The following is a 132,524-nucleotide window of genomic DNA, read 5'->3' on the forward strand; positions in this document are numbered from 1 at the left end:
TTTTTGTCCCAAAAAATATTTTCTTTGACACATGGTTAAAAATCTATAACCTTGTACCCTCTGATGTTGTATATATGCAACTGCTGTTTTATTGTTAGACATTATCATGACATGTTGGTTCTCAACTTTGTCGGTAGATTGTATTAATGCTTTCAGAAGGCTTTTAATTTTTTGAAGTTTGAAGACTCTCTCCTGGTATTTTGGCCCCATTGCCCTTGAAAAGTTTTGTTCCCTATCACTGCTCCCCATCCTGTTAAACTGGCATCTGTTCTTATCACAACTACTGGACTAGGGTCCGAGAATGGCCCTCTGAATAGGTTTTGTCTTTTCCTCCACAAAGTCAGATCTATTTTTACAATGGAAGGAATCACTACTTTCAAGTCTAGGTGTAGGTGGTTGTTGTCCCATACTGACAAAATCAGTATGAGAGCTGGCTTGATTTCGACTCCATCGTACACTCTGTAAACATCATGTTAAAGATCCCAGTAGTCTCACCTCTGAGCGAATTGTGCAGACCATTTTCTTGAGAAAAGATTATATCTGAAGAACCATCTCCTCTATCTTTTCTATGGGCAAAAAAGAGCACTGTTCTCCTGAGGCCAGAGCGTCTCCCAAGAATTTTTTCTGTTGGCTTGGGATCAGGTCTGATTTTTGAGTATTCACTATCCAACCAAACCCTGTTATGGTTTAATTTTGTCTCCTTGCACATATAGCCCCCATTTCTGTTCTGCCACACTTTGTACATACAATTTGTTGTACCAGAAATAATTGCATCTCAAACAAAAATTTATACTTTTACAATTAATTCTTCCAATGGCATTACTTGATCCATCTCCTTTCAATCACATACAAACTTTTTTTGGGGGGTATTGATGTATATAATGAGCACACATCACATGAACATAATAATTATGTATGAAATTGTCGTCTAGATTCCTAGATTGAAAACTTTCAGGCTTTCTATTAAATGTTGTCCAACCCTTAAGTACGATTTTATTTGCTTCTCTAATGGTTGGAGATATACATCCACATATTTCCCCAGGCTACTCCTAACGGAATTATTCCCAGATACAATTGGCCGGCCTGGGGAATTTGTGGTGCTTTAATGCAGGTAGTAGATAACAGGAATACGTGGATATTCAAATAGTTTAACTACTGCTCACATATAATACCCAAAGATTTAGCTTGACACATAAGCATTTCCAGTTATTTATTATATTGATAAATAGGATCAGACCTTAATTGTGTATATTTTTTCATATCTCCAAATTGGCAATACATTTCTGCATTATAATCTTTTTTTATCCAAGAGGGCTACTCCACCCCCCTTATCCGCATTCTTAATTGCCAAATTTTGTTTTGTTATAATTCTGTTCATTTAACAAAAGGGCAAATAACAGAATTATCACTCAATTTATTTGTTTAGCATTTTTTAATACGCACCTTTTGAAGGCTTCCCTTCCTATTGCCCATTAGGGGTGGTTTTTCCTTTAATGTGGTTTATTTCACCTCGAATCTAGAACCTGAAGGGGTAAACCCATCCCTTATAGTATTGTTTCTATTCAAAAAATAATTTTTTAAAATTAATATTCCTTATGAATTTATTGATATCTATATAGGTTTGGAATTTATTTAGTTTTGCTCTAGGGGCAAACTTACTTCTTTTTTTCAACAGTGTAATGTTAATTCAGTTCAACTGAACTTAAACTAAAAGTACTTGTTGTGTCTACATCTATTTGTTTCTTTTTCTCTCTCTATTTTGATCCTCTATTCCTTTCTCCCCTTCTTGTTTTCCCCTTCTACCTCCTCCAGATGTCCATTTCCAATTTTCTGATGTGGAAAATTGTTTGTTAAGCACTGGGCTTTCCCCATGTGATTTCAAAGGGGAAAATCTATTTCTCAATGAAAAATCTCTATAATTACCATATATACTTGAGTATAAGTATATTTTTGTCCTGAAAATTCCCCTCTCATCTTATACTTGGGTATATAAAAATAATAAACTCACGTGAAGAAAGAAGAGGCGCTGCCCATGGAGCTGTTGCAGACCTGGAGCCTGTGCACATAAAGATAGAAGAGGAGCTGCCTGTGGCGTTGGAATGGTGAGTATGCAGTTTATTTATTTATTTACGGCCGGCTATACACTACAGGGGGCTGGCAAGCGATACTAAATACTAATAGGCAATACTAAAGGTGGGGCTGGCTATATACTTCAACGGTCTGGCAGGCTATATACTACAAGGGGCTGGTAGGCTATATACTAGAGGGGGCTGGCTATATACTGGGGAGGCTGTGACCAATGCATTTCCCATCCTAGGCTTATACTCGAGTCAATAGGTTTTCCCAGTTTTTGGTGGTAAAATTAGGTCCCTCGGCTCATATGGTATGTAGTATTATTATTCATGTATCTATTATTCATACCTTTTATAATTCCTTTATCCATATCCATGTTTGTTCTGCCACTTTCCTTGGTTAGAGTAATTCCTATTATATCCTGGATTCTGTTGCCAATTTCTACTCCAATCTCCTCTATAATGACCTGAGTAAAGTTGGCCCCCCCACCTTGTTCAAATCAAACAAAATTGGTGTCAAACGTTTGTGCTGGTTTGTTCAGCAAAAATTTTTGTTTGTGCCGCTATCGTTTTTAAGATATTAATGAGAGTTTCCAGAGGTCATCAGAGGTCAACCAACCCCCCCACATTGCCCAAATCAAACAAAACTGGTGCCGAACAATTCTCCTACGTTTGTGCTGCTCAAATTTTTGTTTGTGCTGCTTTTGTTTTGAATATATGAACAAAAAATGAAAGGTCAAAAGTTCAAGCAGCCCCCCCACATTAACCGAATCAAACAAAACTGGTGTCAAACGTTAGTGCTATGTTTGTGCAGCAAAATTTTTCATTTGTGCCGCTATCATTTTTAATATATTCATACTTTTTTCCAGAGGTCATCAGAGTTCATTTCTTCCAAAGTACAATATGTTTGCTAGCTCCCCCTGGTGATCAAACCAGGGAAGTGTCACTTAGTTTGTTTTTTACCAGTTCATCCTAAACACATTTAACCTATGTAAACACCTGTACATACCATAAAAATGAGTGGCACAAACGAAAATTTTTGCTGCACAAATCAGCACAAATGTAGCACTAACGTTTGACACCAGTTTTGTTCGATTTGGTTAATGTGGGGGGGGGCTGCTTGAACTTTTGACCTTTCATTTTTTGTTGATTTATTCTAAACAAGAGAAGCACAAACAAAAATTTGAGAAGCACAAACCAGTACAAATGTAGTAGAATTGTTCGGCACCAGGTTGGTTTAGGCAATGTGGGGGGGCTGGTTGACCTCTGGAAACTTTCATTAATATCTTAAAAACGATAGCGGCACAAACGAAAATTTTTGCTGCACAAACGTTTGACACCAATTTGTTTGATTTGAACAAGGTGGTGGTGGTGGGGGGGGGGGGGCAACTTCACTCAGGTTCTATAATGTCCTATATGGAGTTTGATGAAATAATTTCTACCATATCTAACATTCCCTTTTTGCTCCTGGAGGTTGTCCCTATCTCTATCCCTCATGAATGTAATATGGTCTGATTTGCAAGCTATTTCCTTACTCAAAATAGGTTTTTCCTTTTATTCCAAACTATATGGACCAAAAAGAAAAAAAAAAAAAACTATAAAATTTAATTAACCCCTTAACGCTCTGCGCCGTAGCTCTACGGCGCAGAGGTATAAGGGATGTATGAAGAGGGCTCACGGGCTGAGTCCTCTTCATACAGAGGTGGGGGTTTTTGCATTTTGCACAAAACCCCCACCGCTAATAACCGCGGTCGTTGCTTGCACCGATCGCGGCTATTAACCCTCTAAACGCCGCCGGCAAAGTCTTTTTTTTCAATCACCACGCCCCCGAACGTCATCGGGGGGCGGCGATCGGTTACCATGGTAGCCTCGGGTCTTCTTTTGACACGAGGCTACATGGTTTATGCAGGTTCGTTACAATGAGCCAGTGGCTCATTGTAATGTATGACCTGCAAAAATGCCATATATTGCAATACTGTAGTATTGCAGTATATGATAGGAGCGATCTGACCATCTAGGGTTAATGAACCCTAGATGGTCTAAAAAATAGTGAAAAAAAGAAAAAGAAAAAAAAAGTTTAAAAAATAAAAAAAATTAATAAAATATTAAAAGTTCAAATCACCCCCTTTCCCTAGAACGGATATAAAACATAACAAACAGTAAAAATCACAGACATATTAGGTATCGCCGTGTCCCAAAATGCCCGATCTATCAAAATATAAAAACGGTTACGGCCGGCGGTGACCTCAGAGGCGGCAAATGGCGCCCAAATGTCCGAAATGCGACTTTTACACCTTTTTACATAACATAAAAAATGAAATAAAAAATTATCAAAATGTCGCACAGACCTCAAAATGGTAGCAATGAAAACGTCGCCTCATTTCGCAAAAAATGACCCCTCACACATCTCCGTGCGCCAAAGTATGAAAAAGTTATTAGCGTCAGAAGATGGCAAAATTTTTTTTTTCTTTTTTGCACACATTCGTTTAATTTTTGAAAATGTATTAAAACACAATAAAACCTATATAAATTTGGTATCACCGCGATCGCACCGAACCAAAGAATAAAGTAGGCATGTTATTTGGAGCGAAGAGTGAAAGTCGTAAAAACTGAGCCCACAAGAACGTGACGTTTTTTTTAAAATCTTTCCACATTTGGAATTTTTTTTCAGCTTCGCAGTACACGGCATGTTAAAATAAATAACATCAAGGGAAAGTAAAATTTGTTACGCACAAAATAAGCCCTCACACAGGTCTGTACACGGAAAAATGAAAAAGTTATGGATTTTTGAAGTTGGAGAGCGAGAAATCAGCCGAAAAACCCTGCGTCCTTAAGGGGTTAAGCACATACCCACACTATTGAATTCAGACACAGAGAATCCAGTCCCAACCATGCTTTGATTTCCTGTTGTATGAGTAAGGCACCCAAGTCCTATACCTACCAGCTATTTATTTTCCTTAGTGTTTGTTGTCTAGTAGCTCAGCTGCAAGAGCAGAGCTGTGAACACAGCATTATTGAAGTGTAAACTACGAGTAACTGAAGACACTCTTGTCGAAGTCTGGTTCAAGCTGCCGCACTACTTTTAATTGGCTGCTTATCATCCCAGGTGCATGAAAAATTGCTTGTACAGAGAGCCATTGTCAGCACAGAAAGTGTAGAATGATTTTAATAAAGACACACTGTATACTGAGACTAAACAGGGAGGAACCTGAATCATCTCAGTTACAGTCAAGTCTGTATAAGCATAACAAAACTTTATTCCGGATGAACACAATATTGCGGTGAAACTTTAATGAAAGCTTTAATATTTGAAAACTTTATTTTTTATTTTTTCAAATGAGCACCAACACATTGTAAATGACAGAAATAATGCACTTTCCTCTAATACTGAATAACTATGTACATTTACACAAAACATGGAGATAAACAATTACATTTATTTAAAAAAAAATGACCTGAAACTCATAAAAAGTCAAAAACAAGAATGAGACATTTTGTAAACAGAAAAGCAATACACACAGGTAGTCAACTCTTATTTTGTGTAAGATAGAATATGGATTTCTCTTACCTCACAACTGAATTACATTTGTAAAGTTTTACAGGGAAAATAGATTCCACACTAAGTTGCTACATGCAATGCAGAGCCTCACAAATTCCCCTTGATTTCAGAAAGCTCACAACGCTTAAAGAAACATTAAACTTGAGATTTGCTTTCTCATATCGAAATTTCCATTCACAAACCTTATAAGTTCCTCAATATTACAGAAGAGCTATCGATCTCCGAGAAAATCTATAGAAAATATGAATGCATTGTATATAATAAACCATTGACGGCGGTTTCTGACACAACCAGGCATTTATACAACCATTGATATTTACAGGCCTCTTGCTGTAGAATACTGGGTTTATACTCAGAAAGATTGCCATGAGATAGAATCCTAATGAGTGAACATGGGAAGTCATAGAATCCATGAAATATGTGTGGTAAAATGCTGGAATCCACAATGTTAACCCCGGAGACTTTATTATAATCAAAAATATCAGGCACTTTTGTCTGTTATTTTAGGGATCTAGAATCGTTGTTCTATTCCTAATATGGAGCAGTACGATGAAACAGAACATTAATGATAACACAGCCCTTCACCATCTGATGTTTATTTAGAAAATCCATTCATTTCCTATAATGAGGTTGTCCCAATTGTCATACTGCAATTCAAGATTTAAGAAATTCACCTTCATTGTTTTGGTTGATGGAATAGATTGAAAATAAGCTGGTCTGGTTAGCCTGTGTGTAAACCCAGCATAACACATCAGAACAGTCATCATGCCTATGTAATCTATAGCAGTGGTCCCCAACCTTTTTTTGCCCAGGGACCGGCAGCAAGCATACATTTTTTTCCAGGGACCAATGGGTGTGGGTAAATGGGCTGCTGCCTAGCCAAAAATGTATGGCTAATATTGTCTGAAGAAGCACCCCCGCCCACTTATATTGGCCACTTTCCTGTTCGATGCCTCCCCTGCTTCCATTTTCTATAGCATTTTTATATTTTTTTTTTACAGAGTTCTGCTGGGGCCCGGTCTAAGGCCACAGCCTGGTGGTTGAGGCACACCGATCTATAGGACCATAAATGTAAGTATATCCTCAAGCCAACAGAAAGGAGGTGATCCAGGTGCTAACATATGCTGCCTTTTTCTTTTATTATAAAACCGATGTCTTATTGTCATGTCTTCCAGCTTGCCAATATGGAATAATTAAGGTCACCATTATTCTGTTAACAGTCTATACACTTTTTTAAGTGCAGTCTGTGAACAGAGCTGTAGGAGTTTTACATTCACCACAAGCCTGTAGATCCCAGTCTTCATACTCACATTGTAAGTCTGGATTCACATTTTTCGGTGATAAATCCGTGATCACGGATGTGAGAAGTTGCATGTCAGGGACTGATCACTCTTCTGGGGACTGAACTCTGTGCATAATATTGATATATCATGCAGGGTTATTGTTTCCCCAATATGCAGCAGAGCAGACACTATATTGTTGGCATATCAGGGAAACAAGAACTCTGTGCATAATAAATAAATATTATGCATGGGGTTCAGGCCCCAGCAGAGTGATCAGCCCATGATCACATACTGATCACCAAAACATGTGAACCTAGGCTTCAAAAGATAGTTCTGCAATTTAAGGAACTGCTGATGGATTTTTCATCACAGTCAATCATATGAAATCTTGTGGGCTGTAGCCATCTCGATCGTGAAAGAAAATGGCATGAGAAAAAGAACCTTGGGGGAGTTTTAATAATCTGTCCAAGACAGAAATCTGTCATAGTTTGCACTAAAAAAACTGTCTGCACCACAATTATAAAGGATTGCTTGACAAAAGGGGCGTGACATCGCGTCAAAAAGGTAGGTGCGCCAAAAATACTTCTAACTTGACAGAATTGTGTCCTATACTAGGACAGATTTATCATCCAGCATTGGAAACAAGGGGCAGTTGTATAAACGTGTCTATCAAAGTTTTACGTTAAACTTTTTTCAAAGTTTTTGGTGATATTTAGTTACCCATAGCTAAAATTCTAAAAATCTTGCTATACGAACTGTAGCCACTAAACTTTGTTATTTCTCACCTGCCAAAGAAGGTCTATGCTGTAAAGAAAAATCCTACAGAACACAAAGAAGATTTGGCTTTGTGTCTACTGTGAGTAAAGCAAGAAGTTTAGTTTTTTTTTTCTATATAGTACAAATAATCCACAGCAAATGTCACCAAAATAGTTTTTAAAATATGTTTAACATAAAATATAATTTACCATGAAAATATATAATTTTCTGGTAACACCTTTCCTTTAAAATTAAATCAGTACCACTACTAAAAGCCTACATGTACGTACAATTGTTGCTCATTTAGAATGACAGTGTGCAAGATAAATTTCCTCTACAAATATACAATATGAGCTGTACATACAATCACTACAATTTGAGTTGTTTTATGTAATATTTACTCTTAGCAGCATTACATGATAACAGCAAGATCTCATGTCCTCTAAAGCTCTGTGAAACAACACAAATGTAACTTTGGTTAGGAAACTCACAATTTTCAAAAAAAAAAAAGCTAAATAATCCAAAAATCACTGTAAAACGAAACCTAGCCAGAATTTATCAACAGTTTAGGAAGCCCAATTTGAGGTCAGATGGGAAGTCAAGATCTAAACAGTTTCAGAAATCTGGATTGTTGCTCCAGCCCATGGGAGATGCAACAAAAGCTTCAGTTCTGACACATGGTCACATTGGTCCAATAAATAATATAAATAAACCCCTGACAAGTTGTAGCTAGAGATTAATGGCCCATATTTGCACAAATTATTTATTCCACCTACAGCTGTAGAACTTTCAATCGTACTAGAGTTTTCTATCTTTATGGTATGGTACTATATTTGGAAATGCTTTGTATGGCAAGCATCAAATGTAAACTCCAAGAGACCCGTGAGCAAACATTTGAAACCCAGGTTTTTGGGTTCTGGCCCCTTAACTTCTCCGTCCTGTAGTTTTTATATTATTTACAGGTCATAATGAACGTGGACAAAGGAATTATTGAGTTTTACAATACACATTTTATGTCTAATTTGTTAGAATTCAAATATGCAAACAATAGATCTATTCACATCTGACATGATCCTAATCCAGCCCTATTAATATTCGCAATAGATCTTCATACTCAAGATTATGATCAGCTTTTGTTATTGAGCTAGACACTACTTAGGGGTATTTTACATGGCCTTGAACCTCTGTGGGGGGGGGGGATTCATTATTGTACGTGCAACAATGACCATTGTTTGGCACTTTTCTGACAAAGGGTTGTGGTCAAGAGAAATTGGGTATGGTCGGATGGGAAATAGGTAGTGTGCCAAAAATAGAATACAGCAAAATAATATAATTGCGCTTTCACACAAGGAAGTGAAACTAAAACGTCTACATCTACCTTTCGTGCTCAGGTAATGGGTAATTACAAAAAAAGGGTACAAAAAAAGGTTTACACTTCATTTTTTTCCCCTAAACAAACTATACAAGCAAAAAGGTCTTGTCTCCTAGTTAGTTTGGAGAAACACAGGTCTATCTATCCCTTGACTTAAAAAAATGTATTTTTAAAAAAAATATAATATATTTAATAATTGTGAAAGGTTTTAAAAGTTTATTGTAATACTACCCAGGAAATCTCAGTACGTTCTGACTCATAAAGCTTTCGCAATGACCTCTTATTACAATCAGACCAGCTAAACCCTGGAGGATCTGTGTAGCTACTAAATTTTGACATTTATCATGCAGGGCATAATCTCCTTTACAATTTAATTTTCTCCCTCCGCTATGTATAGTTGTATACAACAGGGCTGAGTGTTTGTACCAACATTACACATTTACATTAAATATTCATATTAAATCTTAATGTTTAAGCCAACAGGAACATCTTTAGAAAGCAAGACAACACATATTGTGGGACAAATAGAATTACCACCATATATCAGGTCCTTTAATCCAAGATGCCACATTTTTGCACTATTCAGAAAGAATTAAATTTCATGAGGTTTTTATTGCAGCCTTAGGCTAGCTGCACAAGCTCCGCTCACTCACCATTGAAAATGATGCAGGGTTCCAGATACAAGCTCTATCTTTCGCATCTCAGGCAGTTGGCTCATGCACGGGGCAGTGAAACTCACAACTGTGTGCACAAGCCTATCGAAACAAACAAGGACATGTACTAGCTGTAGAAAATACGGCTCGCACAGACGCAAATTTTCTCATTGTGTGCAGCTACCCTGAGACAGATAAAAAACTTAGTTTTTAAATTTCACTTTCAAGATTAAAAACTGCACCAAATGCAACATCAAAACAGAATGCAGTTTTCTAGCATTTAGTTTTAATGGTATAGGAACACATTTATCTTCATGATGCTGAATGGCTGCAGAATGTTCACATCTAATTTTGCAAGCAACAAAAACCAGTTAAAATCTCTGTTGCATTTCTGCTGCATACTTATACAGCATTATATATAATACAGCATTATGGGATATGGAAAAATTGTATTAACTATGTTGCTACTGCATTACACAGCTGATTTTCTACAAGAAAAATACATGCAGGATACGTGTAAGGCCCCTCATCCCCACTGACGCCTATGGCATCAGACACGTTGTCCCACTGGACAATTTGGTTAAATGCTTATGCCAACTGCTTGGCAAACATACTGTAATCACATTATAAACCACAGACATATATCCTCTACATTGTTTAAAACTAGGACACTTTATTCATTGCTTGGTATATATTATTCTTATGGTTTATCAGTCCATTAGGAACATACTTAAGATAATTACGGCATTCCACATTGCAGTGGGACTTTGGTCACTGAGGTATTGCCATCCTTTGCAACGTTTCAGTGGCTCCGCCTCCTTCAGGGATGCGCTGTAGCTGTATCCTACTCAAATACTATTACAGCATATACTTATGTTAAATATGGACAGCTATAAAATGCATATCTACAACAATCATAACAATACATTAAAATTACACTTTGTTTAAAGGGTATATGGACTGCAATCTGTCTATCCAAAAAAAACTCTCTAAATCTCAATTTCTTTTTTTATTGGGACGGAATCACTACAGGTCATCTTTTGAACAAGAATTTATAACCGTTTGTAAGGAGAAAGAGAATATCCTCTTATACACAAGATACTTGGATGATGTTTGTTTAACCTGGAAAAGAACGTTCAAAGTTTGTACAATCATGCATGCCATCCACTAATGCAATTCACTACAAAAAGACCAAAATGTGTTAAATTATCTTGACGTAGAAGTGAAAAGGGGCATCAATAATTTTGTGACCACATTATTTACAAACCATCAGACTGCAAAAATATCGTGCATCATGATAGTTATTATGCTCCACAAACTTTTTCAGGCATACCGAAAGGTCAATTTATGAGAACTCGACGTATATGCAATAACGATGGAGAGTATGAGAAACAAACTCCTAAAATGTTCGTAAAGAGAGGGTATTGTAAGAGAGAGGTGGAGAAAGCAGCAGAAGAAGTGTTTATGATACCAATAAAAGAAGCAAGATCCCAATCAAAAAAAGAAAAAATTGCTTTTGTGTCCCAATATGACCATCATAGTAAACTCTTTAAAGAGAAAACAGGATTTGTGTAAAAAAATAGGGCATGTCCATAAGCTAATAAATCAGTAAGATATGACTTACGTGATCCTAAAAAAAAAAAAATAAAAAAAAATAAATGATGTACTCCTGTTTTGTTATCCTATTTTGATAAAAGGCTTATTACATGTGAGAATATAATATGCATGCTTAAAATGTCCATGTGGTATGGTCTATATGGGCCAGACATCTCGCAGTGTTAAGATAAGACTCAACTAACATAAATCTATGATTAAACAGTTTCTTACCAGAGAGTCCACAGAGTCTGTTCAGAACAATAAAGTCAAAATACAGAAAAAACATGAAACAGGTGTTCTGCTTCATTTTAAAGAAAAAGGAAAAAAAGTCTATGACCTAAAATAGTCTTGGAGCAAGTTGAAGGTAGTGATTCCGTCACGATAAAAAAGAAATTGCTACAGAGAGAGGTTTTTGGGACAGAAAGATTGTTTAAACCATTAGGGTATACGGACTCCAAAGTGTCATTTTAATGTATTCTGATGATAGTTGTAAATATGAATTGTATTGCTGTCCATATTTAACATAAGTATAGGTTGTCATTATAACAGTATTTAAGGAGTAGGATACAGCTACAGTGCATGCCCGCAGGAGGAGACAGAGCCTATGAAACACTGGAAAGACTGCTGTGGCGTGAAATGCCGAAATTATCTGAAGTATGTTCCTAATGGACTGACGGACTGATAAACAGTAAGAATAATATTGATTTATTTTTTTGCAATTTTTAGCAAGCAATGAATAAAGTGTCTTAGTTTCAAACGATCTAGAGGATATGTGCCAGTGGTTTATAATGTGATTCTGCCTTGCAGCACTGGGGTCCTGGGTTCGATTCCCACCCAGGTCAACATCTGCAAAGAGTTTGTATGTTCTCTGGGTTTCCTCCGGGTACTCCATTTTCCTCCCACACTCCAAAACATACTGTTAGGTTGTTTAGATTGTGAGCCCCATGGGGACAGGGACCAATTTGACATGCTTTGTGCAGCGCTGCGTAATCTGTGTGTGCTATATAAAGAATATTATTATTTATTATTATTATTATGGCTATTGTAGGAAGTCTCCTAATTGAACACCGACTATTCGTTCCACCTGGGAAAGACGAGAAACCAGTAGAATTGTTATATAATGCTTGCCAAACATTGTTGCAATTTTGACTGAGAATTTGCAGAATTCGTAATTTGCATCAATCCAAATAAGCTTCAAATTCCATTTTAGTGACCTGAGAAATTTATTTGAGAGTTTTCTATGACATATTTATATAGTATACCATTTTAATATCATAAGAGAGTCATTTAAGTGGATAGAATCTATTAAAATGCTCCTCAAATTGACCTGTGCAGAAAATATGGTTTTATTTCCTGGGTTTTTTCTTCACTAAAGAGGTGCATGAATACCCCTGTGTGTTCTATATGAATACAGTGCTGGTGTATATACCCCATCAGTGCTTTGCTCCTTCTAAGCAACAAAGCAATAATGCATTTCCAACTTCACCATTATCAGGAGCCACCTTAGCCTTAGAAATGCGTAGGAAACCATTTTATTTCAAGGGGGATTACAAAAAGTAGGGTTACTTTTTTATAGTACTGCAACAACTTTCTTTTTTTTTTTTAAGTAAATGGGACAGAACTACAACATCACCATTGGATAGCTGTGGCCATATTTTAAATAAAGCAGCCACATTTTTCTTAACTGCTTTTCTGAAAAGTTTCTACTGTCTTAATAAAATTTAATCTGTAAAAATCAAATTTCCTTTTAGCAAACAATTTTAGCCATCCCATTTGGCATATGTATTATATCCTGTATAGATTTGAAAATATGGGCTTCTTTAAAAGGTGGTCAAGTAAGCCTAGTATGATACAAGTAACTACTCCAGACATATTTATTGCTCCTATTATATCAGGCCTCGAGAAAATTCATACTGCTGTTTCAGATTTTCATGACATTAAAGGGGTTTGCTGATGAAAGAAAATGCTCAAATTTCAATCCTAGTAAAGTTAACACAATAAAGATCATTTTTAACCCTTTACTTCACCATTTTACTCAGTTTCATTTCTGTTTTAGCTCCTATCACTCAGTGATGGTCATTGTAAAATTCCAGGTTGTGGGCAGGGGCTCTCTAAGCAAACACATTATGAACCATCTAGTTCTGTGCGTAGAGAGAGCGAGATCTCAGCTCCACTCCCGTTAGACAGAAAACCAAGATGGCTGCCGACCCTTAAGTCAGAAGATACAGGGTTGGAAACTGGGGCAACTGAAAATGGGGACATTAAAGAAACTTGTCGGAATACCCCTTTAAGCACAAACAAAATGTCATAATTTACATGATGGGCAAGGGAAAGATTATTATTACAGTACGTGAATATTGAGAGTGAAAAGGAGTGGATGGTTTTGTCGAATGTGGGAACTGAAGTTTTTATTAGCAAAATACACTGTGAAGTCTATGTAGAGAAAGTGCAAGCACACCAATCGTTATGAACAAAAAATGTAACGTCTGTACTAATGGATCTGCACGTAGGTAGACAGATGAAAATTCTGCAACAGCACTTTCCCCAAACAAATTCCATTTTGATAAATTGACAGCCTATGTGATAACTAAAAAAAATCCTTTGGTTTACCTTCTTAACTTCCACTGTAATAGGTACATCTTACTAAAGCATAAATGAAGGACTTGGTACTTAGCAAAAGTTCTAGGAGAATCTAGTAAAATACCTGCAGGGAAACAATACTATGAAGGAGTTAGAAGGACATGTCCTTTCCCAAACTAAACAATAAAACAAACTTAATATGGGGGTTGGGATGTTTGAGGATTCTAGTTTTATCTTATTTGGATAAATAGACTATGGAGAAATGAAATGAAAATTTAGTTATCGAGTTGTCTGAAGATGTTCTCATAAAACAATAGTCAATTGAAGTTTTACTTTTTTTACATGTTTTAACATGAAAAAAAAATGTGATAACATGAAGGACTGAAAATATATTCAATATCCCAAACACATAGTTGGACTCAATTTGTAAATTATATACAGTGAAACTTAGTTGTGATGATATTATAACATTGCATTAAAATTGTGATTTTCTATGTGGTGATCTACCCATAGCAGATCATAGATAGTGACCATAGTGCATTAAATATGGTAGTACTGAAAATCTCTCATAGAATATTTGGTTGTGATAAAAGGTGGCCTTTTGGAGAGGTTTCACTGTATATAGTTACCGGTAGTTTGTTTATAGGATTATGGTTTACCTTCTTTACCAATATCATAACAGAAGAGAATATAGTACTGTACAGCCATGTACAAAACTATTTGTGGCAACATGATGAACTACCAAGCTATTCCCCTGTTAGTTATTGTCTAAAACTCATAGCGCAGAGTTAGCATAGATGAAGACAAAGTTATCAAATTCAAGTTCTGTACATATGCGGCAATGTACAGGATTCATAGTGCAAAGTACAATGCGAAGTCGGTGTGTATAAGGGATACACCATTTTCTTGGTAAATTCATTTTTAGATATAAAGGACAAAAGGAACCATTATTCATAACTTCAAGAAACACATCAGTATAGTAGATCAATTGATCAAAGGGGTTGTAGTTCACCCACTACCACAACAGGACACAGTCATTGATTCAGCTTCATGACTTGTCTATTCTGGGTATTTTTGGTTTCTTCAAGGTATAAGCTACTTACATATGTTGCTAATATTACCCCAGACATTCTCCCTATGAAAACAATAAGGTGTTTTCTTCTAGTAGGAACCAGATTTCAGACCTTTAAATGCAGGATAACATCATCCCCGTTACACGTAGCTCTCTCTCTATTCATCAAGTACACCTCCATCCAGCTCTACAATGTGACCCCCGGTGTGCCACTTTCTGTACATCATGTTGCACACAGCTTTAAATCAACTCTAACAGTAAAAGAAGTGACTGGGCTATGAGACTCCCGATGCTTTCGTTAGCCAACTCTACAAAAGAGCATGAGGCCAAGGGCAACTCACAAAAGGGATACAAAGCAAAGAGACAGAGTGTCAGAAATTTAGAGGCCATTCACCAAGAATGATGGAATAAGGGTGAGAGGATGCTCCATGCGGCACAGCCTCCGAATCATATGAAACCAAGCACTCAGTTACTCGCTCATTCTAAGGATAACATATTCGGCTGAATCGCTTTTCTCATCTCTTCAATCCCAGCCGTTATCCTTGATCATGTGCGCTAATTCAATGATGTATTTTCCTTCTTTATACTTCTGGCTGCTTTCAAAAGCATGTTCCTATAGTAAAGAGAAAGCTTGAGTTAGTACTGTACTGTATACTTTATTTTCCATAAAAAGACACTACTTGAAAAAGCCAAAATTATAGAACTATCCTCAAATATATACCGTATATTCCGGTGTATAAGACGACCCCCCTACTTTCCTGTTAAAAATATAGAGTTTAAGATATATTCGCCGTATAAGACTACCCCTTTTCCAACAGCCAGCTCCCCCTGTATATTGCCAGCCTGTACCCCCAGTATACAGCCAGCCCCCCTGTATATAGCCAAACTGCCCCCCCCCCCCTAGTATACTGCCAGCCTGTACCCCCAGTATACAGCCAGCTATTATACAGCCTGGCGGCCCCCCAATTGTGCAGAATGCCGGCCCCCCAGTTTGCATCCTGCCGCCTCCCCCTCTATATATAGCCAGCCTGCTTGGCACATTAATAATACAACAGCTTCTCACCTTTCCCGCGATCCACCGAAGCTCCGCTGCTACACTCCGGCCGGCGGTGACAGCTCATTGAGCGCTGGCGGCTCACAGAATATGACGTCAGCCGCGTGCCGACGTCATATTCTCTGCGACGCCGGCACCCACGGAGCTGTCACCGGCGGCCGGAGCGTAGCTTCGGTGGATCGCGGAAAAGGGGAGAAGAAACATTACCGTCGTATAAGACGACCCCAGACCAGACTGAAGATTTTTCAGTCTTCAAAAGTCTTCTTATACGCCGGTATATACGGTACCTTAATATAATTGGGTAAAACACAACCCATATAACATGCATATTAATTAAAAGGTCAAGTTAATGGGCCCTTTTGTGAACAAGCATTTATACATTTGTGATATAGGTAGGAGCTTAAATTTACCATATCTGACCATGTTTGGGGAGTATTCCATAATTATAACACTGGCAGTAATATATATATTGGTAGAGATTATAGTACGGTAGTTAAAAGGATTTGCCCGTGAAAGAAAATTCTCAAATTTCAATCCCTTCTTCTTGGGTGTATCAGCTGCGTAACTGTGCTGTGATGCCACCTTCCATCCACTCTTCATGAAGTAAATATTGTTGTTATTCTCAAGGTAAATCCAACTGTTCCTTGCTCACCTTGGATTGCAAGCGGTTCACAAAAATCTTGACCACAGGGTTTGCTTTGTATGTGGAAGATCTAATGTGATTCCTCTACTTGCAGGTGGAATCTCTCCCAAGGGCCATCAAGTAGGTTAAATCCTATGTTATATTCCCGTCTAAGAATATTCCAGTCTAAGATTCTCTGGAAGGCCTGAAAGTCTTGAAGGCCTGAAAGTTGTGCAACAATTCAAACACCTAGGCATCCACATCACTCAAGATGTGTCTCAGGTGTTGCCATTAGGGTCAGACTGGGGGTTTGTCCACGAATTTACAGAATAAAGATAATTTCTACCCCTTACTTTACAATTTTACTCAGTTTTATTGCTATTTAAGCTCCTATCACTCTCTAAGCAAACAGATTATGATCCTTGTAGTGCTGTGAGATACAGTGTACTGAAAATGTGGTTTGATTATCAGCGTACAGGTTTATCTACACTTTCATTTACCTTCTGAACATTGTATTAGTATCTGACACATAGAAAGAGAGATCAGAACAATCAGAGATGAGAAGAGATCCATGAGATGCATTTTACACACAATGACACAGTCAGTTCTGCTACATCTCTGCTCTCACACGGTTAGATCTGATGTGCCTCCACTCCTCTTCCCCTGGATTAAGAACTAATCTGCCTTTAGCTTGTAGCTCTCCTCCCGCCGGTGTGAGTATGTGTGTGCTTGTCCTGGAATGCAGGGAGCAGAGAGAGGGAGGAGCTTAGCTCCACAGCATCAGGCAAGATGGCTGCCAACCCTAAAGTCAGAAGATACAGGGCCTGAAATCGGCAACTGAAATTGTGTACGCCAGGACTGATAGAGACAGGTTGGAATTATATCTGTGAAATGCTGTATTTTTGTTAATAATAGTGAATTAGAGAATGTGTTATTTTGTTATTCTGGGTATATTTAAAAGGAACATGTCACCAGGGACCTCATTTTCACTGAAGACAGGTTGCAAAAGCCCATCACAGCTGCATTGAAAATATGGCTTTCTGCTTTCTCTAAGCATTTGAATTACAATATAATTTTGTGTTATAACTTACCCTGCACCCCTACAGAATCCTCTGTGTAGTCCTAGAGGTTAGGCTTTGGTTTAATGCATTTCAAATAACAGCATATGCATATTTATATTTTTACAGACTGGGTATTTTGGGATGAGGTGAAACCCAATGGGTTTTTGGGGGAAGCGATCATGAGTTGCCAGGTGCTCATGAATATTTTAAAGGGGAACTGTGATTGGTTGCCATGGGCAACTAGAAATATTCTGACTTTCAGACACTTAAAAAAAATTTGTTTCAGCATCTTCTGACGCTAATAACTTTTTCATACTTCAGTGTACAGAGCGGTGTAAGATATCATTTTTTGTGCAATAAGCTGATGTTTTCATTGCCGCCATTTTGAGGACTGTTCCACCTTTTTAACACTTTTTCTTACATTTTAATGTAATGGTGTAAAAGTGGCGTTTTGGACATTTGGACGCTATTTTCTGTTCACCACCGGTTTTCCCCGCATTTAGTGGCCCCTCACTCCCACATATTTCTCCCCTCATTTGTTCCACCACCCCTATCTCTCCCCTGCCGGCCTGAGGCACATTGATGTTGTGGAGAGCTGACAGATGTCTGCAACATCAATGTTTTAAACTCTGTATTTGAAGGATGTAGAGTTGGATGCAGTTGGTGGCTGGCAAAGTCAGTGAGTGTAAGGGCCCACCAGTACATTTACCGATATACTGGTGGGCCAGTCAGATCCTCGTTGCCATTGACCTTCCACTCCTTTTTCCGCTGCTCTGCTGAAGATTTTGGTTGTGGAAAGGGTAACTAGAATCTGGTCTTTACATCTCTCTGGTATTCAACTGTATACTATTCATCAAGCCCATCTTTCCCCTGTGGGACTATTTAGGATTCGCAGAATTGGAGATCCCAGAGATCTGCCTGTTGGATTTGTTGATGAAGAATAAGGATCACTCCACCGCCAAATTGTTCTGAGTGAGACCCTGTATCTAGCTCAAAAATCAATTGCTGTGACTTTTAAAATACAATTTTTAGGTTCCTGTTAAAAAACATTTTATTTGTGGAGTGATTTGGGAGATGGTAAACTCCAAAATAAGATAATGTGCCTTTAATGAAAAATACTAAAAACTTAGCCATGAACTAAACATACTATAAACAAAAAGTAATAACCACATACTGTTGACAGTAGCTCAAAACACCCTACTCATTTACCTAGCAACATATAAAGAGCACACAAATTTTAGGACTTAAACCAGTACAAGAAAGAGAATTTTAGTGTTATCCCTTATAATTGGGTCAACATGGTAAATGCAGGAGATTAATCTGATTAAAGCATCAGTCTACAGTAGAGGAGGATCAACTTTTCGTCACTCATCCTCATTAATTATTCAAGGAACTATATTTAATTTAGATGTGCACGGTGCAGATGATACTGAGCAATTTATAATATACAATAATTGTCCACATTTTCTCAAATAACCCTTTCAAATTCTCCATTATCCATTTTAGTAATTTCCTGAACTATTTTTTTACTTTCCACTGAGAACATATTTTACATCAAGCTAGTAAGTAATGCAATTGATTTAGTGTCCAAGTGGTCTCTTTAGAAAAAACCTGTAATTTCTTAAAATTAATTGTGTTCTACAAATAAATAATAAAATTAAGGATACAGACACATGCTGCTATAACTGCCCCCAGGTACCCCCGAACATCACAGTATATTAGTGCGCAAAGCATATCAAGGACGTGATTAGATGTATTAAGTGTCTAAGAGCAAACAATACGCACAATTTAGATAACCTATTACTCTTTCTAATATAGTTTCCTCCCACACTTTAAAACATACAGGTAGGTTGATTAGATTGTGAGCCCCAATGGGGACAGGGACCGATTTGGCAAGTTCTGTGTAGCACTGCGTAATCTGTGTGCGCTATATAAATAAACAAATTATTATTTTTAATATATACAGGCAGTCCTTGGGTTACATACAAGATAGGGTCCGTAGGTTTGTACTTAAGTTGAATTTGTATGTAAGTCGAAACTGTTTATTTTATAATGGTAGATCCAGACAAAAAAAATTTTTCCCCAAGTGACAATTGGAGTTTCAAAATTTTTTGCTGTAATTGGACCAAGGATTATTAATAAAGCTTCATTACAGACACCTTACAGCTGATCATTGCAGTCTGAGACTGTACTAAAGCATCCAGAGAGCTTCACCAGAGGTCACAGTGGGCAGAGAGGTCCGTCTTTAACTATGGTCGTTTGTAAGTCGGGTGTCCTTAAGTAGGGGACCGCCTGTACTAGATATTAAGGGCTAAAAACTTCCGCTACTGCCATGTTTAACATTAGATGAAGTGCCAATTTCTAGGAGGCTCTTTTTCGTTTTTGGGTTTCCATTTTTCACTCCCCACCTTCAAAAATCTATAACTTGTTTTGTGAGGGTTTGTTTACTGCAAAACAAATTGCACTTCTTAGTGATGATATTTATTATTCCATGCCATGTACTGGGAAGTGGGAAAAAATTCCAGATGCAGTGAAATTGGTGGAAAAATGCATTTGCTCCGTTTTCTTGTGGGCTTGGATTTTACAGCTTTCACTCTGTGCCCCAAGTGACATGTCTACTTTATTCCTTGGGTCAGTGCGATCACGGGGATACCATAATGTCTTCATAAATTATATTTTTGCATCTTCTGGCGCAAATAACTTTTTCATATTTTAGTGTATGGAGCTGTGGGTGGTGTCATTTTGAGACTTTTGATGAAGTTTTCAATGCTTCTATTTTTAGGGCTGCTCGGCCTTTTGATCACTTTTTATTGAATTTTTAATTCTTTTCAAAATGGCAAAAAAGTGCTATTTTCTACTAAGGGGTTAAACGCAGTGAAAAACAGTTTTTTTTAATATAATTTTTTACCTTTTTTTTGTAACTATTTTTCAGACCCCCTAGGGTACGCTAACCCTAGTTTGACCGATTGATCCTACAATTTACTGCCACAGTATGGCAGTCTATGGGGATTTTCCTTCTCATGCATTACAATGTACAAATCGCATATTGTAATGAATGGGTTAAAATGAGACAGCCTCAGGTCTTTGGAAGACCAGAGGCTGTCATGGCAACCGATTGCCGCCCCTCGATGACGTCACGGGGAACAAGCTGAAGCTGCCAACAACTTTGCCGGTGGCAATGGAGAGGGCTATGGAGAGGGGATGGAGACAGATGCTAAAACTGAGGGGACCACACAAGTAGCAGCCACATTAGCCTCAATGACAACAGTGAATGATTTCCAGGTCTGTTAAGCTGTAAACTGTCAGTTTTTCTGTCCAAGGGATCCTTTTAAGTGAGCCTGTCACCAGGAATGTAATTTTTTGCTGGTTCCAGTAGCCTACGCTAGGGAGAAAGAGACAGGGCCCCATAGCAGACTCCTGAAAGAAGCCCCCCTACCCCCTCAGAAAATATATTTGTATACTCACACACACACACACACACTTACATACATTCATGCACACTAATTTATGCACTGATATATACATTTATTCACTTACTTAGGTGTTGACCACATGGGGGAAGCACATGGCAGGAATTAGAGATGAGAGATGCCTATCCCTGATGTCCCCTCCCTCTCCTCTGACATTTCATGCTGTGTAATGTGGAAGATTATATGCAAATAATGCTGCTGCACATCCTCCATTCTCTAGTGTGTCAGGTCAGATGCTGACACTGTGGGCCACATAGCAGATGCTATAGCCCCTACAGCTGTAGTTACATCCCTTATCTCCGTAGTGAAGCTCCTCCACTATAGATCAGTGGCAAAAGATACTGGGAAGGAATGCCTGCAATCATCTAAGGGCTTATTCACGCCGCAAATTTGTGGCCGCATGTACGTCCCCATAGACGCCAATAGCGGCATCTTGGCAGGTCTCTTGGCATGTGTGCGGCGCCACTATTCTTTATGGAGGGTTGAGGGGTCACCTCCTCCTCCACTCCAGCACACGGCGGTATGCTCGCACGGCGGGCATACCGCATGTGAATGTACCCTAAGAAATTCTAGCGTGACCAGGAAATCATGGCTGTGGAGTCTGTGAACACATTGGCGGTGTTGGAGTCTGATGGTTTTCTTAAAGAATCTAAAGTCCTTGAAGCAACATGCCTAATAATAAGCTCATACGCCACCTGAAATGTATGGCATTTCGGGACAAAATCTGCAGAGGAAAACCTTGGAATTTTGCCAGGTGATTTTCATGGATTTTTCTACCTGAAAAGCCAGCTTAACAAGTGTGGTGTAAACTGAGGATATAACCTCTATGTTTCAGAGTACAGAGAAACTAACCATATTAATAGAAATAAATACATAAAAAAGAAAGTCTTCCCACTGCTGGCAAGGTTAAAGCCCAGAAGTCAAAACTGAAATTGTATTCTCCTCAGAGTCATGTGCAACTGTGGTGCACTGACGGACTATTTTTAACCTCTCTGGAAGAACGTCCAAAATGACCTGGACAAAACAGTGGAAACAAGCCCTGCCTTTGTGGCTGCAGTAAATTCCTGCAGTATCTGTCTGTTATGGCTGATAGAGTAAGAAAAAAAAAAATTAAAACCTAGCTAAAAGGTAGGTCAACCCGGAATTTGGAAACAGACTATTTTGAGTTACAATGAGATAAAAGAAAAAGGCTCAAATTTAGGATTTTACTTGTAAACTATGGATTGGGTATTTTACAATGTTGTTGTGCATTATTTATAGTGCATGTCATGCACAATTACTTACATATTTCCAGCCCAGTGTGGTTTTGCAATTTTCACAGTAGATGTCTGCTACAGCATGAAGTCCTGTAAGTAACACACGTTCTTCTGCAGGTCCGCAACCAACATTAACACTAAAGAAAAAGTAAAACCATAAATTGAAAAACAGTAATAACACCCCAGCTCTCATTTGTGGCAGACAACTTTTCCTTCACAAAATGAACAGCATGTAATTAATAAAGAGTGCCCGACATCACTAAATGAGAATCTGACATCGGTTGTGACCATAATAAACTGCAGACAGTGCCAAGTACCCTGGATATCAGTGAATAATAACCTTGTATGTAGCAGGTAGAAGCAGGACAGCGAATTGTGAACCCTTAATCCAGGTTTGCAGCTCCTGCAAGTGCTTTGATAAGGTCTTTCAAACGGAAGAGCTTTCTGATCTTTGCAATTAACTGTTCCACAGCCCACCCCTCTTCTCTGAGTGATTACTGCAAGTATCCAACTAAAAGTTTGATACCGTTCCTATTGGTAGCAGAGCAGTAGGGCTGTGGAACAGCACAGTGCAGAGAAGAGAAAGCCCACCAAGAGCCCTTGCAAGAGCAACAGACCTGCATTATAACTTCGCTTTTCACAGTCCTGTTACTAATTTAAACATACACAAGGGTATGCCACTGTACTATGCTGTATTGTACTATTCTTTGGGGTTTGAGCACCTCTAGATGCACTTTTTTTTTTTTTTTTTTTTTACCAAAGAGCAACACGGAGGTCAAACACACATCTGTATCATGTCAACAATGCAGTTTCAAGCCAGACCCATACCATAGACTCCAGCAATACATTGGCAACCAACTCTTCCTCTCCTTTGTGACGTGCCCCAAAAACCTGAATTTAATTCTGTTCCCTATAAACATTTCCAATAGTAAATATATGGAGTATTTTTAATTACTATACACAATAGAATCTTGGGTTTGAAGTAATACTCACACGGAATTGAATAGATACGCCCGACCCTGACTTCCTTGAAATGACTGCGAAAGAAAAAATAAATCATTGTCACTTAGTGTAAAATGTTCTGCTCACTTTAAAAAAAACAAATCTTTTCTTTTGAAAAACACTAACAGTACAAAAACAAGAATGCCAACTTTAGCAAGTGTACAACTGTACCTATAATGTTTACAGGTGGTTTACACATACTAGTGCAGTATACCGAGTTACTATCAAGTATGGTACAGATTCATAGAAGGTGCATTGGAGTAGGAAGGAAACCCAAACCTTTGCCCCTGAACAATTAGAAGGATATAGATGATGGTCACACAAGCTTAGGGAAATGCGACTCCCAGCCACTTACAATTTAACTATAAATTGCAAAAATTAGTAAAAACAGGTTATGTCATATAAAGGCACGTGGAAACACTGTACTAGTACTTAATTTGTAATAGGGAACAATGTGCGCTCCTCACACCTGGTGAAGGATTTTGATCATATAGACAAACAAAAAAAGGGGTATACAAGAGGAATAATATGCACAAAATTTATAAATCTATAACAAAGTTTATTGGTAATAAATGGATAAAAATACACATATATGTTAAAAACTGGCTTTCAGAAGAGACAGGAAGATCCACAGGAACCATAACCATGGCATATGTAATCAATGTTACATTGTCTAAGGTAAGTCATACATAATGGGATAACCAATCATCATATAATATGCCCAACCAGACCATATAAAACTATAAACACTCATATAACATGTATTGACATAAAGGTGAAACAAAGTCCACACATAAATGACATATAGTGGTCTAGGTCATTTGTTAACCATGGTTACCTGACTGCAAAGATGCCCCAACGCGCGTTTCAACCACGCCGGTCTTTTTCAAGGGGTCTAGTCTGAAAAAGACCGGCGTGGTTGAAACGCGCGTTGGGGCATCTTTGCAGTCAGGTAACCATGGTTAACAAATGACCTAGACCACTATATGTCATTTATGTGTGGACTTTGTTTCACCTTTATGTCAATACATGTTATATGAGTGTTTATAGTTTTATATGGTCTGGTTGGGCATATTATATGATGATTGGTTATCCCATTATGTATGACTTACCTTAGACAATGTAACATTGATTACATATGCCATGGTTATGGTTCCTGTGGATCTTCCTGTCTCTTCTGAAAGCCAGTTTTTAACATATATGTGTATTTTTATCCATTTATTACCAATAAACTTTGTTATAGATTTATAAATTTTGTGCATATTATTCCTCTTGTATACCCCTTTTTTTGTTTGTCTATATTACAATTTAACTATGCCCAGTGCACACTTTAGCTCTTCGATAAAACACTGCGTGATGCGAAACAGTCACGAGTTCTACAATTTCAGGACTCAACATGTGTGAGGTATTAAATATTCCCCATTTTCTAAAGAAACCTTTTGTTTGTTTTTCTTTATGCCTCAATGTTTCTAGACTGTGTCTACCCTGATCAGGTACAGCAGCAATGCTGTTACCTCTGATTCTGGTACTAATGGGCAAATAAAATGGTTCAATATACAACGATTCGCAATTATTAGACATGTAGGTTTAATCATTTTTTGCAGCATTTGCACATCCTTGTATACGTTCTGCAAACCAGCAGCCGCTGATTAGTTCCTCACACCACTGACAAATTCTGAGCTCTTTTTTTTTGGGGGGGGGGGGGCTTTTTGTTACTGCAGTTATTTTTATAAGGCATATTTTTTTGCACAAGCAGTCTTCTTGAGCCGAGTGCGGATCAGCATTAGTTCATTTTTGTAGATTTTTTCCCTTAACTTCGTTACTTATCTGACAGGCCCTATTTAACTGGCAACCTAACATTCCAGTTTTCACTGACTTTGCAAAAATAGGTTTGCCATTCCAAAGTGACTGAAACCCTCTGGCAGCATGTTGTTTCGATGAAGGCCAAAGGGGTGAATATCTGCCAAAGCAAGAGATGTTGGTTGCTATATTATCGCATATTTACAACATCACAAATTCATTGAAGTACCCCAAGATGTCTGGTCACCCACGTGAGACAAATAAATGCAAGAGTGAACAGAATAATGCAGATAATCTCCATGGATAATTGTTTTTAACACTGCAGCTGCCACTGCTTGGTAGCTCAGCACTAAACAGTTTAATGTACAATTTTAAAAGTATAAAAACTTTTGCCCAACTCTGCAATAAGCAAAAATAAATAAGCAATTCCCTTATTTACTATAATTACGTATCTGCAGGTGTTTAGCAGCTAGCAGAGGTATTACCCCAAGCTAATCTTTGTCTCATCATACAGTGTCACCATGTTAAAGAGTATTTGGTCTAAAGGTCAACTCTGCAGTGACCAAACCTCTCATTTGCAGAAAGAATCAAAAACACTAGATTCACCTTTCCCAAGTGTCATGGGTGGTCCCGAGATATGAGTCGCATGCTCACCCGTGCCCTGCTGTGGTCGCCAGAAATCTGCTTCTCCCTGCACACCCTGCCGGATCTTTGAGCTTATGCCATTGAGAAAGCTCCCTATCGTTATTCATAAGTATTCCTGCGTTCCTTTGTGTTCCTGCTCCTGAGTTCCTGTGCTCCTGTGTGTTCCTGAGTCCCTGTTCCCATGTTCCCATTTCCCACGAGACGGTCTCCTGCAAAGGTACCTCGAACTTGGCTGGCACCGCGGGCTAATCCCACTTGTCGAATGACCTGGTTGTACCCCGCTGCAGCAAGACCATCCCGAGAGACTAGTGATGTCCTGTGGCTGAAGATGTGCTGAAGTCATTCAAACCAAAGGCCTGTACACTTCCTACTGATTGGTGATGGTTCTAACCTTCAGAAAATTTAGATATAATCTTTCTCTGTGTTACAGTCATTGCTGTTCTCCAATATTGATTATCATGTTTTTTTGCAAAATAAAGGTTTTATGTTGATACATGTACTGTACTTATTATTTTCTAAAACACTATTTTAGTTGGTGCATGGTGTGCAAATCTAATCTAATTTTGATCTCTAGTGTGTGTGCGCAAGATCTATATAGATAGACATCTTTAAGAGTTCAACATAAAATATAAAAACCCCTTAAATTGTTTTTAAAAACTGCACTCCTTATCGTAAAAAAACAAAAGTAGTAGGAAGGTTGTCAACCCTGTGTCTCACACAGGTTAAAACAAGAGGTGCAATTCAGAAATTTATGGTACATTTTTTGAGAAAATATTTTCATTTAACCCCCGCAAAAAATTACTTAATTTTTCATGTGAGAGCAATTTTTTTTATTGCTTTTCATTATTTTCAACGGGAACACAGTAATAAACACAGTTTACAAAATTGCTTTGTTCACAACTGGTCTATACAAGTAACATTCCTTACTAAACAAATCACATTTCAAGGTACACACAGAAGGGAAAGTACGGAAGGGATCGATAGGGGGACAATCTTGCATATCTTTAAATATTTCTGTGGTACGACCTGATGCTCTTCACAATTTACAGCAGGACTTGGCATGCTGGGAGCAGTTAAAATCTTAGAGTAAAATGTTCACTGGGGCATTTATTTTCTCACCCTCAAATACGTAGGGTGCCTAGTCTCCCACTTATCTCTTTCCAGGTGCCAAGCGGTCAAATGGAAAAGGAGTCATAATCTGTCTGCCCTCCTCCTCCTCCTCCTCTCTCTGATAGGCCTTGCCTATGAACTTGCCCCATTTAGCAAAGAAGGTTTTGGCTTTTAGGTCTCTGTGTGAAGACAGTGATGGCAAAACTTTTAGACACCGAGTGCCCAAACTACAACCAAAACCCACATATTTTTTGCAACATGCCAATGTAACAATTTAGGCATTGACTCATTACTCCCTGCTCCGTCACAAGTTTAAATCGTATAGGCACCAGAGGACACCAATAGTAAAAAGAAGAAGTTCGGATTATCATTGAGCTTCCTTCCAGGGTCCTGGGCTGCCTGGGAGTACAAGTGGCCTTGAGTCCTGTCTGGCAAACTCTGTGCTGGGGTGAAGGCGCCGGTGCCCACAGAGAGGGCTCTGAGTGCCAGCTCTGGCACCTGTGCCATAGGTTCGCCACCACTGTGTTAAGAGTTTGTAGCGTTCCATAGTCTTTTGCATTTTCAACTGGTCAATAAGCTCAGTCTTACTTGGGGGAGATGGAACCAACTAATGCTGTAAGAGGCATCTTTTTGCTATCAACATATAGAAAACCATAGAGGTCTTTCGAGGCACTTGATAAGTTAGCAACTTAGAGAGGCACTTAGGCCCTCTGCAATGAGAACTTGCTGCACCAGAGGGATATCCTAATTTTGACCATAATTCATGCGAACTCCAGCACCGCCAACCCAATGCGAGGAACCACCACTACACTCATGCCAGACTCCATCCTGGCCTATAATAAAGATCAACCCCACTCATGAATTTCAGATCAGGTGCTGAAACTGTATGGTGCTGCAGAAAAAACAAACAAACCTGAAGGTGTGGTATAAGAAGCTGGTCATGCACATGGTACACATGACGATCCCAAGTGTTATTTACAGAAGCAGGTCATGCTATAACATTCCTTCATTTTCAAAATCAAGAAGGACAGGTCCCTAGTACTTCTGGAATTGATGTTTCTCGTATACCCGGTAACAGGGTAACTTTTCCCTGGAGAGGTACCCCAGACTCAGCATCGAAAGGGAATAAGGAAGGACACGACTTACCAATTTGACTCCTACACTGACCTCTGTATGAAAGAGTATTTCAGGATATACCATACATCCTTAAATTACATTTATGGTGCAGTTTCCAAAATAGGGTCACTACCTCAGGGGCTGCATACTGGCACCTGACAACTACAAAAAGTATTTAGACTACTTTAAGTTTTTGCATTCTTTGTTCTATTGCAGCAAATTGGTAAGATCAAAAAAGTTATGTAGTTAGATATGTAGTTATTTTTGCTAATTAAACATGAAAAACTGACCTTTTAAATGGTCTTAAGGATTCAGACCTTTGCTGTGACACTCTTATTTAACTCACATGCTGTCCATTTCCTTCTGATCCTCTTTGAGATGGTTCTACTCCTTCATTGGAGTCCAGCTGTGTTTAATTAAACTGATTTGACTGGATAAGGATAGGCACACACCTGGCTATACAAGACCTCACAGCTCACAGTGCATGTCAAGGCACATGAGAATCATGAGGTTTAAGGAACTGCCCAATGAGCTCAGAGACAGAATTGTGGCAAGCCACATATCTGGCCAAGGTTAAAAAAAAAAGAATGCCTGCAGAACTTAAGGTTCCTAAGAGCACATGTGGCCTCCATTATCACAACTATTCCTCAACCTGGCTGTCCAGCCAAACTAAACAATTGGGGGAAAAGAGCCTTGGTGAGATAGGTAAAGAAGAACCCCAAGATCACTGTGACTGAGCTACAAAGATGCAGTAGGAAAATGGGAGAAAGTTCCACAAAGTCAACTATTATTGCAGCCCTCCACTAGTCAGGGCTTCATGGCAGAGTGTGCCAATGGAAGTTTCTCCTCAGTGCACCCCATATGAAAGCCCGCATACGGTTTCCAATAAACCCCCCCCCCCCAAAAAAAAACACATGTTGGACAGAAATAAGTCTCTCTGGTCTTATGACACGAATATTGAACTTTTTGGTGCCAAATATCCGAACAGTGAAACATGGTGGTGGCAGAATCATGCTACAGGGTGTTTTTCAGCTGCAGGGACAGGACAACTGGCTGCAATTAAAGGAAAGATGAATGCGGCCAAGTACAGATCTATCCTTGATGAAAACCTCTTCCAGAGTGCTCTGGGCCTCAAAATGGGCCAAAGGTTTTCCTTCGAATAAGACAATGACCCCAAACACACAGTTAAAATATCAAAGCAGTGGCTTCTGAACAACTCTGTGACCATTCTTGACTGGCCCAGCCAAAGTTCTGATCTAAGCCCAATTGAGGGTCTCTGGAGAGACTTGAATATGGCTTTCCACCAATGTTCACCATTCAACCTGCGTGAACTGAATAGGATCTGCAAGGAAGAATGGCAGAAGATCCTCCAATCTAGTTGTGAAAAACTTCATCCTCATATTGTGTCTTGGATAAAAAGTTACCTCAGTGATAGGCCACGGATGGTACAAATAGGTACAATATTTTCAGACATAGTTGTAAGTCAGATTGGTGCACCTCATAGAACAGTGTTGGCCCTGTTTTAATTTTACTACACACATCTAAATTTTAGGAAAAATAATGGAATGCTTTGTTCAAAAATACACCAAAGATACGGTCATTGTTGGGTGCATGAGGAATGGCGAAGATAGTCTGTACAGAGAGACAGAAGAGCTCATCTCACAATGGCATTGTGACAATGCCTTAAAATTAAACCTTAGATGCATGTGACTATAATTTGCTTTGTTTAAAAAAAAAAAAAAAGTTGATTTAGTTCCAAAAGACTGTGGGTCGGAAACACTACAACAAATGGATTGTAATTAATACCTTGCGGAGTTGGTTGATAAGCTCAATGGCAGCCCAATGTGGAGTAAATATTCAGAAAATCCACGGCTAGGCTGCATTTCATATAATTTTTTTTTCCTTAATGTGCTCCAACCTTTTGATATACTGCATTAATATTAGTCAGACCTTGTTAGTTACATTTTATAAGTATCGTACAGCGTATCTTATGCAATGCATTTGAGCGCTGGGGAATTTGTATTGGAATACGGTGTGGGAGAGTGATAAAAAAGGCAGGTAGTGTAATAGGATGTTGGCCAAGTTGGAGAGTATTTCAGCAAATGTAAATCACCAAATGTATCTAGTTGCGAAGGATCAGAAAAGCTTGTTTAGTGGTAGGTTAGTTCTCCCAAAATACAGAGTGAATTAGGGATGGGTAACGCATTGTATAAAAATTAAAACTGTAAATATGGGTCTTATGTTTTATATTATATTTTTAATTGTTGTGTATAGTCGTAGTCTATGGAATTTATATGCATCGTTGTTTCTAAGAGTGAAGTGGCAGATCCGCGACAGCTCCGTCTGCAGCACCTCTTCTTTCTTCCCGCCGGCTGTGGGTCTGCGACATTTCCATGCGCAGCGGCGCACATTTTTCAGACACTTTTAAGGGGGTTGGCCTCTGAAAACAGGGAATGGGTTTTCCAGGAAAAGGTCAGTGCGCCAAAAATTATGTTAATGTGCCAAATTTTGGACTGTTTTCTGGCGTAAACTAAGCTAGGTAGGGGGTGTAAAGTATGACTAGACATAGTGGGGCAAATATACTTACCAGGTCACTTGAGTTCACTGAAAGTGCATTGTCTGTCTATAATGCAGTGTTTGGCGATTCACCAAGATCGTGTGCAAGAAATCATGAATGTGTCGCTTCATATACAGGCGGTCCCCTACTTAAGGACACCTGACTTACAGACGACCCCTAGTTAAAGACGGACCCCTCATCCCACTGTGACATCTGGTGAAGCTCTCTGGATGATTTACTTTAGTCCCTGGCTGCAATGATCAGCTGTAAGGTGTCTGTAATGAGGCTTTATTGGTAATCCCATTACAGTAAAATTGAGAAAATACAATTGTCCCTGGGGAAAAAAAAAAAAAAAAAATTTGCCTGGAGCTACAATTATAAAATATACAGTGTCGAATTGCATACAAATTCAACTTAAGAACAAACCGATGGACCCTATCTTGTACGTAACCCAGGGACCGACTATACATACACATACATACATACATACACACACACACACACACAGACAAGTGGTCCCCTACTTAACCCTTTCAAGACCTGGCCCTTTTTTGTTTTTTCATTTTTCACTCCCCATGATCAAAAATCCATAACTTTTTTATTTTTCCATGTACAGAGCTGTGTGACAACTTGTTTTCTGCGTAACAAATTACACTTCATAGAGATGGTATTTATTATTCCATGCCGTGTACTGGGAAGTGGGAAAAAAATTCCAAATGCAGTGAAATTGGTAAAAAAACGCATTTGTGCTGTTTTCTTGTGGGCTTGGATCTTACGGATTTCACCGTCTGCCCCAAATGACAGGTCTACATTATTCTTTGGGTCGGTGCGATTACAGGGATACCAAATTTATATAGGTTTTATAATGTTTTCATACATTTAAAAAAATTAAAACCTCCTGTGCAAAAATTTTTTGGGGGATTTTGCCATCTTCTGGCGCTAATAACTTTTTTATACTTTGGTGTACAGAGCTGTGGGTGGGTCGTTTTTTTTGCAGATTTTGATGACGTTTACAATGTTATCAATTATAGGACTGTTCGACCTTGTGATCCCTTTTTATAGAATTTTTTTTTTTTTAAATGACAAAAAAGTGGCATTTTCGACTTTGGGCGCGATTTTCCGTTACGGGATTAAACGCATTGAAAAAATGTTATCATATTTTGATAGATTGGGCATTTTTGGACGCGGCGATACCTAATGTGATTTTTACTGTTCATTTATATTTATATCAGTTCTAGGGAAAGGGGGGTGATTTGAGTTTTAAGGGTTTTTTAACTTTTTTTTTATTTTTATTTTTACTATTTTTCAGACTCCCTAGGGTACTTTAACCCTAGGTTGTCTGTACGATCCTATCATATACTGCCATACTACAGTATGGCAGTATATGGGGATTTTACTCCTCATACATTACAATGTGCTGATAGCATATTGTAATGCATGGGTTAACCCGAAGTAGCCTTGGGTCTTCCTGAGACCCGAGGCTACCATGGCGACGGATCGCCGCTCCCCGATGATGTCACGGGGAGCGGCGATTCTCGAAAAGATGCTGATTGCCGGCGGCGATCAGTGGGAAAACACCCATTACAGCAAAAAATTTGGAAACTCCAATTGTCACTGGGGCAAAAAAAAAAATTTTTTTGGCTGGAGCTACAATTATAAAATATACAGTGTTGAATTGCATACAAATTCAACTTAAGAACAAACCTACAGAACCCATCTTGTACGTAACCCGGGGACCGCCTGTATATTGGATATATGGAGTCTTATTTTCAGAAACTAGTCCAGGAAATGATGAAAAGACATACTTGAACTGTACCTGCATTTTAAACTTATTGACCTATTATATAGCTCAGACATACTCAGACAGATTAGCAACAGGCAAGCTAAAGTGTATGCGTCCTTGCTGTAAACCTATGGCTTAATCTGCCTACACAGCTCAGTGGTACGTCCATTCAATTAATTATGAATGACGAACAGTGTGTCAGCGATTGTATTTTTAGGTTACATTGACGCCAAGGAAGAAAATCCCTCCATTCTTATCTCCTGATACCTGCTTAGGGCCTTCTTCCATCTACAAACAAATATGTACCTGCCTTAAGTCTGCGTTCACATTTGGCGTTTACGTTGTGATTGAAGACGCAACGTAATTTCAATTCAAAATAACCATTAAAAATGAATTCCCTAATGTGTGACAGTTGTTTTGATGTATTCTAGGCCTAACTTAACAGTAGTCTCAGAACAGAACTATTTAAGGTGCTAATTGCAGAGTTTAACTTTTATTTTAGAGCTGCTGTGGGAACATGAAAGCTGAGCTGATTGGTTGACATAAACAACTAGAACACTTTTACTCTGATACATGTTTGGTTTCGGGTAAATGGGGTGAAGCTGGCAATATTTTTTTTTCTTATAATGGGTGGGGAATTTCTTACAGATGTATTGGCCCATGAAGTGGAACTATACTCACCACGTAGTGCTACTTTAGAGCCATGTAGTGAGGAAATGAGAAGGCAGAAGCGATAAACCACTTCTACCCGGTGTCTAGTGTCTCCTGCTCTTTTTGACAACTGGAGACCAGAATGCACCTGCAGTCTGTGCTGGAGAAACTGCAGAGATGACAATAGATGATGCCGCAAAAAAGTGCATTCATTTTCCCGACTATGAATGCACTACATTCCAAGCCTAATTTCCACAATCTACAAAGCCTCTATCTCACAACCGGACTGACTGCTGAGGGAGGCACATGCTAAGGAATAGCGCTCGCAGACACTCAAATGTGACATCATGACCCTATATATCATGTGACCACAGGATGGAGAGGGAATTGTTCGCTCTTCCAAGTGTATGACAATCATGGTCACTGCAAGGGCAAGTAACATAGATACTAATAGCCAGCCCCTTGCAGTCAAGTGCCCTGTGATATCAAACCCATATTGAAGGAGGGAATGTTCATGAGGACTGTGCTTCACTTGTTGTCCGACTGCAAGGGGCTGACACTTGTCTCTTCCTGAGCAGATAGCTACCAGCCCCTTTAAGTCATGTAACCGCATGTGCCAGAGGGTCAGGGGTGGCAACTTTAAAGGGAACTTGTCAACAGATATTGACCTAATAAACCACTACTAGTATGTTGTCATGCAGCTAAACACCTTACAGATTAGGTTTCTTTCATGGCCTCATATGGTGGGATCATCCAGAAAATCAGCTTTGAAGCGAGATGTGAATTAGTTGTATAAAGTCAAATAAACCACCAAATTTACCACCAAAGTCAAGCTCTTACTGGCTAGAACGCCCCCTTCACTGTAATTGATAGTCCTGCATCCAGAAACATCACTAGGCAGATCTCCTGAAGTCCGGTGCATGATGTCAATCACATGGGAGGATGTGGGGAGAGCTTAAGGACCCTTTCACACTTGCGTTACAGATCAGGTCAGAGTCTGATCCGGGTGCGATCAGGGTTTGGACAGTGAAAAACTGACGTATTTCATCAGAGTTCAATAAGTCTTCAGTAAGAGTTTGTTCAGTGTCTCAGTTTTTAATGCACGTTTTTAATGCATTTTCAATGCACGTGAAAAGGATTCAGGACTGATGACTACGTATCTGTTCTATGGCAATTGATCTTTAAAAAAATGCATTGCACTAGCATTGGACTTGCATGTGTCTCCTAGTGCAATGTGTTGTTGATGCATCTCCATAGACTTGTGTGGTGCGTTTTTCACACGCGTGACTTGCAAAAGTAGAGCATGCCGAGATTCAAAATTGTGTTAAAAAAAGCACAGGTGTGCGTGGAAAAAAAAGCAAGTCTGAAAAAGCCCATTGATTACAATAGGCCAGAGTGCAATGCAAGTTGTGCGCAACAAAAGCATGCGCAGAACATGTGCGTGAAAAACGCAAGTGTGAAAGGGGCCTAACTTCAATGCAAAACTTTCCACCTCCTTGACTTTATACCAGTTTACATCTCATTTCAAAGTTGATGGAGCCATGCTGAGCCAGGAAAGAAACAAAAACTAGAAAGTGTTAATTTGCTTGACAACATACTAGTAGTGGTTTATTAATCCCATTTCTGATGACGGGTTCCCTTTAATAGCTCGATGCTCACTATACGACTAGAACTATATAGTCCCTCCATTTACCATGAAGTTTGGAAGCTGCAACAGCAGAAAAACTGGGCTCCTTAGATGGTCAAGCATTGATTAAAAAGGTTGGCTGCACAAACAGGGCACCCGAATTCATGCATTCCAAAAGGTAAGGAAGAGAGGTATAACCCCTTCCACACGAATGTACCGTATTTTCCGGGCCATAAGGCGCATCGGACTATAAGGCGCAGGGTCCGGGGGTGTGTCGGAGGTCCGGGGGCGGAGCGGAGACCCGACGGGACGCGACGCGGAGAAGAGACGCGGCGACGCGGGGAAGGTGAGTGGGGAAGGTGAGGTGGAGGAGGGCAGCGGACCATACTTACATAGGTCCCCGCTACCGGAGACAGCAGATCTCCAGCGGGAACTGCAGACCACGCGGCAGAAGTTGTTCGTGCCGCGTGGTCTGCAGTTCCCGCTGGAGATCTGCTGTCTCTGGTCTCCGGTAGCGGGGACCTATGTAAGTATGGTCCGCTGCCCAGCGCCATACATAGGGCGCACTGGACTATAAGGCGCACTTTGGATTTCCAAGGAAATCCAAGGCTTTTAAGTGCGCCTTATAGTCCAGAAAATACGGTAAAAGAAACTACAATATAACAGTACACAGGTAAATATTCTCAATTTATCAGTGCAACTGGAAAGTCTGCCATCCTTTATAACAGAAGTCTAATAAATTAGCATCTGTGTTGCATGTTGGCACTGACTGATGCTCAATGGAACCTTTATGGCTGAACTATTCTTGATCTCAAAACAGATGGACACGTAACACGTTGCCTTTGCTTAACCACTTAAGCCATTTTGTAGCTTAAGGCTCAGCCCCATTTTTTGTATTCTGACTTGCGTCGCTTTATATGGTTATAACTTTTGAACACAGTTACTTATCAAAGTGATTCTGAGATTGTTTTTCCCCACATGTTGTACTTCATTTTAGTGGTAAATGTTGGCTGATAAGTTTTGCGTCTATTTACAAAAATAAAACGCAAAGTATGTCAGCTTAATATTTTCATAATTTTTGAGATGTCTGGATATTATTTTGGATTAACTGGATTTATTTTGATGTCACGCGGCATACAAATCGAATATTGATTTTCCATATTTTCAGAATTGACTATTTTGGTGATAAATACTTTAATACTGTTTTGAATGAAATTTTACATGTTTAACATTAAAAACGCCCTATATAATTAACTCATTTTCAAATCTGCACACCTTACACCATCAGAAACAGCTTTTAGGAAGATTGTTAACCCCATGAGATCTTCATAATAATTAAATCAAAATGGAGGTGAAATTTAGAATGGTCAAATTTTGTCGGTTATACGTTCATTTAGCCCTAAAGTTTACACATTTCCAAAAGATAAAAAGAGAAAACCCATCTTACAATTTGTTATGCAATTTCTCCAGAGTAAAGAGACCCCCAACATATGGCCGTTACTTGTTTTATGGATGCACAGCGAGGCGCAGAAGGGAAGGAGCTCCCTGCAGCTGCCAGGATGTTAGTTTCCTCATTGGCTCCTTTTGTAGGCTATAAAAGTTTAGCTTTTTTGTTGGGGCCAAATAACGGCATTTTTTTTTTTTTTTTTGCTTGATGAGGTGTTTTTTCCAGTGTTATTATTTTGGGGTTGGTATCCCCCATTGTTGAAAATTTGGAAACTTTTTTTTTTTTGAGGGCAGGAGTAGAAAAGCATCAATTCTATACTGGATGTTTTACTTTTCTTTTTTTGGTTTTCACCGTATACCCCAATAATCATGTTATCTTTATTCTATGGGTCGATAAGATTATGGGGATACCCTTACTTGAATAATTTTCTTACGTTTTACTAAATTTGCCTAATAAAACCCTAATGTGGGGAAAAAAAATCTATCATTTTTGCATTGCCATCAACCGAGTGGCATAAATTTTTTACTGCCTACGGAGCTGGTTGATGGCTTGTTTTTGTGGGACATGTTGTACTTCGCAACAGTATCATTCTGGAGTACACAAGTTTTTTTGATCTTTTTTTGGCAGGTTTTTAACAGTTTTATTTTTAACGGCACTCATTGTGTGGGTTTAATAATTATTTACTTTTATTCTATGGGTTGTTACGGACACAGTTATACTATATACGTGGGGTTTGTGTTCGGATTTAGATTTTTTTACGCATTATACGAGGGCGGTTCAATAAGTACCCGTGTTTGAAGACAGAGGGCTTTCTTAAGGGAAGTTGGTGTTATCAATTGTGTTGCCATCTACCAAACGATGGCAAAACAAATTGCAGACTAATTAATAGGTTAGTTTGGCAGCCATTTGAGCAAGACGTGTTTCGTGATTTTCGCCAAGATGGAAAAAGAGCAGTATCGTTCGGTAATTTGCTTTGTTTTTGGATGGGAAAAAATGTGAGGAGATAAAAGCAAAGTTGGATGCTGTTTATGGGGACACTTCACCATCTATGACCACAATTAGATATTGGTTCAACAAATTTAAATGTAGGCGAACATCCCTTTTTGAAGAGGAGCCACCAGGACACCCGGCAGACGTGGTGACCGAGTAAATCATTCAAAAAGTCCACGACATGATACTCGCTGATTGACAAACTAAAGTGCGCCAAGTAGCAGAGGCCGTAGGTGTGTCAACCAGAACGGCAATTTATATTTTACATGATAAGTGGCTGATGAAAAAATTGTCGACCCGATGGATGCTGCGATAGCTCACAGTGGACAAGCGGATGCGGCTGTTAACTTTGAAGCAGTGTTTGGAGCAATTTAAGCGAGATCCGAAGGAGTTTTTGCATCGAGTTGTCATTGTTGAGTTGATGAAACCTGGATTCATCATTATACACCAGAAACTAAGCAACAATCAAAACAATGGATTTCTCCCGGTGAATCTGCTCCAAAGAAGTCCGGAAAGGTCATGGCAATGATTTTTTGGGATGCGAACGAAGTCATAGTCATGGATTTTTTAGAAAAAGGAAGAACGATCACTGGGCAATACTACAGTGAGTTATTGGACCGCTATGTCTCCTTCAAAAAAAAATTGAAGGAGACACGGCCGCATTTGGTCAAAAACGAAGGTGTGGTTTCAACACGATAACGCACCAGCACATTCATCCGGAGTGGTCGCCACCAAACTGCCGGAATTGTGTTATGAATTGCCGCACCCTCCGCATTCACCTCGCGGGGAAAAAATTTAGCTTAAAATGAGGAAATCTTCGCCAAGACAGAGCCGTATTTTGGAGAGTTCGACAAATCCTATATTTTTTATTTTTAAAAAAATGTCAGGAACGTTGGGAGAAATGTATCTTTCTCTTTTTTTTAAAAAAATGGTGTCTTCATTTCTAACACGGGTACTTATTGAACAGCTCTCGTATGTCTCTTTATGTGTTATGGGGCTTATGGGCATTTTTATTGAATAACATTTTTTAACACTGTTTTATAACTTCACCATGGGACATGAACAAGCAATCAGAAGGCAGTTTAAATGCCGCAGTGGCACTGACCGCAGCATTTAACGGGTTAAACACCCGTGATCAGAGCCCACTCCAACTGCGGGTGTTACACTGGGGTGTCGGTTGTTAGTTACAGCCGGCACCCCGTTTATCCCGATGCCGGTCTGGTTCGGATCTGGAGCTGAACCAGCATCAGCTCTGCGTCCGATATATCAGAAGCATGGACCGGAGAGACGGCAGCACGAGACACAGAGGGACAGCAGAGGGAAGTACATGTTTATTTTTTTTTAAGCAGCCCCTTCCCCTTTAAGCAGCCAATGTACCAATGTTTTTTTTTTTTACGATGTAGGAAAACCTCTATTTTCTTACCTGGGACAGAGTTTGTTTGGCCAACATTCCCTGCCATTCTAAGCATTTCTACCTAATAATATGCATACTAAAGTTAATCATGTACTCCAAAAATGTAACAATTCTTTGCAGTTCATACTTTATTGCATTTCTCTGCCTTTTTTTTTCCCTTCTAGCAGATACATTAAATTTGCATCTAAGACAGACCTTTTGCAGAACTAACAGGCAACTGTAAAATGTAACCATTGTCTATTTAGGCAGTTTCATAATCTGGGGGTGGAAAGTGGAGGATGGGGTTTCACAGTAGATCTAAAACAAGGACACACTTTGTGACTCCAACATAAACTGGATTTATAGCAGTCTTAGAATGTTAACATTTTTAAATCAGGAGAAGGCCTTGTTTAAATGCAGACAGAAATGTGATCCATATTGTCTGGGACACACTGCAGCACCAAAGAGGCCATAATGAATAGCAGTGTATATAGTCATATAGTCATTCTATTACTGCATTCAGGCATTTATATATCTCACAGATTAAGCCATATGTAACACTCCAACATACTACTGTATTGCTTTATTTCCCAATGTGTACAGGGGAAAATATATGCAGGAGTGTAAATTACAGTAGATTTCAAAATATTATGTGCAAGTATTCATCATTCTAGAACAGTGATGGGCAACCTTTTGAGCTTGGTGTGTCAAAATTCGCCAAAAAACCGAGCATAACTCGGTTGATGTGTCACCTTTAGAAAAAAAACTAATTTTGTAATAACATGTCCAGCAGTGGCCTCCCCTTGTTAATAACATGTCCAGCAGCGGCCTCCCCTTGTTAATAACATGTCCAGCAGCGGCCTCCCCTTATTAAGAACATGTCCAGCAGCAGCCTTCTTCCCTAATAAAATACCCCAGTGGCCTCCCTATACTACTAAAATTCCCCTAGCGGCCTCCCTTTACTACTAAAATACCCCTAGCGGCCTCCCTTTACTACTAAAATACCCCTAGCGGCCTCCCTTTACTACTAAAATACCCCTAGCGGCCTCCCTTTAAATATAACATAATAATAAACTTATATACTTACCCAGTGATGTCTTCTTCCCTGTAGCTTTACTGGCAGGTCTGACAATAATGGCGGCTCGGCTCCTCCAGGTTGCACCGCGCGCCTCGGGTCACGCGACTCACGTGACCTGACGTCAGGTTGCCTCAGTCACGTGACGAGCAGTGCGCACTGCAGCCTGGAGGAGCCGGAGAAGTTGCAGACGGTGGGCGGACCAACGCGGCGCCGGCCAGGTAAGCAGGGGGCAGAAACACAAGGACGGGGGCAGGACATTAACACAGGGGCAGCACATTACACAGGGAGGGGGGCGGACCGGGGGCGCTGGGCGGCCGCGTGTCACCAAAAATGGCTATGCGTGTCAGTGCTGACACGCGTGTCATAGGTTCGTCATCACTGTTCTAGAACATACTCAATGCTTGCATTAGATAGATCTGGGTTTATAGCACACATACTGTACATTGTCTAGAACAAGTTCTTTAACCATCTTAAAGGACATCTAGCATCAGATTTACTGATGGTAGACCACCCTCTCCTAGCCGCTCGTTACCTCATCCAGGGGAAAGACCTGTTTTTCACTCTCTCAGGGATGGCTGTGTGCTGCAAAAATAACTTTATAAAAATATGCTAATGAGGCAGAGGGGCTCCAGCCAACCTCCCCGGAGCGCTTTCTGGCTCCGCTATGTTGCAATTTATGAAGGCCCCCACACAATATTCACATCTCATGCTGCACTGCAGACAGAAGATGACATCACACATGTGCTGGAACACTTTTCTATCCAGCTTGATGCACAAGGAATGCGTTCTTGCAGATGGTAGATGTCCTTCAAAGATTGTATATTTGGTGTCTACAGACTGCTGAAAAGAGGGGACGAAACAACTTTCTACAATATTACTACCCAGATCTCTGGGCTACAGCACAATGTGTCTACAGCACACGTCCCAGTGAACCCTTTATTAGAGGGTCCTCTTTCTATATACCGTACATATTTATTTTTTACAAACAATGTAAATCCCCCTTGCCCTCATGCAGGTCCAAGGTCTCAGCTTTATCGGCACCGATCATTTTTGCTTTGTTGCAAATGGTGAGAACTAGTAAACAGAGTGAAGAATACACGGAATGGGATCCAGGACCCCATCACCCTCTTTACAATTTCTGACATTACACCACACCCTTTCTTATTTTGCCTCACCTACCTATAATTACAACTAATTAAATGATCAGGGATAAAAATAGTTGCAGGAAAAATAAAAAAAAATAAAATAAAATTTAAAAAAATTGCACTATACGCTCGTCTCAGGGATCTTAGATCAATGGAATATGTTACCGCAATGCTTCGCCAAACTAGTGATAAATTTGAGAAGACCTGGACTCAATGGGACACCTATAGTGCTAGATTGATTTCCTGAGATCTTCATATATGATTGAGCTGCTATTGATGTTATCATATTTCTACCTGTATGTTTGACATGCTCAGTCTTAGTGACGATTGTAGTTTTCTTTTGTATCCTGCTACGGCAGAAACCTGTACTGTTTTCTATATGTTCCTTTGTTCTAAATTTCCTTCTATAAAATAAAAATAAAGAGTGGGAAAAAAACCCTAGATGCAATTCTGATAAGCACAATCCAGTCTTCAACCACACTTGACTACAATAAAGATCTGAAACAAAATGTTTGCATACCCTAAACTACACAGACATTTCTTTAACTGATATTATCTATGGAATGTAGTCTTCATGGTAACCCAAAAGAATTTTAAAGTGACACTAAAACATATTTTTCCCTTTCTGTGCCCCTTACCCTATTGCCATGTACATATAAGAAGGACAGAATGCCAGAGACACATGTACCTATAGCACAACCTACTTTCTATTAAGACACCATCATGCATAATTTTCTCTATGCCATGATTCATGTTACCCATAATTCATCTTGAGAGAATCACATGATCAATTAGAGGAGGGCCGTCACATCAGCCTTGTGGTTGCCTTAAAGGGGCTGACTTTTATTACTGTATAGATGAATCGACTCGAGTCACATTTTGTTTCGTAATTACATTTATACAGCATTACCATTACAACCAGCCATTTGAAAGTGTACAAAAAGCTGACCCCCCCAGTAGCCACACTGTCCCTGAGCAGTCACACTGCCCCCCAGTACCCACTGGCAGTTTGCTCTGCATTACAAGCCCCTCCCCTGTCCTACTGTGAAAAAAACAAACATTTACTCACCTTGCTGTTGAAAATTCACACAAATTGCACTATTTCATCGGACAACATGTTTCAACAGTGCCAAGTTGTGGTCTCCATTTTAAACAAAGAAAATGTAGCAAACGGTAATGGAGTTTCGAGTGATTCAAGAGGGAAGTATTGGTATTACACAAGACTATTGGAAAGAGTCAGAAGATGTCTCAAGTGGACAACATATTAGTAATGAAAACTGGTTACTTCCTCCAAATATCCTTTTTGTGCAGATGGCAAACGGACCCATTGTTTCCAATGTCACATGTCAGTTTTTTTTTTCACAGATGTGCAGAGTGAGAAAAAAAAATTGCAGCATGCATTATTTTGTCTTGCATGCAGATTATGTACATCCATAGAAGTCAGTGGATCCGCAAAAAAAAAAAAAAAAAAATGGATGGTACACTCATGACATCTTTATGCAAACAGTTTTTTTCTCAAATATTGCTAGGCAAACAACTAGGCAGGTCCAGAAACAGATTAGAAACCCACCAGTTTTTTTTTTGCATATGTGAAATAAACTAGACGACATAGGGATGTGAAAAAAAAAACGGTACAAACATTGGCATCACATCCACATTTTATTTGCAGATGCGCAGCAGACACACCCGTCTGAATGAGCCCTTATTTTTTTTGTCTGGTACATTTTTATTAATGTCATTTTACTGTATTATATGCTTATAAAAAATAATAATAGTGTGATGATATAAAGAAAGATCTCTGAGAAGATGTATTTCTATAGACTAGTCCATTAAGCCTGTGTCACAGTGAAGCTCTTAGTTACACAAAATCCTCCCACTGACACCGTAGTCACAGCCCATAGTCTAGTGCAGTGATGGAGACCCTTTTAGAGACCGAGTGCCCACACTACAACCAAAATCCACTAATTTATCCCTAAGTGCCAACATTTAAGTGCAATTTATGCAGCAACTTCTTGCTCCCTTCTCTGTCATAGCTTTCAAATGTATCAGAATCCTAAGAACACCAATACAGTATAAAGAAAGGGTGACAAATTCAGGTTCCCCCAAATGGGAAGAATTTTTAGGCCTGGAGCCAAAGTTACAATGATAAACCAGATCTATCCACACCTTTCCATTCCTCCTGTAATCACAGGTAGCACTGTCGCTTTAAGATAACACTGAGCGCAGAAAGTCCTGGGCTGTCTGGTAATCCATGAAGATACCATTTGTCCTCTTTGGAGATGGCCTGGGTGCCCACAGACAGGGCTCAGAGTGCCATCTCTGGCACCCATGCCATAGGTTCACCACCACTGGTCTAGTGGATAGAGGCTCTGCATCTCTATGGCAGGTGGGGTGTGGAGGATGTGAGTTCAAATTCCAGGCTGGGGAAAAAAATTATTTCATTGCAGAGCCTTGTGTCTGGGGAAGCCCCGTGAGATGTTGAGACACCATATATGGACAGATGGGGATATTGTGTGCTCTACTCTATGGGAATCCACTGCACACAGATACAAGGAGTTTGTACAACAGTAGAAGTCTTTCAGTACAGCAAGCTACAGAAACCTGGTATTGAACCGTTCTCACTTTGAAAGTATCGTACAAGCATTTTGATGCATCGTGCAACCCTATGGCAGAGTGGGTCCGCTGGTGGCGGGGGGATGAGGTGCGTCAGTGGTAACCCTGGCAGCATGAAAACGAGGTGCGCAAGTAGAGGTTGGACAGGCGGGCCAGGTGGGCCAGAGAGAGATGGGCCCGGGAGTATGGCCTTAATAAATTTTGGCACTGCCGTCCATCCTGGAGCCATCTGCAGTGTGGGCCCCGTAACAACTGCTACAGCTATTGTTACGCCTCTGGAGATGAGACAGATCAGAGTTATGAGATGGATGGGAGACACTATGACACACTCTGCTGCCTCACCTAATCAGCACTGCCATGCCCAACACCCCTGGAAAACAGAGCTTATTTTGTTTGAGGAGCTTATGATATCTCCTCTCCAAACTGCTGAGAACAATGTAGAAGCATGTGCTACTGAGCCAGGAAGTTCCTGTGTCTGTAGAGCTGTCTGACTCCTCCCCTGCCCCTTCTCCTGCAATACGAGAGAAGCTAAAAGAATCTGGGTACCAGAGTCAGAAGATTTATGGTTGGATCCACAAACAACCAAATTGTAAAACAACAGGACTGATAGAGACGGGTTGGAATTAGATCTGTGAAATGCTGCAATTCTGTTAATAACAGTGAATTCGAGAATGTGTTATTTTGTTATCCTGAGTTTATTTAAGAATCTTGTCTTTGTGGAAATACCCCTTTAAGACTTCCAATTCCTCCATCATGTTTGCTATTGGCATTTGTGTACATACACTTTATATGGTTTTCCCATCCTTATTCCTGGGGGTTCTATGAAATGAACTTATTCCACTCCCCATTTATTGCATTTGCCAGCAAACATGCATCTCGAGTACCTATATTCTTGATTCCCTCTCTACTGTGCTGATTAACCCCTAAATAACCATCCCTGCCATTCAATCCATTTCTCGGTCTTCTCTATATAGGTCTTCTGCTGTACAGTCACTCCCCCACCACAACCTAGTTTAAAAGCTCCTGAAGATGAATAACCATCTTTTCCCCCTAGCACAGCTGCACCTGCAGCCCATCCCTAGAAAATAGCCTGTAGCCAACAGAGATGTTGGCACAGTTCTCCATAAACCCAAACCCTTCCTTCCTGCAACATTTTCTAAGCCACTTAATTAACTCCCTAAGCTTCTGCTGCCTCTCTAGTTACGCTCATGGCACTGGAGGTCTGACTTGAGCTTTCCTCCTAGTTCCCTGATATCATTATTGTCATTGTTACTGAGGTGAACCATGATCTTATCCTGTAATCTGTCTATCAGATCTGCAACATACCTAATCCTACCACATGGAAGACAAACATGCTGTTCAGCATTCATGGTCCCAATAATAGATAACCCCATCTTTGTGCCCTATTTTTTAAAATCTCCTCCCACCAACATCTGTCTAACCCTTTCTGTACTCCTATACCCAACCTCGCTACTGCCACGCGTGAACACGCCCTAAAAAGGTAGATAGAAATTTGTTATCTCATTCGCTTGGATATACAGTTCTTTATTTGGGTTAAGGAAGTGTAAAATATTATACCTGCGTGAAACTCTGTCAAGTTCAAAAATTATTTGGAGCACCCCACGGTTTTAATGGTCCCTTTGCTGCATATTGTGGCTTATTTACTAAGGGTTCGCGGCCACACTTTTTCAACATTTACGGGTTTCGCACGGCTGTGTGTTTAACAGGGAATTTTGTTACAGCTTCGCTGGTTTTTATGTGACAGAATTCGGTGGGGGGGGGGGGAGTGCCATCGGATGATCGGACTGAGCGCGGAATTTAACTTTCAAATTGTGATGAAGGATCAAGCACTTACACGCACCATGAAGAAGGTGAACTCCAGCAGACCTGAGCCGGGAAGCGGCACATGCAGGATATCGGGCGCACAATCTTAGTGAATCGCGGCACAGTGCATTATCGCTGTAGGTAAATGTACCCCATTATGTTGAATATACACATGCATGCATATCTTCTCACATCGACTTTTATTTACATCCCCATTTGTGGATAAGCCACTGTGTTATGCAATTATGTATATTTTCATGTATTTATCTCATTTTTAATGTGTGCTTGGCACAAAGTTGCATGACGGTGGTATTGGTTGTCAACTGTTAATCAAGACAAATGCTATTAGGATTTAGTATTTAATTTACTTTCTAACGTGTTTAATCATTATTTTCTGCAGGTTGTAATTGAAATATCCAAAAATCTGTTTTCAGATTTTAACAGTTTTAGCGGTTTTAAGATGATTTATAAATTCTGAACATATTCCTATGAGGAATCGATGAACTGTACACATGTTCGATTACATTTAGGAGGTGAAAAAAAATAGTTTTCTTCTTTTTGGGGCATTCTTTTTGCATTTTTATGCATTTATAAAAACTTCCACTTTAAATGGGTTTTCCCACCGCTGTCGGAGTCAGCTGCATAGAGATGAATGGAGCACAAAGCACATGCACGAACTTCTGCTCCACTGAGCTGCGGGAGCAATGAGGGGTCTGACAGAGGTCCCTGGGACCCCATCGGACCTCCCGTTCTCGTGATCTGTGGGGATCTCATCACCGGAGAAAGAAAAGAAAGTTTTCAAATTTTAATCCCCTAGTGATGGGAGTGTGGACGGAGACTCTCTAAGCAGACACATTATGATCCCTCTAATGCTTTGAGATGCTGTGTACTTACAATATGCTTAGATTATGAGAGTACAGGTTTGTCTACACTTTTATTTAGCTTCTGAACATTCTACTAGTATCTGGCACACAGAAAAAGAGAGATGCGATAGATCAGAGATGATGATATCCATGAGATGCATATAACAATGACACTCTTAATCTCTGCTTCATCTGAGCTATAAAACACAGAGTCCCCTACTGTAAAGAACTTGTCTTGCCTGGAGTTTGTAGATTTTGTCTCCTCACACTGTTACTTGCTGTCAGGAATTCATCGGCCATATACATACATTTCTTCAATCGGATGTTACTAACCAAAAATGTATACGTGTAAAGATTTCCTGTAAATGTAGGGTATTTTTCAAGGCTTGAATATCTGAATAATGGTAAATTCATTCATTGGCATAGACAAATCTGCCCCATTTTGTCCTTCTTTGGACGCCGCCTCTGAGTTAGGTGCTGCCATTAACCACCAAACAGAAACTCTCCCAGTTCTTATTGCTCTAGAGTATAACATGCATGTCCAGCATTTTAAAGTTATGGATGACCGAAACTTTATCCCCCTTGCTGTAGAAAACAAGCTTGTAGTTTAACAGTTCAGAAAGGATATTCCAGTGAATTTTAAGACATACATTTTTGACTGTTCAGTAATTTGTAACACTACAGGCAGTCCCCGGGTTACATACAAGATAGGGTCTGGAGGTTTGTTCTTAAGTTGAATTTGTATGCAAGTCGAAACTGTATATTTTATAATGGAAGTTCTAGACAATTTTTTTTCTTTTGCCCCAGTGACAATTGGAGTTTCAAAATTTTTGGTGTAATTGGACCAAGAATTATCAATAGAGCTTCAGTACAGACACCTTACAGCTGATCATTGCAGTCTGGGACTATAGTAAAGCATCCAGAGAGCTTCACAAGAGGTCACAGTGGGCAGAGGGGTCCGTCTGTAACTATGGGTTGTCTGTAAGTCGGGTGTCCTTAAGTAGGGGACCGTCTGTATAATGTTTTGGTCTGTATCTGCAGTTTTTGCCACTTTAGAATGTTTATGAAAACATCTACTAAATGTAAAATCAAGTGCATGCCAAGAGGTTAAGTGGTTGTGAAAATGCTACCAGGGACAGAAAATTATAGTAAAACACCTTTTATATAACATGATTTTTCACTTTCAGAGCATAGAAAACAGCATAAATGTTTGCACGCCCCAAAAACAAAATTAAAACATAAAATAGAAATATGCCACAGCACAGCACCGCATGAGAAATGCAACACAAGTCAAAACAGACGTAAGGAGTTAAACACATCAATAAAAATATATAAAATCATTGATGATGCATCCCATATAAAAAATATTGCAAGACTCAGAAGAGATGTTTGCATACGGATCCCTCAAAAACAAATTATCTAAACACTTCCTTTCTTGTCAGTTATTCCTGTTTACTCCCTCACGTCAGCACTTATCAAGCTGTACCAGTCACACTGACTTCACGATCAAAAGTGAAACATAAAGGACTAGTTATCACAAGAACGTCAACAGCGCTGACATTTTTTACCATGTTAAATCAATTATCTGTAACCTATTGACATACTGAACTACTAGGCAGATCACAGTTTTCAGAGCCATAACAGCCACTGCTAATCAAATCTCTTTGTACAGACAGTTGTTTGGACTATAAGAAAAAGTCTCCAGAATTGTTGTCTTTAAAGGAAATGTATCACAATTATACAGCTATTTTTAAGCCAAGGACACTTACTTGTCAACATCTACTGTGAAGTCGGTTAGCCAAACCTCCAACTCCTCAGTTTACCAAACTCAGACTTCCACAATCATAGTTTATGTTTAAGTGATTCATTTACACTGACAAGGCTATTATCACCATTACACATTACCAAAAATATTTAATGGAATACAACCTAAAAATAATAACTTTAATTGTAATTATGCAGAACACTATGTGGGAAAAAAAACTGTTTTTAACAAAAATTGTCATATAATAATAAAATATATATATATACACACACTCACCGGCCACTTTACTTTATTAGGTACACCTGTCCAACTGTTCATTAACACTTAATTTCTAATCAGCCAATCACATGGCGGCAACTCAGTGCATTTAGGCATGTAGACATGGTCAAGACAATCTCCTGCAGTTCAAACCGAGCATCAGTATGGGGAAGAAAGGTGATTTGAGTGCCTTTGAACGTGGCATGGTTGTTGGTGCCAGAAGGGCTGGTCAGAGTATTTCAGAAACTGCTGATCTACTAGGATTTTCACGCACAACCATCTCTAGGGTTTACAGAGAATGGTCCGAAAAAGAAAAAACATCCAGTGAGCGGCAGTTCTGTTGGCGGAAATGCCTTGTTAATGCCAGAGGAGAATGGGCAGACTGGTTCAAGCTGATAGAAAGGCAACAGTGACTCAAATCGCCACCCGGTACAACCAAGGTAGGCAGAAGAGCATCTCTGAACGCACAGTACGTCGAACTTTGAGGAAGATGGGCTACAGCAGCAGAAGACCACATCGGGTGCCACTCCTTTCAGCTAAGAACAGGAAACTGAGGCTACAATTTGCACAAGCTCATCGAAATTGGACAGTAGAAGATTGGAAAAAATGTTGCCTGGTCTGATGAGTCTCGATTTCTGCTGTGACATTCGGATGGTAGGGTCAGAATTTGGCGTCAACAACATGAAAGCATGGATCCATCCTGCCTTGTATCAACGGTTCAGGCTGGTGGTGTCATGGTGTGGGGAATATTTTCTTGGCACTCTTTGGGCCCCTTGGTACCAATTGAGCATCGTTGCAACGCCACAGCCTACCTGAGTATAGTTGCTGACCATGTCCATCCCTTTATAACCACAATGTACCCAACATCTGATGGCTACTTTCAGCAGGATAATGCGCCATGTCATAAAGCTGGAATCATCTCAGACTGGTTTCTTGAACATGAAAATGAGTTCACTGTACTCAAATGGTCTCCACAGTCACCAGATCTCAATCCAATAGAGCATCTTTGGGATGTGGTGGAACGGGAGATTCGCATCATGGATGTGCAGCCGACAAATCTGCGGCAACTGTGTGATGCCATCATGTCAATATGGACCAAAATCTCTGAGGAATGCTTCCAGCACCTTGTTGAATCTATGCCACGAAGAATTGAGGCAGTTGTGAAGGCAAAATGGGGTCCAACCCGTTACTAGCATGGTGTACCTAATAAAGTGGCTGGTGAGTGTATATATATATTTTTTTTCTATGAATTTGTTCTTAGAAACAGAACCTCATCCGTAGATGACCTCATGACTGACCAAAGAGAACAGCCTCTCTACATGGACGTCGGAAGTAATGCAGTAACCATATGGGGAATATTTCGAACAATTTCCAGATATAGAGGAATTGCCTCATGAACAGGTTTGATGAACGGTTGAACTTTCAGTTTCAGGTTTTTCTCTGGGAATAGCTCGCATAATTCTGCAAAGTCTAGCATTGCTACATAACATAAAGGCATGGCTTCTACTGTATATCTACAATACATTTTAAAGTGAATTTCTGATTTTGAGATGTTAGGAAACAGTTTTCCTCTAATTTTTTCTATAGTGCAGAAAAAAAAAATCAGAGCAGAAAATGCTGCATTTTGAAGAAATATTTTTTTAAGAAAATGCTACTGAGGTTTTTGAGCTACTGCCTGCGTCACAGTAGCCCCAGGATCCTGAGGAATAAACATCAGAGATATTGAAAGTGACATGTTCCATGCAACAGTTTCTTTGCAGAGGTCTGACATTTACTACAGCATATTGTTACTTGTATTGTATTTTAGATTTGTTTTTCATCATGGATGATGTCCATGTTCAATTTGTTTTAGTCTACAATTATTTTCATGTCAAAGATCATGTCCTACTGTTTTTATACCAGCTTTATTCACTGGTACTGAATAAAACTAGTACCAGTAAACTGACATAAAAAAGAGAATGTTACTAAAACAGTAGGTAAACAGTTTAAAAACTGCACTAAATATTAACAGCTAGAGTCTACATCATTAACCTCTTACCACTGAGCCCTCTCCATAGAAGGTGGGCATTTGCTGCATATTGTAGCAAACACTCGCGGGCGGTGCTGCCACCAATCGCGGGTGTTAACCCTGTAAAATGTCTCTCGCAAAGCTGCTGGAGCCATTTAAATCCTGGCGATGCTAGGGCGTCCCCATCTTGGATACGATCGCAACTACCCCCTCCCCCAGCGATTGGTTGCCATGACAGGCTTGGGTCTTCTGAAGACCCAAGGCTGTGTGTGTTTAACCCATTCATTACAATGTGTGATTTGCACATTGTAATGAATGATGAGGAAAATCCCCATATACTGCAAAAAAAGTTTTTTTTAAAATTAGCCCTAGCTATTCAATTTAAATTACCTTTACCAAGTTCACTTCTGTGCCAAATAGGTTAATTATGCCTTTCTATTATTTAAATATATAGCACAGGAGTCCACATAAATGTTTGCAGCTATGAATAATTAGGCATGATAAAAGCTAACCATCCATAGCCATCCCCTATGTGGAAAAACATTTTGTTGTGTATTTCATATTCTATTGCAGAACAACACATAGGTGTGAACTAGCCTTAAAGAAGACCCGTCACCAGAATTTTACCTCCCTGACTAAAAATGCCTGCTTATAAAAGGGTTACAAATACTCTCCATATCACTTAAAATTAGCTGCTAGTTGGGCCCTGTACCTTAATTATAGTCATTTTTCTGATATGCAAATTAGCAGTGAACCACACCCCATTATTCTCACTGACAGTCTGCGTCTCTTCAACTCACTGCCCTGCCTCCTTATACTTGGGGACTGTCTGCCAATATTCAACTCCAGACACATAAAGCTATATTTACTTATAGGAAATATTGTGTCAATTTTTTTACATGGTGTTACATTCATGTCATGTGACCCGAGGGACATTGCAATCCTTTAGCCTTCTAGCAATAGCAAACTGTACTCCATGTATGTGATCACATGAAATCAGAGCAGCCTCCATGGAAGATGGAGAGAAGAAGTAGTCCATGGAGGCTGCTGTGACTTCATGTAATCATATACATACAAGGGGCACCGTTTGCTATTGTAAAGAGGCTAAAGAACCTGAGAAGATATCACCCTGTTCACATGACCTGAACTGCTAAATAGTAAGGAGGCATAAGGGATGAGGAGAAGTAGATGGGAGGGGCTGACCAAGCAGGACACTTCCCCCCCCCCTTGATGCCAGAGAATATAAGATAAAAGGTGATTTATGGGGCTGTAAGCAAAACAATTTTTAGCTAAAAGAAGGGTGGTAGTTAGTTATTAGGGCTCTATAGGAACCCGGCACTGGCTGTATAAGTGAAAAGTTGGTGACAGGTTCCCTTTAAGGATTCAACAACAACTGCCGTGTAGTGGCTGTGACCAGCTACCGCATCTCAGCTTCTATTTAAAATTGCAGCAATTTATTGAAGTAAAGGGTAACAAGCCAGAAAACTAGTAATTAAAATGACATATACCAGTGATGTAAAGGTCAGTTATTTCTCACGCACACATATATTAGCATTTTCTGAAGTGTGCCCTGCAACCACAGGCATGCTTTTAGATTATATTAAAGTATGCAGATACAATAGAGTCACAATGGGAGATTTAGAAATGTCAGAGACCAAAACTGTTGAAGTTGTTTATGACAACCCAACAGAGCTCAGCTTTCGTTTTCTCACAGCAGTTTATAAAATGAAAGCCGAACTCTGATTGGTTGCCATGAGCAACCAGAACAGTTTTGGTCTCAGACAATTCTCCCCGTCCCGGTTGGTGATGGTTGATGCTGTGGTTATGTTTATTATGGATATAAGGTGGAGTTCTTTCATGTGTTAATTTGTCCTACATAAGAAAAACAAACAAATACTAGTATCATAGTATCTAAGGCGGGAAGGAGACGCAAGTCCATCAAGTCCAACCTTTAGGAATTAAATAAATGTTTTATCCCCATAACCCGTGATATTTTTTCTCTCCAGAAAGTCATCCAGGCCTCTCTTGAACATGTGCATAGAGTCCGCCATAACAACCTCCTGCGGCAGAGAGTTCCACAGTCTCACTGCTCTTACAGTAAAGAACCTTTGTCTATGGTGATGGTAAAATCGCCTCTCCTCTAGGCGTAGAGGATGCCCCCTTGTCCTGGTCACAGGCCGAGGTATAAAAAGATCTTTGGAGAGATCCTTGTACTGTCCGTTCAGGTATTTGTACATTGTAATGAGGTCTCCCCTCAGTCGTCTTTTTTCTAAACTGAATAATCCCAATTTTTTTAATCTGTCAGTGTATTCTAGTTCCCCCATTCCCCTAATAATCCTGGTTGCTCTCCTCTGCACCCGTTCCAGCTCTACTATATCCTTTTTATACACTGGTGCCCAAAACTGTACACAATATTCCATGTGCGGTCTGACCAGGGATTTGTATAAGGGCAAAACTATGTCTTTATCATGAGAATCTATTCCTCTCTTGATACATCCCATTATTTTATTTGCTTTAGCAGCAGCCGCCTGGCTCTGGTCACTAAAATTAAGTTTACCATCCACCAATACCCCCAAGTCCTTTTCAGCTTCAGTTTTACTAAGTAATTGACCGTTTATAACATAATTATAATTTTTGTTTCCATGGCCCAAGTGCATAACTTTACATTTATCTACATTAAACCTCATCAACCATTTCTCTGCCCATCCCTCAAGCTTCCACAAATCCCTCTGTAATGCTAAACTATCGACCTCAGTATTTATTACTTTACACAGCTTAGTATCATCTGCAAATATTGAAACTTGACTGTGTAAACCCACTACAAGGTCATTAATAAAAATATTAAAAAGAAGTGGCCCCAATACTGACCCCTGTGGCACTCCACTGGTAACATCAACCCAATCTGAGAATGTGCCATTAATGACCACCCTCTGTTTTCTATCACTAAGCCAATTACTTACCCAAATACACAGATTTTCTCCTATTCCCAGCAGTCTCATTTTATATACCAACCTTTTATATGGCACGGTGTCAAATGCCTTTGAAAAGTCCAGATATACAACATCCACAGCGTCCCCCATATCCAGTCTTGAACTTACCTCCTCGTAGAAACCAATCAGATTAGTCTGACAGGACCGATCTCTCATAAACCCATGCTGACGCTGGGTTATAAGGTTGTGCACAGTGAGATACTCCAGGATAGCATCTCTAATAAACCCCTCAAATATTTTCCCCACCACAGCAGTTAGACTCACGGGTCTATAGTTTCCAGGATCGCTATTTGATCCTTTTTTGTATATTGGTACCACATTTGCTATGCGCCATTCCTGTGGAACATAACCAGTCCTCAGTGAATCTTCAAATATTAAAAATAACGGTTTGTCTATCACCGTACATAATTCATGCAGCACCCACGGGTGTATGCCATCTGGCCCAGGTGATTTATCTATCTTAGTGGTTGCGAGGCGGCGCCGTACCTCTTCCTGGGTTAAACTGTTGACATTATAAAAAGAATTAACATTATTCCTCATTGTGTCTTCCACCAGGGGATTTTCCTGGGTAAAGACAGTTGAGAAGGCGACATTCAGTAGATTGGCCCTTTCCTCATCTCCTTCCACCATGACCCCCATGTTATTTCTAAGGGGACCCACACTCTCTGTTTTTAGTTTCTTATCATTTATATACTTGAAAAATAATTTGGGATTATTTTTGCTCTCCCTGGCAATATTTCTCTCAGTCTCTATTTTTGCGGCCTTTATCTGCTTTTTACAGGATTTATTTTTCTCTCTATAATCCTGTAATGCTTCATCGCTACCTTCACGTTTTAGCACCTTAAACGCTTTATCTTTCTCGCTTATTGCTTTCCTTACAAGACTAGTTAGCCACATAGGGTTTTTCTTGTTCCTTTTAGGCTTTTTCCCATAAGGTATGTGTTTCCCACAGGACTTTTTCAGAATATATGAGAAAAAAATCCCATTTTTTGGGGGGGCTTTTGTCTTTGAGAACATTATCCCAGTCTATGCCTTTAAGGTCTTCTCTTCGTTGCTGAAAATGTGCCCTCCTGAAGTTTAGAGTGTTGGTTGCCCCTTCACTAACGCTCTTAGTAAAGCGTAATACAAAATCAATGATATTATGATCACTATTCCCCAGGTTCCCCCCAACCTGTAGTTTTGATACTAAAACAAACAAATACTATAGAATAATGATTCATTCTAAACAAGACAATTACGTAACAATAGATTATAGAAAACTTAGCAAAATAACATTCTATAAAATGTTTTACTTGGCAAGCAATACATACAAACAGCTTTTCACACACTGTAATTTAATGGAAGGCACATTTCCCTTTTATATGAGGATGCTTCTTATGATCTGTATAAACAGTACGTTTCCAGCTCAAATCCCACGAGTCAAGGAATTGGATAAAAACTTTTCTTTATTCGGACATCATATAAAAGACAATGGACACACCGTAATTTCCAACGCGTTTCAGGCGCAGTATGCGCCCTTAATCATGGATACATTTTTGTGACAAAGTATGCTATTTAAATCATCTGTGTGAGACACGTGATAAGGTGGACACTCCCATGGGGGAGGGCTTGTGCCTGTTGGCGTCATACAGGAAATTAACACCAATCTCCTAGGTTACGGAAAAGTAAACTTCCCGGAGGGGAGTGCCCAGTCACAACACGTGAACATAGTATTTCTGGGATGATCCTGTTTTGTTGGTACACATCAGTTTAACATGCTATAATGTATGTACTTAATCACAAGATCGTAAAAATTTGTTTTTGAGAAAACATGAAACAATCTAACTTTGTTTCATGTTTTCTCAAAAACAAATTTCTTGACTCGTGGGATTTGAGCTGGAAACGTACTGTTTATATTGTTTGGAGCCCTCAACATGGAATGAGGATCCGTGCTCTCCCTTCTCAAGGTAAAGATACGTGGTTGGAGCTGAAAACTGCCTGTTGGCGCTTTACTGCATTCTTATGATCTGTATAGGAACTGTATAAATGCTAAAATCCGCTATGAGGATATAGTAAACCTTCAACAGGAAGGCATGTCCCCTGCTGAACACCCCTTTCCCTACCATAAATGTAATGTTAATAAACAATTAGATATTATGTATTGAGCTCTCTGCTGCTGGACACTGCTAGCACTGATAAATAATGATACAATAGGGCACATTTACCAAGGGTTTTTTGCGCCACACTTTTTTCAGACTGTGCACGTTCTTCTAGGCTAAAACGACTTGCACAGGTATTTAATAAGTGTCTGCACTGCTATTGTGTCGCACACAACTATTTTGTGGGGCAGCAGCGCTATCCTACATGCGACACAAATTAGGGGGCGTGCTGCCGGTCCAACTAATTCGGACCAAGCGCTGTATTTAACTTGCAAATTGTGTCCCACGCCCGATGTTAAAGGTGCACTACAAAAAAGTTGGTGAATTCTGCAGGCCAGTGCAGGGAAGCGCCAGATTCATGATTTCTGACACACAATCTAAGTGAATCACCGCACCAAGCATTATACACGGAAATAGCACTTTTAGTGCAGTTTCTGACTTTCTAAGTAAATGTGCCCCAATTGCAAAGATTTAAGGGTCCTTTATATTGCAAATTTTGACACGAGACCGTAGCATGTGACTACTTCTCTTTAACATGTCATTGTTAACCCCTTAACTTGGCCATTTTGCACCTTCATGACATGGCTCATTTTTTTTTTAAAATGTGTCTCTTTACGTGGTTACAACTTTGGAACCCTTTGGTGATTTTTGAGACTGTTTTCTCATGACACACTGTACTTCTCGTTAGTTGAAAAATATGGGTGAAATTCCATATATTTTTAAAAAATATAATAGTCAAAAAAAAACAAAAACACTAAATTTGCCAATTTTCTACTTTTAATATTTTCAACTGTTGTGGCAGGTAGTCATACTACCAAAATAACTTGATAACTAACATTTCCTGAATGTCTGCTTTATGTTGGCATGGCTTTTTATGCATCCTGTCATTTTTGCAGGATGTTAGAGGGTTTAGAACTTTAGGTGCATTTTTTTTTCACCTTTCATGAAAATTGCAAAGACTCACATTTTGAGGAACTGGTACAGCTTTCAATGAACTTTGAGAGGCTTAAAATAATAGTAAAACACCATTATATAGAAACTTAACCCCTCAACATATGCAAAACTACTTTCAAGAAGTTTGTTAAACCTTTAAGTGTTTCACAGGGGTTAAAACAAAATGGAGGTGCAATTTTGAAACTCAACTTTTTGGCTAAATGAATGCATTTTTCAAAAGAATAAAATTCCAAAGTGCAACGTAATGTTTGATTTCCAATTTACCCAGAGTATGCTGATAATCCAAAATGTGGTGGTAACCTGCTATGTGTGCACATCAATGGGCACTGAATGGAAGGAGCGCCATTCATAGCCGATTTGCTTTGTCACCTTGTATAGGCTATAATTTTTTTTGGTAGTGTGGACATATGAGAGTTTATCGCGTGCGGGATAAGATGCACTTTACAGATCTATCCTTTTAGGGCGTCTATATGTTATTTTAAATCTGATTTTATTAACAATTTTTGGGTAGAGGAAAAGAAAAATCAATGATTCACCGAACCATGAAATGTATAGGTTATATTTATGCGATGCCTCATTTACATAGTATTTTTTAATTTGCCAACTTTTACAAAATATAAACTAAAAATGGAAAATTGTTTTTTTCCTGCATTACGAGTTGCCTGCATTACCCTTGTCATGGTCAAGCAGAAGTTATTTTCACTTGTGGGTGTTGCAGGAGGGTATCAGGAACCCTTGGTATACAGTGGACACCAGCTCTGTTTATAAGTCAACGCTGCCTGTACAGTACCATTACGTGAATCAATGTATTATTCATATAGGCCAAAATGTTTAATAATAAAATACTTTAAGACTGGAGCCATAAGGATTTAGCCAAGGAGGCGATTTAATATATGGCCTGGTTATATACTGCAGGGGATGGGCTGGATATATATGGGGGGGGGGGGGGACAAGGTTGGCAGGCTATATACTGGGGGGGGGAAGAATTTGTGTTAAAATTAGGTACCTCAGCTTATACTCTAGTAAATACTATATATTATATATTGTATAACATTCTTTATATAACGCTGCACTCCAAGGGGCTTGTGTAGCATTTTATACATAACTATGTTCTTCACAAATTTGTAACAGAGCAAACTGACAGCTTTCTGCTCATATTTTCCAGGGAATAAGCCTAGATTCATTTTGCATAAGTCAAACTTTCCATGCTTTTTTATCCACATTTCTGCTGGCTCTGTTGTGCATTTAATTTCAACTCTATTTTTAGCTTCTATAAACCAGGCTTGCACAGGAGGAGATTTTGTTGCAGCAAGAACTGCAGAGACAAACTGATATTAATCATCCTCTAAAATGGAGGGCATTCCTGCTCATCTCGTATTCCTGTCCTCGAGTTATAAGAAACTGAATACACCAGCAACCAGTTTAACCAGTTAACTAGATGTCCACGGGATACATGATTCAAGGGATTTGGAGAGCCAACCCTTTATCAGTGAGATTATAGCTATAGCACTGTTTGATATTGTGACACATACAATACTGCCAAGTAAGATAAGCAAAGTGTGATAATGTTTATCATAATGAGATGGTATGAACTCTAATATTCAGATGGTGCGTTAAAGTTATATTACCCCCAACAGTAGTGTTTAGAAATATATACCAACTATACTTCCCTAAACCATCCGATCCAATGGCCAAGTAGTCATGTTCAAATATCATACAGTTTTAAGTTAGTCTTGGGCAACATGCTCATGAATTGGGATGTGAAGTTGAACTATATAAACATTAGTAATACATCTAATATGTTAAAGAAAGTCTACCAATAAAATCAAGCATGATAAAACAGGGACACTTGCCTATTCAGACCCTGTGACTGTGGCAATCCTATATTTGTTATCCATGGCCTCATGCCTCAACAAATTATGTTAATAAGTCTGAAGGACTACGAGGGGTGTTACCAGAGCCCCTTCATGCTCTGGCATCACATGCTGTTGTTATACTGCCCCCCCCCCCTGCATACTCACCTGCATTTGCCTGTTTTTGTTCGCAGGGTTTTTTACCCCTCATTTCTCGCTCTCCACCTTCAAAAATCCATAACTTTTTCATTTTTACGTGTACAGACCTGTGTGAGGGCTTATTTTGTGCGTAACAAATTTTACTTTCCCGTAATGTTATTTATTTTAACATGCCGTGTACTGCGAAGCTGAAAAAAAATTCCAAATGTAGAAAAATTGAAAAACGCACGTTCTTGTGGGCTCAGTTTTTACGACTTTGACTGTGCGTTCCAAATAGCACCTCAGTTTTATTCTTTGGTTCGGTGCGATTGCTGTGATACCAAATTTATATAGGTTTTATTGTGTTTTAATACATTTTCAAAAATTAAACGAATGTGGAGCTTCTGGAGCTAATAACTTTTTCATACTTTGGCGCACGGAGCTATGTGAGGTGTCATTTTTTTGCTAAATGAGCCAACGTTTGCATTGCTACCATTTTGAGGTCTTGTGCGACATTTTGTTCATTTTTTATTCCATTTTTTTATGTGATGTAAAAAGGTGTAAAAGTCGCATTTCGGACATTTGGGCGTCATTTCCTGTCTCGGAGGTCAAAGCCGGCCGTAACCGTTTTTATATTTTGATAGATCGGGCATTTTGGGACGTGGCGATACCTAATGTGTCTGTGTTTTTTACTGTTTATTATGTTTTATATCAGTTCTAGCGAAATGGGGGTGATTTTAATTTTTGATATTTTTTTTTTTAACTTTTTTTTAAACTTTTTTTTTTCACAAATTCTTAGACCATCTAGGGTGCATTAACCCTAGATAGTCAGATCGTTCCTACCATATACTGCAATACTTCTGTATTGCAATATATGGCATTTTTGCACATTATTCATTACAATGAGCCACTGAGCCGTCTTTTAAATGCCGCTGGCGACTTTGCCGGCGGCAATCAAAAGGTTAGTAGCCACGATCGGTGCAAACATCGACCGCGGTTATTAGTGGTGGGGGTTTGCTGCAATATGCAACAACCCCCACCTTTGTATGAAGAGGACTCAGCCCGTGAGCCCTATTCATACACTTCCTGTACCTCTGCGCCGTAGAGCTACGGCACAGAGCGTTAAGGGGTTTAAATGTTGATTTCACAAGGAAGGAAGCCACAGATAACAAATATTAGATTACCACAGTCATTGTGGCAGGGACCATCATGCTTGACTTTGATGGCAGATTTCATTTAGGAATTTCCCTATTTATAGCTTGAACAGATGCCACTGAACAGAAATAAGGTCAACTTTTTACCCTCACTGAGCAATCCTTTTACCAGAAATGACTAACAACATTTTAGCATAACACCTAAAACAAACAAAAAAAATAAAAACAAACTCTACTTAATACAATTTGGGAATCCTATTCGTTAACGCCTGCGTTTTCAAACGCATCACAACAACTGAGGAGATTTGCCTGCTTACATTGCTGTCAACATTTAGTTTACAAAGCACACGTGTTAACACAATGTTAAACATACACGGTAACACAAGGCGTTAAAAATATGAATTAACATTGTGTTAACATAAGTTTTGTAAATGGCACGTTGACAGCAGGGAGGAGACATGGGGCAGGGAATTCTTTTAATAGATGTGCTGGGTTATCACAATGGGTCGGTATGCCATCCACAAAAATAAATAAATAAATAGCAAAATACTGGTTGCCCTCTGTTACTGATCGCACGTGTTTCATTGGAAATACATATGCGATCGGCAAGGAGCCCCGCCCCCCAGATGTTTGCATTGCATTTCTATACGCAATGTAAATACCCCATGTGACTTAATCAGATAATACATTTAGAAAAGAAAAAAAAAACAGTATTGCATCAGTATCAAATATTGTGATTCTTCTTTGGGTATCATATCACTCTCAAAATTCTGGTATCAGTGCAACCCTACATGGAAGTGTACATTTCTAAAACTATACAACTCAAGTTAAATGGCTAGTCGATTTTTAAGGAAATTATTGATGGCACACATAACAGCAAACAGAATAATGTCAGAATAGCAAATGAAAACTCTGTAGTATTGCAGAATGCATGGAAAGAAGAGTGCATGGAGATCAATATGGAAATCGACCAGGACCAAAGAGCTTAAGCAGAATTTAAATGTATTTATTTCCCGTTATTGATGAAGCACTGACAATCTGCAGTGCTGTATAAGGACTGTCATCATTCACATCTACCCTGTCTCCAGAGGAGCTCCCAATCTAACATCTAAATTAAACTTAAAGCATGTCACTTTATAGAACTATGAAAATATTAATCTTTATTTATTCAGTACAATTTGAATTTAAAAATGTTGGGTTGTCATAAGAACCAGGATTAACAATAAATGTTAATTGCAGACACCTTTGATAACTGTTACAGCTGATCATTGTAACCTGTGGCTAAAGTACAGTAAATTATCAACATCTAGAGGTCCGTTTGTAAGGTCCCTTGAATCAGGGGACCGCCTGTATACTCAAGTATAAGCCGACCCAAATATAAAACTGGGAAAACGTATTGACTTGCTGTATTTTCCATTTTAGGATTATACACAACTACTATTTAATAAAACGTCCAGCAGAGACCCTTTCACAAGAAAATAGTTAAACGAGGACTCACCTCCAGTGTCCTCTTCTCCCTGCAGCATGTCTAGCCCACTCAGCTCCGGCCTACTGGCAGTCGGACGTCTATGCTTTCTGCCCGCATGCACACACTATGACGCAGCATGTCGTCGTCTGCTGAAAAACTCGGCTTATACTTGAGTATATATTATATATATTCACCAACCACTAGAAACTGTGAGCAAAGTAAGAAACCCATTTTACCTTTGAAATGAGCTCATCGTGATTTGCCAGGTGAGCCCTGCAATGAATGCAGCTGTATGTTCTGTGGCAGGATGGCAGGTAGGCCTGAAACGTTTTGGACCTTGTCATTTTCACCATTGGAGCCACTGAACGCTGAGTAAACTCTGGAGTGGCCCACGAGGCGCTCCCGCAGGAAGGGTCGCACGGAAAACACCGGAACACACAGGTAAAGGCCGTGGTTTGGCAGGTTATGGGTGTGGGGGCAGGCTCCACACACTGAAGAAAAACACTAATCTTTTGCTTCAGGGTGTCCACAATTTTTCAAAGGTCTAGAAAAAAAAGATAACAAACATATTTTAATGGGGCAGTTATAGTAGCTTACAGGCTAAAAAAAAAAAAAAAATATTTAACAGAAGATAAAAAAAAGTAGTCAAATTGAGCAACCGAAAAGAATACCCAAATGATATAATTACTGAACATTATGCCACAATCCAAGTGAACTACTATCTGAATGGTAAAATAGATTATCCTGAGAAGGAGTCTACCATTAAAATCCCATATGATAAACCAGGGACACTTACTCATGGATCCAGGCTCTGTGACTGTGGCAATCTTTTTTTTTTTTTATAATTGGCCTCATTTTCTCTAAAATTAACTTTTAGAGCCTTAATTGTGTGCTACCAGAGCTCCTACGTGCTGCAGTTTCATAGACTGTCATAGACTGCCCCCTTAGCACTGTAATCTGATGGCAGAAGACGAAATCTCAGCACATAGTGGGTGGGGTGGGGGGTCTAGTGCTGCAGCACAGTGTAACAGGCTGTGAAGCGATAGCATGGGGCTCTATTAACTCCCCTCACAATATGACCACTACATGTAATATCCGTTTTCAAATAAAACATTATACAAAAGCAAAATGTTACAAGTCATGCTACTATTACCAAGTCCAAAAAATTTTCCATACCATGATCACTAAAACTGCCAAGGCAGTATCCTGATGATTTGCACAGTAATGCCAAATATATAAAAAAAAAGCATCCACTCTCCCAATACTGGCAACATAAAGTAACCCTGGTGCTACATTTAGAAGGTATACTTGGCTCAATGGCCAAACATGTGGAGTTTTCTTACACACTAGTGTACAGTTTCAGGAAGAAAATGAATCTAGCAACTCATAGTTGACTATTCCTCCCAGTATAACCTACCTGGATTGTTGTGGACTTCTCTGCTCTGGACTACCAATTTTCTGGTTTAGGTATCCCTGCACACACATATACATTTGATTTTTCTACTGCTTTTTATGAATTAATAACACCATGAATATGGTGCCATTTCTATTTGTTTACCTTTAAAATGTGGTCTCTTGGTATCTATGAAATCCACAATTGATTATATGTCATAATTTTAGTTCTTTATTTGAGGTTTACCATTGATTGGGATGGCACATTAAATTACACACCATGTTTATCATGTACACATGCTTCAGTTTACATATTACAGATCAAATTTTAAAACATATAAAGGTGGCATCCAATTTGTAATTGGAGATTAGCATACCATTCTGTAGGGGTTGCTACACAGGTGCAGGAGCACTTTGAATTTTCTTTCTAGCCCCCAAGGTGAGAGAGATATCAGTGCCAGTATCTGACCATTATGTGTAGTCAGAGAGGAGGAGCTGGGGCTGGAGGCGTGAGTTTAGCTAATCTTCTCATCTACTGTCAGTAGTTAGCTGTGATTTTTTTCTATGTTCATCTTAAGGATATGTTCACACATATTCCGCTGGCAAAAATGCAATTTTACAAACTGCATTGTGACTGGGATTCAAACGTGATGTAAACACAAACGCATTGTAAACACAAATGCAATGAAAATGCAAACGCAATGGAAACACAAACGTGATGCAAGTGCAATATTAAAGGAAACCTACCACTTCTGATGGTAGGTATAAGCTGCAAATGCCGTGCAACAGCTCAGGGTGAGCTGGTGCCGGCGCTTATTTTCGTTATGTTATTAAATAGATGTAAAGCATTTAAACGCTTTATTAATCTTTATATACAAGTATCTTCACCACACCAGGCGCGCTACCACTTCCTATTCAGACACGCGCAGGTTGCGCGCACGGTGCGCCAAGCACGGACCACGGTCATGGTTATCAAATTTGCATTTACATTGCGTTTGTGGCAGCATTGCATTTGCACACACAATTTCGCAACATTGTGATTATGTAAAAGCAGTGTCCACGTAATGTCAACATTATATTAGCAGAATGTGTATGTACACTGCCTCTATGGACATAAGAAAAAAAAAGGAATCACAGCTCACTACTCTTCATAGCAGCATCTCTGACATTGCCTGCTGCTGATTGGACAGTATGAGAGAAGAGTAGCATAACACACGCCTCCAGCTCCTTCCAAACATAGGATTATAATGGCCAAATACTGGGACTGATATCTGTGCAACCACGGGGGCTAGAAAGAAAATTTAAAGTGCCCCTGGTATGATAACCTCCTCATGTGTGGGGTGGTGAAAGGTCCCCTTCAGTCTAAATTTGCAAAAATTATGTACCATCAGTCAATTCATAACATACATATCCATCGTGAATTGACTGACTTTGCCCAATTACATTTTATCAATATAATATATATTGTTTTACATCTTATTGGCTAGATATATATCCAGGTGAAAAATTGGTTCTCAGAGTTATGAGTCGCTACTATGAGCATGTGCCTGATATCTGCCTACAGTGTTAGAAGTTATTATAATGTGCATGCGCCCGAAATATGCAGAAGTTGTTATACTTCATGCAGTCTAGACTGGCGCCACCACTACCTAGCGCTGCGTGATCTTACTGCAGCCGTTATTCATCTTGATTGGATAATACACGTACTTATAGATTTCACTGATGATACGTGTGGGGATTTCCCAGCCCTTTCCCTCCACTGTCCATTTGTTATTATTGGCCACGAGTGCAGCGTTTGGTCGTTGTGTCCATTCTGGCTCATTCTTACATGTTTATATCATGTAGGTCACATATAGCATAGCAATTTTTTATGGTGTCATTCGGCATTTGTATTTCCATATTTGCCAACATATTTAGGTCTTATGACTCCCGTTTTTGGCACCTTGTCTCGTTATTCATATTGTTTGCTTGGTAGGGTACATGCCTCAACCTCAGTTTTAAATGTTTTTATGAAATTTATTATTATTTACCGTACCTCTTTGATACAATAAAGCTAGATTATTTTTGCTATAAGACACTTTTTTTCCCTACATAATTGATTCCTCCTAGTACACAACTGCATCTCGACTTCTATGGGGCATGATCTATCCTTGCGGAATTTGTTGCCCAGATGTCTATATTTTTCAGCATACTCCGCCTCTGAAAATACCATGGTCCCCTGCAATTTCCTCAGTGAATTACTGTTCCACACTTTGCTCAATAATACCTTAATAATAAATGTGCCAGATCATGAAACAGATCATGTAAAAAAAAAACAAACAAAAAAAAACGGCATAAACTTCTATACTGTATATGGTAGGATCAGAGTACACTAGAGGATCTAAAAAAAATAAATAAAATAGATGTCAGAAATACCACTTTTATTTTTGTCATTTTGCAACTGTCATATCAAATTTTAACCCCTTACTTGCATGGGATGTAATAGTTCGTCACATGTCGGGTGCATGGAGAGGGCTCACGGGCTGAGCCCTCTCCATAGCCGGTAAGTCTTTGCTGCATACTTGCTGTGCTAGCACGGATCATGGATGCAAATCCAATGATCACCGCCAGCAGCCTCAAAAAAGTGGTGGCGCCCATCTTAGCGAGGATTGTCGCTCCCAGTCACATCATCGGTGAGCGGCGATGAGTCACCATGACAGCCTCGGGTCTTCGGAAGACCTGAGGCTGCCTCCTTTTAACCCTTTCATTACAATGTACGATCAGCACATTTTAATGAATGAGGAAAATCCCCATATACTGCCATCCTGTAGTATGGCAGTATATGATAGGATCGATCATGGCATCATGGATATGAAAAAAAACAAACAAACAATGTGAAACCACCCTAAAGAAGAGGTATCATTTGGAGCACACAAAAGCGGTTTTTCATCACGTTAATTGCACCATAGACACTTAATATGAAAAGGCCAGTGCTAACATGAAGAAAACTTACTTGACTTTCTCAGCTAACTCCCTTCCAACCACCTTGGGAGGACACAGAAAAGACCGATCATTATCTTTGGTTAGTTGCTCGATTTCAGTTAAAGGAAATCTTCATTAAATTCAAGCAGGGGCACAAACTCATAGATCCAGGCACAATGACTTAATCATTGTAATCTCCTTATATTTGTTATCCATGGCTTCCTTCGCTCGAATATCAATTATGCTAATATGCCTGAGGGGCTACCTAAGCCCCTCTCATCCGGCTTTACAGACTGTTAGGCTCCTTCCACACTTGCTTTGCAGATCACGTCAGAGTCTGATCAGGGTGGTCAGTGAAAAACGCACATTTTGCATCAGAGTGCAGTCAGTTTTCAGTCAGAGTTTGTTCAGTGTCTCAGTTTTTCACGTGCGTTTTCAATGCAATTTCAATGCGTTTTTCACACGCAGAAAATGCACGTGAAATGGACTCAGGACTGAGCTCTATCTTTTCTATGGCAATTGATGCGTGAAAAATGCATTGCACTTGCAAGTGTCTCAGAGTGCAATGTGTTTTTCATGCGTCTCCATAGACTTGTATGGTGCGTTTTTCACGCGCGTGACTTGCAAAAGTAGAGCATGTCGAGATTTAAACGCGCGTTAAAAAAAAACGTGTGTGTGTGCGTGAAAAAAAAAGGAAAGTCTGAAAAGACCCATTGATTACAATGGGTCAGAGTGCAATGCAAGTTCTGCTGCATGTCAAAAGCATGTGTGAAAAACGCAAGTGTGAAAGGGGCATTACAGTGTCATACGTTCCCCCTGCTTCTTCAGCACTTGTTAAGTGAGCAGGAAACACTCACTGTACAAGTGCTGAGGAAGCAGGGGAAAACGAGAAAGCTAGATGAGGGTCTAAGGTAGCACCATAAACTCATTAGCATTATTTAAAAAGTTGATTTTTAGAAGAAGGGAGGCCTAAGTGCCTGGATCCATGAGTAAGTATTGCGGATTTTAAAGTTAGAATTCCCTTAAGATTCCTCAATGTTCTGTATACCAGCAACACCCTGCTGAGAAGATTGCAAGTTCCCATTTTAGGCTATACATAATGCCGCAGATTACATAGTGTCCATTATCTTTTCTATTGTATAGTACAAGATTCTGTATTACTATTTTAATACAAGCAGAACAAAGTGATGTTGTATGTAATTTAGCCAATGCTCACTGGGATCTTTAATGAAAAGGTTTGAGAATCCATCTAGTGTCTTTATGCTATTAATGTATATGCTTATTTATTCATTGTCCTTGTGGAGTTGCTGATAGAGCACTCACTTCTTATCTTTCTATAGCTAAATTTATTGCTGGAGAGACCAGGAGTCAGTGTGTGTTTGTACACAGAGAACACAGGTTTAAGGGGATGACATAGAACATTCTAAGTGGTAATGCAAAGCAGTGTGTACATATATTTAAACGCTAACCCACTTCCTTTCCACATGACTCGTCTGCTGTATATATTACATAAGGTGAATGTTTAGTTTTACTTCTGAGAAACAAAAACAAATTATATGGCCTACTTAAAACTTCCACATACAAATTTATTAAATTTCTACATTATAATACATTCCAGGATTTAATGTTTAACCCTTTCACGACCTGTGACATAATAGCACGTCATGGGTCGGCTGCGGGTGCATGGAGAGGGCTCACAGGCTGGGCCTGCTCCATAGCCGTTAAGTCTTTGCTGCATATTGCAGAAAAGACTTACCGGTAAAACCCGCACATCGCACGGCTTCAAAAAGATGGCGGCGCATGTGCCCTGCCATCTTGCCAAGGTTCGTCCATCGCCACGAAGACCCGAGGCTTTCTAGTTTTAACCCTTTCATTACAATGTCCTATCAGCACATTGTAATAAATGAGGAGGAAAATCCCCATGAACTGCCAAACGGTACAATGGCAGTATATGGTAGGATCAATCAGACAACCTAGGGTTAAAGTACCCTAGGGAGTCTGAAAAATAGGAAAAGTAAAAATTTAAAAAGTTTAAAAAAAAAAATTATAATAAAAAAACCCTAAAAATTCAACTCATTTTCCATTTCCTAGAACGGATATAAATAAACAGTAAAAATCACAAACACCTTAGAGATTGCGGCATCCAAAAATGCCCGTTCTATCAAAATATAATAACAGTTTTTTACTGCATTGAACCCCGTAACGGAAAATAGCACCCAAACTTGAAAATGGCACTTTTTTTGCCATTTTGAAAAAAAAAAAAAAACCTATTAAAAAAACCTATTAAAAAAACCTCAAAAGGTCATACAGTCCTAAAAATGGTAGCATTGAAAACTTCATCAAAAGTCGCAAAAAAAAATATACCCCCCACAACTCCGTACACCAAAGTATGAAAAAGTTCTTAGCGCCAGAAGATGGCAAAATTATAAAAAAATAAAAATTCTACACAGGTTTTTTATTTTTGTAAACCCAAAAGAATAAAAGTAGACATGTCATTTGGGGCGAACAGTGAAAGCCGTAAATTCAAGCCCACAAGAAAAAGCAGCAGATGCGTTTTTTTTTTCACCAAATTTCACTGCATTTTGAATTTTCTTGCCTCCCTGTACATGGCATGGAAGAGTAAATATCATCACTATGAAGTGCAATTTGTTACGCAGAAAAGAAGCCGTCACAGAGCTCTTCACGTGTATAAAAAAAAAAAAAAAAAGTTTTTGATTGGGGGGAGTGAAAAACAGAAATGAAAAAACAAAAAAGGTCGATGTTCTTAAAAGGTTAAAGGGGTTGGCCACTCCAAGAAATCTCTCCCACAAGACAAGTCTCTGAGTCTTTGCCTCCTGTGAGAGCTTCAGCCTTTTCCTGTTCTTGCCATGCTGCCCTCTGGATATATAAACAGCTTCCCATTTCTCACTCCTTCAGTCCGTCCTCAAGGCATGACCCAGGGTGCTCCTCTCTCACAGTGTCTCACTGACAGACACAGGGAGATAAGAGAGATTCAAGGGGGAAAAGAATGAGTCAAACACTCCTCCTATTCATCAGTGCTCAGACATGTAAACAAAGATCCACAGAGAGCACAAATGTAAGCATCAGGACTGAATTCAAATTTTACCATATGTGGTAGATACATTTGAAAAATTGGCTGCCACATGAGGGAGCTCAGGTGCTTTCAGCATGATTCCATGAACAGAACTATGTAGCAATGTATGTAGTAAGTAGTGACAGCTGCATGGATGATGTTTTAAATCCATCTCCAATCTATATCCAAGAATAGGGGAAAAATATTTTTGTATTGATAGAAGATGCATGTTATGTGTCGGAAACGCCTTTTAGAGTACATCAGGACAAACCTGGCAGCAGGATTGTCATTTTTATTTGGTGACAGGTTCCAATAACCTATGCTATGCCTTTGTCAGCATTCTTAATTATTTAAAGGGAACCTACCACCACAAATCAGAAGAACAGGCCCGCGCCTGTTTCGGAGCAGTGACCGCGCAGGCGCGGGCCTGCTCTTCTGCGCATGCGCAGACGGCAGGATCACCGGACGAGGGCGCGCAGCTACGCGGAGCTGCGCGCCGAAGATGGGTGAGTAGGAGGGGAAAAGAGGCTACCGGGGCGTGGAGTAGCCACCTCGTGTAACCTCAGATGCGGCTACTCCACGCCCTAGTAGCCGCATAAGTAAATTTGAATATATGTCTAATAAAAGTTATCAAAAAAGTGTGGGGACGTGAGGATTAGCCCTTAAAAGGGCTATCCTCACGTCCCATTGATCCACCTACAACCCAATCTACCTTTATAGGTAGATTTGTGGTGGTAGGTTCCCTTTAAGTACTTAAAACTTTATTTCACATAATGTTAATCAAACTATTATAAATTTTGGAAATAATTCAGAATGCTGACAAAGGCATTTTTAAAATCTGTATCGCACAGACTCTGGAAATCGGTCACCATCTAAAAATGCCATCCATGACAGTGTCGCTTTAACCCTTAAGGACCAGGCCCTTTTTTGTTTTTGCGCTTTCATTTTTCACTCCCCACCTTCAAAAATCTATAAACTTTTTTATTTTTCCATTTAAAGAGCTGTGTATGGGCTTGTGTTCTGCGTAACAAATTCATAGTGACAGTATTTAATATTCCATGCCGTCTACTGGGGAAAATTTTTTTTGGAATGCAATGAAAATTATGAAAAAAAACCCAGCATAATTGCACAATTTTCATGTGGCTTTGGATTTTACATCTTTCACCGAGAAGCCTCAAATTATATTTCTACTTCATTTTTTGGGTCTGTACGATCAAGGAAATACGATATTTGTGTAAGTTATGTTTTCATACATTTACAAAAATTAAAACATCCTGTACAAAAAATAATTAATCATTTTGCCGTCTGGCGTCATATTTTTAATGAGGGTTTCAATGTTACCAGTTTTAGGAATGTAAGACCTTTTGATCACTTTTTATTGAATTGTTTTTTATTTTTGCAAAAAAGTGCCATTTTCGACTTCGGGCCTATTTTCTGTTATAGAGTTAAATACAGTGAAAAGGCGTTATTACATTTTGATATATCTGGCATTTTTTGGATGCGGGGATACTTAATGTGTTTATGATTTTTACTGTTTAGTTATGATGATCCTACCATATACTGCCATACTAAAGTCATCATCTACTACAATGTGCAAATCGCCTAAAACACTACAGCCACGGATCTTTGTTTGATCGGAGGCTGTCATGGCAACGGATCACCACTCCCAGATGACGTCATAGAGAGTGAAGTGACGATCCGGGCTAAGATGGCGGAGCCCATGCGCCGCCTTGTTAATGCCACCAGCAGCCTTGACACACGCGCTCGGTGTTAACGACTGGTGTTGGCTCCATTGTGCAGCAAACACCCGGTGAGCATGAAGAGGGCTCAGCCCAAGAGCTCACTTCATACTTCCCCCTAGACAACAGGACGTTCAGGTACGTCTTTCTGCGTTAAGGGGTTAACGAACAAAGTAAAACATGAAAAAAAATGTATGAATTTTATCTATCAATGTAGGGATTGGCGGTCATGTGTCTATTCTAGTATTTATAGCCCTGACCTTTAACTAGTAAACAAAGATTTCAAGTAGCAACTTACATTTGGCTTTGTACACCTTTGTTATGTTCTCTCAGTGGAATATTAGTAATCAGTGTCAGAAGATACCAACTACGCATGAAAAATGTGTACTATTTCTGTTCCTGAAGACGTCATCGGATTTCTGTTTATGTCTGCTTATGGTCATAGACGTTTTATTTTACTTGTATCCAAAAAGACAAAGCCTGGGACAGACCAAACATTATAATATATTCTGTGGTATGTGTATGTGTACAATCATTGAGAATTATCTGATGAATATGTTTGCTTTAAAGAAAAAACAAAACAAAAACCACGTCATTTATTGAAGAACATTATACTAAACATGCTATAATAAAGCGGTCTGTTTTTTCCAGGTCAACTAGCCAGCATGGCTTTATAACACATTGAAGATGCCGTTCAGTATGTGGGGGTAGCAAGTTTTTAGAGCAGCAGCGTTTTTACAACATGCTGCATGTAGATCACATATCAGGGTCAAAATATATTTCTTAAACAATGGGGGAGGGGATTTATAAAATCTTGAAAACCCCCTTACACCACCTCAATGTCAAGTTGAAGGTGTCAATGCCAGGTCACAGAGTGGGCATTAGCCTTCTCTAGTTCCTGAAGTAGGTTATAGCCCAATTCTATGCTAGGCCCTGCAGGGCCTCTTAGTATATAGGACGCCAGTGCTTGGTAAATTCCCTCCTGGTCTTGTAGGTTAATTGTCTTGCATAAAAACAATACCTTTCATGAGGAACCCTGCCGCCTTAACACAGAGCAGCAATGGGTTCAGGTTCTGAGTGCTCTCCCAATTTACAATCCAGCTTCTATCAGTCACTTTTAATTGACAGTGCCAGCTTTCTGTGAGATAAGACAAGAGAGGACACACCAGACCTCACGACCTCACCCATGTTGCACCAAAATGCTCATTTGCATATAATGCAAAGTTACAGAATTCTATGCATTCAGACCACCAATATCCATCCTATGATGTAGGATACCTAATCTACAAAGCCATATGTTTACCTTATAAGTGACTGGAAGCAGACACATTCTATACAATAACCGCTTTCCGTCTGTGGACTGTAAAAGTTAGACAGGTCAGCAAGTAACTCTCTAATGACATTTTCAGGGGAATATGTCACTGCTCATCTACTTCCCCTATCTGCACAGAGCAGATCCGGGGAAAAAAAATTCTCTACAGACCTCAGAGTTAGCTCCAGTTCATTGCTGTCTATGGCCATGAGGCTAAAGAAAAACACTCAAGGCTGTAAACTGAACAAAGCAGAGGCTCAGGCAAGTTTTCAGCCTTCATAATTTTAGAGACACAACAGAATTAGAAAACATCATACTATTAAAAGATTAAAAAAAAAAAAAGCTAGGTATTTTTCTAAAGGTAAAGAAAAGTGTTGCATTTGCAGTGCAATGATTATGTGGTCAGGAAAATGTCACAGTCTAAGGCTCCTTCCTCAGCTCCTTGCATTTTTTCGGACTCGTGCGTTTAAATCTCGACATGCTCTACTTTTGCAAGTCACGCGCGTGAAAAACGCACGATACAAGGCTATGGAGATGCATCAAAAACGCATTGCACTCTGAGACACTTGCAAGTGCAATGCGTTTTTCACGCATCAATTGCCATAGAAAAGATAGACCACAGTCCTGAGTCCTTTTTACGCGCATTACCTGCGCATGAAAAACACATTGATCTGCAACGCAAGTGTGGAAGGGGCCTAACTTATTGTTATCCATGGCCTCCTTCCTTCTAAAAATCAACTTTTTAAAATTATGCTTATGAGTCGGAGGGCTCCGCTTGGTGTTACCAGAGCTCCTTAATGCTGCAGCTTCACAGGCTGTTAGACTGTCTCACCCTCTCCTTCTGCAGCTTTATTTTACTGCAAACACCAACAACCTTCACCGATCACAGCTGTTAAACCATACAGGAGAATATGCCACTTAAACTGCTGAGGTGCATTATGTGGGCACTGAATAATGAACCCTCCCACCCACACACTGCTCTACAGCCTGTCGTTCTGTAATAGGAAGATAGTAAATTCACAATATACTGCAACATCAAAGGCTTGCATTATATCATTATACTTTTCCACTGCTGGAATACTAAATGGAGCCACTATGAAGTACACTTTTTATATGCAATTTGATGGCAGGGATTGTAAAAAAAAAAAAACAACACAACACACTGGAAACTAATATGGAAAATGGCTGTAGGGTGGGCTCACTCAAAATGTGAAAGAAACTAGAGGCGCTTAGAAAATGTATATAGCAGATTTTTTTCAGATGTATTTTGTTGTGTAAATAAACTCTAAAGAAGTAATTTCAGAAGCTGACTGCTGTTACGCAACTTTCTACAGATTAGTAGATAAGGAAGTTGTCTGCCACATACACTCCAGCTAACAGTTAATACTATGGCAGAAAAAAAATTACTTGTACAAACTGTTGACTATAGGTTTAGTGTCCTGTTTAATATGATAAACACTATAGATTGCTCCAACTTTACAATTCCTATGATGAGACAACTTCAGAGACTACTGTGTATTTCTCTAATCGGACCCCAAGATTAACTTCTTACTGGAAACCAGACAGCGGGGGCGTAACTTAAGGGGGTGCAGAGGTTGCAGTCGCACCTGGGCCCAAGAGGTTTAGGGGGCCCTTATGGTGTCACTTTCCCATATTAGAAGACTATTACTATAAACCATACATTATAGTCAGGGGCCTGGCCCATCAGCTTCTAGTTACGCCACTGCAGACAGATTTATGACAAATCATTTACAGAATAGATGCGGCACTTACTATAACTTTATACAGCATTCCAGCATTTTCAATAGTTTCTTAGATTCATCACAAAAATACAGAAGAAAAAGTAGTGTAAAGCAAATAGTGGTGGTAATATGAAAAGCTGCCAGACAGCTGGCATATCTTCTATGTGGGATCCGGTCAGTCCCATGTGAAGAGCCCAGCAGCAGAATAAAGCAGGGGCTGCACTCTGCCCCATGGCTGTGTGTGTTGGTAAATAAGAGACACATGGACTATGCAGTGTTGCAACCTCCACCACATCCTCCTGCTGGTTTGTCTTTCACAACAGGCCCGGCTATGTATACATGTACGTATGTATGCATGGCTGGCATGATACGTAACCAGCACTCAGGACAGGTCTGACTAGCTTTTCTCATGACTGGCCAGCACCTAAACAGCTAGGCCAATACAAGCCAATGGCACCTGTGAGCCACTTACAGTGTAGTCAGACTCACTGGCTTAGGTAAACGACCAAGCAACCCGCCACCTTAAACAAGAGTGCGCTACAGGACGTCTAGACAACAGACTGCACAGTGTCCACTGCTGGACATGATACGGGAGCCAGGTATGAGGTAAGGCAGGGGCTGCAGCCACTGCTCACAGAGCACCCGTCACGTCCAGACAGGAAGCCTCGCACCACTGACGCACAGCCCTGGCATCACAGCCACCTTTTCTCCGCAGAGGCCACAGTCTCTAGTACAACTCTTATTCTTCTTGCGCATGTTTTGCTGGCTGACAAGCCACACTCCACTATGAGCAGCGTGCAGCCAGTCCCCACTCCTCTGACTGCGTCCATGCACACAGACACGCACAGCAGCCACTTACGGAGCCCAGGGAGACGTTATACAGTGTCCCGAGTTGATGTGGTCGTGGAGCCGTAGCCACTTTCCTGCCAGATCTGCATTTGAGCTCTATGCAGTTATACACAAGAAGACCAGAACCAGCTCACACATAAGTGGCACCTGAATCCACCTATACGTAGCGGCGAGCAGCTAGCAACACTGCGCTGATTGGCTAACACTCGCACCGCCTCTTTTCTGTCCGAGCCAGTCACAAGGCAGAGGTGGGCTGTGGGGCAGTACGAAGGTGCTGTTAGGGGATTACCTTACAAACAGCAGCAACATCTGTTAGGTGCGCGCACCTTGAGCTTGCTGAGGCGGCTGTCATATGCTGTGCCCCGGAGCGCTTCTTCACAATAGTGATGACACGGCATGTTCCCTGCTGCCTCTAATAAACTATAGTCCCCATCAGGCAAGTGCGAGTTAATGGTGGCCGTCAGCAGCACCACCCCTCTTAGTCAGGAAGCAGCTGGAGGGAGAAACTATAGAGGCGGGTGAGGCCTGGGAGCCAGCGCGCCCTATGCAGTTACTGGCAAGGGGCAAGTTTTGTGGTATAGTGATGTTTACTATGTTATGGAGCTTCATCTGTCCAAGGGCCACACTGGTAACCAGTACCCTAGAAACACTGGATACCACAGTACAGCACTAAATACTACCCCAGTACAGCACTAAATACTACCCCAGTACAGCACTAAATACCACCCCTGTACAGCACTAAATACTACCCCTGTACAGCACTGAATACTACCCCAGTACAGCACTAAATACAACCCCAGTACAGCACTAAATACTACCCCTGTACAGCACTAAATACTACCCCAGTACAGCACTAAATACTACCCCAGTACAGCACTAAATACTACCCCAGTACAGCACTAAATACTACCCCAGTACAGCACTAAATACTACCCCAGTACAGCACTAAATACTACCCCAGTACAGCACTAAATACTACCCCTGTACAGCACTGAATACTACCCCAGTACAGCACTAAATACTACCCCAGTACAGCACTAAATACTACCCCTGTACAGCACTAAATACTACCCCAGTACAGCACTAAATACTACCCCAGTACAGCACTAAATACTACCCCTGTACAGCACTAAATACTACCCCAGTACAGCACTAAATACTACCCCAGTACAGCACTAAATACTACCCCAGTACAGCACTAAGTACTACCCCAGAAATCAAATCCTGCATTCATATTATACTACAGACCAGGGAATAAATACATTTCCAAAAGCAGACAATAATTATAAGAGACCCAAGAGTAAACAATAAAAATGGAGACCACAGAGTAGACAAATAATGATTATGGAGATTCCCAGAGCCGTCAGTCTCCAGTCTTCATCGCCGCTTTGCATGGCTTCCTGATGCTAGCACATACAACCAGTAAAGGACCCAGGAATGGTGATTACTTGTCAGTTGTACACACCACTACCCAGGCTCCTGCACCAATGAGCACTCCCATCAGCTATGCATGCCACAATTTGTTTGAGGCACCACAGAGCTGCCCCTAATATAGAAGCATAACTATCAGATGGTTACTGGTTGAAATAAAAAGCAAAAGCTTGGTGGCCATCAACACTGTAATTCTTCTAGGACTGTAGGAGCATCCCTCTGCTGGCCGGTTGTGACATTACAGGCAGTCATTAAAAAGTTGAGGTGATATGAAAATCAGTAGTTATATAAAAGATTTACGTGTGATATTAAAGCTGAGAACACACAAGAGAACAATGTAAACATTATAGGGTTAAAATTTGGTGTAGTGGTTATTTGAGAAAGAATATCAGGGCTGGAACAAGGCATTTTTGTGCCCTCTGCAAACAAAAAATACTTAGCCTTCCTCCCCTTACAAACCTTCTAAAACTGAATAAGTATAGCTTGTACAGTCCTTCAATAGATACAGTATACCATCAGGCACCAGGTTGTCTAGATAAAGGCCAAAAGGGTGATCCTATCAGCCATAGTAAGAGAAGTTTGTTGTTCAAAGTTTCTAGAATATTGCATCTTTACAACATCGCTAAGGCCCCTTCCACACTTGCGTTGCAGATCACGTCAGAGTCTGATCCGGGTGCAATCAGGGTTTTGTCAGTGAAAAATGCACATTTTGCATCAGAGTGCAATCAGTTTTCAGTCAGAGTTTGTTCAGTGTCTCAGTTTTTCACACGCATTTTTGATGCAATTTCAATGCGTTTTTCACTCGCAGAAAATGCGCGTGAAATGGACTCAGGACTGAGCTCTATCTTTTCTATGGCAATTGATGCGTGAAAAATGCATTGCACTTGCATGTGTCTCAGAGTGCAATGCGTTTTTGATGCATCTCCATAGACTTGTATGGTGCGTTTTTCACGCACATGACTTGCAAAAGTAGAGCATGTCGAGATTTAAACGTGCGTTAAAAAAAAACGCGCTTGTGTGCGTGAAAAAAAATGCAAGTCTGAAAAAGCCCATTGACTACAATGGGTCAGAGTGCAATGCAAGTTCTGCGCTTCAAAAGCATGCGCAGAAAACGCACGTGAAAAACGCAAGTGTGGAAGGGGCCTCACTCATTCAAGTCCAACAAGAAGGATAGTCACAATCGCAAGACAAATGCAAAAGAAAACAGGATAATGTGTTTCAACAATGAACTGGAATTGCGCACAAGTTCAACACTGAACAGGTTAAGGATCAGTCTTGTTATACAGTGCCTTGACGTTTAAGACCATTTGGATTGAAAGCCCACTGTGCAGTGACCAAACTTCTGTTTAGACAGAAGAATTAAAAGACTCACCTTTGCTGTGGAGCATGTTTTGTGGACAGAGCAGAAATGGTCCACAGTTCATTTTAGTGATGAAAGTATGAACCCAGACTGAACCCAGAATGTGTAAAGAAGTCGGTGAAAGGTGGTGGAGGAGGTGTCATGGTTTGGAGAATCTTTTCTGCTGCAATTATCGGACCTTCCATACAGCCAGGGCTGATCCTAGCCTATTAGCTGCCTGAGATGAAAATAAAAATGTCCCCCAACACCAGACTACCCCTGCCTCCAGAGTATGTTCAGTCTACTGAATTTACAGGCAATTTTTTAAGAAGCATCTACAACCTGATAAAAAAAATGCTGACATTACTTAACCCCTTAAGGACGCAGCCATTTTGCAGGTTAAGGCTCAGCCCGATTTTTTGGATTCTGACCTGCGTCGCTTTATATGGTTATAACTTTTGAACACTGTTACTTATCAAAACGATTCTGAGATTGTTTTTTCCCCACATGTTGTACTTCATTTTAGTGGTAAATTTTGGCTGATAAGTTTTGCGTTTATTTACAAAAAAAAAGAAAATATGATACATTTTTTGAAAAATTTGCCATTTTCGAAATTCAAAATCATTGCGTTTCCAGGCAGATAAATTTACCACCTAAATAAGTTGCTGAATAACATTTCCCATTTGTCTACTTTACATTTTCATAATTTTTGATATGTCTGGATAATTTATTTTGATGTCACGCGGCTTACAAAAAGAATATCGCTTTTCCAGATTTTCAGAATTGACTATTTTGGGGATAAATACAGTTTGGAATGAAATTTTACATATTTAGCATCAAAACCCCCGTATATAACCAACCCATTTTCAAATCTGCACCCCTCAAGCTATCAGAAACAGCTTTTACGAAGATTGTTAACCCCTTGAGATCTTCATAGTAATTGAATCAAAATGGAGGTGAAATTTAGAATGGTCAAATTGTTCCCTTATACGTTCATTTAGCACTAAAATTTACACATTTCCAAAATATAAAAAGAGAAAACCCACCATACAATTTGTTCTGCAATTTCTCCTGAGTACAAAGACCCCCCACATGTGGCCGTTACTTGTTTTATGGGCGCACAGCGAGACGCAGAAGGGAAGGAGCGCCCTGCAGCTGCCAGGATTTTAGTTTCCTCATTGGCCCCTTTTGAAGGCTATAAAATTTTCGCTTTTGCGTTATTTGGGCCATGTGATGCCATTTTTTTTGCGCGATGAGATGCTTTTTCCATTGTTACCATTTTGGGGTTGGTATCACCTATTGTTGAAAATTTAGGAACTTTTTTTGAGGGCAGGAGTAGAAAAGCATCAATTCTGTACTGGATTTTTTACTCTTTTTTTTTTGGTGTTCACCGTATAGACTAATAATCATGTTATCTTTATTCTATGGGTTGATACGATTACGGGGATACCAGACTTGAATATATTTTCTTACGTTTTACTAAATTTGTCAAACAAAACCCTAATGTGGGGAAAAATCTATCATTTATGTATTGCCGTCTTCCAAGTGGCATAACATTGTTACTTTTTTGGCTACAGAGCTGGTTGATGGCTTGTTTTTTGCGGGACATGTTGTACTTTGCACCAGTATCATGTCGGAGTACACATGGTTTTTTGATCGCATTTTATAGCATTTTTTGTGGGATTGAATAGCTAAAAATCATAATTTTTGGATGGTTTATAGCAGTTTTTTTTTACGGAGTTTATCGTGGGGGTTCAATAATGATTTACTTTTATTCTACGGGTTGTTACGGACGCGGTGATACTATATATGTGGGGTTTGTGTTATGATTTAGACTTTTTTTTTAGTTATATGTCTCTTTATATGTTTTGGGGGTTTTGGGCATTTTTAGTGATTTATTACTTTATTTTTTTATTGAATAACATTTTTTTTTTTACTTTTTCACTTTTATACCATGGTACATGAACAAGAAATCCTCTGATTGCTTGTTCATGATAATATTCTGCAATACTCATGTATTGCAGAGTATTATCAGTGTCAGCCTATACACTTGCATAGGCTGGCACTGTGCCAGTAAGATGACGTCACAGACGCCATCTTACTGGCAATTCTTGCAGGTAACTCTGGGGTCCAGATCGGACCCCAGAGTTACTATAGCAACGATCGGCGCACCCCGAAAACGGTTCGGGGGGGCCGATCGTGGGGGAAAGACCCCCCAGATACATGTTAGATGCCGCGGTCGCGCTGACTGCGGCATTTAACGGGTTAAGCACCCGCGATCGGAGACAACTCCGATCGCGGGTGTTACACTGGGGTGCCGGCTATCAGTCACAGCCGGCACCCCGTCTTTCCCGATGCCGGTTCGGCTCAGATCTTGAGCCAAACCGGCATCAGCTCAGCGTCCGATATATCGGACGCTGAGCGGGAAGAGGTTAAAGGGGTATTCCCAGGAAGACAATATTTTTAAATATACTCAGGATAACAAAATAACACATTCTCTAATTCACTGTTATTAACAAAAATGCAGCATTTCACATATATAATTTCAACCTGTCTGTATCATTCCCGGTGTATACAATTTCAAATTCGATCCTAAATCAGAAGTATAGGGTCGGACAGGACATTTTGTTCTCCGTTCTGACGCTGCATTAAGCTCTTCTCTGTCTCCAGCCTGCACCCTTGCATTCCAAGACAAGCTCACACAGAGAGAGACTTCCTGCCGGCAAGCAGCGTGAGGAGAGTAAAGCTACAAGCTACAGACAGATAAGGTCTTTATCCAGGGAAGTGGGAGTGAGGTACAGCAGTGCTGACACATCTCACAGCACTAGAGGGATCATAATGCTTTGAAGGTAGGGATAGGAGCTAAAACAGCAGTAAAACTGAGTAAGGGGTTAAAAATTATCTTTATTGTGTAAACATCATTAGGGGATGGAAATTTAAAAACACCTTTAAAATGAGTAATTGGCCCTCTGTGACTGACACCCCACATGCTAAGAGTTAATAGTAGGGGGCTCACCCATGCCCCTCCGTGTTCACAGACGCAGTGCTCGCGCTGCTCACCTCTCCCCGCTCCTGACTCCCGTCCGCGGTCCATGTGTGCGCGTCCCCATCTACTAGGGGGCGCACGCCGGCTCAGGAAATTTAAAGGGCCAGCGCACCGTTAATTGTTGCTGGCCATTTCCCAGAAGGCTATTTAAATCTTCCTCTCCCATAACACCCTGCCGGATCTTTGACCCTATGCCATAGAGAAAGCTCCCCTGCGATATCCCTGAGTATTCCTGTGTTCCTGGTTGTTCCTGTTCCTACGTTCCTGTGTGTTCCTGCTCCTGAGTTCCCGTGTTCCTGCGTTCCTGTACCCGTTCTCCTGTGTCTTCTTGTTCCTGTGCTCCTGTGTGTTCCAGTCTGTTCCTGTGTTCCCGTTCCCTTCTGCCTGGACCTCCCGTTGCTGACCCCGGATTGGACTTGACCTTGCATCTCTGCCGCCTGCCTGACCCTGTGCCTGAACCTTAACTCGAGACTGTCTCCTGCAAAGGTACCTCGACATTGGCTGCCACCGCAGGCTAGTCGCACCTGTGGAACGACCTGGCATGATTGATTTCCCATTTAGGCGATTGGGGCGGCAATGGCAGTAAGGTCCAGTATTTCGCTGCTCTCTTCAAGGCTCGGACATCTACCGCCTGACGCAAGGTTCTCATCTCACCTGATGGCAGAGGTGGCCTTGCATACAGATACATGACAGTGTAAATGCAAGTGTGTATCAGAACCTTCTTCAACAAAACTTGGTTCCTTCCTTTCGTTCTTCACTAAATCAGCCAGCATCAGCATGCCATATGGAACAAGCAAGCATGGAGTTGAAAACAATGGGATTTGGTGAGCTGACTTTTTACCCTTTTTTGTGTTAATAAAAAACCCATCATCTCTCATCCCTGGACATTTGACCGAATTTGATTGACCAGTATAATTATTACAGGATAGGAGGAAGACCATCATATTGTTTCTCAACATTGTATATATGTTCTTTTATTCTCTTTTTATACTTACATTCACCAGCCACTTTATTAGGTACACCATGCTAGTACGGGTTGGACCCCCTTTTGACTTAATTGCCTCAATTCTTCGTGGCATAGATTCAACAAGGTGCTGGAAGCATTCCTCAAAGATTTTGGTCCATATTGACATGATAGTATCACACAGTTGCCGCAGATTTGTCCGCTGCACATCCATGATGCGAATCTCCCGTTTCACCATATCCCAAAGATGCTCTATTGGATTGAGATCTGGTGACTGTGGAGGCCATTTGAGTACAGTGAACTCATTGTCATGTTCAAGAAACCAGTCTGAGATGATTCCAGCTTTATGACATGGCGCATTATCCTGCTGAAAGTAGCCATCAGATGTTGGGTACATTGTGGTCATTAAGGGATGGACATGGTCAGCAACAATACTTAGGTAGGCTGTGGCGTTGCAACGATGCTCAATTGGTACCAAGGGGCCCAAAGAGTGCCAAGAAAATATTCTCCACACCATGACACCACCACCACCAGCCTGAACCGTTGATACAAGGCAGGATGGATCCATACTTTCATGTTGTTGACGCCAAATTCTGACCCTACCATCCGAATGTCGCAGCAGAAATTGAGACTCATCAGACCAGGCAACGTTTATCCAATCTTCTACTGTCCAATTTCGATGAGCTTGTGCAAATTGTAGCCTCAGTTTCCTGTTCTTAGCTGAAAGGAGTGGCACCCGGTGTGGTCTTTTGCTGCTGTAGCCCATCTGCCTCAAAGTTCGATGTACTGTGCGTTCAGAGATGCTCTTCTGCCTATCTTGGTGGCGATTTGAGTCACTGTTGCCTTTCTATAAGCTCGAACCAGTCTGCCCATTCTCCTCTGACCTCTGGCATCAATAAGGCATTTCCGCCCACAGAACTGCCGCTCACTGGATGTTTTTTCTTTTTCGGACCATTCTATGTAAACCCTAGAGATGGTTGTGCGTGAAAATCCCAGTAGATCAGCAGTTTCTGAAATACTCAGACCAGCCCTTCTGGCACCAACAACCATGCCACGTTCAAAGGCACTCAAATCACCTTTCTTCCCCATACTGATGCTCGGTTTGAACTGCAGGAGATTGTCTTGACCATGTCTACATGCCTAAATGCACTGAGTTGCCGCCATGTGATTGGCTGATTAGAAATTAAGTGTTAACGAGCAGTTGGACAGGTGTACCTAATAAAGTGGCCGGTGAGTGTATATCGCTTTTATATACTCTTCATTAGGGATCCCTTTGAATGGTTTTTGTTTTTCACAAGGAAACTTGTTACAATGAATGGCAATTAATATGTTGTTTGAAAGTGAATTGCCCCTTATTTAATGTTGCACCAACTGGTTTATTAAAGAGGCCCTGTCACCCTAAAAAAAAATGCTCTAGGACCACCCCTCCCACGCCATAGGCCGGCGGTGATTGCCAGGCTTCATGCAGCAGTCACTGCTTCCTAGTCCCGTCCACTCATGAATACGCTGGACCACTGTAAGCTCGGTCCGGCGTTCTGAGGGTATGGCATTGCAGTTTTTGCTAGCTTTATTAGAAGGTTCTGATAAAGCTAGCAGTTTAACCCCTTCATGCTTTATGAGCTATGATGGTTGTATTAAAAGTAGGGGAAAAAAACAAAACAAAGGCAAACAAGAGGACGGCGCCTCGTGTGATACTGTGAGGATAAGGAGAAAGAGGTACGTATGGTATCCAATGGAACCACGCAGAAAATAGGGGGGGTATGTAGGAAGTGACCCCCCCCTAGAGGTGTGCTCACCTTATTATAAAGTTAATGCGCTTTTAAAGTATCCGTAAGCTGCCCTTCAGCGTGCTGGTGTTTTAACCTAAGTTAAACCAGTGATCCAATAGACAGAAGGGGTGGTTTAGAAAACCAAAAGAGGGCTGGGACGGCGCTATTCGGACAAGGGTCTTCAAGAGGGTTAAAATGCTTTATTCCATCGTAGACGCGTTTTGGGCTAATCAGCCCTTCTTCAAGTACAATTGGATAAAATCGAAATATTTACAAAAACCAAATTCAGAATAACATATAATGACATATAGATGGGGATTAGACCAACGTAGTCACTGCTGACCATCTCCTTTTTTTATTTTTTTTATTAAACATAGTGACTGCTGACCTTTTTTTTTTTTTTTTTTGCCACTTCCGGTTCACATGACCCAAGGTTTCCGCCCAGATTGTGCTTATATGAGCGCTGAGGGGAATGCTGGCTTTATTGGTTTGGCGGATTAAGCTGCCGCTGAAAATCACCTCCTGTAAGTAAAACTATTATACCTACATTCTACCCAGCCCGTTAAGTGAGCGTCACCACTATACTTTTGCTAAATGTTATGATGTACTCTATTCACTAGACTACAGGCTACAATTAAGCACTAAAATACTAGGATTACTATCCAGCTTTTTGACGTGAACTTATGGCGACTTTTATATACATATATGCTATATATATATATAATAATTTTTTATACATTGGTCTAATCCCCATCTATATGTCATTATATGTTATTCTGAATTTGGTTTTTGTAAATATTTCGATTTTATCCAATTGTACTTGAAGAAGGGCTGATTAGCCCGAAACGCGTCTACTATGGAATAAAGCATTTTAACCCTCTTGAAGACCCTTGTCCGAATAGCGCCATTCCAGTCCTCTTTTGGTTTTCTAAACCACCCCTTCTGTCTATATGATGGTTGTATGACAGAGATGGATTTCGCTGCATACTGCAGCAAAGACCCATTGCTAACACCCGCAGTCGGTGCTAGCATTGATCACAGGTGTTAACCCCTTGTGTACCGCAAGCAAACACGTCGGCGGCATTTAAAAGACAGCGGCGCGTGGGCACCACCATCTTTGTTAAGATCGCCGCTCTCCTGAATGTCATTGGGGGTCGGCGATCGGTTGCCATGACAGCCTCAGGTCTTCAAGTGAAAGAAGGATATCTGCTGCACACCAAGTTGAGAGCAGGTGCTCTGGAGAGGGTCCCAATCCCTTAAAGGGCACCTACCACCACGAATCTACCTATAAAGGTAGATCGGGTGGTAGGTGGATGTAAGGGACTTGAGGATAGCCCTTTTTAGAGCTAATCCTCACGTCCCCGCTAGCCTAGCATAATCTTTATTGCCCAAATATGTTAATTTACTTAAGCGGCTACCGGGGCGTGGAGTAGCCGGACACGAGGCTACACGGCGCGGCTACTCCACGCCCCAGTAGCTGCTTTCCCCCGCCTACCCTGTGATATTCGGCGCGCAGCTCCTGGCAGCTGCGCGCCCTCGTCCGAGAAGCCGGAGTTCTGCGCATGCGCAGTAACTCCGGCCTCGTTCCCGAGATCGCGCATCTTGGCCGGAGTTACTGCGCATGCGCAGAACTCCGGCTTCTCGGACGAGGGCGCGCAGCTGCCAGGAGCTGCGCGCCGAAGATCACAGGGTAGGCGGGGGAAAGCAGCTACTGGGGCGTGGAGTAGCCGCGCCGTGTAGCCTCGTGTCCGGCTACTCCACGCCCCGGTAGCCGCTTAAGTAAATTAACATATTTGGGCAATAAAGATTATGCTAGGCTAGCGGGGACGTGAGGATTAGCTCTAAAAAGAGCTCTCCTCACGTCCCATACATCCACCTACCACCCGATCTACCTTTATAGGTAGATTCGTGGTGGTAGGTTCCCTTTAAAGTATAGGAAATTTGTAAACTCCAGTCACACTGTTCGTGTTGCAAATTGTAATTTTTATTATAAAAACTACATTTGGAAGTTTGTATAATAAAAATCTAAATTTGTAACACGAACAGTGTGACTGGGGTTTACAAATTTCCTAGCTTCGGGTCTTCGTCAGACCAGAGACTGTCTGGTTTCTGAAGATTCGTTACAATGAGCCAGTGGCTCATTGTAATGAATCCTATGTAAAAATGCCATATAATGCAATACAGTCGTATTGAAGTATGTCACAGGAAAGATCAGACCATAAAGCGTTAAAGTAACTTAGAGGGTCTAAGAAAAAAAAGTTTAAAAAAATGTAAAAATTTTATAAAATATTAAAATTTCAAATCACCACCCTCTTTCTAAAACTGATATTTAAACAAAATAAACAGTAAAAATCACAAACACATTTGGTATCGCCCCTCCCAAAATGCCAGATCTGTCAAAATATAAAAACGGTTATTGCCGGCGGTGAACCACATAACGGAAAATAGTGCCCAAATCTCCTAAACACGACTTTTACACCTTTTTACACTTTTACATTAAAAGGCAATAAAACCTTTATAAATTTGGTATCACCAGATCGTACTGAACCAAAGAATAAAGCACAGCTGTTATTTGGACCCCACAGTGAAAGCCATAAAAACTAAGCCCACAAGAAAGTGACGCTTTTCCACATTTGGAATTTTTTTCCAGCTTCCCAGTACGCGCCATGGAATAATAAATAACATGATGGAGAAGCAAAATTTGTTACGCACAAAATAAGCCCTCACACAGCTCTGTACATGAAAAAATTGAAAAGTTATGGATTTTTGAATGTGGAGAGAAAAAACACCCTCCGTCCTTAACCCCTTAACGACATGGCCCTTTTTTGTTTTTTAATTTCCATTTTTCACTCCCGACCATCAAAAATCTATAACTTTTTTTATTTTTACACGTGAGCTCTTGAGGGCTTGTTTTCTGCATAACAAATTGCACTTCATAGTTATGGTATTGAATATTCCATGCCATGTACTGGGAAGTAGGAAAAAAAATTCCACATGCAGTGAAAATGGTGAAAAAACTCATGTGTGCCGGATTTTATGACTTTCAGTGAGCTCCCCAAATGACATGTCTACTTTATTCTTTATTCTCGGTGCTATCATGGGGATACCAGATTTGTATAGGTTTTATAATGTTTTAAATTAAAACCTCCAGTACAAAAATGTTATTTTTTTATTTTGCCATCTTCTGCCACTAATAACTTGTTAATACTTTGGTGTACGGAGCTGTGGGTTTTGCGACTTTTGATGGCGTGTTCAATGCTACAATTTTTAGGACTGTATGACCTTTTGAACACTTTTTATTGAAATTTTATTGATTTTTTTTTCAAATAGGCAAAAAAGTGTCATTTTCGACTGTGGGTGCTATTTTCCGTTATGGGGTTACATGCAGCGACAAACCGTTATTATATTTTGATACATCGGACATTTTTGATACAATACAATGAATCCTCCGCCTCTACGTTCACCAGTGGAAAAGAGAAAACAACGTGGTACTTTTCTGATCTAAGAGATCGGTATTCACGGATACGGAGACAGTCTTAGCTTGTGCTCAATGTCCTCGGTCTTCTATATGTAGAACATTAGAGTCCTCTTATGAAGTTAAAGCTTCAGCGCGGCGTCTCTCCTAGGCGTCTCGGAGGCGATCCATAGCTTCTGTGCTACTGCCTATTCCTCCCGCCGGGGAACTTGTTCCTCCACACTCGGTCCGCTCTCCTCGTCTCCTCTCCTGATTGCTGCTCAAAGTGAGAGGAAAGGACACATGATGGTGCAGTATTTTCCCAGCTTGTTAAAAACTATTTTATTGGAAATACTCACAAAGATCCAAGGATAAAAAGACGCTCAGTAACGTATGCTGCACCATCGTGTGTCCTTTCCTTTATTTGTCCTTTATTGTTTTTTGCAAGTATAGGGTATCATATTGTTGTTTATCGGACATTTTTTGGACTAATGTGTTTATGATTCCTAATGTGTTTATGATTTTTACTGGGGGCTTTAAAGGGGGGTGATTAGGTTTTTGTTAATATATTTTTAAACTTTTTAAATTTTTAGTTTTAGTTTTTTTCAGACCCCCTAGTTCACCCCCTATGGCAGTGATGGCAAACCTTTTAGAGGCCGAGTGCCCAAACTACAACATAAACCCGCTTATTTATCGCAAAGTGCCAACACAGAAATTTAATATGTGTTTTATACTCCCTTCTCTGTCACAGTTTTCATTTATACCAGCACCTGAGGACACCAATAAAGCAGAAAATAGTCCCAGGTAGTCCTGTCACTTTAAAATAGCTCTGTGCACAGCAAGTCCTGGGCTGTCTGGGACTGCAGGAAGATACCTGGAGTCATCTCTGGTGATGGCCTGAGTGCCCACAGAAAGGGCTCCGAGTGCCACCTCTGGCACCGGTGCCATAGGTTAGCCATCACTGCCCTATGGTGTCTGATCAATACTACAGTATGGCAGTATATGGAGATTTTCCTCCTCATTCATTACAATGTGCAAATCGCACATTGAAACGAATGGGTTAAAATGAGACAGCCTTGGGTCTACGAAAAGACCCAAGGCTGTCATGGCAACTGATCCTCACCCCCTCCCCCGTTGACGTCGCAGGGAGTGGCGATCTTCACCAAGATGGCAGCGCCCATGTTCCGCCATGTTTTTAAAGCCGGATAGCACCAGCGATCGGTGCTGATCACGGGTGTTACCGGTAAGTGTTTGCTGCAATATGCATCAAAGACTTACTGACTATGGAGAGGCTATGGAGAGGACAAAGCCTGCACCTGTGAGAAATGGGGTTAAGGGGTTAACACTGTTACATCCGGGGTAGTAAGCTGCTCCTAGAGCGTTTTGTTAGGTTGACAGTTCTTTTGCATATCTGCATATTTTGCATTGTTGACAGGGGTGGAAATCAAATTCTCGATTATGTTCCCTGTAATTACCTTGGGTTTTTCCTGTTTAATGCTGAATAGTAGGAACTTCCAAATTCCCTGTAAATAAATTTAGGTTGTTGAGGGTAAATAAATCACCTATCATGTTGCAGCACAGTCCAGTGTTTATAATTTGTTTAAAAATTACCCAAACCTTTGGTGTGCTGAGTATAGAAGGGTACTTCTAGTTCTTTCATCATATTTCCACCATTCTATCATGATCTGCTGAATAGACCCTGGTAGCAGACAGCTGTCTTTGAGGGTACATTCACACGTTTAGTTTTCAGGTGCAGTTTTCAAAGCCAAAAGCAGGTGTGGATCACAATGGACGAAAACATATAATTGAGCTTCTCTTCTTCTTTTCCTGTTTTGGACATGGAAAACCGCTACTCAGGTGTCTAAGGGTGGATTATTATACTTGTTCCTAGACCAGACTGTGCTCATGTCTGCTTGAATTGTGATGTTGGAATCCTGAACTCTAAATCCTACCAGCAGCACTGGGACTCTGCAGGTATCCTGCCAGCAGTGCTGGGACTCAGCAGGTATCCTGCCCGCGGCTCTGGGAATCTGCAGGTATCCTGCTAGTGGTTCTCGGACTCTGTGGGTATCCTCCCAACAGTCCAGACTATCCAGGTATCCTGCCAGAGGGTCCGGGATTCTACAGGCATCCTGCTAACACTGCTGTGAATCTGCAAGGTATCCTGCCAGTGGTTCTGGGACTCTGCAGGTATCCTGGCAGCGGCTCTGGGACTCTGCAGGTATTCTGACCAGTGACTTTGGGACTCTACAGGTATCTGGCCAGTGGCTCTGGGACATGACAGGTATCCTGCCAGCGGGTCTGGGACTCTACAGGCAGGGCCAGTTCTAGACAAAGTGGGGCCCTGGGCAAAACTAAAAGTGGGGCCCCAAAATAAAACTATTTTATGATCAGTCACAGTCAGTAAGAGGCTCCCTTTAGTATGGTAGAACAAACTGTAATATGGGCGAATTTTATAGTAGATAGATGATAGGGAGAATGATAGGCAGCACGGTAGCTCCATGGTTAGCACTACAGGCTTGCAGCGCTGGTAAACATCTGCAAAGAGTTTGTATGTTCTCTCAGTGTTTGCGTGGGTTTCCTCTGGGTCCTCTGGTTTCCTCCCACACTCCAAAACCATACTGGTAGGTTGATTAGATTGTGAGCCCCATGGGGTTAGTGACTGATCTGGCAAGCACAGTGCAGCGCTGCGTAATCTGCAGCAAAGAGAATGTTAAGTCCATGGGGGACACCAAACAATTTTTGCAGAAAATTGCACTGAGCATCACACAGATGCTCACTATCATTATACGCTCCCTTACACAATGGTAACCCAAATAAATAACTATATATCCATAGACCAAGCTAATGAGATAACAAAATTCACTTTTAGATGTGTGCCAATGTATTATCCGCACAATAACAGAACCCTCTGCGCTTCATAAGAATTTGAGTGAAAACGTCATAACATAGGTGTAAATGATGGAGGACGGTGTGAAATAAAAACATTATTCCAGAACATGTGGGTGTTTTTAGTGTTACATATAACTTTATGGACATGTTCTGGGTTGCAGTGTTAATATGTAGCCACATTAGGCGAAGAGGATTGAATGTTCATCGGATCAATTGTGTCAATTTTCGCTAAAGAAATGATGACGAAATAAAAGGCAATAGAGAGAAAGTGTGTTCTTAGATAGTTTTGGATAGGAGAGGGTTAAAAATATGAATATTAGTTGATATTATTCTTATAAAAATGTAGTAACATATAAAGTAAATATTTCCATTATCTGTGAGGTGCAGCAGCTCTTGTGTGCAGCAAACTCTCCCTGTAGCCTAAGAATCTTAAGGGGGGTTTACATTTCAGAGGGCTGTATCTCTGGCTCTGTGACACATAGAATATCACTTCCTATGACAGAGGAGAGTCTCCTCTTTTAAATGAATCTAAATTTGTGTTTCTAGGTGTCAGGAAAACAGATATTAGCTGTTAAACTGCCGTCGGGAGTGATTTTTATATATAAATTTATAATTTTATATATAAATTATTAAACCTGAATATCTCTGGATCCATGGCACCTAGAAACAAAATTCAAGATTCATTTGAAAGAAGAGATTCTCCACTTTCATGGGGCCCTGGGCAATTGCCCACTTTGCCTACCCATAGAGCCGGCCCTGTCTACAGGTATCCTACAAGCGACTCTGGGACACTGAAGGTATCCTGCCAGTGGTTCTGGGACTCTGCGGGTATCCTACCAGCAGCTCTGGGACTCTGCAGTTATCCTGCTAGTGGTTTTGGGACTCTGCAGGTATCCTGCTAACAGCACTGGAAATCTGGAGGTATCCTGCTAGTGGCTCTGGGACTTTGCAGGTATCCTGCCAGTGGCTCTGGGACTCTCCAGGTATCCTGCCAAAAGTGCAAGGAATCTGCAGGTATCCTGCTAGTGGTACTGGGGCTTTGCATGTATCCTGCCAGCGGCTCAGGGACTCTGTAGGTATCTTGCCAGTAGTGCTGGGACTCTGAAGGTATCCTGCCAGTGGTTCTGGGACTCTGCAGATATCCTGCCAACAGCACAGGGAATATATAGGTATCCTGCTAGCGGTTCTGGGACTCTGCAGTTATCATGCCAACAGCGCCAGGGATCTAGTGGTATCCTGCTAGTGGTTCTGGGACTTTGCAGGTATCTTGCCAGCGGCTCTGGAACTTTTCAGGTTTCCTGCCAGCAACACTGGGCCTCTGCAGGTATCCTGCCAGTGAGTCTGGGACTCCACAGGTATCCTGCCAACAGCACTCAGAGTCTGCAGGTATCCTGCTAGTGGTATCCTGCCAGTAGCTCTAGGACTTTGCAGGTATCCTGCCAGTGGCTTTAGAACTCTGCAAGTATCCTACTTTTCTGTCATTCACACGTTTAGTTTTTCAGATGCAGTTTTCAAAGCCAAAAGCAGGTGTGGATCACAATGGGTGAAAACATATCATTGAGCTTCTCTTCTTCTTTTCCTGGTTTGGACATGGAAAACTGCTACTCAGGTGTATAAGGGTGGATTATTATACTCAGGGGCGTTGCTAGGGTCACAAAAGATCTGGGGCACGGGCCCTAATACATATACCCTCACTTTATAATCTCCCCTCACACAGCATTATACCCCAGACTCTGGTTAATATTTCCCAATTATGGCCCCACTCAGTGTTGAGAATGATACTTTACATCACAACCCTCTCTTGTGGTTCTGACACTTAGTAATGTGGCCTGTCATGTAACAATGCCCCTCAGAAATAGATTCCCCCCACACAATATCCCAAGACACTCAGTAATGCCCCCCCGACACTCACTTTTAACCCCTTTCTCATTCACTAATTACCACCTTACATTAACCTCACATTCACTAATAGCCCCAACAGTTGGTAAAAAGCCCCACACTCAGTATTAGCCCCTGAAACTCACTAATACCTTCCCAATCACTTATAACCCCTTATATTCACTAATAGCCCCCACATTTTGAAATAAGCCCCCACACTCAGTAACAGCCATCAATACTAACTATTAGCACTCCACCCATTCAGTAGTAGCCCCATCACTTATAGCCCCACATTTTGTAATAGCCCTCCCACACTCGTTTTTAGCCCTATACACTTTCTATTAGCTCCACACACTCACTAATAGCCCCAATATTTTGTAATAGCCCCCACACACTTACTACTAGCCCCCTAAATTTACTAATAGTCCCCACACACAGTAATAACCATCCACTCAGTCATAGCCCCAGACAAATTCAGTAATAGCCTCCACAATTTATAATAGCCCCAACCCCCACTCTCACCATTAGCCCCCATATTTAGTACAAGCCCTGACATTCACTTATAGCCCCCATATTCAGGAATAGCACTTAATTCTTTTATAGCCTTCCCCTAACTCATGGATAGCTCCCACCCCACAGTAATGCCCCCAAAAATCCATACAAATAACTAATAGTCACTTCTCTTCACTCGTCCTCTTCTCTGTGTGTGTGAAGAGAGAGGCGCCGTGACGTCACTACATCGCCTGGCTGCTACAAGGAGCTGCTTGAAGCAGGAGATTCGATGCCATTGTTTCCTGCAGATCCATGTAATCCGTGGTACTGCTGTGCGCTCTGTAGTGGAGCCAGATGCTGGCGGCTACCTAATAGAGATCATTGTGGAGAGAGCCGACGGACAGGAGACAGGGACATTCGGGGCTCTGGCCAAAAGATCTGGGGCACGTGCCCCGGATCTTTTGACCAAGCGACGCCCCTGATTATACTTGTTCCTAGACCAGACTGTGCTCATGTCTGCCCGAATTGTGTTTGTTAGAATCCTGAACTCTGAATCCAACCAGCAGTGCTGGGACTCGGCAGGTATCCTGCCAGCAGATCTGGGAATCTGCAGGTATCCTGGCAACACCACTGGGAATCTGCAGGTGTCCTGCCAGTGGTTTGGCAATCTGAAGGTATCCTGACAGTGGTTCTGGGACTCATCAGGTATCCTGCCAGCAGCGCCGGGACTCTGCAGGTATCCTGCCAGCAGTGCTGGGACTCTGGATGGATCCTGCAAGTGGTTCTGAAACTTTGCAGGTATCCTGCCAGCAGCTCTGGACTCTGCAGGTATCCTGCCAACAGTGCTAGGGATCTGGAGGTATCCTGCTAGAGGTTCTGGGACTTTGCAGGAATACTGCCAGTAGTTCTGGGAATCAGAAGGTATACTGCCAGTGGTTCTGGGACTCTTCAGGTATCCTAGCCGCAACGCTGGGACTCTGCAGGATCTTGCTAGCAGTACTGGGACTCTGAAAGTATCCTGCTAATGGTTCTGGGACTCTGGAGGTATCCTACCAGCAGCTCTGGAACTCTGCAGGCATCCGGCCAACAGCACTGGGAATCTGCAGGTATCCTTCTAGTGGTTCTGGGACTTTGCATTTATCCTGCCAACGGCTCTGGGACTCTGGAGGTATCCTATCACTGGGTCTCGGTCTCTACAGGTATCCTGCCAACAGTGCTGGGAATCTGCAAGTATCCTTCTAGTGGTTCTGGTACTCCAGGTATCCTGCCAGTGGCTGTAATGAGCGCACTTCCTTTATCCCCCATAAGTATGCAGTGCCCGAGACATTACAAGAAGTTGATGCTGGCAGTCAAGCTGAACAGAAACTTTACTAGGAGTCAAGGGGAGGGAAGGCAAAGATAATGTATCCAAAGTAATCAGAGCCATCCACTCAGCTAATACCTGGAAGACCCCCCTAATCCTTCTCGGCACGGATGCCGAGAAGGCATTTTATAGGGTAGATTGGCTCTTTATGAAGGAGGTCCTCCTAAAATATGGCCTCCCGAGTAGCTTTGTGGAGGCTATCTTCTCGTTGTACAACGGGCCCTCTGCACGTATTAGAGTCAACGGGATCTTGTCACCCACCTTCCATATACGAAATGGAACAAGGCAGGGTTGTCCCTTATCCCCCTCCCTCTCTGCCTTGAAGCTATGATTCAATATGTATGTCAGGACAAACGCATTAAAGGGTTTAAGACGGGGAATTCCACGTGCTTGCTGGCGGCCTTCGCCGATGACTTAATTTTCCTGATTACCAACCCATCTGAAGCCTTACCGATTCTTTGCAAACACTTTGAGTACTTTAATCAGATAGCTAACTTTAAAGTGAATATGAGCAAGTCAGAAATTTTAAACATATCCCTACCAGCACATCAAGTTAAAAGGATCAAACCAACGTCCCCTTTCATCTGGCAGAATGACTATCAAATACCTGGGAGTCCAACTGTCTAGAGACCCACGTAATCTTTATAAACTAAACTTCACTCCACTTTTAGACACCATACAACAAAAGCTAACAGACTATAATCTGCCAAACATCTCGTGGATGGGCAGGAAGAATGTGTTAAAAGCTTATGTGTTACCCAAGATACTCTATCCCCTTTTGATGCTCCCAATAACAGTACCAGAAAGCTTTTTCTCCAAAATTAAGAAAATGTTCTCAAATTATTTATGGAGAGGGAAACGCCCTAGGTTGGCACACACCCTGCTGATGCGGAAAAAAGGGAAAGGAGGTTTGGGGGTACCGGACGCAAGATTTTACTACTGGGCTGCACAGGCGGTGAGGGGGATAGCATAAAGAACACAAGGTAGCTCCTCAGTAACTCCCACATCAATGGGGCAGAAAGAGAGATCACTGACGCTAGGAGGGGCGTGGATTTCACCTCCCTGGAGGCAGAATTTAGATGGCCTGGACAAATTGACGAGACACACACTCCAGATGTGGCATGAAGTAAACAAGAGATTTGAAGTATCCCCTTTCCCATCCCCTTTAATGCCAGCTAGTCTCCTACCTTATACAATTTCTAAGAAGTGGTCTGATATACCTACTTGGTGGGCGGGTTTGAGGACCTCACACTAGGGGAATTTCTTAAAAAAGCCGACACTATGCAAGATGAGGAAATTAAAGTTAGGACAAAAGGGAAGGGATGCTTGTCACTCATCAAGATGCAGCTCAAATCAGTGTGTATGGAGTTCCTAAAGACACACGGTGCAGTGAGAGAGGCAACAACTCTAGAGATATCTTTAGCTGTAGGCGCCCCTAGGGTTACAAAGGTGTCGTTTCTACATGACATCTTGATATCAAAAAAAGCACCAGACTACCCGCTTTACATTTCAGCATGGGAGAAAGAGCTGGGCCTTACCCTCACGGACAAGCAAAAAAATTGGGTATTGAGACACTCCTATGGTTTTTCTCGCTGTGTTAGGTTACAAGAAAACCATTACAAATTATTATCGAGGTGGTACAAAACACCAGAATCATTGTTCCACTGGGGCCTGCACCCTACAGGGGCATGCTGGAGATGCGGACTAGAATTAGGCTCTTACACGCATGTGTGGTGGTCATGCTCTCTAATTAAAACTTTTTGGCTGGAGATCCAAAGCAGAATTCGCACCATATGCTCTACTTCCCCTCAAATATCATTACCTTTAATTTGCATGGGATGGGCGTCAGATGACACCAAGTTAGATGGGAAGTCTATCTTCACACACCTTATCGCTGCAGCAAAGGCGTTGATACCCACTTACTGGTTACAAACCATCGCACCACCCATCTCAGCTTGGGAGGAGAAAGTGGCTCAGATTTATCGGATGGAGGAACTTTCAAGTTGGGCGTCCCACACTCACGAGCAATTTGTCACAACATGGCAACCATGGATAGATTACAGAACCAAAGCTAATAACAGATAATGGCTGTGAATGCAGCGTGAGCCCACACCCTCCGAATAGCAAAAAACTAAGCAACATATCCTTTTTACCACCCAAGCAACTGATAGTTATATAACACTACACACTCTTTCCCTCTGACCTCCCTTCCCCATGACTAACCCAACTCCCCCCCCCCCCCCTGTACCATAGCTACCATAAGATTATATTTGTTCACAGTAACTTGTTGTTATATTTGCTTTGTTACTTATTCCTTGCAATGTCATGAGCACAACCAGGTACCGTGTGCTTATGGATCATGACTTTCTGTTTCACATACGATTAGATCACCTGTAAGTACCCGCTAACCTGATGGAGATAATAATACTGAATATGTATGTTCAATTGATATGGTAGAATCACTACTTGGTATACTATGTATTTTTGTATTGAACAAACAAAATGCCCTGTTTTTAAAAAATGCTTTAATAAAAAGAGAATTGATAAAAAAGAAACTTTACTAGGATAAAAATAATATAGGTCTTACACCGAGTGGGTGTGGAGGGGTGCAAAGCAATCCATGTTGGAACGCCGTCAGGGTCGGTGCAGCATGTTCCTTCCCCACACCTGCACAGTAGCTAAAGCCTATGGTATGGTATTTTTTGGATGCTATGTTGATTCACATTAATTGTGAATCAAAGTAAGAGATGTGTGCATCTGTCATAGGTCAGCCTTGTAATTTAAAATGACTGTAAGTTAAAAAAAAACTAATAATAGTGTAAATGTATTCCTAGCAATTTAACATTTATTATCCAGTTAAATCTGTCAACCTACAACCTCACAAACCAGTTAGATAGCTTCAAGTAATTAAACTTAAAAGAAAGGAGTCACCGGAAAATGACCTATTTTTCTTAAATAGGTTTTTATAATGAAATTTTTTTTTAGGAATTTTGATGTAAAGCAGATAACAAATTACTACAGCTCAGGCAAGATAGTGCCCCCAAATTAGAATTCCAAAATAACAATAGATTGGAAAAAGTGAAATATTTTACATCTGCTTTACAGGAAATCAATCAGCAGGATTATCTTATATAAACCAAATACACATACATACTGTGTTTCCCATAGGTCTGCATGTGGTCTTCATTTTTTGTCCTTGTTTTACTAAAAACTGACTTTTAAAATGCAAATGCTAATAAGCCTAATGGGCTCTGGAAGGCTGTCACGGGTGTTCCCCCGACTTGAGATATGGTGCCCCTCGAGCGCCCACGCTTCTTACCTGTTCCCAGTCCTCCAGCCATGTGCAGGCGTCTAAGTCTCCTAGGGGACGCGTGCACAGGCTTCAGAAAATTTAAAGGGCCACCGCATTGTTAATTGCCGCTGGTCATTTTCCAGAATTTCCCGGCACACCCTGCTGGATCTTCGTGCCTTAGAGAAAGCTTTGTCTCGTGCCCAGTGCTGCTTTTGTGATTTTGCGTTGTGACCCCGGTTTTGTTACTGACTACGCTCCTCTGCTGCCTGCCTTAACCTATTGCTATGTCTCTGACTTGTGATCCCGTGCTGCCCATCCTCCTGCCTGTTCCCGACTACGAGCCTGCTTAATGTCTGTGTACTTCTCCTATGCTGCCAGAGTGGACAAAGTCGCACCTGCGGAATGACCTGATGGTATCACGCTGCAGCAAGTCCAACCCGCTCTATGGCGGGCTCTGATGAAAACCAGGTGCCACTTAGATTCCGGTCCCAGGTGTCGGCTTACGTCATCGTCCGCAGTGGTTCAGTGTGTCCACTACACCTGAAGCCCGACAGTAAGATTTGGCCATGGTTCCCGACAAGGTTTCATTACCAAAACTGGCTGATTTAACCCCCGACATGGTCCAGCAGTCTCAACAGATTGCCATGCAAGGTGAACAGCTTGGACAAGTCACCACCATGTTGCAGTAATTGATGGCGACTCAGAAACAATGACAGCTACTGCTACTACGGTAAGCCTACCTACCACTGAACCTAGACTGAGACTGTCCATGCTGTCCAACTTGTGCAGGGGCTGAACCTAGACTGAGACTGTCCATGCTGTCCAAGTTGTGCAGGGGCTTCATCACCAAGTGCTTCCTGCACATTGAGCTTATGCTGATACAGTTTGTCATGAAATGGGCTAAGGTGGCATTCATCATCAGCCTCATCTCTGGGAAAGCCATGGCATGGGCTGCTCCTCTCTGGGACAGAAAAGACCCAGTTACAGCTGACATCACCTCCATCTTTGCTGAGTTCCGGTCCGTCTTTGAGGAACCTGCATGGGCGTCTTCAGCTGAGACCGCATTGCTGAACCTGCGTCAAGAGGACTCATCTTCTGGTAACTATGGGGTTTGGTTCTGTACTTTGGCCTCTGAGCTAGCCTGGAACGATGCTGCCCTGATTGAGACCTTTAAAAAACTACTTTCGGGACAAGTTAAAGAAACGTTGTGTGAATGTGACACGCTGACTACTCTGAGCGATCTCATCTCTCTGGCCACGCGGATTGATATCCGGGTTTATTGAGTGCTCTGAGGAGTAACGCATGCCGAGCGACTATGAGTCTTTTCCAACTCTGAGGAGTAACGCAAGTCTGGGTCAGATGCTTGCCTTGCCTGGCTCTGGCATTGCAAAGACCACTTCAGCCACCTGCCGTGACCGCTGCAGAGGAACCAATGCAGGTGGACAGAGTTTGGCTGTTGTCACAGGAACGTTCCAGGTGACATCAGGAGAACCTCTGTCTCTATCGTGCTAGCCCGAAACACTTCCTTCAGTCATTTCCATTCTGTCCTCAGCATCCAGGAAATGCACGCACCTAGGGTTCGTGGGAGAAGCATCCCTAAGTGAAAACAAAGCTTCTTCACGTCTGAGCATACCTGTCTTGCTCAGCTCCGGGACGGGTTATCAGTTTCAAACCTTTTCCTGAATTGGTACCTTCAGTACCGTCTTCCTTTGTTTCGTCTTGAGAAGCCACCAGTCATCTCATCAGTCAGTGGGCAGATTCTCCAAGACCTGATCCAGTACTGCACTGAACCCCTATGACTACAAGTGGGGGTCTTGCACAAGGAGAGACTTTCCTTTTACGTGCTAACCTGGTGCACATCTTCAGTTCTTCTGGGTCTTCTGTGATTGCAGCGCCACGCACCTGTGGTCTACTGGCATATGGGTGAAGTTCTCCACTGGGGACCGAAATGCCAGTCACGTTGTCTGGAACTAGCTTGTCCTGTATCCACCATCTTGCTTCCGAAGTCCTCAAAGGCTCTGGTGGGTCTCCTCGCTCCATATGTGGACTTGCTGATGTTTTTTCAGAGATGTTATCAGAGACTTTGCCAATGCACTGACTCTACGATTGCCCTATTGAGGATGCGGATGTACCCACTGTCTGTTCCCGAGACCGCAGTGATGTCAGCCTATGTGAATGAGAATCTACAGAGGCGGTTCAATTTATTCCACATTTCTCCTCTCTTGTCTCTCCTATTGTAGTGCTGACCAAGCGGCTGAAGAAGCTTTCACTAAGCTGAAGTCTGCCTTTGCCTCTGCCCCAGTTCTCACATGGCCTGATACAGAGAAGCTGTTCCAGCTGGACGTTGACGCCTCCTCTGTTGGTGCTGGAGCCTTTCCCACCCAGAAATAGCCCAAAGGTCAAACTCTCACCTGCGGCTTCTTCTCTAAAACCTTCTCAGCCGCAGAGAGGAATTATTCCATTGGTGATAGGGAACTTCTGGCCACAAAGCTTGGCGCTATCTTCTGGAAGGAGCTCATCATCTGGTCTATATCTGCACTGACCACAAGAATCTCCTGTATCTACAGACTGCTCAGTGTCTCAATCCTCGTCAGGCTTGCCAGTCCCTCTTCTTTTTTCAATTCAATTCATTTCCGTCCAGTCCAGAAGAACGTCAAAGCCCTCTCTCGTGCCTCTGATGTTGTGGGGGAAGAATCAGCTCCTCGTCATATAGTTCCTCCGTAATAACTGGTTGTTGCTGCTCCTGTGGACCTATGGCAGCTTCCTCCTAGCAAGACTTATGTCCGACCAGCTCTTCGCAAGAGGATACAATTTTTTGTATCCCCACCCCAAAAAGGTTAATAAAAGTTAAACAACGGGGTGTTGCAACCCCAAAAATAGTGTTACTTTATTCTTTTATTGGTTTATTTTTCAAAATGCCACACTTTCATGCAGTGGTGTAACTAGAGTCCTGGGCCCCAGGGCAAAATTCCCAGCAGAGTCCCCCTTGCTGTGTATAAAAACATTGAATACCATCCACCAGTAGCCATAATCAATGTCCCCCTGACCAGTAGTCATAATTAATGCCTCCCCTCACCAGTAGCCATAATTAATATGCCCCCTCACCAGTAGCCATAATTAATGCCCCCCCTCACCAGTAGCCATAATTAATGTCCCCCCTCACCAGTAGCCATTATTAGTGCCCCCCCTCACCAGTAGTCATAATTAATGTCCCCCCCTCACCAGTAGCCATAATTAATGTCCTCCCCGTCACCAGTAGCCTTAATTGATGCCCCCCTCTCACCAGTAGCCATAATTGATGTCCACCCATCCACCAGTAGCCATAATTAATGCCCCCCCACCAGTAGCCATAATTAATGCCCCCCCTCACCAGTAGCCATAATTAATGTACCCCCTCACAAGTAGCCATAATTAATGTCCCCCGTCCGCCAGTAGCCATAATTAATGTCCCCACTCACCAGTAGCGATAATTAATGTCCCCCGACATCAGTATACATAATTAATGTCCCCCCATCCACCAGTAGCCATAATTAATGTCCTCCCCGTCACCAGTAGCCATAATTGATGTCCCCCTCTCACCAGTAGCCATAATTGATGTCCCCCCATCCACCAGTAGCCATAATTAATGTCCCCCTTCAAGAGTAGCCATAATTAATGTCTCCCATAGGTAATATCCCCCTAAATCGCCATTTCCTAACTTTCATCTATGCCCCCCTCCCCTACAAGCAGAAATAGGGTCTCATATATGTAAGCAAAATAAAAACTAAAATTCTTACCTTATTCCGCTCCTCATCTCATCTGGAGATCTGGTGCAGGCGACAGCTGATGACGCATCTGACAGGTCAAGTGCCTGGTCATAGTCCTCAGCAGACCTGGCGCAGGCAGCATTAAGCCTGCGTCAGCCTAAGTGATGGATACAGTGGGTGGGGACGCCGGGTGAGGTGTTTGGGGTTGGTGGGGACGTCGGGAGGAGCAGGAGCCCGTTCTCATTTTAAATTGTGACAGCTGTGGGCCCCCCCGGATCCAGCGCACCGACCAGATGCAGAACAGTCTGTAACGGGAAGGCCCAAGGCTGTCACAATTTAAAACATCTGCCCACTGTGCTGTGTCAAGTTATCAGCGCAGCGCTGGGGTCAGGTGTGGGCCTCTGACTGACAATGAGCCTGGTCACCCCATGCGACTGTGATCGTTACGCCCCTGCTTTCAAGGTTTTTACTGTCCTACTATCTTTGGAGCTCAACAAATGCGACAAAGCGCCTGAAATGACTACCAATAATATCCGGCACAGTTACAGACTATGGGGGAGAATTTATATATGTCGTCACATGCCTGCCTCCCCCATCACCGCTACAGCAGATACATCTAAGGATTAGACCTAATTCATGTGAGAAGATTAACAAGTTTACCAAGGGCTGTTTTGAATAGTTTGAAGGGTTTTAATAAATTGTCCTCTAAAATATTTCTGTTCAAATTGTAAGCCTCCAAATGTCCTTAAAAAATAATATGACATTAAAAAATCTATCAACATACAACAGACATATGGTTAATATTAGTTAGTAGCCAATTTTGGCAGTAAGACTAACTGTTTGATAAGCATAACTTTTATCAGAATCACAAATTTTAAAATATTTTATAACAATTTATCAAGCATGACCGTGGCGTGTAAGGGTTTTCCCCCATATGGATCGGATCCCCAGTGCCGCTTACCGAGGGATCTGATCCACTTCTTGCCAGCCCTGAGGTCTGCCAAGTGCCCCGGGGCTGCCTGATCTCCCCGGCAGTCAGACCCCTTCAACTCAGTTCTTCAGAATACCTATGTATTGTTTACAGTATATACAGAAAAACTGTAAATAAAACATTACAATTATTTGATTCAGTGGTCACTTGAAAGTACACAATTTTGGATGGAATATTGGAATGCTGCCATTTTTTTTATTTGTAATTCATTGGACGGACTGGGCTTTGCATCTGAGCATTTATTTTTGCATGTGCTGCCTCAGTGTCTGACTGGAGTGTCTTGGGCCCACCAGAGAAAAATGTTTTTTGGGGCCCATTTTTCAACTATATAGAAAGAATGCAGTTGCACAGATTTGTTTTTCATGCTTTAAGTGTGTGGTCCAAATGACATATCCCCTGTATTCTTTGGGCAAACTACACTGCAACTACACAGATTTAATTAGGCAAAAAACAAATTTAGCCCAAACATTGTGCAATATTCTGGCACCTGTCACTTTTTTATATTTCTGCCACATTTATCAAAAGTAGTGCAGTGTGTACTCTATGCAGTTTGCGCCAGATTAAACAATACTGGCACCCGGTCTTTATTAATCTGATGCACCCTGCACTGGTTTTTTAATGCACTCTGACCCACATTTATTAAGGTTCAATTATTATTTTTTGAGTAACACTACAAACAGAGAAAGAGGAGAGGACCCACAATACGGGCACATGTTCGGGTGGCAGCCCCATACTGAGTTATAAACAGGAAGTATATTCAAGTAGGCCTCTGGCTCTAAAAAAAACAGATACAACCAAAAAATACAAATAAATTAGGAGAGTAGGACAGGGGAGAAAGGGAAGCAAAGGGAAAGAAACAGGGGGGGGGGGGGGGGGTGTTACCCGACATAGACCAAGGATAGACTTAACAAATTTTTGCTAATAAAGTGACATTTTATGTTAATACGCCTGAAGCCAAGTAGATAAGGGGGGCGATTACGTGAATGTTACCCATTTATAACAAGTCTTATGATATATATCTATTTGTTATCTAGCACCCTCAGTTCTTCCATATGTCTTATTCGATCCACTTTCCACATTAACCTGGTGGGTGTAGAATTAGATTTCCATAGCCTAGGGATCACCAATCTCATCGCCACCAGGAAATGTCGTAATAGACCTCTCTTAATGTCTTTGAGACGTCCTGGAAGCAAGGACAACAGAGCAATGGCCGTGGATAGGTTTCTGGTGGTTCTGTAGATCCTCTTATAAAGATCCCAGATGGCAATCCATATAGATGCCACCACCCCACAGTCCCACCAGACATGAAGCTTAGTTCCCCTGGATATCTTGCATCGCTAGGAGAGACGTAGGAGAGACAGAGGGAAACATGCTGTGTAGGCGTGTGGGGGTTCTGTACCACCTAGTGAGGATTCTAAAACTGGTCACCTGAATTTTACTGGACACCAAAAGCTTGTGCGTTAGGAGGGATCTCTCCCATTGCTCCTTGGTAAATGTCTCACCCAACTCCTCCTCCCAGTCCTCCCCACTGCACCCAGAAAGCATTTTGGAGATGAGAGACAACCCGTGAGGTGTTACTGTGCCCGAGGAACATACGGTCTCAAATGGGGTAAGTGTAATTGGAATAGATCTCCCCGGGGCCAGTGACTATATGAAACTCCGCACCTTTAAGTAGTGTAGCCAGGCACCTGGATAGGTTCTTTTGTTTCCAAGTATGTTGCTTAACCCCTTAAGGACGCAGCCTGTTTGCAGGTTAAGGCTCGCAACTTTTTTTGGAAATTTGACCAGTGTCTCTTCCTGTGGTAATAACTTTTCAACGCTTTAAGATATCTCTGTGATTTTGAGATTGTTTTCTCGTGAGACATTGTAGTTTATGTTAGTAGTGTCATTTCGGTGATCCGTTCCTTTTTTGGGGGGTAAAAATTCAAAAATTTAGGAAAAATTTGAAAAAAATGACTATTTTCAAAGTTTCAAATGTTATAATTTTTAGACAAAAAGTGATACCACAAATTTTTTTTGATAGAAACCTTTTGCCATTGGTCTTCTTTTTATATCCATAATTTGTTTTACGTTTCCATTATTTTTATGGATGTGAGAAGGTTTGAAGTTTTAGTAGCAACTTCTCAGATTTTCTTGAAATTTGAAAAATGCAAACTTTTTGGTGATCAATTCAGTTTGGAAGTGCCGTATAAAGGCTTATGTACTATATACTCCCACAAGTAACACCATTTTATGAACCTAACATCTCAACCTATTCAAATCAGCATTTAAGAAGTCTGTTAACCCTTTAATTATTTTTCCGGAAGCATATGAAAATGGAGTGGAAATTTTGAAATTTCAATTTTTGATTTCAATCTTTCCAATTTAGCCCTAAAACGGATACATTCAGAAGGAATTTGAGGTAAATATATATTCCTAATTTCTTGCCCTGCTTCTTCCGAGTACGGCAATACCAGACATGTGGATGTCAGCTGCTGTTTCCCCGCACATCGATGTCCAGAACAGAGTTAGCGATACCGGGAATTTGGAAGGCCAATTTGGCTGCAAATATTTTGTGGTGCCACAGTGTAATTGAAGAGCCCCTGAAGTAAAAGTACAATAGAAAACCCCCCAAAATGTCACCATTTCGGAAACTAGACCCCTCAAAGAATTTATCGGTGGTTGTGGTGAGCATTTTAACCCCCGACACGCTGGTCAAAATTGAATGCAAAGTAAATGGTGCAGAGTAAAAATTGTGTTTTTATCTCAAAAATGTCATTTTAGTGCCTCATATACTGTGCCCAACTCATGCCACTTTAGACAAACACCCCAAAAATCATTCTGCGGGTTGTCCCGAGTACAGCAATACCACACATGTGCCAATAATTTACAGACTGGGCGCACAGAAGGGATGAGAACGGAAGGAGTGAAATTTTGATTTTCCAGCTCCGTTTTCACATGTTTGGATTTGGAGTGCCATGTCATGTTGGCAGGGCCCGTGAGGTGCCAGTGCAATAGAAACCCCCAATAAATGATACCATTACGGAAACTAGACCCCTCAAAGAATTTATCGGTGGTTGTGGTGAGCATTTTAACCCCCGACACGCTGGTCAAAATTAAATGCAAAGCAAATGGTGCAGAGTAAAAATTGCGTTTTTATCTCAAAAATGTCATTTTAGTGCCTCATATACTGTGCCCAACCCGTGCCACTTTAGACAAACACCCCAAAAATCATTCTGCAGGTTGTCCCGAGTACAGCAATACCACACATGTGCCAATAATTTACAGACTGGGCACATAGAAGGGATGAGAACGGAAGGAATGAAATTTTGATTTTCCAGCTCCGTTTTCACATGTTTGGATTTGGAGTGCCCTGTCATGTTGGCAGGGCCCGTGAGGTGCCAGTGCAATAGAAACCCCCAATAAATGATACCATTACGGAAACTAGACCCCTCAAAGAATTTATCGGTGGTTGTGGTGAGCATTTTAACCCCCGACACGCTGGTCAAAATTAAATGCAAAGAAAATGGTGCAGAGTAAAAATTGCGTTTTTATCTCAAAAATGTCATTTTAGTGCCTCATATACTGTGCCCAACCCATGCCACTTTAGACAAACACCCCAAAAATCATTCTGCGGGTTGTCCTGAGTACAGCAATACCACACATGTGCCAATAATTTACAGACTGGGCACACAGAAGGGATGAAAACGGAAGGAGTGAAATTTTGATTTTCCAGCTCCGTTTTCACATGTTTGGATTTGGAGTGCCATGTCATGTTGGCAGGGCCCGTGAGGTGCCAGTGCAATAGAAACCCCCAATAAATGATACCATTACGGAAACTAGACCCCTCAAAGAATTTATCGGTGGTTGTGGTGAGCATTTTAACCCCCGACACGCTGGTCAAAATTGAATGCAAAGTAAATGGTGCAGAGTAAAAATTGCGTTTTTATCTCAAAAATGTCATTTTAGTGCCTCATATACTGTGCCCAACCCATGCCACTTCAGACAAACACCCCAAAAATCATTCTGCGGGTTGTCCCGAGTACGGCAATACCACACATGTGCCAATAATTTACAGGCTGGGCACACAGAAGGGATGAGAACGGAAGGAGTGAAATTTTGATTTTCCAGCTCCGTTTTCACACGTTTGGATTTGGAGTGCCATGTCATGTTGGCAGGGCCCGTGAGGTGCCAGTGCAATAGAAACCCCCAATAAATGATACCATTACGGAAACTAGACCCCTCAAAGAATTTATCGGTGGTTGTGGTGAGCATTTTAACCCCCGACACGCTGGTCAAAATTGAATGCAAAGTAAATGGTGCAGAGTAAAAATTGTGTTTTTATCTCAAAAAAGTCATTTTTGTGCCTCATATACTGTGCCCAACCCATGCCACTTTAGACAAACACCCCAAAAATCATTCTGGGGGTTGTCCTGAGTACGGCAATACCACACATGTGCCAATAATTTACAGGCTGGGCACACGGCAGGGGTCAGGAAGAAAGAAGCACAATTTAGATTTTCAAGCTTCGTTTTCACTAGATTGGTAATGGGGGGTACCCCCGAGGTACCAGTACAATAGAAACTCCCAAGTAGTGAACCCATTTTGGAAAGGGCACCCCTCAAAGAATGTATGTAGGCTTGTATGATCATTTTAACCCCCAACACGCTGGTCAAAATTGAATGCAAAGTAAATGGTGCAGAGTAAAAATTGTGTTTTTATCTCAAAAAAGTCATTTTTGTGCCTCATATACTGTGCCCAACCCATGCCACTTTAGACAAACACCCCAAAAATCATTCTGGGGGTTGTCCTGAGTACGGCAATACCACACATGTGCCAATAATTTACAGGCTGGGCACACGGCAGGGGTCAGGAAGAAAGAAGCACAATTTAGGTTTTCAAGCTTCGTTTTCACTAGATTGGTAATGGGGGGTACCCCCGAGGTACCAGTACAATAGAAACTCCCAAGTAGTGAACCCATTTTGGAAAGGGCACCCCTCAAAGAATGTATGTAGGCTTGTATGATCATTTTAACCCCCAACACGCTGGTCAAAATTGAATGCAAAGTAAATGGTGCAGAGTAAAAATTGTGTTTTTATCTCAAAAAAGTCATTTTTGTGCCTCATATACTGTGCCCAACCCATGCCACTTTAGACAAACACCCCAAAAATCATTCTGGGGGTTGTCCTGAGTACGGCAATACCACACATGTGCCAATAATTTACAGGCTGGGCACACGGCAGGGGTCAGGAAGAAAGAAGCACAATTTAGGTTTTCAAGCTTCGTTTTCACTAGATTGGTAATGGGGGGTACCCCCGAGGTACCAGTACAATAGAAACTCCCAAGTAGTGAACCCATTTTGGAAAGGGCACCCCTCAAAGAATGTATGTAGGCTTGTATGATCATTTTAACCCCCAACACGCTGGTCAAAATTGAATGCAAAGTAAATGGTGCAGAGTAAAAATTGTGTTTTTATCTCAAAAAAGTCATTTTTGTGCCTCATATACTGTGCCCAACCCATGCCACTTTAGACAAACACCCCAAAAATCATTCTGGGGGTTGTCCTGAGTACGGCAATACCACACATGTGCCAATAATTTACAGGCTGGGCACACGGCAGGGGTCAGGAAGAAAGAAGCACAATTTAGGTTTTCAAGCGTCGTTTTCACTAGATTGGTAATGGGGGGTACCCCCGAGGTACCAGTACAATAGAAAGCCCAAGTAGTGAACCCATTTTGGAAAGGGCACCCCTCAAAGAATGTATGTAGGCTTGTATGAGTATTTTAACCCCTAAGGTGCTGGCTCAAATGTAATACAAAGTGAGTAGTGCAGAGAAACAGTTGTATTGCAATTTATCAAATATGCCATTGAAGTGACAAAAGTATTTTGCCCAACTCATGCCACTGGGGAAAAACACATCAAAAATCATTCTGCGGGTTACCCCGGTTAGGGCAATACCCCATAGGAGGCAATAATCTGTAGGATGGTGACACGGCAGGGCTCAAAAGGGAATAACTTGTTGGAGCACAGACATTGTACTTTTTTTTTTCTTTTTGGCATCATGAAAGATTTGTAGATGCCAATAGGGGCCAGTACAGTAGAAACCCCTAAGAACTGACCCTATTTTGGAAACTACACCCCTCCATGAATTAATCTAGGGGTATAGTTAGCATTTTAACCCCACAGGTGGACCCCTGAAAAAGTGCAAAATGGATAGTGCATAGTAAAAAATATCTATTATGTCATTTTGTGCCCAGCTGCTGCCATGGGAGACAAACACCCTAAAAATCATGATGCATGTATTCCCGGGTAAAGCATACGGGACAGTAATCTAGAGGCTGGGCACATGGCAGGGCTTAGAAGGGAAGGTGCGGCATGATGTATAAGCTGTGCGTCAGGGTAACAACAGGGTACTCTAAAAATCCAGGGATGTATGATAAATTCGGAAGCAATCTTTCATACATAACCCTGGTTTTTCTGGGCATGTCTCACAGTGATGAATGGTGTCCTTCCGAATGCCATTTTTGGAGCACACCCTGCACCTCTTTTGTGACCTTCCCTTGCTGGCTGATTGGGGAACTACTCCTGGAAAGTGCTGCCCTGGTACAATACGTGATGTGGCCTCACTTCCAGATGTGCTAGCACTCCCCCCTTCCTGGTCTCCAAAAAGAAAGTACTTTATTACCATCTCTTGAAATTCCAGGAAAGTTCCCCTCTGGCCGGCATATCGATGCAGCACATAAGCATTATACAATGCCATCTGCATGATGTGCACGGCCAGCTTCTTGTACCACACCCTCGACTTCCGCATGGCATTGTACGGCTGAAGCACCTGGTCAGACAAGTCCACCCCTCCCATGTATTTGTTATAATCTAAAATACAGTCTGGCTTGGGGGTTTCTGTACTGGCACCTCGTACTGGGACAGGGGTGGTGGTGTGCTCATGTATTGTGGTTAATACAAGGACCTCTCTCTTGTCCTTGTACTTAACACACAATACAGAGTCGCTGCATAGTGCCCTGCTTTCGTGCCTTTTAAGTTTTTGCCCAAGCAGCGACTTAGGGAGACCTCTCTGATTTCTGCGTACAGTGCCGCATGCCGCAGTATTTCTGGAAGTGAGGCACTTGAACAGGGTGGTGCTGGTGTAGAAATTGTCCAGGTAGAGGTGGTAGCCCTGGTCCAGCAGTGGGTGCACTAAATCCCACACTATCTTCCCTGTAACACCCAGGAAGGGGGGGCATTCTGGGGGCACTAAAGAGGAGTCCTTCCCTTCATATACCCTGAACTTGTATGTGTACCCTGATGAACTTTCGCACAGCTTATACATTTTCACACCATATCTTGCCCTCTTATTGGGCAGGTACTGGCGGAATTGAAGTCTCCCTTTGAATTGTACCAGGGACTCGTCTATGCTCACATGTTTGGCGGGAGTATATGCCTGGGCAAACTTGGCACTAAAATGATCTAATATGGGCCTGACCTTAAATAACCGATCATAACTGGGGTCACCTCTGGGTGGGCACTGTGTGTTGTCAGTGTAGTGCAAAAACTTATGGATGGCTTCAAAGCGCATCCTGCTCATTGCCATGCGGAACATGGGGGTGTGGTACAGTGTATCTGTGCTCCAGTAGTCCCTGATTGAAGGCTTCTTTACTATGCCCCAATACTTGTACATCTCTGCTGCAGTGACAGGGGTCCACCTGTAGGGTTGTGCATAAAAGGATGTGGGGTTTTGGGCAATATGTTGTGCAGCGTAGAGATTTGTCTGAAATATAATAATATTTAGCAGCTCCTCATCAAAAAAAAACTTAAAAAAGTCCACAGCTCTGAGCCCTGTCGTGTCAAAGTTAATGCCAGGATGGCCCAAAAAGTCAGGGACCTGAGGGGTATAATTATCTGGGGCTACCCATGTGGGGTCAGTGGAAGCCCCAGACGCTTCTCCTGCAGAAGTCCCAGAAACTTCTCCTGCAGAAGTCCCAGGCACTTCTCCTGCAGAAGTCCCAGGCACTTCTCCTGCAGAAGTCCCAGGCACTTCAATTGCAGAAGTCCCTGGAACCCTACGGCGCCTTCTTGGGGGTCCTTCCAGGTCACTGGAAGATGAGCAGGAGGATGATGATAGGTAAAAGGGACCATCATCCCCACTAGCTGACTCGGTGTCAGAGGCAAGCATGTTATATGCCTCCAACACGGTGTACGTCTTCTGAGACATTGCACACAAAAAAAAATAGAGAACAAGAAAAATTAGATAATGTGCACCAAACTACACGGATAAACCGTCTAGCAGGCACACAAAAAAAAAATATAATGCACACCAAACTACACGGACAAGCCGCACAGATGGCACACACAAAAAATAATGTGCACTAAACTACACGGACAAGCCGCACAGATAGCACACAAAAAAAAAAAGATAATGCGCACCAAACTACACGGACAAGCCGCACAGATGGCACACACAAAAAATAATGTGCACTAAACTACACGGACAAGCCGCACAGATAGCACACAAAAAAAAAAGATAATGCACACCAAGCCACACGGACCAGCCGCACAGATGGCACACAAAAAATAATGCGCACTAAACTACACGGACAAGCCGCACAGATAGCACACAAAAAAAATAATGCGCACTAAACTACACGGACAAGCCGCACAGATAGCACACAAAAAAAATAATGCGCACTAAACTACACGGACAAGCCGCACAGATAGCACACAAAAAAAAGGTAATGCACACCAAACTACACGGACAAGCCGCACAGATGGCACACACAAAAAATAATGCGCACTAAACTACACGGACAAGCCGCACAGATAGCACACAAAAAAAATAATGCGCACTAAACTACACGGACAAGCCGCACAGATAGCACACAAAAAAAAAAGATAATGCACACCAAGCCACACGGACCAGCCGCACAGATGGCACACACAAAAAGTAGCTATGTACGGGTACACCTACGGCGTTCTGGAAAAAAATATTACCAGGCACCGAAAAAAAACCTATGTGCACCGCGCAAAAAGGCGCTACAAATGCACCTAGCTTGCCCTAAGACAAACTAACTACCGCTAAGATTGCTAAAGATTCTGTGCAGCGCTATTCACACGGCGCACTGAAAAGTGCGTCCAGTGCAGAACAACGCTAACACAGCGCACTGAAAAGTGCGTTTGGGTTCAGAAGGGACAGACAGGGAAAAACGGAAGACACGTGGGATCACACAAGGCGATCACACAGGGAACACACAGGACACAGGAAAAAACAGATAGGATGGGAATTTGTAGGGAACAATAGGGATCAGATAAGGATCAGAACACTATTTATAGTGTAAAAGTGTATTTTGGTGCACACAGTAACGCTCTTTCCTCTCTCCAGCGATACCAAACCAAAATGGTGCCGCTGGAGGAAGAGGAAAGTGCTAAAAGCACGTTTTTTAGCCTAAAATCGCTGTAATTGGCCAGTCAGGTTTGACTGGCCAATCACGGCGATCGGCGGGCGGGACCAATTTGATTGGTCGGGTGACGGAGACAGGAACTCCTCCTGCCTCTGTCACCCAAATTTCAGCCCGATGTCACCACGTCTCGCGACGTGGTGACAATTCTAAAATAGTATGCGCTCGCGCAGTAGCTGTACTGCGCTGAGCGCCAATAGTGGGAAGCTGCGCAGTACAGCTACGGCGCGGAGCGCTAAGGGGTTAAGGGTCATATCCCAGTATCAGATGACCCACATTTAATAAAGCCCCTGTGCCAGTTATTTGTCTGCCTTTGCACGGTCTTCTCAGTGAAAACTGTGACATGCGACACATTTATCATGCAGTGTCCGACACGCTCTATGTTAATGGTGCACCAAAATAAAGTTACTGCACTCTGTCGGAGCTGCGCAAGGGGTGTCAGATTCATGAAGAACATGCTGCAGAAATCCTGAATCTGGCGCCCCCTGCACACTATACAGGCAAACTGCACCTGGAACTCTGCTTTTATGAAATGAGGACCTTTCTTCATGCTGCAGAATTGTGGCGCAAACTCCGACTAAGCAGTAACACACCCTTTTAGGTGAACAATTTTTATTGTTTTTGTCGGACACAGAGCAGCTGCGACACAAAACTGGCACAAACACTTAATAAATACACATGCAAGTACTTTGCACATTCTTTTCAGTACAAAGTTAGAGAGAAAACTGGCGCAGACTCTTTAATAAATGTCATATTTTGCTGAACCAGTTGCTGACTTTATTGATGCTATTCGAGAAAGCATAATGAACCGCCCCCACTTTATCCTAGAATCAGCGCTATGTAGGGAGAACACAAGACCTGCAAGGAAATCCTTTAGCATATACTTCTGCAAGCTACTTTGGCAAATAAAAAGACACCCAAAATTAGGCCAGGGACACACAGAACAAATTTGCTGCTCTTTACAAGCAGAACAGGTTGGATTTCTACAAGTCTCATATATATGCTTGAGAATAGAATATAACTGCAAATGATTTTTTCAGCAAATTAAGGATCGATAATTTAGTTAATGCAGCAAATCCCGGGCGCAAGATACAGGTCGTGTTCACATGTTGTGTTTAAACACACACCTCCAACACAATGGGGAGGGGCTTGGCCACAACGCAAATGAATTTCCACTGAAACGCATGTGTTCTAAGATGAGCACCACACATTTTGCATGTAAAGAATTTACATTTCAGAATGCATGTGCAACATCTCCCACCGGGGCCTAGCCTTTTCTCGGGGCCTGGAGTCAGCCGGGGCCCGCAGTACCTGAGTGGCTGGCGGTTGCGGCCTAGGCACGCTAGTGTCACGGTGCTTGGTACGGGGAACCGGAGGGCTGTCCTACAGCCTGGCAGGTCTCCAGCAGGGGGGTGTTGGCAAGAAATGGTGAGGGAGAGGCTGCTATAGCGGATCTCCCTGGGGCAACCCTTTGGTGTCTAGAGTATGAGTCTCTGTGTAGTGGACAGGGTGCCTGTGATGATGGTAGTTGTAGTAGCAGGGACCAGACGGAGGCAGAGGTTGAACAAAAACAACTTACAGTTCTTTATTGGAACCGACAGGAACCGCAGCAACGTGCCTTTAACAAGATGGTGGAGTACTGGAGAGGTATTTGGAGGGAGCCACAGGATGTAGATCACCAGCCTGGATGCAATGGCAGGCTGGGAGGCAGCTGTGTCCTAATAGGATGCTTCAGCTTGATCCTGGATATCTTCAGATATCACCCTTGAAGGTAGGATGATACCCCTTTCCTCACTACCTAGCTATTAGCTCCACTTCAGGCAGGGGCTAGGCTCTTCCTGCTCTGGTCTGGTGTGCTAGCTGTACAGACTCCGAAGAGTCTGTACTGGAGAGACTCCAGTCTGCTTCTGAGCTACTACTCAGCTAACTGCTCTCTAGAATATTCTTGGCCAGGGGTTTATCTCCCCTTGGTCAGGTGGTGGCTGCTCCTCCAATTACCTCTCAGCTCACAGAGACAGGATGTAACATAGATCATTGGATACTAGACTCTTACATCATACACAGATTAACTTCTGCCTTGCCAGGCAGGATTAACCACTGCAATGTCCCCTGTGTAATGTGATGACATGCTGTGGGGCTTATTCGCAAGCACTCCTTCGCCATTGCATCGGCGAGGGTGTTGCACATGCCTTTCAGTGGATATGCATATGTGTTCTGGTCAAGCCCTTCTCTGTTGCTTTTAAGTTTCATTTAAAAACAATGGGGCACATTAACTTACCTGTCAGAGGCGATTTTGCGCTCGATATCCTGCATCTGTCGCTTCCCCGCTCAGGTCTGCTGGAGTTCACCTTCTTCTCCCAACTGTATGTAATTGTATGTCTTGCGACACAATTTTAATGTTAAATCCCACCCTCAGTCCGAATCCATTGGAATGTCCGATGGCCCGCCCCCCGATTTCTGCCGCATGAAAGCCGACGCATTTGCGCCAAAATCCGATCATGTGCATCACATTCCCCTTCTAAATACCTGTCCCAGTCGTGCAATCCCCGATCTGCGAACCCTTAGTAAATAAGCCCCAATGTGTGACGCAATGCAAAGGTATTAACTGCCACACTGCTGTAATCACTATATTAAACAATAACATTATGATTTTTAATTTATACCATTCATTACAGTTATTATTTCAGACATTGGGCAGATTTATCAAGAGTCTGAAAGTCAGAATATTTCCAGTTGCCCATGGCAACCAATCACAGTTCAGCTTTCACATTACCAGTGCTCATGAATATTTTAAAGGGGAGCTGTGATTGGTTGCCATAGGCAACTGGAAATATTCTGACTTTCAGACACTTGATAAATCTTCCCCATTATCTATTTATATGCATATCCATGTTCATACATGCATAAATTCACAACATACACAAACACATATGCAGAACACACAGTATAGACGTGTAAACATAGATCACACACAGACAAGACATAGTATACACATGAACACATCCATTGTACACAATATACATACTTTACATTCATTGCATTAGCTGCATACTGTTATTGATATATTCCGCTACAGCGGCCATCTTGGACCAAGAGAACCAAATAGAACCCATTTTGAAAATCAAGTGGCCTTTTTAAGTATTAGCCGGGGGTCATGCCAGGGGTCAAGCACTGTCCAGCTAATGTCATGATTCAAACTTTATTTTTTTATGTAACCTGTTTGCTAATTCTCTCCATTTAATAAGAAGCCAGTCTGTTCTTCACTTTTGTTATATATTCTTCCTCTAGCACAAGCATATCTTATGTTTTGGTTGGCCCAAGTCTTCTTCTGAGAAGAAATAGTTAACCTTTTGGAGAATGTCCTCGTAAATTCATTATGGCCAATAGCATTACAGTATTCTATCTCCTTGCCACGCCCCTTTTAATGATGATCATGTGTTTTATATATGCACTTGCGTGTAAATAAAGGAGAGATTCTACATGCACCAAGAGACTGATGTGTCTTGGGTTTGTTCTCTCATCCCGGCACCGGAGCCATGAAAGAGTTAATTTGAAAGTCACCTTTACAACTGATAAGGGCAATTTAAGCCCTAGATAAAAAATCTCTAACAATTGGCGTCGACTGGGTGGCCATACTATAATGGACATTTGACCATCGAGGTGACCTCCGCAGGAGTCCAGGCGGCCAGTGACCAGAACTGACACTCGGGGTAAGTCTATTTTATTGTCTGCCTTAACTGTTATGTCTGTTTCACTGGCTGAAAGGACTGGGTAAGGTCATCTCCTTATGTGTACTTTGCCTTTAAATGTCATTATATAACAGTATGCTCTCTATAATTGGGCAAAGAAACACTTGTAAGGTGACTGACGGTGACGGATGGTCAAACAGTCTGTGATGTTAGATGAAGCTGTGAGACGGGAAGTAGTAACCCTTAGATGTCTGCAATGCTAGAGTGGGGAGTATTCTGTTGTGATTGTCATAGTGTCAGTGATACAGTTTTGTCATTAAAGGGGTTTTCCCATCTGGGCATTTACATTTAATTGAATTCATTTGCCATATGTAAACATTTCTTCATTTGGATGTTATAAAAAAAAAATGCTTATGTGTGAAGATAATTTTTCATAAATGTAGCCATTTTGTCCCTTAGAAACGAGATAGGTTTCTCGGATACGACCACCTCACATTTAGGCAGTGGTGGCTAGACATGCGCTATTGAGCCATGCCCAACCACTGGGCTTCAGCGATCATTACCACAGGACGACTGTGGGACCTGCAGTAACTCCCAGACATTTCATTTACAAAACCTTTTGTTTCTTTGTGCAATCACGCCAGCAGAGGTGGCCATATCCAAGGAAGCTATCTCGTTTCTAAGGCACAACATGACTACATTTATGAGAAATTATCTTCACACAGGAACATTTTTTTTAAATAACATCCAGTTGAAGAAATGTTTACATTTGGCAAATGAATCCAATTAAGTGTAAATGCCCAGATGGGAATACCCCTTTAAGGATTGCCCAAAGAAGTGAGTAACCGTGATGTGCAGAGACCTGCCCTTGCCAGGTGTGCATTGCACTCTCGGGGAGTCTGAGCGGTCTCGTATGACTGTAAGAACTAGTCGAGTCTGAAGGAGAGCGACTTGGAGGGTCAGTCCAGTCAGGCAGTGATCCAGTGTAGAGTCCCTTGTGGACTCGGAGGGTCAGTCTGTGGGCAGTGACTTGGTGTAGGGTCAGGCGGTTACCCATTGTAGGGTCCTTTGTGGAAGACTCAGGTGTCTAGTTTCTTTGTGCCTGTAAATCGAGGTGTCGGTATCCGTTGTGAAACCCTCTTGAGTCTGTGGGGACAGGTTCCTTTGACAGTATTGTGGTTGTGGACATTTATGATGGGAAGAGAACAGGATAAATTGGAATTGAGCCAAGTACATTGCAGGCAAGGGACTTGTTTTTCACATGATGGAAAAGTGCAAAGTTGACATAATGGAACATAAGGGCTGGTAGCATTGTGGTGAAAAGAAAAGTAGTAGTGAAGTTTTGAAGGTTTTGGGATGTGTCAGAGTATCTGATGATTGTACAAGTGACAAAACTTGATCAGATTTGCAAACAGACACTTAGAGCTTCTGGCTTTGACGGACGGACCAGGACAGAGTGACAGGAATCCTTCAGAGTGCCCATTGAAGAAAGAGACGGGCGATAAGGGACATTTAAAAGTTTTGATGTGGTAGAGAATTTGAGAAAAAGAGATTTTATTATATTTTCCTTGGGAGGGAAAGATGGCGTCTGGAATGCAGACTCCACCGCGGTATCTGGTGGGTAGAGAAGATGACATGCCTTACCATCCTTCAGCGGCGGCCATCTTACAACAGTTTATTTTTCAGTGGCGGCCATCTTAGCACAATTTATATTCTTTTCAAGTCCCTGAAAGTTAATTGCCTATGACACTACTCTGTTGGGAGCCATAAAGGCTGGTTGAGGATAATAGTTTTTGTTGTAGTTTAGCAGCTGAGCACCCTTCTTGACAGATGTCTGGAATAAAAGCCGGCCTTTGACTTCTGTTTCCTCTGTACCTGGATTTTGTTGAAACATTGCAGTCTGGCCAGAACCTTATAGATCAGTGATGGCTAACCTTTTAGAGCCCGAGTGCCCAAACATTAACCAAAAGCCACTAATTTATTGCAAAGTGCCAGCACAGCAACTTGAGCAGTAATTTATTTCTCCTTGCTCTTTGACAACTTTCAATCGTTCAGCCTCCTAAAAACACCAACACAGTTGAAAGGAGTGGGACCAATTCACCTATGATTGTAGGAAGATTCTCCAGGAAGATTCTTTGAGTCCTGTCTGATGAACTTCATGCTGGGGTGATGGCCTGGGTGCCCACAGAGAGGGCTCCGAGTGCCACCTCTGGCACCCGTGCCATAGGTTCGCCACCACTGTTATAGATAGTGTAAAGCGCTGGGCTGGAGATGGTGGGGGGAGAGTCTTGTGTGTCTAGATGATATAAAGCGGAGATGTAAACGGTAATGGAAGAGTTCCACAGGAACTGTTTACAGTTTTTGGACATATGGGGTATGACCTGACAGTATAGTGTTCATCTAGTGCACTTTGCCAGCTGTTTTGTAACAGGTTGTTACCAAAGGTGTTAACTAACTAGAGACATCTCTGCCAGACTTGTGGGACTGATAAGACTAACAGAAATCCAGGAAGAACAGAGACTTGTTTCACAGACCACTACCAAAGTAGAACTGAAAGAAGTTCCAATCCCGGACGAGCCCAGCTCAAGGGGGCGTGCTTCAACTTGCGGGGAGGAGACATGACTGAGGTGACTGAAGTGAGTGGCCACATTCTAGGGAAACGGAGACGTCCCCAACAGGGTGGGACTAAGGGGGTGGTAACGGACGAGGACATCAGTAATTACACTCCCCCTGACAGAGTTAGCTCATCTCATTGTAGAACTGAAGTCCTCCCCTGCTAGCCCAGTGAAGATTTAACTCTTTCCCAGTCAAGAAAAAGACCCAGAAAGAACAGACGGATAAATGTAGGATGGTCCATGACCTCCAAGCTGCCAATGAGTGTACTGAAGCCCAGTGGTCCCTAGCCCAAACTGGCAGCAGTCCCTGAAAATGCCATATTATTCACTGTTATTGATTTGGCAGATGTTTTCCTCTCTGTGCCCCTACAGTACCTATTTGCCCTTACCAGTTCAGTATTCCAGTATACCTGGTGCAGATTCCCACAAAGGGGGTCTGAGGGGTAAAACTCACTCAGCCAGTACTCTACAGCTCTACAGGGGGTAGACTGGCAGACTAGACCCTTACTGGATGTTCTCTTGTTTTTGTGCCTCCATTTTTAGGTTTGCCAGGATGCATCTATTGACCTTATGTATTTTCTGTTCCAGAAGGGTTGCAAAGCTTTCGCAGACAAACTCCAGTACCGTTAGGAGAAGGTGGTCTTCCTAGGCCACTGCTTCTCAGCTACAGGCAGACACTTCACAGAGGAAAGAAAGCTGGTAGTCAAGAATATGCCCCTGCCCTAAGCCTATTCACATGTTTCTTTTTTTTTTTTAATCAGGTGATTTTTATTTGATTTTAAACACAAACAATTATGCATGTATTACATCTTGAACGGTATAATTCCCTGTATGAGGAGATTAATACAATAATTGCACAGTATCGTCTTACGCCTCTGACTATCACAAGGTATTGCAATAGTATATTAGTATGTTTTACAAAATACAACATACAGCTTCCAACAATGTACATTAACTGAAACAATCCCTATGCCCCCCCCCCAACCCCAGAGTCAGCTCTCGAAGGCAGGGCTTGTATGCCCCAAAACTATTTGTCCTAGATATCCCTCTATGTTGCTAGCGTTAATTGGTACTGCAGGCTTGCTCTAAGTTGGGTTAGTGGACGCGATGGCAATTCCGGAACATCCATCCATTTCCCCCAAATTTTTTCAAACTTCTTAATAGAATTTCTTTTTAGGTATGTACCATATTCCAGTCTGATAACATTATTTACTCTATCTATGTATTCCCTAATAGATGGAGGCCTTGGCTTAATCCAGTGCGCAGCAATTAGTTTTCTTATCTGGTATAGAGACCGCTGAATCCCTATCATATTAGAGGCTGATATTCCGTTTACATCTAGAATCCCCATTAAACAAGCGAGGCAGTTGAGAACACCCTTTCCAAGAAATCCAGCGCTTCCTTCCAGAGTCTTTCCAAGTCCCCACACGCCCACATCATGTGCAGGATGCCTGATTCTTCAGTCCCACACCTAGGACAAGTTGAAAAGTAATTGTGGTGACCTGTAGGCCCTGTGAAGCATAAGAAGAGGAGACATCCTGTATGACTCACTGGGAGACAAGACAGGTACAATCTCCAGACAATCAGACCACTGTTCGTCTGGGATGGGTCCAATGTCCCTTTCCCACCTAGCCCTGCATTTAATTGGTGCATCCTTTATCGTGTCATTAAGTAATACCTTGTTATAGAAAGAGATTAACCCCTTAGTTGTATGGGACAGCGATACCCTATTTAGGGCTCCACAGGATCCTATTGTGGGTGTTAACCTGTGTTGAGTATCATAAGCGTGCCGCAACTGCAGATATTGAAAAAAACAGGTCCTGGGAATTTGATAAGATGTACTAAGGTCTTCAAATGTTTTACATACACCATCACCTCATATGTCTTATATAGAAAGTATTCCTTTTTCTTCCCAAGGTGTGAAGCCCTCCAAACAAAAAATCTCTCGAAGCACTGGGTTCTTCCATAAGGGGCTATAAGGGTGAATTTAGTGGTACCCAGGATGCCTTTTACCTTATTCCATACTTTCCCCATAAGTATCAATGTAGGCTTACTAGTGTTCTAGTGTGTGGGCCGCCACCAAAATTGGCCTCTAGAGCATGTGTCGGAGTAGGGAACCCAGTCCATGCTTTCATCAAAGTTCCTGCTGCGCTTTTTTCTTCCCCCAACCCGCAGTGCTGAACCTGGGAGGCTAAGAAGTATAGCCAGGGATTTGGAATTGCCAACCCCCCTTCTGTTTTGCTCCTCTGAAGCATATCCAGACTGATACGTGCCTGTTTGCCTTTCCATATCAGCTTACGAAATAGGCTTTGTATTCTATGGAAGTAATGTTGTGACACCCATACCGGGGCATTATGTAGGACGTATAGGAGCTGTGTCATCAAGACCATTTTTATGAGGTTCCCCCTTCCCACTGGGGACAAGGGCAGCTTACACCATGTCTCTATTCTAGTTAAAGAGCGAGAAAGCAAGGGTTCTAAGTTGTCCTTTATATAATCTTTTGGTCGGCTAGTCACCATCACTCCCAAGTACTTAAGCTTGGACACCACTTGTAGGGGGCCTAGGGTTTGGGGGTCGCCTGGGATTGGGTCCAGGGGAAGTATCACGGATTTATTCCAGTTAATGTTAAATGCTGAGTATCCTCCAAAGGTCCTAATAATGTTCATGGTGCTGATTAGGGATCTATCTGTGTCTCCCAGATATACAAGGAGATCATTGGCATAGAGACACCCGCTCCTCTAACTCCCCTCCCCTGAAGCCCTGGAAGTCTGGGGTAGATCTTAGTATGGCCACCAGCGGCTCTATTGCTAATGCAAACAAGAAAGGGGAGAGTGGACAGCCTTGCCTCGTTCCCTTCTTCAACTGAAATCCTTCCGAGACCAGGCCATTAACCTTTATCCTTGCCATCGGATTGGCGTAGAGTAGCTGAATCCATTCAATATATTGAGGCCCAAATCCCAGTTTCCTCAGTACAGCCCATAGGAAGTCCCCCTCGGCACTGTCAAAAGCTTTGGCAGTGTTGAGTGAGAGAATCGCCCTGCCAGTTCTGCCACCTCCCTCAGCCTGAATGTTTAGGTACAACCGCCTATTGTTGACCGAGGTGGATCTATCTGGCATTAATCCGGATTGATCTGCGTGAATAAGGGAGGTAATAACACCTAAAAGACGGTTAGCCAAAACTTTGGTTAATACCTTAACATCCACTGGAAGTAATGAAATTGGACGGTAGGAGTCCGGGCTCTGTAAGTCCTTATCTGGTTTCAGCACCAACACCACTATCGCCTCTCTCATTGATGGAGGAAGAATGCCTTGTAAATTCAACTCTTCCAGTGCTTTCAGTAACCTGGGTAGAAGTACTTCCTGGTGCTTTTTAAAAAATTCCCCTGTTAAACCGTCTAACCGCGGGGCCTTATTATTAGGGAGGGATATTAGGGCTGCTTCCAACTCCTCCACCGTTAGCGGTGAGTCCATACACTCCGCTTGCTCCTGCGTTAATCTAGGCATTTGTATTTTCTCCAAATATCTCTCTATTTCTGGCGTGCTACAACTGTGCTGAGATTTATAGAAGTCTTTTTACATATTATGGAAGACCCCCATAATTTCCTTATCCCCTGTAGCTATGGAATTATAAGGCGCTCATATCTCTCCACTATGTGTGCGGTCCTTTTGGGTATTGATTATGTTTGCCAACAAGTGGCCCACAGTCTCTCCCTGAACTAAGTATTTTTGTCCTCCGCTACTTTTAAAACATGCTCCTTCAAAAGATTTTGTGCTTCCTTCCAAGTGGCCTCGGTACCCACCGAAGGATTTGTCAGAAACTCCCTTTCAGTGCAGAGGACTCCCTTGACTTAGTTTTGTGTCTATTGATGTGTTGCCGGTATATACCCCTAATGTACATTTTCATGGCATCCCACACTAAGCTAGGTGTAGTAGAGTTATCATTTCTCAGAAAGAAGGACACTATTTCATTACTCAACAGGCCCCCTTTATCCACCAACTGTATCCAGAAGGGATTTATTGTCCATCTACCCACCTGACGTGGGACTTCGGCTGGGACGACCATTTTTACCAAAACTGCAGAGTGGTCTGACACACTACGAGGTAAATACTCTACATGCGAGATGTGCTCATGCATATTCGGTGAGATGACAGCAAGATCTATTCTGGACAGTGTATTATGAGAACTTGAGTAGCACAAGTACTGTCGGGCATCCAAATTCCTCATCCGCCAGTAGTCGTACAAGCCAATCTCATCTAGTATCTTAGCCAAACTCACGGGCAGTCTCTCAAAGTCTCCTTTCATTACTGTCCAACCACTTTGCAGCTTTCGTGGCTGGGTCAAAGAAGTGGGTTTTATCAAATTCCACCACTCATAATCTGGCCAGGTACAGCATGGAATATGGAACCTGTAGTGCTCTCAGCCGACGCTTAACCTCCACAAACTTCACCCTCCTCTTCTGTACTTCAGCAGATTTTGTTCCCGTTAATTGTTAGATCCGGATGATCTCTTGCGGCTCTCAGGATCTCGGTTCTTATAGTGCAAGACCCTTAAAATAAATGATCTTGGGGCTACCCCTGGTGGTAGAGGATGAGGTGGAACCCTGTGGGCCCTCTCAACAGCAAACAACGGGGATAAGACATCCTGTCCCATCTTTTCTTTAATCCAGGTTTCTATAAAGGTCACCGGGTCTTTTCCTTCACTTTTCTCTGGAATGCCTGTGACGCGCAGGTTGTTCCGACTGAGCCGATTTTCAAGATCATCAGACTTTGATATGAGCAGAGAAACATGGTGAGACAAGCGCTTCAATTCTTTGTGCATGGGAGGCAATTGGTCCTCAATATCACTAACTCTGTCTTCCACTGCATGGACCCTTTCATTCACTTTCCTCAGGTCTTGTCGGACTAGATTGACATCCTCCTTCAAGCCTCCAATGTGATTATTCATGGTCAGTAATGCTGAATTACAGTGAGCTACAGCCAGGAATTCATCTTTAATGGTAGGTTCCTCAGGCTTCAAGCTCTTCAGCTGGGCCCGGTGGCAGTGGTCCCTTGGGATCCATCCTCTGGCGCTGGGGCATAGGGGCCTTCCGGAGTTTCCTCCATCTCTGTGTCAGAAGCAACTGACTCTGGTATTGCTGTCACTACTGCTCGGGTAGACTTGCCGTCCGACTTGCCTACCTGCACGATTCCACGCACCTCCAACGTAGCGATGCTGCGCCTGCTGCTTCACAGCGCGATCCCCGAGGCTGTCGTCTGTGCCGGCAATATGGCGCCCGAGTCAGAGAGGAGCTGTGTGTCCTGAGCCGACTCGCCCTGCACGGTATCACTCTGGAGCCATTGTGCAGGTACACAGATATTGGGGGGGAACACTTTCCTCGTCCTCCTCCCCAAATTTACCAGTAGTTTGCCAATATAAGGATGTTTTTCAGAATATTAGGCAGGAGATCCGCACCATGCTTCCTCTTACATTGCCGGTCAGGACACGCCCCCCTCTTCACATGTTTCTAGGACTGGCCAGCTACTGCAGGCCTGGGATAAGGTCGGCTGCCTCCAGCCTTATGCTGTCCCTTTCTGACTGAATTGCCTCTTCCCCATTTGCCCTTAATCAGGAGGTGATTGATGCATCCCAAGGCTCGCCCCACTGAACCAGAACTTTCATTTCATTTTGCACTGAGTATCTAGGCCACGCCACAGGTGTCCTAGTCCAGGAATGTGGTGGCCTCCCCAGTGGCCCACTATTAGGCCCGGTTAGACTCAGTCATGACGGGAGACCCTCATGTCTCAATAGCTGCAGCCTGAAATCTGCTCAGCAAGGCCAGTGAGTTGATTCTAGATCCTAGATCACTCAGTTACTGTGTAAACCACACATGACTTGCACAGTGTCCTCACCCAAGTACAGCCCAAGCATTTGAGCAAAGGCCAGACAGCTCAGACGCCTGATTCCCCAGAATGTCACACTGACAAGGTGCACAGCCCTGAATCCTGCCGTTCTGTCACCAATCTTACAGGACTCAGAGAGGGGGGGGAAGTGTGCTTAACCCAGATGTTGAGTTTTTTCTCATAGATGGCTCTAGATCTGCAGGAGAAGACAGATGGTTCTACAGTGGATATACAGTGGTCAGTGGCGCACGTGAGGTAGTACAAGCAGAACCACTCCCTCCACACAGGTCAGCGCAGGAGGTGAAGTGACGGCACTCAGGGAAGCGCTACAGCTGGTGGAAAGTAAAAGGGCAAACATCTATACTCAAGGTGTAGTTTTGGGGTCTAAACACAACTATGAACCCATATGGAAGGTTAGAGATTTCCTCACCTCTGCAGGGACCCCGTTATTTGTTTTATGGGCGCACAGCTTGTAGGCTATAAAATTTTACCTTTTTCATTATACGGGCCATGTGATGTCATTTTTTTTGCGGAATGGGATGCTTTTTCAAGTGTTACCATTTTGGGGTTGGTATCTCCTATTGTTGAAATTTTAAGAACTTTTTTTGAGGGCAATAGTAGAAAAGCATCAATTCTGTACTGGATTTTTAACTTTTTTTGGTGTTCACCGTATAACCTAATAATCAAGTTATCTTTATTCTATGGGTCAATACGACCCAATACGACTAAATTTGCCAAATAAAACCCTAATTTGGGGAAAAATCTATCATTTGTGCATCGCCGTCTTCCAAGTGGCATAACATTTTTACTTTTTTGGCTACGGGGGTGGGGTGAAGTGATAGTGTGGCAGAGACTCCCAGAAGGCAGTTTAAACTAAATGGGTGAAACAGCCCACTCCGACCGCAGGTGTTACTCGGGGATGTCAGCGGTAGATCACCGGTGACACCCCGCAACTCCCAATGCCGCCTCGGCTCCGGTGCAGAGCCGAACAGCCATGAGCTCAGCGCCGTACTAGTAGAGCGCTAAGGAGTTAATTTGCTCTTTTGTTTGTATTTGTGTTACTACTGCATAAAACTGGCTGAGGTCAGTTGCACTAAAACCATACAGTGTGGACTGTGGATTGCTTGTGTGCTGGTAATTGTGCCTGTCTACCCCAGAGATGACGATCCCGGACCTAATCCCTTACAATATATATACTTTGAGTCAGATGTTGATTAACCTGGTAGTCCCCCCTGCTGTATATGTTCGCTCTACGGTGATATTTATTTATCCCCGCCCACCAGGTGGCGCTGCAACTCTACCACTCATGGTTGATAGATCCCCCTCAACCAGACAATTTGCAATTTATTAATTTTATTTATAGCGCAATGTGTGACATACATATATCTATTGTCAATATAAGGGCATAAACAGAAATACTAGTAGTATACTAGGATAAAGTATATAGGCGGTCCCCTACTTAAGAACACTCGACTTACATATGACCCCTAGTTACAAACAGACATTGGATATTGGTAATTTATTGTGCTTAAGTCCTAGGCTACAATGATCAGCTGTTATCACAGGTGTCTGTTATGAAGCTTTAGTGTTAATCTTGATTCTTATGACAACCCGACATTTTTAAAATCCAATTGTCACAGAGACCAAAAAAGTTCTGGCTGGGGTTACAATGATAAAATATACAGTACTGACTTACATACAAATTCAACTTAAAGGAAACCTACCACTTGTAGTGGCAGGTATCGCGGTTTAAAACACTTTTTAAACGTTGTAGCCGGCGCAGGCAGGTACGCGCTCGGCGCTTACCGTGCACGCGGCTCTCATTCACTTCCTATGTAGCCGCGTGCACGGTAAGCGCCGAGCGCGTACCTGCCTGCGCCGGCTACAACGTTTAAAAAGTGTTTTAAACCGCGATACCGCGGTTTAAAACACTAACTAAAATAAGCTCCGGCACCAGCTCACCCTGAGCTGGTGCCCGATATTGCCATCGGAAACCTGCCATTACAAGTGGTAGGTTTCCTTTAAGAACAAACCTACAGACCCTATCTTGTATGTAACCCGGGGACTGCCTGTACTATACTTTACATGTGCAAAAGGGTAACAACATTTTCAACTTTTCACTTCAGCATCTCACCATACACTACAGCTTTGGACGTGAAACAACTTATCAAGTTCAAAACATTGTTACCCTGTTACATTAAAAAAACAATCCCTGCTGCCTTACCACATTAAGAAGTCTTGACTCACTTATAGTTTATGAATGACACCTCACATGTCACCTTCATGCACCTTCGCAGAAAACGATAAAATGCAAAAATTGAATGAGAATTCTAATATTCTACTAAAATATGCACAAAGTTTCCTTCTACAGTGTCACAGGTGTTCCCGCAACGCATATCACGGGTCGCAAGCTCACCCGTGCCCCTCGCTGCCCGCAGGCACACAAACATGACTTGCAGGTGATTTTAATGACAATGCGCCATCTAGTTAATGCAAAAGATGGAGACTGTGATACATATACTGTATTTTCTTGCACATTTCCTTATTTTTAAGTGTATTTTTTAATTAGATGTGTTATTAGTATTATCAGGTCTGTTGCTTTGCAAACAGTAATTTCCTGCTGTTACGTTCCAGGCACTCTCATAAACTAGATAAGGTCAAATGTGGAAAATTACAAGAAGATAATGGGGCAGATTTATCACGTGTCTGAAAGTCAGAATATTTCCAGTTGCCCATGGCAACCAATCACAGCTCAGCTTTCATTTCACCAGTGCTCATGAATATTTTAAAGGGGAGCTGTGATTGGTTGCCATGGGCAACTGGAAATATTCTGACTTTCAGACACGTGATAAATCTGCCCCAATGTCTGGTTCATGCACTTAGCTTAGCAAATCTAAATTTCAGAGCTATTTAAAAGACATATAAATGAGGTTAATTTTTAATTTGTGCAAAGTATGATGTTTAAGATGAGAGACCTGCATTGAGAAGAACCATTGTACTTAGAGAATTTCTATAATCTATATGGACTAAGTATTACTCACTGCAGGGAGAATATGAATGACATTCTAAATTGTACTGGTGAAGTGAACAGCTCGGATATATGGAGTCCAAATGTAGTTCTTACACTAGGGATATCTCAATTGCTTACAAATTTAGTGTCTGCCATGTTCAACTGTGCTGTGATCATCACCATATCATTTTCAAGAGACCATACAAAATGTATTTTTATACTTTTTTGCAACCTAGCCGTATCGGATTTGATGGTGAGCTTATCTGGCTTCTGGATATCACTGCAATTTTTAACAGAACCTGACAGCACAATAGTTGGTACCTGGAAGATCCTCATTGCCTACGTCTCTTACACAGTTTCCATATTATCTACAGTATACAACTTAGTAAGTATTGGCATTGAGCGGTATTTGACAGTATCTGGAAGCACAAAACTCAAATATAAAGTATCCAGGAATCACATTTTGTCAACAGTGTTCATTATTTGGACAGTAGCTATTATACTTGGCTGTTTGCCTTTACTAGGATGGGACTGTTTGAAAAGAACTAGAAACGTATCTACCCTCTATGGACCTTTCTGCATTGACTATTTGCTCTTTATTACTATACCTAATTGCATTGTTGCATTTTTCTTTCCTCTACTGTCCTATATTGGAATTATTGTAATACTAAGAAAGCAGAAACTTTGCATGCAGTCACACGGGCAGATTGATGGAACCTATAAAACTGCTGAAATACAAGTTGCCAAAACCTGTATCTTTATCTGGATCCTTGCTGTGGCTTCTTATGCCCCTTTCTTTGGTGGTGTTATGTGGGACGTCATCTACACAGTTTGCCCAGAAGAATTAAAGTCAAGTATGTTTGTGTTTAGGAACTTAAGTGCTATGATGATTACCATGAATTCATTGGGGAACCCTATTATATACTCTCTTAGATTGAAAAAAATGAGCAGTAGTTCTGTATTCTGCAGGTGTCAGTCAAGCAATCAAATTTCTGCTCAGAATCTTGGAAATGGCTAAATATGGCACAAAATAGTACAGTGCTAGTAGATGTATAATTTATATTATATGATTATGTAGGCTTCAGGGAAAAATTCTATTTTAACTTAAAATTTCCAGATCTGTTGGAGTTTACATTCTTTATATGTCACTTCTATTAAAGGAAAACTATCACTTTTAGTAGTAATTTAAACTAAACATACTTGCCTGTCAGTATCCTCTTCCAGACGCTGGCACGTAGTTTCATTAATTTTGACATGCCGGGATTCCTGCAAAAATATATTTTAATCATTCTTGGGCACTCTCGGCTAATAATTATGCACTTCACTTCCAGTGGCAATAGTTACCTTCTCTCATCTGTTGGAGCCTGGTGATGTCATGCAGAATTATTAGCCAAGAGCGCCCTAGTGACGTACACAGAGCGCCCGAGGCTAATTCACCTATTTTTATAAATCTTTTTTCCAGAAATTCTCCAGAAAGACAGGTAGATTAAGTTTCAATGACTACCACACAAGAGGTAGATTTATTTTAAGTGTGTTTTTCAGCTTAGTAATAAAAGTTACTGGAGTATCTGCAACAATGTTCCTACAACTAAGTGTCTACTTCATCTGTTGACACTTGCATCTGGTTCGGAAGTGTTGGCGGTCACGTAACCAAATTAATGGCTACAATGGAGAAACAGAAATGGTGATATTTAGTTGTGATATCTCATTTCTGCTACATATTTTTATGCAGTTTATTTATAGCATTTCACTTCTACTGTATTACACTGCTGATTATCAACATGGAAAATCTGCCTGTAATATCCTTTGGGGCAGATTTATCAAAGTCAGAATGTTTCTAGTTGCCCGTGGCAACCAATCACAGCTCAGCTTTCATTTCACCAGTGCTCATGAATATTTTAAAGGGAAGCTCTGATTGGTTGCCATGGGCAACTAGAAATATTCTGACTTTCAGACAGCTTGATAAATATGCCCCTTTGTGTCTGAAAACCCTAAAGGTTTTTTAGATAAAGTGGGAAAACAGCTTAAAATTAATAATGTTCCATTAATAGTTATTATCTTTTGGTCTGCAATGTTTCTGTTGTTCATTTCATAGATATTTATATTCTTTGTATTCCTTTTACAAACTTTTTTAAGTGCATTAACTTTGACTATAAATCATGTGCATATTTTAAATTCTTAAATGATAACAAGAGTCTGAAGTCCTCACCCAAGGAACAATATCAAAGGTATTCCTACAGTATATGCATTTAGCACTGTTATATCATTTTTTTTTAAATAAATAAATGTCTTTAAATATGCTTTTTATGTGTCAATATTTTCCTTTGCTTCCTGTTGATTGTGACATTGTTGTCTACAATTCATTAGTGAGGGTGCAAAAAAACTATTAAAGAGATGTTTCATCACTGCAGAGATTCCAGTTGTTGCAGTAACCAGCAGTTTTTGGTTGTGGCTTTTGAAGGGATTTTCCCATGAAAGAAAATTCTCAAATTTCAATCCCCTAGTGATGTTAACACGATGAAGATAATTTTTAACACTTTACTTCACAATTTTACTCAGTTTTATTGCTGTTTTAGCTCCTATCACTCATTGTTGATCAGTGCAGCATTCCAGGGTTTGGACAGGGACTCTCTAAGCAGACACATTGGGGGTCATTTACTAAGGGCCCGAATCGCGTTTTCCCGATGTGTTACCCGAATATTTCCGATTTGCGCCGAGTTTCCTTGAATTGCCCCGGGATTGTGGGGGCGTGGTTTTCGAGCAACCCGAATTATTCGGACAAGCCCCTGAATTTAAAAACCGAATTGTGTCGCATAAGGACCGCTTACCTTCACCTGGTCCAGCTCGGTGCATTCCGGCGCGATGAGTTTACTTTCAGCGCAGCAGCGCCACCTGGTGGACGGCGGAAGAACTACCTTATTAAATCCCGGCCGGACCCGAATCCAGAGCGGAGAAGCCGCCGCTGGAACGCGAATGGACCGGGTAAGTAAATGTGCCCCATTATGATCTATCTAGTTCTGGGATCTGACAATGTTAGATTACCAGGGTACAGGTGTATATACACTTTCATCTGGCTTCTTACATTGAACTAACACACTGATGCATAGACAGAGAGATGAGACTGATCAGAAATTAAATGAAATCCATTAAATGCCTATTACACACAATTCCAGCTCTCCTAAATCTCTGCTATTCCACAACATTCTGCTACATCTGCTATGCCTTCCCAGATAAAAAAAAACTTAGCTGTCTGTAGCTTGTAGTTCTCCTCTGGCTACTGCTGCTAGCAGGAACTGATTGTTTGTGTTCTCAATGTGCACCAGTGTGAGAGCTCCGGCCTGGACTGAGGGGGCCGGGGCTAGAGCGCAGGGAGCAGCGAGAGAGAAACTCAGCTCCACGGCTGCCACACAGAAATCCAAGATGGCTTCTCTGACCCTTAGTCAGAAGTTACAGGGTCGCGTCTAGGGGCAACTGAAATTGTGTACACCAGGACTGATAGAGACAGGTTGGAATTATATCTGTGAAATACTGTATTTTTGTTAATAACAGTGACTTGTGAGAATGTGTTATTTTATTCTCCTGAGTACATTTACGACACTTGTCTTTGTGGGAATACTCCTTTAAGCAATAATTTTGTGTGGCTGGAGGACAGAGCTCATTCACATTTGCCTGCCACAATATCATTTGATTCAAATAATAAATATTTCACGCAGACTAAAAGACCATTCCTGGAGACAACATGTCCTAAAGAGTAGCATATGTGGTGCACAAGGAAATCCATTAATCTCTAGCTGTTAAACCCAGCTGAAAAGTCTCTGTTAATATGTAATGTAAATGACATGAAAACACATAGATAATCACAATTAAATGAGGGAAATGTATTCATTTTACAGCCATTCTGAAATAAGCAAATAAAAAAGCAATGTTAGAGTAAACATGAATATGCTGATGGATATGTAAACATGACGGCTTTCAGATTGTTGCTATAATATACACATCTTTGCTCCTACTATGGCGATGAAAGAGAAAGTTGTTTAGATGTTGTTACATGCCCTGCACGCTTGGCTTTGATGGCTATACTTCTGTGAAGCAAATGTTTTCATCACGTAACGCATGATAAAAGGAACACTTTGTTACTCGTGTTTTTTCTGAGTAAATAATGTAGTTTGTGTTGTATGTTTAGACAAGCAGAGAAAATAAACTGGTATAAAGATCAATCAGCACCAAGTAATATACCTAGAATACCCTTATTATTGCTTTATGCTCCTTATTATACAGGTTGTGCTAAATTCAAGTGGATATGTATATACTTATTCAAAATGTTATGTTACATTAGCATAATATGGCTGCTTACTTCCAGAAACTGCTCTACCTTTGACCATAGACTGTGTGTGTCATTAAAGCTCAACCTCAATGAAGCTTAATTGGTAAAGTAGTCTTCCAGGACACTGCATCTCATTACATTTTTCTCTGTAAGAAGCTGATTTAAAAGAGAGGGGGTCCAAACTACTGCCAGACCCCCTAGCAAAGAATTGTTTTCACTGAGTGAATAATAATAATAATAATCTTTATTTATATAGCGCCAACAAATACTGTAGCACTTTACAATAGACATGTGCAACAGGTAAAAAACATAAATATGAAGAATCCAATTCTTGCTCTCAGCTAAATAAACAGTAGCAAGCATCATATTGTGAAGAAAGCACAATCCAACAATGCAATAAGTTTGATATGAGTTTGAGGTTCAAGCACACAACTGAATGAGTACCATTAGACTAGGAGTCACTGCCTCTCCACTGGTCTACTGTCCTGTACAGGAAACTTGATTAAAGGACGGAATATTAATGCCTTAGGGAGGCTCGGACTTTGAACATGACAGATGACTATGATGCTGTAACATCAATCCTGCACACTGTTCAGGCTGGTCAATTCGTCCAAAACATGCAGGAAATTTGCCAGCCCAAACTGGGTCATGTGCATGAGCGCCTAGTATGCTATGTCAATATGTATGCTTCTGCCACTTAAATAGGAAACATGACTGCACACAACTGTACTAAATACAATACCTTTTAACAAATCAGTTCCTATACATTTCTTTTAATGGTCCTTGCAACCAGTTTGTTAAAAAGGAGATTATGTCCTACTCAAAACCATTTTTCATGGATCATTCACAGACAATAGTTTATGCGGATCCATGAAAAACTGTTGCCAGACTGAGGCAAATCGTCTGTGAAAAATGGACAACAACATCTGTCATTCTCTAACCATTTTTGCCAAAATATTTTATTTTAACTCTGCAGGATCATTTATCTATTGTGTGTGTTCAGCTTTATACGTGTTTTATAGGGATTTTCATAGGCAGTAGAGTAAATACAAGTAAAAGTTTAACTTGTATATAGTTTCAATGCAAAAAGAAACAAAACTGACCTTCATAATACTAGATGAGAGAGTTAATGGTCATTCATTATAGAACCATATGGTGGCACTGTCGAGTTTTACTTGTATTTGTTTACAAAGTATATTTTTACCTAGGACAGCTCAGACATAAAAATAATAAAATAATATTATAAAAAATATTTTAAAAAATATAAAAATGTATATAATTTTATACTGTACTGTATGTAACGAATATTAAGCAAAAAATAAGGTTAGGACTGAAATTAGGATACATATAATACCAATATCTATTAGTTAAGATGTCTATAAACCAAATCTGCCACTTTTTTTACAGCTGCTGTTTTACTGGCTTTTTTTCCTTGCTGCTCCTGTTGTGTCTTAATATTGGTCGTTTTCCAAATCTTTGCTAGGGGGTCTTAGAGATGCAAAAACATGGTCTATGGAGTTCTATTTCATCTTCATGAATGTGGAGTTTGTTCAGACCAATTTCGGTCGTGTGCTAATCCATTAATCCCTTGCTCCAATTCTAACATCAGAGTGTAAATTACCGCACCATTTGTGTGCCAAAAACACGGACCCTGCACCAAAATTGATTAATGCCCCAATTTGTAAGTAATTAATTTTAGAAACATATGAACTAGAAACTTATGATGTGCATGCCAAGGTTAAAATGTTGCCACAATCACTACGTGTTTTAACACTAATTTGGATTGTGAGAGAACTTTATTAGTAGGGGCAGGTCCTGGCTAGGTTGTTGTGTTTGATATACCAAGAGACCCATAGGAAGAAATTGTAACAGGCCTAATAATGTTTATGTAAGAATTTGTTACAACTGTATCAAGTTAAAATCTCACTACACAAGCAGAATAAGTAAAACTTATGTCAGGGAATGTGATGAGATAATAAAAACAAATTACTCATCTAATAAATTACTCCCCAGTGCTGCTGTTCCAGTAATTTTCCTGCATCAGTGACAAGCCATTCACCCACAAGACCTCAACCAATAAATGGCCATGCTTATACGTATGGTATGAGCCAGTGATGCACTGCAGTGGTCACAGGAAATATCAACAAAGACCAAGTGGCTGGGGAGTTATCAAGTGAGAATTTTTTTTACCTGCCTTAAACTTCATTTTTTTCACTCTTTGTAAAATATTTTTAAGGGGTTTACATAGTTAAATAAACTAAAACACTGGTTGCAGTACTTTTGTTACAATTAAGTTTTAGTAACGTAAAGGTAACGTACAGAAGCCTGGACATCAAGCTCACAAAAAATTAACATCATCCAAAGGGAGTCATACCCACAACTAAAACAATCACTTATCCAGCCAAATACTACTTTTTTATGCACAAGTTTTAGTGAGAACCCCTTTGAGAAGTGCAAACATAGGACTTTCATGCAATGTGGTAAAGATGATAAGCCCTGAATTCTAATTTCTAAGTTTTTGGGGTGCGTTAGGAAAGCGGAGAACATACAAACTCTTTGCAGATGTTGACTTGGGTGGGACTTGAACCAAGGACCCCAGTGCTGCAAGGCAGATGTGCTATCCACTCAGCCACCGTGCTGCCCATGTAACTTCATTTTAAAGGAAACCTACCACTTCGGATAGGGCTTATAAGCAGGACCCCGCACCTGGGTCCGCGCTTGGCGCACCATGCACGCGACCGTGTGTGCGCCTGAATAGGAAGTGGTAGCGTGCATGGCGCACCAAGCGCGGAAGCTGGGAAGCTACTTCCGGTGTAAACCTTAATAAAGTGATTAAATGCTTTAAAACAGTTTAATAACATAACCAAGATAAGCTGAGCTGGTGCTTGGTATGTCCTGCTTATAAGCCGTATCCGAAGTGGTAGGTTTCCTTTAAGCCATTCAGTCCTCTATTGAGAAATGGGTGGGAAAGTGGGCAGGGTCAACCTCTCCTGCTGTCTATATACCAGATCTATCAAATTAGACTTTTTTTTTAAGTTGCAAAAACTGTTGAGAATCAAGTCCAGTGAGTATTTGGA

General features: G+C 41.4%; 1 protein-coding gene across 2 annotated transcripts; it reads right to left on the reverse strand.

The window, feature by feature from the left end:
- Positions 1–5,305: 5,305 nt before the first annotated feature.
- YPEL2 (yippee like 2) lies at positions 5,306–74,253 on the reverse strand. 2 transcript variants are annotated; one of them, XM_072136482.1, is made up of 5 exons: positions 74,171–74,253; positions 61,013–61,320; positions 23,400–23,443; positions 22,435–22,543; positions 5,306–15,556 (listed from the first exon to the last, which is right to left on the reverse strand). In XM_072136482.1, the coding sequence occupies exons 2-5, from the start codon at positions 61,127–61,129 to the stop codon at positions 15,467–15,469; spliced, it is 360 nt and encodes a 119-aa protein (XP_071992583.1). In that variant the 5' UTR covers positions 61,130–61,320; positions 74,171–74,253; the 3' UTR covers positions 5,306–15,466. The 2 variants fall into 2 exon arrangements, with proteins under 2 accessions (XP_071992583.1, XP_071992582.1); XM_072136481.1 differs by lacking the exon at positions 74,171–74,253 and adding an exon at positions 73,855–74,037.
- Between the last annotated feature and the right edge of the window lie 58,271 nt (positions 74,254–132,524).

The sequence above is a fragment of the Engystomops pustulosus genome, chromosome 2 (assembly GCF_040894005.1).
Source record: "Engystomops pustulosus chromosome 2, aEngPut4.maternal, whole genome shotgun sequence".
Lineage (NCBI taxonomy): Eukaryota > Metazoa > Chordata > Amphibia > Anura > Leptodactylidae > Engystomops > Engystomops pustulosus.

Bases quoted from the DNA above. Each gene is read 5' to 3' on its own strand.
- YPEL2 (XM_072136482.1), bottom strand. From the start codon at position 61,129: ATGGTGAAAATGACAAGGTCCAAAACGTTTCAGGCCTACCTGCCATCC. The intron at 23,444-61,012 runs GTAAAATGGGTT...TTTCTTTCGCAG, and splicing joins ACGATGAGCTCATTTCAAAG to TCATTTCAAGGAAGTCAGGG. The intron at 15,557-22,434 runs GTAAGTAATTGT...TCTTTACTATAG, and splicing joins CCACACTGGGCTGGAAATAT to GAACATGCTTTTGAAAGCAG.